Source organism: Aplidium turbinatum, chromosome 15 (genome assembly GCF_918807975.1).
Source record: "Aplidium turbinatum chromosome 15, kaAplTurb1.1, whole genome shotgun sequence".
NCBI classification, from domain to species: Eukaryota; Metazoa; Chordata; class Ascidiacea; order Aplousobranchia; family Polyclinidae; genus Aplidium; species Aplidium turbinatum.
The window spans coordinates 23085472-23229650 of NC_137486.1; the positions used below are offsets into that span (position 1 = coordinate 23085472).

The 144179-nt window shown below is 40.9% G+C and overlaps 6 protein-coding genes across 6 annotated transcripts in view; 3 read left to right on the plus strand and 3 right to left on the minus strand.

The window, feature by feature from the left end:
- Positions 1–19759: 19759 nt before the first annotated feature.
- LOC145784164 (NADPH--cytochrome P450 reductase-like) lies at positions 19760–35227 on the plus strand. The gene is made up of 14 exons (XM_082595929.1): positions 19760–19945; positions 21216–21279; positions 21780–21897; positions 22090–22250; positions 22801–22925; positions 23118–23312; positions 24870–24986; positions 25544–25662; positions 26693–26874; positions 30400–30549; positions 32347–32504; positions 32927–33127; positions 33309–33452; positions 33779–35227. The coding sequence occupies exons 1-14, from the start codon at positions 19800–19802 to the stop codon at positions 33921–33923; spliced, it is 2025 nt and encodes a 674-aa protein (XP_082452055.1). The 5' UTR covers positions 19760–19799; the 3' UTR covers positions 33924–35227.
- Positions 35228–36963: 1736 nt separating this feature from the next.
- On the plus strand, positions 36964–53020 carry LOC145784116 (dual specificity tyrosine-phosphorylation-regulated kinase 4-like). The gene is made up of 17 exons (XM_082595872.1): positions 36964–37117; positions 39113–39200; positions 43769–43840; positions 43986–44045; positions 44193–44409; positions 44620–44790; positions 45936–46099; positions 46242–46378; positions 47647–47787; positions 47881–48019; positions 48176–48257; positions 48347–48519; positions 49093–49153; positions 49753–49882; positions 50589–50773; positions 50955–51161; positions 51620–53020. Exons 1-17 carry the CDS (start codon positions 37083–37085, stop codon positions 51730–51732), a joined length of 2175 nt encoding a protein of 724 aa, XP_082451998.1. The 5' UTR covers positions 36964–37082; the 3' UTR covers positions 51733–53020.
- Positions 53021–53185: 165 nt separating this feature from the next.
- Positions 53186–76259, minus strand: LOC145784087 (uncharacterized). The gene is made up of 9 exons (XM_082595839.1): positions 75178–76259; positions 73789–73892; positions 72980–73402; positions 68902–70835; positions 60777–60853; positions 57921–59900; positions 56070–56593; positions 55334–55591; positions 53186–53817 (listed from the first exon to the last, which is right to left on the minus strand). The coding sequence occupies exons 1-9, from the start codon at positions 76257–76259 to the stop codon at positions 53813–53815; spliced, it is 6387 nt and encodes a 2128-aa protein (XP_082451965.1). The 3' UTR covers positions 53186–53812.
- A 2229-nt stretch (positions 76260–78488) lies between these two features.
- LOC145784448 (RNA-binding protein NOB1-like) lies at positions 78489–80013 on the minus strand. The gene has a single exon (XM_082596264.1). The coding sequence runs from the start codon at positions 79984–79986 to the stop codon at positions 78820–78822; it is 1167 nt and encodes a 388-aa protein (XP_082452390.1). The 5' UTR covers positions 79987–80013; the 3' UTR covers positions 78489–78819.
- Positions 80014–99562: 19549 nt separating this feature from the next.
- On the plus strand, positions 99563–126985 carry LOC145784163 (uncharacterized). The gene is made up of 14 exons (XM_082595928.1): positions 99563–99836; positions 104677–104794; positions 109138–109354; positions 109579–109682; positions 109977–110067; positions 110137–110252; positions 111870–112051; positions 118922–118992; positions 119922–120016; positions 120602–120714; positions 120788–120843; positions 120960–121026; positions 121096–124348; positions 125353–126985. The coding sequence occupies exons 1-13, from the start codon at positions 99704–99706 to the stop codon at positions 122283–122285; spliced, it is 2553 nt and encodes an 850-aa protein (XP_082452054.1). The 5' UTR covers positions 99563–99703; the 3' UTR covers positions 122286–124348; positions 125353–126985.
- A 73-nt stretch (positions 126986–127058) lies between these two features.
- LOC145784162 (homeodomain-interacting protein kinase 2-like) overlaps positions 127059–144179 on the minus strand; it is an 18820-nt gene continuing 1699 nt past the window's right edge. The window contains exons 3-20 of the mRNA XM_082595927.1: positions 142962–143120; positions 139343–139534; positions 136264–136445; positions 135861–135984; positions 133671–133877; positions 133380–133561; positions 132994–133177; positions 132823–132914; positions 132615–132711; positions 132394–132494; positions 132022–132093; positions 130703–130816; positions 130472–130609; positions 130285–130403; positions 130032–130213; positions 129778–129945; positions 129513–129705; positions 127059–128442 (exon numbers count right to left, since the gene is read on the minus strand). Coding sequence (XP_082452053.1) covers positions 128366–128442; positions 129513–129705; positions 129778–129945; positions 130032–130213; positions 130285–130403; positions 130472–130609; positions 130703–130816; positions 132022–132093; positions 132394–132494; positions 132615–132711; positions 132823–132914; positions 132994–133177; positions 133380–133561; positions 133671–133877; positions 135861–135984; positions 136264–136445; positions 139343–139534; positions 142962–143120 — 2583 coding nt within the window. The 3' untranslated portion in view covers positions 127059–128365. The remainder of the gene's footprint in view (positions 128443–129512; positions 129706–129777; positions 129946–130031; positions 130214–130284; positions 130404–130471; positions 130610–130702; positions 130817–132021; positions 132094–132393; positions 132495–132614; positions 132712–132822; positions 132915–132993; positions 133178–133379; positions 133562–133670; positions 133878–135860; positions 135985–136263; positions 136446–139342; positions 139535–142961; positions 143121–144179) is intronic.

The following is a 144179-nucleotide window of genomic DNA, read 5'->3' on the forward strand; positions in this document are numbered from 1 at the left end:
AGAATGGCCTGCCCGAACGCAAAGAACATCATCAGGCTTAAACTCAGTCGAGTCGACGGCGGTCGAGTCCCTGTCGCCACCGAGTGTAGACATATTAAATGTTAGGGCTAAATTTAACAATTAAAAAATTAAGTTACACAAACACACAAATTACAGTAGTTATAAAAAACTTAACTGCAAAGACCGTAAAAATACAAAAAAGAATTTAAATGCACGATACCGTAGCTGTACGAGTATGTGAAGTCCAAACGTCGACAAAACTTGCTTGGATTCTTCCACTTGAATCTTCAAGCACAGATGGATTGCCTTTAATCTTCTTTCTTGCCAATAAATGTCAAAGTTATTTTTCTTCTGTACCAAACTGAGAAGAAATGTCTTTACTTTTTAGCTTAAAGTTCTTCAGTTGCCTACCGAGAAGAAATGTCTTTAATTTTCTTTGCTTCTTTAGACTACCAACCAATAAGATCTTCTTTTATTATTTCTTTGCTTCTAAGTGCTTCTGTGCCAAACACTAGACAGAGAATCGTCTTTTATTTTTTATGGTCACAGCGGTAAACCATAATCTCTTCGTGGGAAAATTGTAACGTAAGATTCCCAAATCCGTTCGTCTGCATGCAATGACCCAAAAATAAACACACTTTCGAAACGTCTATTCAAACAGTGTATTCCAGTAAAATTAGCCCGAGGCTATCGAAATGACTGGTGCAACGCCGTACACCTAAAAACTGTCACTACAATACAAATTACTTGGATAAAAGACGGAACCTTTGTCCAGCTAGCAAGCACTAAGCCAACAGTTAAATGTGCGGCCAACTTTCAAACAATCATTTTACGAATGACCAGAATAGATATCAATATCTCAATTCACGTAGAAAGTAACTGTGACGCAATAAATGAAAGACAATTATGAAGTCATTCCAACAGGTGTTTAAGCTGGTGTAATATTTCCTGTTTAAACAGGCCCAAACAGGTCCAAACAGGTCTTATGAACGATGGTGCAATTTTGGCACATGCTTTAGGAATTTCCATGACGTAATATTCAGTAGACTTGAACGGTTTTTATATGACGTTTGATTTGGTGAAAATTGTCGGGAACAATAGTCATTAATAAAAAAAAGTACAACATGTTCAAATAGTTTAGAAATGACAGTAGCAAGAGCAATAGGTCTGTAGTTTGCGATGTCTCTAACGTCACCAGATTTGTTTTTAACAATGGGAACTAATTCAGTTTTAAGACAAGCATTTGGCACATACCCATGAATAAGGCACATATTAAAAAATGATGAAAGATATAGGCTACACTGATACTGGAATCTGCATAAGCAATGTGCTCAGAAGATATTTTATCACAACCAACAGAGCAATTTAATGGCAATTTATGAAGCAAAGAAGAAACTGTGTCAGCAGAGGTCAGAAATTGTTTAGTATTGTGATAGCCATGTATATCATTTCAGTGCGATGAAACAAATTCTTCATTGACAACTTTTTTACCAGTCGAGTTTAGCAATTTATTAAAGTGACACATCCACATGATCGAAATGTTTTTACTTCCAACAGCACTTCCGACAGAGGTAGGTAATGAACATCTTTGTGATCCAGACTGTCTAATTTTATCCCAAAATGTTTTAAACGAGGAGTCTGCATGAAATGCTTTGGCAATGGCATCTGCTTCATGCTGATCTCTGTTACTTTTGCACTTTCGTAGAGAAGATTTGAATATTTTACGAGTAGCAGACATGGCCTTGTGTATGCTGCCAGTTTTAGGTTTGCCACCTTCAACCCAGTCCAGGTACTTAGCTCTGGCTTGCTTGTGGAGTGACTTGACAGTATTGTTCCAACCAGGAGTTGAATAAGTAGATATTTTCTTGTTTTTAACTAAAAGAACTTTTCTTGAGGCATCTAGGAGGACCTCCACGATACTGTCATAAAACTTGTCAATCTCCTTTAAATGAGATTTATCACAGCAGAGAGAGTTTTGACATATGACAGAATCAGCTTGCAAAGAAATATGAGCTAACCTGTGTTTGGTTTCTTGAGCATAGCGTTCTAATTGCAGCTGAGATGCTGCTTTTCAAGAGAAAGTATTTGAATTGGTATATTTGGGATCAATGAAATCCAATTTTGGAAGCGACTTACAGTTGAAATTAACCGATAAGGGTCGATGGTCAGATATACAGTAATATAGTCATTGAGAACTTCTACCTTACAGATGGATTGGTGTAGAGCGGTGGAAGTGACACAATGGTCAATCCAGCTACATGTCCCATGAGCATCACTGATGTAGGTAAATGATTCAGCAGGTAACAGGGCCATGTCAGAAATAATCAGGTCCTGGTCTGCACAGAAGCTTTTGAACATGCTTCCAAACATATTTTTGTCACTTGCATTAAAGTCACCTAGGATACAAGTGTTGTTGCTTGGGCAGTCAAAAAGCATACTTTCTAATTTACCCAAGTATTCTAAATAAATTGTTATTGCAACAGCAACTTTAACAAAAGGATGATAACTTTTTTGCATAAGTGACACATGAAATTAATATTTTTCTTTCAATAGTTTTTCAATTTTTGCTCAACCAAGCATAATTTCTCATCTTTTTGAAATTTAATAACATTTCAGGTATCAGTAAAAAGCATCTGGCAACAACGCGAGATTAATTGAGAACGTGTTCAAAAGGTGTGCAATTTTGCATTCATCAAATGCTGTCATTTGCACAACAATCTAACCTGTTACCGTAACCGTAGTGTAATTTATTAAGAATCGATTTCGCTATAGTAATAGTATGAAAAAATGAAAATATAAAAAATACGTAAAACGAACAAATAAAGCAAACTCCGATATCAAAGCAGCAAACTGAAAACCCATCTGCGAACAGAAATTCAAGCTGATTACTGAATAGCCTAGCCTACGTCCATTTTGTAGTTGATACCACTTTTGAATACTTAATCTTTCAAGTAGGCTACTACTGTTTGACACCAAGTATCTGCTTAGCTTATTACAACTGTTATTGTCGTGCGCAATAGGCCTACGTCTTTAATTAGCCGAACTACCGCTACGTATATTGTAGCCTACTTGTTCAAAGAACCTTGTAACTCCATGTTACTTTGTTGTATAGATTTGTTTGACAAGAGTAGGCTACTACAACAATGAAGCTGTATCACTCTCCGTCCAGCAGTTTGGTCGAAAATTCATATGAAAAACTCCAAAAAAAAACTCCATCCCTCTCCAATACCGAAGTCACCGCATGCCATCAAGACCATTTTCATTTCATGTTCACTGCATTTTTCATCATTCATCTGATTCATCATCATCACCTCAATATCAAGTCAATTTATTTTGTTTTAACAGCGCAATATATTAACAAACAAGCAGAGTAAATGTAGGATTGTCAAAACAATGCATTGTACAATGTTGATTAGATTATGGCGCAATCAGGATGGTAGCGAAAGACCATAAGCAGTCATCTAGTCAGCCACCACCCCATCACAGTAAATCACAGTAAAAACAACTGAACTGAACTGAACTGAACATTCATACTCACTGGTGTGCAGAGGCAGGCACACAACTTCAATGAATAAAAAAGAGTTCCCCACTGAGATTGAGAAACAACTGCTGTTGGTTTGAATCTCCATTCTCAGACTGAGTAAGCCGAGAATGAAGACTCAAACCAGCGACCAAGAATTAACCAACGACCAATATGTGATTGTGTGCTAGAATAGGCTACAGCACTTGCAAAAGTTTTCTTGAAATAACGGGGAAAACGTGAATAGGCTACCTACCACCACCGAATTGCAACAATTATTATGTAAAACATATAAAAGCAGGACAATTTAATACCACTGTAGAGAACAAAGCTTAAGATGTAGCCTACGATACGATGATATAGGCCTTCTGAAAAGGTAAGTTATCTTTTGTATTGAGCGCTTAAGGTAGGCTACGCATGTATATTCATGTAACAGTTGCTTTTTGACATTTTTTTTTAAAGCAATGGAACGGTATAGCCTAAATCTTTTATAGGCTATCGTGTGAAATGTCACTCCACACTTGCACACACATGAAATGGAGCATTTTTTAGCCAAAGTTTGTTTCAAACCTGGGAAGAAAAAATCTGGTTTTAGCCTTATGTCTTGTAGGCTACCATATTGATGTACGGTAGGTACGTAGGCTATGTCGTCTAGTTTAACAAAGTAGTCGAGGTTTTCCTGTCACCAAACAAGCACGCTCTAATAAATTTGTTCTGAATTACTTCCACCTTGTGTAGGCTACTAACGTTTTGTTGGCCCTACCCCAATTAATTATCGAATATTGAAGATGTGATTGAAATAATGAAAAGTAATTTAACCGTTTTGTGGATAGTGGGACATAGTAGGCCTAGCCTATCTGATTTTGTAAGCAACGCCACATAGCCTACTTTACTCAATTTTGTACAAAGGTCAGAGATATGGGCGTTCCAGTTCAATCTGTGGACCATCGTTACTCCAAGATATTTTACTTGATCAGTTTTGCTAATGTTTTGGCCGTTTAAGTTGAGAGAAAACGATTTTGCAACAGGAGGATTTCTACAAATGATCATACAATTAGTTTTAGTGTAATTAATCGATAATTTATTGGTTCTCATCCATACATCAATCTTTTTTATTTCTTCATTGGCTTGTTGTTCTAGGCAAGTCAAATTATGGTGTGTCATGTTTAGGCTGGTGTCATCCGCAAAAAGAGTGGTCATGAAAGAGGACGCAGTAGGTAGATCGTTTACATATAATAAAAATAACAAAGGACCAAGGACTGACCCTTGGGGGATGCCGCATTTGACCGTCGAAATGTTTGATGATAATGAGTTAAGTTTGGTGCATTGTTGTCTGTTGGTTAAATAAGACTTCATCAAGTTCCATATTTTTCCACGTAAACCATAACAATATACTTTGTTCAATAAAATTCCATGATCAACAGTGTCAAATGCTTTACTCAAGTCAAGAAAAATGGAGCACGTATAGTTATTGTTATTTAAGTTTTTGAGTAAATAGGTAGGCTGGTATCAACTGGAAAAAGAGTGGTCATGAAAGAGGACGCAGTAGGGAGATCGTTCACATATAATAAAAATAACGAAGGACCAAAGACTGACCCTTGGAGGATATCATGGTCAAACAATAATTAATATAAATTCCTGAACCCATCAGTTATCGATTTCTATGTTAAAACCACACCATTGTCGTTGCTGCGAGCACTTCACTTCATTTTATTCAAAACAAAACAGTGTAGCCTATAGTTTTTTTTTTTTATATAAGCCTTGTCACTCAATGCAACAAACAGTGTAGGCTACCAGCCTCATTTTCTTTATCACAAATCGATTTCGCTATCACAGCATCCTCAGTATGATCATGTCATGAGCTCTTGGCAGATGTCAAGCAGCCACTGAATTGATTCGCCATCCAGTTCATGCTTGACGCATAGCCTACAAGTACCACGTACACCATTCATGATAAAATCCATGATAAATGGTGCAGTTGCAAATAGTGTGGTCTACTGTGGTTCTTATATGCCACACTACCAGATGGCGAATGGAGACTTCATTTGTGCATATTGAAGTCTGACGGCACTGCGCAAGCGGTTGAGCCATTATTACAGTTTGAGTTTATCAAAAACAATTAAAATTGCATTTGAAAAAGATTTGGTTGCAATGTAGAAGTCCCTTTTGAGCCTCAACTAAAGGCTCAACAGAATCTATCGTGCATGCAACTCACCAAATATAGCCAATTACTTCGAACCAAAATTTTTGAAATTAGCCTATAATCACAACTACACAACAACAAAACGTTTTAATTAAATTACATGAAATTGTGTAACAAATTACTAATTCAATTTTGGTAAAGAGGTGACTTTCTTCAACCATGAACAGATAAAACCAAACAACCACACAGCATTTAACATAATAGGCAGAGTAGAGATGTACGTACAGTATACGCCGCAAGCGTTAGCGTAAACAAAAAATCTACGCCGCAAGTATGCGGCGTAGACTTTTTGCTTACGCTAACGCTTGCGGCCACATTTTTTTGGATAGTTTGCGCTTGAAGCTATGCCGTAAAGTTTTCGCGGTTTTTTAGCGCATAGCGTCAACGCATACTTTTTAATGTATTTTTTTCGCTATAACACTCCAATACCTTCCAGCGCTGCAGTTGAAAGAATGTTTTTATTGGGCAAAGACATAGCCTATTGGAACCAAAACACAGCAAAATGTCAGATGAACACTTTCAGATGCTTGTGTATCTTCGTGGAAATTCAAAAAAAACTTGTTTGTTTCGAGTGGTTTATACCGTGTGAATGTTTGGCACCTTGCAAACCAAATTAGTTTAAGCTAGTGTATGCGCTGACGTTGACGCCGCCAACTTTTTTTTACAAGTTACGTCGACGCATAGGGTGTATGGTTTTTCGAACGTTTGCGTTTACGCTGACTGCGTCAATATTTTTTGTATGCGCCTACATCACTGTGTAATAGGCCTACATTAAACTGAACATAAACTATGAACTACGAACGTTTTCGGCCATACACATGTTAGCCCTTTTCAAGTAACGAAAAACAACTAATTTTACTTACATCTAGGCCTACATTGAAAATTGAAAACGAAATGCATAAGAATGAAACGGCAAAGCAGGGGAGAAAAGCACATCACATGGCGATTAATTCCCGCAAGGCAAAAATGCATCATATGATGAATTAATTTCACTAATTTTTACTAATTTAAATTACTAATTAGCCTATATTCTATTCCATTACAACTGCAATTGACTCAACTCTGACTGACACTTGGCGAGAAATTTTCTTACCCAAAATTGTTTGCACCGCCTTGAAATGACCAAGAAAGTTCTCGCACCTTAGATTGGCTGAAAAGTATTAAAGGCATACTAAAGGAAAATTTCAAACCGGAATTAAGCATTAAAATGAGTAAACTGAACATTCAAGAATACATTTCAAAAACAATTACCCAAAAAAATTTGTTTTCAATGGCGCTGGCAAGGCCCAAAGTCCAGTGTTTCATTTATTTTCATTTTTTTCAAAATGACCAAAACGTGCAAACACAGCTCAAGAATACGTCATAAAGTCCAGCAATAACAAAAACCACGTTACCAATCTGATGTTTTGAGCAAACTGTCTGCTGTTTTGATGTTAAAATGTGCTGTTTTGATGTAAATACATACATAGCCTACAATCAAATCGCCCGCAGTAACAATTATTGCGTGATCGGTTGATTGCTAGACTTTATGACGTAGACTTTATGACGTTCTTTACAGTCGCACGCTTCGTTGCTCAGGCCAATCTCGTTTTGAAAGCTCTGACAAAAGCACGCCCACAATGGTGGTCAGACCGCAATGGGGCAAAATTTTATTGAAAATCGTTTTATGGTAGCATGTTAAACACAAAGAACGTGGAAAATCGCCAAGTCAGGTTTTTCCTTTAATACCCCTTTAATGGCCTGCGATTCGGAATATTTGTTGAAGCCCAAACAAGCTTCTTACGTAATTTTATAACTAATCCCATAATTCCACATCCTCCAGCACCTAGGAACAGGCCTCGCACCCCTTACTGGTGCGTGTGTGACGTTTGGCTTCGATCACCGCAAGCTCGCGCGAGAAACTAAATTAGTCTCGCGCTTGCCTTCAGATGATCTCACATTTTTTGTAAGTTAGGCCTACACGATTCATTTTTTGACTACGTGGAGCAAAATTCACCAGTTTTTAGTTTGGTTGAGATACAGAACGATCGTTTATTTTGTTTATCACTAGAGTTGGGAAAATGAAGAAATGAAACGAAAAGTGCACAAATGTTTCTTATTATTTGCATGGCGTTAAAAACTTAGACCAGGGGTCACCAACTGGCGGCCCGCCACGCTTTTATGTGAGGCCCGCGGAATGTATCAGCGTACAACTATAACCAAAAACACTTTTCTTGAGTTAAAGAGCATGAAACCAAAAATACTTTTCTTGAGGAGTTAAAGAGCATAAAGGCAAAAAATACTTTCCGGGAAGCATACATTCGCTTTGCATACGATTCCACCGACCAATCAGACTGTTAGTTCTATAGGTGGGGGTCGCTTAAAGTTATTTCAATGCGATGTCTAGCCACACTGTCCCAGTGGTTGATTAAAACGCGTACAAAGTGGAATTATTATGCTTACGGGCAGTTGAAAAATATTTAGCTTAGTAGCCTACTGCAAAAATGTTGCAACAATTCTTGCCATGCTGACAAGCACCGCAAGTGACAGTTGTCTAATAATCACCAAAGAAAGACGGTTTTATAGACTCTCACAAAAAGAATGAAAAACCAACTCATTGCTTTTTTAGAGGGAACGCTATTCATGAGTAACGATAGAAACGTTTTTTCAGTGATTTCCACAAGCGTTTATTTCATGGTGCCTGGTTTGTTTCTCCCTGTTATTGGAGCCTATTTTCGCTGATATGTTTGATCACTATTGTTGCCTGTATTGCGATGTGTGCCGAGTAGTTAGCGCGTTGGGCTCGCAGTCGAGAGCCTGCATGTTCGACTCCAGCCACTCGCACTTGCTGTTGTTTCTCTGGGCAAGAAACTTTACGATAATTGCCTCTACCCAGTGATCGATTTCGAGTAATGGGTAGTACCAAATTTAAGTCATAAATAGAGTAGACAACCGGAAACAGACATTGCAGTCGGCTGCAGCGTAGGTCAGGTGTACGTCGGAAGGCGTACACCGATGCATAGCGCTCAAGTCCGCTTTCTCGCAATGCAGGATAAAGATAATAAAACAAAAACAAAACAAACAAATTTGTGAAGCAAAGTGACAACACCACTCTTGCTTGGCGATGAATATTCTGATGAAACCGCTCGCCTCGCTATAAGTGCGCAAAACAAGTGGCTTCGTTTATTAGACATTGTCAAAGAAGTCAAAAGTGATGTTAAAGGTTGGCCTGGCAGTAGCGTTGTTCGACTAATTTTGTTGCTGCGGTATTTTTAAGATAAATATTAACAACATGTAACGCTGGATACTGCGTTCTTTTCTAGCATAAGAGTCAACCTACCTAAAATTTTATTTGTGCGGCCCGCCACAGCTCTCCTTAGTGCTAAAGTGGCCCGCATGCAAAAAAGATTGATGACCCCTGACTTAGACCAAAGAAAGGAAAGAGTACAAGCCCGTTTGCGCACACGTGCACTCTTGGTTAAGAATCTCTGCAGAAAATGATTGGAGGTCTATTAATTTTTTCTCATGAAAATTATCGATTCACTTTAGAATCACACGAATCTTTGAAAATCGGCAGCCAGAAACTTTTCTTCTGCTTCTCATCTTGATCATTTTAATTGTTAACGCAGAAATGTCCTTTCACATAAATAGATACTTACGAATGGCTAGCTCTGTTGGATTAATCGCCTGATTTTACGCACAAAGAATCTTCAAAAGAGGCGCTGGTTCAACTCCAGGGGTGTGCGCTTGAACAACGCATTTAAAAAGCTACACTCCATTTAGCGGCACCTAGTGTATGGAATGATTCACATAACTTATAATATTTTAACATCAGAAACTTTGTTCCGTCAATCTTGGTAACAGGCCTACGTCATGGGTTCAAGGATCAATTCACTCAATCAATCATGAGATGGCAGTTGACTCGATAACCAGCTGGTCTTTTCGCAGTCTCTTCGTCATATGGCATACAACAGATTATGGCATATTATTTATTATTTTCATGTTCCTGCTGTTATAAGACCAATAAACTGATGGTGAATTCATCAAAATAATATTTATTCAAGTCACTGGTTTCTGTGGAAGTTTCTTTGCAACTGAAATCCAAGATTCAGGCAAAGTTCTCTTTGTAGCAAAAGCAATCTTTAAACCCCAGTCACATGACCGAAGTATTTGTTGCTGTGAAGGTGAAAGCACCCAAATAACACCCAGTCGTGTTTGTGTGATGTTGTGTGGATGCAGGAAATATTCCTAAACCTATTGTGATTGGTCCATGAGGAGGATAAAGATAGAGTCTTTCACAATGTTTTTGCAACAGCAATGATTACATTCATGGTAAGTTTAAATTATTTTATGAGCCAGAGTGGAAGGTTTTGTAAACCAAATGTGGTTCACAACGACCCATTGTTGGCTACACCTTTCTATTGCTACCATCTTTATTGCGCCATAACCTAACCTGATGTCATACAAAATTGTTTAAAACTTTTTTCACTTTCAATTCAATTCAGTTCAATTCAATTTTTTTTTTTTTTGTCGGAAAACAACAGCAATGATAAAGTTACCAACAGTTCACGGGAATAAAACCAACAAAAGGAAACGGCGGCAAAACCAAAGAAGTTTAAAACGTGCATGCGATGTAAATTTAAAGGATACGTCGATGAAAGTAAATTTAAGCACGGCCACCAAACCTAACAGTTTAAAATAGATGAATTAGTTGAAAGAATCAGCATTTGATGAATGCAAAATAGCAGTAAGAATCAGTTGCATCTACATTCTACATAGGCTACCTAAAGCAACTGAAGGTCTGACAGTTGATGAAGCCATGCGGGAACAATTGAACCTTACAACCAATACAAAAAAAGAAAAATCAAAAACACGAGCATTTAAGAATAAACGTAGGGGAGACCCGGGAGAGTTGAGCCGCAAGGAGGGTTGATCCACTCCCAAAAAATGCAATTTATAGTATTGAAATCTAATATTTGGGTTCCTCTGCGTGACATATGCAACATTACTGCCATTTTGACTCAATCAATTTTGTAGTTATATCTAGTATAGCTTGTTGAAGTAGCACAATGTGAAAATCAAATCTAAAAGTGGATTGCTGAGTTACAAGTCTTTCATCTTATAGCCACAAAGTAACAGCAGATAGTTTCCTTTTAAGATGTGTAATATATTGTCAATGTGATGCCTTTTTATCATGATAAGTATTATCAACTTTGCAGCGCTGTTTTAATAAAACTTTCAAGTTTTATCGAACAAGGTGACATAAGGAGAGTTGAGCCATTGGTGTCTAGGAGAGTTGAGCCATGGCTTTTACGTAGTTTAGGTAGGCAATGGCTCAACTCTCCTCAATACTATTGGTTTACTTATTATCAAAATCAGTTTTTTGTTATTAGATTTATTAAAAGCTTGCAATTGACCAGAATAACGTGAATGATCAAAAGACTTGCTCACAGCAGGGGGCCAGAGGGCAATTGTGAACTCAAAATTTCCCTTTTGAAACGTGTGTGACGTCATGATAATTGGATATTAATGATAACAGTATTTATTATTATTATTGATTCAATTGTTTTGCTGTCAAACAATTTCCAAAGGGGCACTTCCTTTTCTACACTGGCCTATCGCTTGGAGTGACCGCAAACGGCTGGAAAAGCGCTTGGGTTGCAATTTGAAATGGGTTAAACTACTTTTTAGACCAAAAACTATCGGGGCCCGTCATTGATGGCGGATAATGTTACCGCAACACCACCATTTTGAATTAAATAGTGAAAAAAATAAACCTAACAAGTGACATTGTAACACTGTGTACTGAATAATATTGGATAATTTATTTTGTATTAGATCTTTTGTGTTTATATGGTTTTGGTAGGCAATGGCTCAACTCACCTTGAGACTATGATCAACTCTCCTCGATCGGCGGGAGAGTTGAGCCAACTGACTTTTTTATTTCATCGACAAAATACACATATATGCAATGATGTTAGATTAATTTCCTTTTTTGTGTATGAAGGTGAATGGTTACCCTTCAGTTTACCAAACGAATTATTTGTGTAACCTAAAAATTTCGATAGATATTTACCAAAGTAGAAAAATCGGCTCAACTCTCCTGGGTCTCCCCTACGGTGAGCTTATTATACAAAAAACTATGTACAGTGCTTCGTTTTTAAATAAAATGAAGTGAAGAGTTCGCAGCAACGACAGTGGTGCAGTTTTAAAATAGGAATCGATAGCTGATGTGTTCAGGAATATACGGTACACTGATTATTGTTTGAACATGTTATTAAAGTTTGTTTGTTATATGGCGCTGTCGAACCAACCAGCAGTGGTGGGCACTAGTTACTTTCAAAGTAACTGAGTTACAGTTACTTCGCTCAAAAAGTAACTAGTTTCAGTTACAGTTACCGTTTTTTAAAAAGTAACTAGTTACAGTTACAGTTACTAGTTACAGTTACTTTTCAAAGAAAATGGTTGCATATGAGTACTGATCTACAACTACTCTTCTTTGCATGAAGTATAATACAAGTTGAAAAATACATGATAAAGGGCAAAATGATACTTTGTTCGTAGCTGTTGCCTAACTACAAAACAGCGACCACTCTTCTAGCTGTCCAGTGTCCACATAGGCTACTATACGGTAATGCTTCTAAGATTCCATAATCTAACTCCAAAACGCCCGCCTACCAAATTTGAAACAATAAATAATTGAAAAAATAACATGCACAGGACCAGTGCCGGTCTTAGGGTATTTCGAGCCCTGTGCGGAATATGCTTTGCGGGCCCCAATGACACTTATCCAAATCATCCAATTCTGTAGCGTAGCTAGGTATTTTGAAAGGAGAGAGGGGGTTGACGGCCGGCGTGCGAAGGCTGACGGCGTGTTTGCCGAAGGTGACCCCCAGCGGCAGAGGGTCTGGGGGGCCTCCCGCAGAAAATTTTGAAAAGTTACTTTGAATTTGGTGCAATTGGAGAGCATGTTCAACAAAAATTTGGGTATGAATATTACTGTAAAATGATGCTGTCCGGTGGCATAGCAAAAGGATAAGATCATGTTTTCTTTGGCATTTTTCGGAAATAAAGCTGAGTCTCTATGTTTTCTGCATTTTCTAAATTGCGGGCCACCTAATTTGCTGGCTATCCACCTAAATTGGGCCGGGCCACCTAAATTGCGGGCCACCCTGTGCTATCGCACAGTTTGCACACTCCAAAGACCGGCACTGCACTGGACATTCCGTGATAAGCAGTAGGTGGTGTCAATATTTTTATACGGGTACGTATAACGTATCTAAAATGAACGAAGAGGCACAACATCAATTTCTTTTTACAAACATCAGTATTTCAAAATGTTGATTGCTAAGTCCAGCTTGCTTTGGCTTTAAAATGTCCTTTCCTAGGGAGAGCAGTCTTTCAACAGCAGCACTGGAGGGGATAGGGGTATTGTATCGCAATAACAAACGCCTCATGGCGTCATTGGGAAATGCATCAGACGTAACCGCCTTTGTTGGGTTACGTTCGAGAAATTCATTTAAAATTTTTGCCGCACTCGCTTTCTTTTTTGTGTTTTCAAATAACGAAGCAAAAAAGTCATCTGCTTCATTCCTGTCAACATCAGTGTCACGGTTACTTGTTGCATCGTCGATGTTGAAATTGCTATGGTTCTGTAATAAGTTAACAATTTTGAGATGTAGAGCCGTCTTAATTTCTTCACCCTTGTAAAGCCAAGACAGTCGGAATTGTGGGTGAAACGCAGCAGCTAACTGGCAGTCGCTATCATCAAAGACATGGCCAAATCTGTTTTGCAAAGATTCCAACAATCGGGTAAGTAATGGCAGCCAAACAGCCACCTTGTTGCAGTTTCGAATTTCTTGTAGTCTTTTCCGCGTCATGCCCAAGGTTGGTAGCAGTATACCCATATATGCCTTCTCTTCTGATTGCAGAATATCCAGAGATTGGCATATTAGTCGCATAACCAGTGGGGTTTGTTTCAGTCTCGGATACTTTAGACAGAAACTTATCCATTTCGACTTTCGTCTACTGAGTACTGACTATTTCGTCTACCTGTGCTCAAAGCTATATAACCACAATCTACAAAAAAAGAATCGCTTTACAAAAAAGGAGAACATGAAATTTCTAAAAACAGACAGCTTAGTGGGGGAACAAACAAAGGATTGTGGCGTCACAGACATCAATCCTTATAGAACACTGCGAAATCTTACCTCGCAGTTTACGCGACCTTCTTTTTGTCGATCGTACACCGCAAAATTCTATGTTGCAGTTTACACAGCTCCTTTCTGTACACAACCTCGCTGCTTGTCTCGAATGCCTATAATCTCTTCCAAACAAATAATTTGACCACTACAAAAAAACTGCCATAAACTGAAAAACAAACGACCAATTTTTGTTTGGGAAATCAAGTAACTGTAACTAGTAACTGTTGAAAAACGCTAAAATAGTAGCTAGTTACTGCTTATCGTTACTTTTTCAAAAAAGTAACGAAGTTACAGTTACTCAAAAAGTAACTAGTTATGTAACTAGTTACTTTTTTAACTAGTTACTGCCCACCTTTGCCAACCAGTGGTGGCTGGTGAGTTGTATAAATGGGGTGCTACGGACGGGTGAAGCCCGGGGGGGGGGTCTGGCGGGCCTCCCTCAGCTCATTTTGAAAAATTACATTCGATTTGGTGCATTCTGATCGTAAGTTTCAGCTCTAAATTGTGATAAAAGTTTAAGATTAAACTTGGCTTATTTAAAAGTTTCACAAATGTGTAATATATGAAGGGAACGATCAACAAACAAACGTGAATACCACATTCTAAAATGGTTAAACTGAGAGTGCTGCAGTACACACTAGCGAGTAGCGAGCCACTCCTGCAACCAACCCCATGAATTAACTTCACTGAAAGTAAACTATCAGAGCCTACGTGACAAATTTGGTTCATTGATGTGAAAGGTCAATGCGCTGCAGCGAACTCGTTACCAGCTACTGCATGTCGACTCAATTTTCGGTTCAATCCAATTTTCGGTTTAATTCAATTTTCTACTCAGTTCAATTTTACTTTTCATTGCTGGCGTGAACATGTGGAGAATGATAAAGCAAACACACGACTTTGGCACCAACAAAAGAAAAACATAGCAAAACCGAAAGTATCGATAAAACTGTTTTTTCTTTAATTAACATGTGAAAAGTGATAGAACTATTGAATTCAATCCAGAATATTTTTGTTCAAAAAAAAATCAAATCTTACATAACTTGCAATCTTTATAGCCTCGTCTATTCACTTTAACAATGCAGCGAAAGAGTTATTAAATCAGTTAAAAACTAAAACACAGTTGTTGAAAAAATCTTTTTGCTGGAGCTGATGTTGCACCAAGCCCGAAATGTTTTTGAAATTGCAATTAAATAACTGAACAGCAAAAGTCTCAATTAATAAAAAAGGAATAAATTACATTCAAATTGATCCAATCCTGTTTGACATCACTTTCAGGATAGACACTTAATTGTGCCTCGGTATGCAGAATAACTATGCAGCCACTCACTCGATGACTTCATGTCTCTTCGTTTCATTAAATATTGTTTGTTTGTTTGTCATATCTTTATCCTGCATTGCGGGAAAGCGGACTTGAGCGCTATGCATCGGTGTACGCTTTCCGACGTACACCTGACCCACGCTGCAGCCGACGGCAATGTCTGTTTCCGGTTGTCTACTCTACTTATGACTTAAATTTGGTACTACCCATTACTCGAAATCGATCACTGGGTAGAGGCAATTATCGTAAAGTTTCTTGCCCAGAGAAACAACAGCAAGTGCGAGTGGCTGGAGTCGAACATGCAGGCTCTCGACTGCGAGCCCAACGCGCTAACCACTCGGCCACTGCTGCCGGAATATTTTTTTGTGTTGCATGTTTGATCGCAGTGTAGCCTACTGTGTATTGCCGCAATGGACACAAAATAAAGCATAAATATTGCTAAGCTATGTTGATATACCTGTGGATAATTCAGTTCAGTTTGTTTTTATTTCTGACAATCACAACGAAGAAAAAAAACAATATATTCCAAACATTGCAGATGTCAAGAAAATGGTCGAAGGATGTATTTGTGCTTGGAATAGCCTAATCTGCTGAACTATGTTTTAAAAACTAAGTGAAAATCCCATATTATTCGTTGTACGAAATTCTTCTATTTGTTGTTGACAAGACGGAGCCAGTTTATTACAAAGACGTAACAATTTTTCTAGATTTTGTATGTCATTTAGAATTCTAGTTTGAAACTAATCTGGCAACACCGATCAACGTTTCGCAGTCCCATTGCAAAGGATTGCAAAAACACATTTTAAAATTGAAATGGGTTGTCACTTGTCAATCACTGTCAAAGTGTCAAATGTCATTCATTTCGATACTGGATGAGTGGTAGTGTTGCAAGGGATGAAGGACTGACAAGTGATTTTAGTTTCAAAATTTAACTGAGATTGGCAGTTCAAAACACCTCACTGCAGGTCTTTCGCTTCCTCTCTCATTTCACTATGCCAGTAATGTACAAATGTATTGTCATAATATTTGAGAAAACAAATTAGAGATTGATTTCTGCTTCCTGGAGGCTAGATGTTGAACCTGTGTTCACTTCGAGGCAGATCCAGTCAAGGTGCAATGTAATTTGAGTACGGTACCGTACCTAGCAGGAAAAAAATGAGTTTAGTGGACTCAATCATGAAACTGAAGCTGTTGACCAATTTATCAACTTTCCTGAATTAGTTACGTTTTGATGCTAAGTAAATTCATATAGAATGGTCCTGTAGGCTAATGTTTAACTTCGAAGTTTTAATTTCAGTACCGTACAAATTGATTTAGTTTGAGGTACAAGTACTGTATGGTAGTCTAGTCATTGTTGCATTGATCGGATGCACCTAAATTCGTACCCTGAACAAATCGTACCCTTAATTCGTACCCTGAAAAGATTGAGAAAAAAAAATTAAAAAAGCCAAAGTCACTGATTGCAGTTTCCGCAAACAAACAAAAACTCTTAGGATCATTACCGGAAATTTTAAAATGTTTGCGGAAACTCCGATCAACCCTAACCCTGACACTTTTAAAATGTTTGCGGAAACTGCAATCAGCGACTTCGGCAAACTCTTAGGAATAAAACAAAGCCGAAGTTGCTGATCGCAGTTTCCGTTTTTCCGCAAGCAATCACCGGATTAAAACTGGACTACTTGCGGAAAAACGGAAACTGCGATCAGCAACTTCGGCTTTGTTTTATTTTTTTCTCTCAATCTTTTCAGTTTGTTTGTTTGCGGAAATGCCATTCAGCGACTTTGACTTTTTTAATTTTTTCTCCCGATCTTTTCAGGGTATGAATTGTTCAGGGTACGAATTAGGTTGCACCCCATTGATCAAAGAATCAATTATTTCGAAGAGAAATATTTTGGGGAATGATGTATTCTTGGTGCAAATTTTTGTTTGTTGTTGAAGTAGCTTACATTTATGTGGGCATTATTTCATTTTAAAAATGACTAAAATCCAACAAGCAGAAAAGGAACATCAAATGTTGTCTCTTTGTTTCAATTCATTCAATTTTATCTTTTATTGCTTTATGATCAACAGGAGCCTTTTTGATTAAGATTTGAAATCTATATGTATTAGGGTGGCTCTTATTTGGCAAAAAATGAAAAAAAATTGAATTTTGTGTGGGACACCCTTTTAAAAGGTGAGGTTGTAAGAAAAAATAACACCTGTAAAAAATTTTTGAATTTCAAATTGATTTAGAGGTGGCCCTCCCCCCTTAAAGTTTTGCGCCCTCCTCCAAAATACAAAACCTGCATATCTCAAAAACTGCTTGAGCTAGAGATACGGTTTTTGTGTCAAAAGATGCAGAAAGCATGATTTCCTATCTGCTTTCTGAACAGTGATTGCGTCTATCTTGAGTAGAAAAGCAGTTATTTAGAAAAAACCTGTTTTCGGTATTCTAGCACAAAACAGTGCTAAACAAGTATTGTGGCCCAACCTATTCAATTAACAAAGTTCATAAACTAACCTGTAAAACTGGTAAAGCAATAAACGAAATAAGTATTCTTTAACTTTTATGCATTCATGCATAGCTAAAATAACCGTTTTTTATCATATTCCTTGGAGAAACTCCTGAGCGTGGAATCCGCTTTCCAGCTTCAGGTGCTATGCATCGCACTTGTTGGATGGCGAAGGCGATTTATGCAAAAAGCTTGATTTGCATTCATGGTATCTGTCCGAAGAAATGGTTGGACTAGCCTTGTTTGACTCTTGATTGTCTGTGGAAAGTAAAAAGCTAATGGTGGCAACCATGTTAGATGAAACAGGAGAACGTCCACCAAGGAGACCAAGCATCAAAGTAGATGCGTTTCTTAGCAATAAGGGTCTAGAACAGTATTACACCTCTAATTCAAAATGGCTTCTTCAGCTGTTGGGTGAAGATGAAGCAATAATTATACTTTCAAAGGATCTTGCTCATTGGACTGAAGATGGTGCATTTATTCAAGCTTTACACATGGCGAAGGGACTTTCAGTAGTGAATGACAGAGCAGAGAGAGGAGTTGCTCTAAGTCTAATCCAGGATTTTAACAAAATCTTAACTGAAGATGAGCCACAACTTCAGTTTCTTTTGCAAGTTGTTACTGAACACAGGAAACTGTTTCCAAATTCCAACAAGAACAATATTGTCGATTCTTCTTCGTTTAAACCTTCTTTGTTACTCCAGGGGTCAAGGGCTCTGTCTTTTACCACTCTTGGGCAGTGGCGATGCGGTTTAGATGCTTGAGCAAGTGTCGAGCAGCAATCCTTTGATTCGTCCATTTATCCATTGATTCGTCATCCAGTTCAAGCAGACCACGCACCCCATTTGGCGCAGTTACAGATGGTGTGGTCTGTGGTTTGTTCCTCTTTGCCACACTCACAGATTGCGGATGGAGCCATCCCCCATTTGTGCATGTTGGAGCGGAATAGTCTGACTCCTGTAGGCTAGCCCAGTACGCAGGCGGTTGAGCCGCACCCAGGCCTTCCTTGGCAAATTATGCATTCCGGTTGGATGGGGGCTGGTGTCGGAGATACAACTTTAGAGTCTTGAGGAGTTCTTCTTCCACTCTGAGCTCCATTTTGTTGTCCTCCCAGGTAGTCGCGCTGATGGATTGGTCTTCAGCGGTTTTCATCAGGAGTTGTGCGTCACATACAAATGGTTGTCTCGATTTCAGTTGCCGAGGATGCTTGATTGCTCGCTCATAGACTCATAGAGACTTGAGTGGAGCAAGTGGTTGGGGTTCGTAGTGCGGCGAGAAAGAGACAGGATGGCTTCTTCGTGACGAAACTCAGTTGGTTGGTTGCCTGCAAGGACAGGGAAATTGTCCGATGGTGTAGGTCGCAGACATCCTGTCACGATACGCAAGGCAATATGTAAAATATTGTCGATAATATCGCTTCTTCCAGTACTGACCAGAATTACATTTTGAAATGAATATCGTTACCAGTGTTCCCTCTAAGGTGCAAAAATTAAGACAAAAAAACGAAATTTTGTAGACGGTTTCGTGGTCACAAAAAAGGTTGTAAAATCAAGATTTGGTCAAATGCGTTTTTTCTAAATAACTGCTTTTCTACTCAAGGTAGATGCATTCAATGTTCAGAAAGCAGATAGAAAACCATGTTTTCTGCATCTTTTAACACAAAAACTGTATCTCTAGCTGAAGTGGTTTTCGAGATATGCAGATTTGGTATTTTGAGGGAGGGCACAGAACTTTAGGGGGGGAGGGCCACCTCTAAATCAACTTTAAATTTAAAAAAAATTTGCAAGAGTTATTTTTTCTGACAACCTCACCACTTGAAAGGGTGTCCCAAGCAAAATTCAAAAACTCAATTTTAAGAGCCACCCTAATATGTATTGATGCTCTTTTTTGTCTCATCTGAATCACTGTGCTGTCCTCGTATTATATATATATAATTTGTTTTCATTGTGATTTTTTGTTTATTTCTAAAGATGACTGTGAGTTTGTGGTGTCATTTAATATTCAAACTAGTATCATTAACGCCGCATTCTTATTTAGGGTTACCGTATTTATTTATATTTTAGTTTTAAATTTTAACTTAAGGATGAACGAGGAGGAAGCCCCAGCGTCGTACATCTCCACTCTCGATTTATTCCTCCTCTCGGCTCTTATTGGATTTATTGTCTACTGGTTTTTCTTTCGAAAAGATGAAAAACCAAATGAAGATGAATTTAAAAAGATGACTGTCGTGTAAGCTGATTGTGTTAAATTAATTAAATTGCTTTCTTCAGCTCTTTGTAATCCAAGTTATGCAACACCAGTAACAATGCACGAGCACAGTTTTCATTTATGATTTGCTACATTATTGGTTGTCAGCATACAAAATGTTTGTGTCATTAGCTCAGTGGTTATGCGCTCAACTCAAGATCACGTGGCGTTGGTTTTGCTCTCAGGGTGTGTGCTTGAGCAAGAACTGCTTTCAGGACTGCTCTCCATTCAGTAGCACCTGTAACTGACTGCGTAATGAACCTCCACAAGCATGAGAAACTACCAACCAATCATGGCTTTGTCAGTCCGAGGATAAAGAATAAAGATTGTAAATCAACCAAACCAAAAGTAGAAATGGCAATGGCACAATGTTGGCCACTCATTCCATCTCTTTTATATTTATTCAACATTATCCGATTATTGAAACTAGTTCTGTTGTTTTGCCTAAAAAGTGAAGCATCTTGTCAACTCATTATTTATTCAGCTAATAACAAACCTTATAAATTTCACTTAAAACATGTGTCAGGTTAAAGTTAAGTTTTATATTATACTGTATATGATACAATGTGTGTAGCTGTGATGACAACTGGCTAGGCTGAGAATACTTAATATATATACTTAATGCACAAACTTAATTAAGATTTGAAGAAAGCATCCCTTCCTAGTCCCTAGGTTTCAGAGTGTAAAAGGCCAGTGTACAACAATTTTGTATTTTGCAGGTCATATATATTGAAGTTTGTTAAAACATCATGCAATCCAAACACTTAAAAATTAATTCATAGCCTACTGCTTTAATAGCACAACATCTAAAGTCCAATTTTTCAGAGATTAACAAACCAAACAAAAAACTAAAATTGTGTTTGTTGTTTTTGTTAAGTTACCGTATTTTACCTAAAGCTTGCATTGTTTACCTATTTTACTGAGACTAGGCTACACACTTTGCGGCTCATGGGGTTTGTAGTTTTTGGCCAGTGGCTCGTTTAATGAATAAGTTTGTCCACCCCTGCAATAGATTGAGTTTCACTTTTTGCAGCATGATTGTTATTTACTTCACACTTGTACAAACAACTTATTTTAGCCTGATGTTGCGAGTTTGCTGTGGTAATAGCGGTTTGCATTAGCTTTCGAAGCACAGTTTCCTAGTCATATGCGTTTTTATTATAAACAAGATGGTGATTAATAAGGTGAAATAAATATCTTAACAATGGTTGAGCAGCAATTCACAAAAAATATTATCAATTTACTTTTTTAGACAACCCACTTTTCAACGTAGCGAGTCTATGGATGCCGGCATTCTCGCTCGTATGAAGAAGTCTGTAAGTTGTGTGATGGAAATTCTGTGTGCAAAGTTTTATTTCTGCTGAACGATGACAATGCTAAGCAACACACTTTTTATCTCATCATGTAATTTGTATCAATCCATCTATACAGCAGTATACTAACTATTTTGTGCCAAAAAGTGCTTCACTCTGCTATGAAATGGCACGAGTTTGTTCAGTGAAGAGATGTCACATTGGTCAATACACTGGCCTAAGGTATATATTATGTGTTTCGTAGTTTGAAACTGCAGAAACATGTTACAGTCACAACATGTCTATTAAGCTGTAACAAAGTCGGTGCTTGGAAAACATTTGTGATGACAATAAAGATCTTTCATCTGTGAAATTGATGGAAACGACATTTTTTTGTAAATTCAATGAAGAATTCAAACTAAACTATTCCCCTTCCATCAATAGCCGATCCGTTTTCGATAAATTTGAGACAACTGTGGTTAAGTTCTGACGCTTCCGACTGATGCAAGAGATCTTCCATGCAGGGGAGGAACATTGCAATCTTCTATGGATCGCAAACAGGGACAGCTGAAGAGTTTGCTGGTCGACTTGCAAAGGATGCACAGAGATACGGGATGAAAGCCTTGACCCTGGACCCTGAAGGTAAGTTTATGATTGGCTGATAGCCAACAGGAGATACTTAAAATTGTTTTGTTGTGTTCACATCTCGATGGTTGCGCACGAGGACCGATTGTGATGAGAACCACCTCGTGTTCATCATGCTGGATCGTCGTGTGAGCTGCTTCTGGTGCCCCGGACTACTTGCAACGTAATAACAATGAATTGTGACGTCAGAATGCAACATGGACGACCTCGCGCAGTTGACGGAGCTGGAGAACTCTCTCTGCATCTTCTGCATGGCGACGTACGGAGAAGGTGATCCTACGGACAACGCCCAGGACTTCCACGACTGGCTGCAGCAGGGGGAGACCCAGCTTACCGGCCTCAGATACGCGGTGGGTCTCAACTTATTGCTGCGATTATACATATGACGTCATAACCGCTTGCGCAAGACTTTGGTTCTGGCAGAATCTGCTTTGTGCAAATTACGTCACAACAGAGATTTGTCAAGTTGTGTCGACGCCATTCTCTGGCCGCTTTCTCTGGTGACGTCACTACTTCTTGTAGGTTATTATCACATTTGCATTTTATCGCGAACAAACATTTTGTTAACGTGTCAGTGTCAGTATATCACGGTGGCTTTGCATTCGTAGCATTTTTCTAGCGGTCGCGTTTGCGCCGGGCGAAAGTGTAACGAGGCACAATTCTTGGCAACAAGAAGAGGATTGCTGAAGTGGTGGCTTCTATTGATGGATCACTACGGATGCAGATACTTATTCAAATAGAATCAGCACTTTACATGCCCGGATGTGCTTCTTGCTGTTCTAGTATAATTTCCGGGTTGCAATCGGCTGTCATCGCGACCACAAACTACCCCGGTGACGTCACTAAGTTCAATGGCCCCCTATTTGAAAGGAGTCACTTATGACAATGATCTCACGGCAGGTGTTCGGGCTCGGGAATAAGACCTACGAGCACTTCAACTCGATGGGGATCTATGCGGACAAGCGAATTGAGGAGCTGGGAGGGGAACGGGTCTACGAGCTGGGACTCGGAGATGACGACACCAAGTATGTTGCCACCTTTTGTTTGTGAAACATCTTGGTATTGTTGCGTACATTCTACGTAACAAATCTTTTGTTTTTCATCCTGTACTTTCACCAGAAACTTTCAGCGAATGATATTTTGTCTTCTATGACGTCATCACGCAATCTGCTGAATTGCTTTGGTTCACTCCATCCGTGCAACTTGTCTTGTTATAGCATCGAAGAAGACTTTGTCTCATGGAAGGAAGGCTTCTGGCCGGCAGTGTGCCACAAGTTCGGCGTCGAGGCGTCTGGCGAGGACGGCTCCTTCCGCGCCTACAGCTTCAAGACATTTGCAGCCGATGACGTTGACAAGGCCGGCATCTACCACGGGGAGGTGGCGCGGCTGCATTCATATGACAACCAGCGACCGTGAGTTCACTTTGTACTGGCCGCGTCGTCTTTAAGTAGACGATTAATCGACGCAATTCAAATTGTTTCTGCGCTGTTCGATTAGGGTTGTGTCAGCGATTCATAGTATAGGGATGACCAACTGGGTTAGATATCTGACAAGCGGAGTGTAAAAGTGTTGCCAAATATTTTTTAAACTTTTAGAAAAACTATTTTTTTTTTGCATTTTTAAAGAGTAGTGCTCGCCCAAAGCTTGTCCCTTATTTACGGGCAAGCTTTGGACAACTACTACTGTACTTTAAAAATGCCAAAATGAAATTTTTTCTAAAAATTAAAAAAAAAACATCTGGCAATATTTTTACATTCCGCTTGTCAGATATCCAGCCGAGTTGGCGATACTTGTGCTATGAATCCCTAGGTCGCGTGTAAAAACGCTTTGATTTTTCAAGTTTCAGCCTGTATTGTGACATTGTGACGCAACTGTAGTAAAACCATCTACAATTCCTCAATTAGGAGTTTAAATTGCTGCTGGATTGAAAACTGAACATAAACACCAGTGTAAAAGCAACAAAGGATCTCGAGACAAATTTAAGGCAAGGTAGCAACAAAACAATCAGCAATCAGTAACCACGTAAGTTACAATGTAACTTAAAGCAATATCACGTTATTGACCCCTACCGAAAGTTGTAAGTACAGGTCAACATAAAATTAATGACATGTAAAGTATAAAGCAGGCTATGCCAGTAATGCATCGAAATTAATATGCAACAAAATATTGATTGAGTCGAGTGAAGTCGGTATCTGGCTCGCAGTCATTTCGAAACGATTGCAAAACGTTTGGGTATTATCTAAGCATCGAGCTTTATCAATAGTTTATTGTAGTGAAGCACTTTTGTGCTCTAGCAAGCGTTGGCTAATGTTATCTGACGAAATCCCAGCGATAAACGAGTCACGTATAGCTTCCTCTTTATGCGCAATTGCCGATATGGCCCGAAAGTCACAGAAGAGGCTCAATAGCTTTCAGTTCTGCACGTACTCGTTTGATAATAATTCATGACTTCTGCTTTCTAATTTTTAAAACAAATCGAGAAAACATGGGGTTAGAAGCCTTGTTAAAAAGGCGCTTCAGTTGTTCGATTGCTTCATCATAATTTGTTGTCTCACACACCAGTTCATATATTGAAGCGTCTATGTGATTTATGAACAAATTCAACTTGTCTTCAGCTGAAACTTTTTCAAGCTTCTTTATATAATTTGTAAAGGGTTGAACCAATGCACCCATTGTCGTTTAGTGTCTTTACTTTGCGGGTCCGCAGCTAAGAGTCTAGGGCGCAAGTCTTTTATATCGATACTTTATTAGCGGAATAAAATGTAATAAAACCATTTACCATTCCTCAATTCCATTTTTTTCCGCTAAAACGGTGCTGAGTTGCAAACTGAACATAAACACCAGTATAAAAGCTACAAAACAACTCGAGACAAAGTTAAGGCAATGTAACAATAAACCAATAAGCAATCAGTAACTACGTAAGTTGCAATGTAACTTAAAGCAATAACACGTCAATAACAATCTTGCAGCCCCTACGACGCGAAGAATCCGTTCCTGGCCCCCGTCCAAGTGAACAGGGAGCTCCACAAAGGGGGAGACAGGTCATGCATGCACATCGAGTTCGACATCACCGGCGCAAAGATGAGGTCAGCCAGGCGACGTCACTAATTGTGACGTGGTCGATTCGATTATTTTTCTTCAGTTTAACTTTCGATCCGTTCGCTGGTCACGGTTCATTGAACGCCGTGTAAGGTTTACATCCGTATGTTGCAATCAGCTGCCAAGCACAGGAAGCGGCTTTAACAGCGTCCATTTCGAAACTTCTCCCGATGCCGCTGTGGGTCACGAACGCGCTTGATCTTCTTTGCTTTGTGACGTCACAATCATATGCTGTTTACTTTGAGGCTTGTCATTGGCTGGGTAATGAAGCATTATGTTGGTGTTGTCGGTTGCGGATGAATGGAGAAGTTCTTTTGTCAACTTTATGACGTCATTTAAATGAACTGTGTAAGTTCCACTTTTGTTAGTGCACCTGGCCAGTGTTGCCAAGTGCGACTGTTTGTGCTAATCCTGAGCAAGGAGCGCAGCACACCTGGCAACATTGCTAAGGGTTGGCTGTTGCACGTTTGTCGCTATGTGTAGTCGAGGGGCTTCTCCTGAATGACAGGTTGTCATAGCGACTAACCGGCTATTGGTTGCTTAGATACGAGGCCGGTGATCACGTGGCAGTCTATCCATCCAATGACGTTGAAGCTGTGGAGAAGATCGGAGAGCGATTGGATGTCGACCTAGACACGATCTTCACTCTGGACAACGTGGATGGTGGGTGGACCTGGCAACACTGGTGTTTGTTAGCTTTGTTTCGTTGCAAGGGTGTAGGTTGGTCACGAGCACGCTGATTGGTCGGCCTGTTGCATCTATGCACCTCGATACGTGCATTGGATGTGAATTGTTTTATTACTTCACTATTGTGCCTTGCACCATGGCGCATCGTCAGAGCGCATGTTAGGTGGCGAGTGCGCATTGTTATGGTGCGTCAGCAAAGCAATAAAACAACTTATATGTTTCTGCTTTCACTTCTGCACTCATCATACGAACATTGCAAGTATTGCTAAAAAAGTAAATAATCTTGGTGAACACCTGGCAACATGAAAAATGAAAGGGTTCAGTGCCCCAAGCGCTTGAGCCTGGAACCTGAAACCACTAAAGAAACCACTAAATCTCTTGTTTAATTCAAGTGAAGTAACTTTTTTTGAACCATTATAAAGATGAACAACAAAGTAGTTGGGTTGAATGGCATTGATCAAATATAACAACAAGTTTAAACGTTTTCTCCGGACTTCTGGGTGCCATAATAAAGAGTAATATGTGAATGTGACATCTGCCCTGTGTGCAGCCAGCCAGTCAACTGGAGTGGGTCTAAGAAATGCCCCGCAAAATTTGCAGGTTAAAAACAAACCCCGATGATGATGAACTAAAAAGAAGAATTAGATCGTTTGTTCACATTTTTCTCACATCAGTGAAATAACAAATTCACGAAATGATTTTGAATGCCGCTTGTGTGGTTCACAAATGTGGCTTTGTTGTCTCCGTGGTTTGCATGACCTCAGGAAAGCATGGAAGTCATGTTTGCTTCCACATCTCATGCTGCCGTCGCGGGCACCGAGTAGTTTGGAACAACGGGGCCCGGTTGGAGAACCGAACAAGGGACCTTTCGGTTGTGCCTACGAAACGTTGTACCCATCTGCTGGGCGGTGGAGCGGCCGCATGAGTTTGTGTCTTTCAAACTGGTATTGACAAACGCGTCGCATTGTTCCTCCACCCCTCCAACGGCATTATCATTGTCTTCCAGAGGATTCCAGCAAGCGTCATCCCTTCCCATGTCCCACCTCCTTCCGGACTGCGCTCACTCACTACCTGGACATCGCCAACCCGGTCCGCACCAACGTCCTTCATGAGTTTGCGGAGTACACCAGCGATCAGAAGGATAAAGAACTTCTTCTCCTCCTATCCTCCGCTACTCCGGAGGGAAAGGTACCTTATCTTAATATTGCACTTAACATCCGACACGTTTACCATTCCCAGCATCCAGGACCTAGTTGATCCGGAAGGGAGACTCATGCTTTCAGCTTTTCATCCAAACCCAGATGGAAGATAAATTTTGGACCAATGTGCGGAAAATCCAGTTTAACGTTTGCTTCAATAGAAAACATTTCGAAATTGAACTTGTTATTTTCCAATCACACTTTTCCCACATTGAGCATGAAATTGTTGATGACTGGAAACAAGGCTTATGAAATTACATCGAATGTTTCAAAAGTTAGGGTTAGGGTTTTCCTCTTCTCTGGTAATGATGATCTGTGACATGCGCACCGGCAACCGGCCATCGTTTGCTGAACGAGCGGAGGTATTGTGCCACCGCTTACTTTGACCGCAAGTTCCAACGAAACTCGATTCTATTAAGAATTTAATTCTCCACCAAACCAGCGGATGTTTGTGACGCATGAGGCCGGATTGTTGATGGATTAACCCGCGGCGGTTTTTTGCCGAGAAAGTAACCGCCACTCCTGCGCGTCATCTCCTACAGGACGGGTTGCTCACCTTTGCTTACTGACACTTCATAGTTGTGTTAGTTGCCGTTTCTTGGGTGATTACCTTTCAGCTGAGAGAATTTTCACCTTTCAGCTGTTCAGCTGAGAGAACATCGCGGCAGTTTGGCACCCTTGTGAGGATTTGAACCATCGACTTCGGTTCACTTGTGCGCAAACGGGCTTGTTCTTCACTTTTCTTTCTTCGGTCTCAGTTTTCAACGCCTTGCAAAATGAAGAGAAACAATAATTGTGCACTTTTGTTTTATTAATTCAGTTTCTTCTCTCTAGTGATAAGCAAAAAAATAAATAACCGTCCTGTAACTCAACCAACTAAAAACTGATGAGTTTTGCTCAACGTAGTCAAAAATTGAAACGTGTAACTTACAAAAAATGTGAGATCATCTGAAGGCAAGCGCGAGACTAATTTAGTTTCTCGCGCGGGCTTGCGGTGATCGAAGCCAAACGTCACACCAGCCCTCCCCCAGATGAACCATGTGATATTGCAAACAAAAATGGTGAATCGACAAAACATAAATGATGTACACAAAAAAATAATGCAATGTATAAGAAACCGACAATAACATAACTGATCTGCTCACTTAAACGATGTTCAAACTATCAACAGTTGCAGAAACCAATTCCTAACTACAATCTATGATAAGGAGTAAGCTGTGGGTTACTAAACTCAGACGGCAAAAATCGAATTCGACAATTGATAACAACTTCATGAGGCATTAGTAAGCTTGTATCTTTTGAAATTGTTGCAAATCGAGCGAACTGAGAGCATGGTTTCGCCTTTACAAGTGCGAACACAAAATAAATCACGCAGACACAATAACAAAATGATTAGTTTGATCAGGGTTACAAGTCGCAAAGCAAACTTAAATTAATAGTTAAACTAAACATCGTGCCGGACAGACCATTCGCAGTGCTCAGCAATATGTGATGAAGGGTTGCAAAGTGTGGATCTGGTGTGCTGTCGTGTATGTGTTGTGAAAGCTTATCCTCAAGTATTCGCTTTCAATTCCATCAAACCTCTCACACGTGTCTACGGGTCCCTTGAATGTTTTTATTTGTCAGCTCAGATCTCATCGGCCACAAATCCATTGTTTCTGGATGTGCCGCAGCGATCTGGAATTATAAATCTGACTGGTGCGACGTCGCCAGGATTGCTATTCAATCCTGCCAGTATATAAAGTGTAGAAAGGAAACCTGTGCGGGGTAGAGGAAAGCGTTTTAAATATCTATGAAGTGATATGTAAAAGCGATACTAACAACACTGACAACATACTAACAATACTAATCTGACTGCAGATCAGAAGGTTGCGTGTTCAAATCACGTCGGGGTCACCAATGTGCGCAAACGGGCTTGTTCTTCACTTTTCTTTCTTCGGTCTCAGTTTTCAACGCCTTGCAAAATGAAGAGAAACAATAATTGTGCACTTTTGTTTTATTAATTCAGTTTCTTCTCTCTCGTGATAAGCAAAAAAATAAATAACCGTCCTGTAACTCAACCAACTAAAAACTGATGAATTTTGCTCAACGTAGTCAAAAATTGAAACGTGTAACTTACAAAAAATGTGAGATCATCTGAAGGCAAGCGCGAGACTAATTTAGTTTCTCTCGCGGGCTTGCGGTGATCGAAGCAGTGCTTCCACTTTTGTGGTAATTACCACAATTGTGGAATTTTTATCATGCTTGTGGTAAAAATGTGGTAATGAAAAATTTGTGGTAATTTAGTGGTAATATGGAAATTTTGTGTGGAAATTTTGCCAAAATGTGGAAATTATACATTTTGAACATTTGTCATAAAATACTATCAATAAATAAGAGCATTTGAACTGTTGTCTTCCGAAATCGAACAGATATGCAAAAAACTACTTATAATAGCATGTGACTAGCATGTTCCGCTGTTTTCGGTTTGATTTTGGAATGCGTCCTGACTTTTGACTTTGAACATAGGGTGACAATGTGATCAATGATCATATTCATAGTCAAAATGTCTTTCAGATTCTAGCTGCGGTGTCAAGTACAGTACTTTTCTTACTTTTTTCGAACGTTTTAATAACTGATAATAACCGGTAGGCTACTGTTAATAAACTGAGTAGTTGTTTTAGACCTTATTTTACACTATATAGTGTAAATATAGCCAAATAATAGCGTTGCCGGATAAGGAATTCTGTCGTAATTTGAGAAAAGTTTAAAGCTGTTGAAAACAAAAATTGCATTTTGGAATTTTTTTTAGTTCTGGGTAAAGATCAAAACCCTAACCTTATTCCTAAGTGTAACCCTTCCTAACTTTAATCTTAACTCTGGCAACACCTGATTGTAACCATGGCAACAAGTGGGTAAAAATAGCCACTTTGTTAATGTAAAAGTAAGTCGAAATACGTTTAAAATCGGGAAGAAAATCACAGTAAAAAATGTGGTAATCTGAGGACAAATGTGGTAATACAAGTGGTAATCTAGCGTTGTAAAAGTGGAAGCACTGGATCGAAGCCAAACGTCACACACTCACCAAGGTTGACAATGTGCAGGCTTGTTATTGTCACACCATCCCACTGACTCGGCTCTGCCACTGAATGGAGGCTTGAAGTGCATTGCTCACTTCCACACACTTACAATAATTTCTTCGTGTTTTGCTGCTTTTTTTCTTTAATTTCTCGTGTTAGGTAAAAACTACTTGTTCATCTGCGAGAAAGTTTGTTTTATGTTTCACCCCCTTGACAAAGTCAGTCGTTGTGACGAAACGTCGGAAAGCTGTGACTCTTAACACCTTGTGGTAGTTGCAGTCACCAGAAGCAGTTAAAATAATTAACAACAGAAGGCGGCAGATGATGAGCTTCCTTGTGTGCCCCCCCCCCCACCAAGACTGGGTGTGCCACAATGCCTCTCACCTCCCCAACATCGCTGCTCTGCACATCGCACCCACCATCCTCCTGTTGCTAACAAACCGTGTTTGATTTAGAAAAAGTACCAGGAGTGGATCATGGACGCGCGGCGCAACCTCCTTGCCGTCCTCGACGACATCCCGTCCTGTCGCCCCCCCATCGACCACGTGTGCGAGCTCCTTCCCCGACTACAAGCCCGATACTACTCCATTGCTAGCTCGCCCAAGGTAGGCCACCATGTATGATTCTGCAGTTATCGATGCCTGTGTGACGTCACAATAACGTGCGTTGTCGGATGCTCGTCACGTCGACGTGATTGGTGACGTCATCCCTGCTAACAAATCAGCTTTTTTTCCGTTGAGCAGCTTTCGAATTTGGCGTCGGCAATTGCCGAGACTCAACGTCTGCAGGTAAAAAAGCTGATGTCTGTCAGCAATTGTTCAACAGGGGCGAAAAAAACCTGTCCTATATACTCTTAAACCAGCTCAGTGGCGGAGTGGTTTCGCCAAGGGCTCTGGTGCTGGTAGATCTTAGATCGATTCCAGCTCGGGTCAAACCGAACACTTTAAAAACGGTACCGATTGTGTTCTTTCTTGCATAACGCAGTGAGAATAAGCCGGGTGATAATGTGATGACATCATCATTCATCAACCTGGTATAAAACTGAAAATGAGCCCTGGCGCTAAAAGACCTTAGCTGCTGCAGAGCGACAAAAAATAAAACCATAATGATCGCTCAAAACGGCTCTCTGAGTTTTTACTGAGCAGTGAATACTATTTTCTAAAAACCAGTTATTTTGTCTTGTAAGCTTTGCATATTGCTTAGCAAGCGCATAAAGTTTAGAATCAAGAAATCATTAAATTTGAATATGCGGTTTGAATCACTGCAAATAAACGTCTTCAAAATTGTTACTTCGACAATTCCCGCCGCCATTTCACAATCCATAATTTTACGTCGGCAATGACTTTGCCGCAGCGAGAATTCCTAATTTCGAAGTCTGTTCAGTCAGCAGAAGCGTAGTCAGAGGGGAACGGGGGGCAATTCCCCCCGCCCCCCGAAATATTTTTGATAAAAATTTTGCACTCTGTTGCAGCACTTGACAAAGTTTTACTATTGATTTAGGCTGAAAGTGCTCTTAAAACGCGCAATTTTAAATTTTTTTTTTTCAAACTTTTCTGGGGGAGGCCAGCCCCCTCTGAGCGCCGGACTCACTCACATCTGCAAAAATACCTATTTTCCTGACCCCCGAAATTTTGTTCTGTCTACGCCCCTGTTAAGTCAGTGGAAGAAGTGAATTAGCGTCTGTGATATTCCATGTCGAGTGCTACAGGAAGTCGTCGTCGCTGTTGGAGCGACCGCACGCTTCGATTGCCGGGGAACGACGCTTCACATATGAAACTAACAGCCATCAGCATTGTTGCGTCATTATGTATAGCTGAGTGAATGCGCGGTCGTTCATGCGATGTTAAACGACGAAGAATCGATGTTACTGGGTTGTTCATCGCGGTTTGACAAGATATTTGAACGTGTAATTATTTTGTAATCTCCACATTACAGTGCTGCATTACCCAAGATAACGACAAATGACAATGAAGTTTCATGGAATTGAGATAATGAGTTCAGAAGTTTTATGATTACTAGAAATTTCTTTTCGTGCTTGCTCTGATGCAACACCGAATCCTTTGTGGCATATGGTTGTTGGTTGCTCTTGTGCGTCACAATGCTTCAGTTTCAGCACACCAGAGCACATTCTTCCTGGATTATTTCGTCTTGATGAATTGCACGTGGAGGATGGGTCACCATGGTAACCACCGGTTGCCATGGTGATCTAACCCACCAGAACAACTTGATACATCTCAGGTATTACACAATGGGGTGGCTCTGGTACCCCCCACATCATAGCAATGCCACAAGTGGTCATATCAGTGTGCGGAAGTGCGGGTTTGAATATGCGTCCACCGCACATAGCGAGCGCGTCATGTCGCGACTGGCAGCGATTTTAACTGTTGGTTGACAATTTGCAGATGCACCCCACCAGTGTGCACATATGCGCGGTTGTTGTCAAATACCAGACCACCTCTAGCCGGACCAACCATGGTGTGGCCACCTCGTGGCTCAGTACCAAGATACCGCCACCTGGTGATGCTCTCATGCGACCTCGAGTGCCCATTTACATCCGCAAGTAAGTTTCGTCGGGTGACGCACAGTGAAACCTGTTTTATAAGATTTTTAGTGATTACAGACAAAACAAACTTCAACGCATCCAACATTTTTATTGTGCAGATTTAAAGTAATTCCTGATGAAAACGTTTGAGTTGGTTTTTTAATTATGTTTTATCTCTTTTTAATAAAACATAGTAAACTCGCTAAAGTTACTTTGTTTTGTTTGTCTATGGTTTAACAAAGCAAACTCTCTACCGAAGCTTTATCATTGTAGTAATTATCTGCCGCTTAGGATTTCATCGCTTTTTGATGCCAGGGAGAAAAGCGATTCGCTGTCTTAGTGGTCCGTGGTTTGACGCTGGGAAATCGAAGCGGCGTCTTTGGCCTACTGGGGCGGCTCAGTATAACGTTGGTATGTTAGAAGTTGCTATTTGTTTTCAGGTCCCAGTTTCGGCTCCCCTTCAAAGTGTCCCACCCCGTGATTATGGTGGGGCCTGGGACCGGTCTCGCTCCGTTCATCGGCTTCATACAGGATCGGGCCCACCACAAGAGGGAAGGCAAGGACGTGGGGAAGACGACCCTCTACTTCGGTTGTCGACACCGGACTGAAGATTTCATATACGAGGACAACATCACCGCATGGTCAGTGCTTGTTGGCTGTGTGCTACCGTCAGTCTGTGTGCCGCAGTCAGTCTGTATGCTGCCCTGCACGTCCCATTGTTGATCGTGTTCTTGAGGTTATGAGTGTCGTGATGGTGAGCACAGGCGGATGTGGCTGTAGCCTGAGGTTGTGGCTCTTACCATCCACCTCGTGTTGTCACAGGGAGAAAGAGGAGGTTCTCAACGAAGTCCACCTGGCATTCTCCAGGGACGGTAAGGAGAAGGTCTACGTCCAGAACCTGATCGCGCGGAACAAGATGTCCGTATGGGAAGACATACAGAACCACGGACACATCTACGTGTGCGGGTGAGTGTCCACAGTCGTGTCCTCATTAGTTTTCATCTCCGCTGTGGTTTACGGTTGCTAGGTTACCGGCTCGTATCTACCACAGGAGTGTGCAATGTCCAACCCATGGGCAGACCCCACAAGCTTTCACGTAGCTTCCCAGTAGCTCCCATGATCCTTCGAGTCTGGGGTCGCCCTCCTGCGTTTGAACAGTCGCTCCTTCTATTCAACGTCTAATTAACTTCACAAGATTGAATGTTGGAAAGATGTTTGGACACCTCGGTTCAAACTTGCACATTCGCTCCCGCATCGCGAACTGACGTCATAACCGCCATGTTATGTTTCAGCGACGCACGTCACATGGCTCGGGACGTGCACGACGCGATAGTGGACATCGTGGTGGAGTGCGGCGGGAAGAGCAAGCAGCAGGCGACCGACTTCGTGAGGGGGCTCATGAACAAGGGACGCTACTCTGCCGACGTGTGGAGTTAGATCTCGCGCCCATCCTTATTGCGTCACAGCAACGTACGGATGACGTTGCGATGACGTAATAACCATCAATTTGGCGCTATGAATGGATTTCTGGATGTGTTTGGCTGCTCTAACAAATGTTGTTTAAATGTATCGTGACGTTATTATTATGTTGCTCTTAATCGCCTTGTTAGGAAATTATTTTGTTTTCAATCAAACTACGAAGAACCGAGTTGTAGAGGGGCGGTCCTTGTATGGATTACTTAAAATTTAAACTGTTTTTTTTTGTATTCCCTATGCCGTAGTATGTTGCATCAGTCCTGCGCACTCCTTCCCTTGTGACGTCATAGTAGGATTTGATTGTTTCACATCGCTGTATTCTCCTTGGTCGCTTGTTCGCCACTATCAAGGGAAGGTTGCTAGTTTATCCAACAAAAACAACTTGCGGCTGGTGTAGCATTCCCGGATGTCCTACACCTGCCCCTTTTATTACATGCCTTGGAGCTAATTGAGTTGTTGGTCCATCTTCCTCCGAGCGGCATCGATGCTCTTAATGAGCCAAACTTGGTACGAGCCGGTTTGTGCTGATGGGTATTCCCCGTCCAACGTCACTGAAGTGATCTGACGTTTCATTCAGTCTCGTGGTAACCTGTCATTGAGCTGCAGCCAGACACCGAGTGAATTACAACCAAGAATGTCCGGCTCAGCGTTATATCATATTATGACATCCTTGATTGCTTCACCGTTATATCACGTCATCTCGGACGAACAAAGTTTGATGACACAGTAGTGACGTACCGAAAGCAGTTTCAATTTCATCACAACGTTTTACGTGATCAGTCGCTGTGACGTAATGCGCTTCGGGGATGCCCCCACCGTCGATAACGTGTCGCAATTTCATTTGTTGTCCATTCCAATGTAGCGTTGTGTTGTTGCTGTTACGTCATAGAGCGGGGATCCCCCTTCAAGGCCCACTCACAACTCTGTCCCGAAAGAAAAACAAGTCGCCAGCAACGAGCCCTTTCGTTTGTCTTCAATAAAGAGGACGCAGACCTTGCATCTTCTACTTCTAATTCAAACTTAATGCAATTCTGGCGTCCACTATACGGCAGTTGAGGCCATTTTAATAATTTTGAAACTCGATCAATCAAATTTACCGATGTTACTGTGACACAAACAATAATTATGAAGGAGAGCGATGTTTTGGACTTGCATAAATTGTGCCTTGCCCCACATAGAGGTTGCAATCTTATCAGTGCAGTAGACTTGTCGTGGCGCGAATCGATCGTGTGTGAGATTACCAGAATAAATTTCAAGCTATCTTGTTTGTTAAACCCAAAGAAAGATGTTTAGATCAGGCCTGACCCTTCCATGCATTGAGTGGTTCTAGGCTGGTGGTGTCTCATGAGTTATCTCACAATTACTGACGTCAATCTTGCGTGAACACGACGTCTGCTCACGTTATGACGTCACGCGTGATGTAACAAGCAGCGCACGCGCCCGTTTCTTGAAAGCACCGGGGAACAAAGAGCGAAGGTGACCAACGGGCGGCGACAACCTCTACCATTGTTAGATCACAATTCCCTGCAGGAAGCCGATTGATGGATCTTGTCACATGATCAGGTTACAACTTACATCGCTAATGATCGCGAAGGGCTTGCCCCCGGTAACATTAGCCTTTGACATCCATTGTGTGCAAACAGAGAAGGCGAACCAATCTACGCCTCATTGTCAACCCATCGCGGCAGATGACAGGCGCTGAGCTGCAGATCGGTGCTGCGAGTTTTGAGAACCTTTAGCTCCAGGTTCGCTTCTAGGCCAGGGCGCGTTAAAAGCTTCTAGTGACAGAGAAAAAAAAATGTAGCAAAATATTTATATGCTCCAAGTAGAGAATTTGAACCACCAAAGACGTCACTGTTACCTAAGTTGCCATTTCGAAGAGTTCACTTACCTGCAAAGCATTCCATCTGCTAGGTGCCACTAAATGGAGTGTTTTCAGATGGGAAAGCGACAGTAGCCCTGTCCAATTGTTTTGATGTCAGATGTTTCCAGGAATACAACTTAGCAAGCCAACTGTCCAAAATATTATTTTTGTTGTTATTGTGGCTTTCCCTGATCTAAATATCGTGTGCAAGGAAGAAAGGGCGACATGTCGAAAGTTGATGACATGGCCCGACCTAGAATCGAACCCAGACGTTTCACAATCTGCAGCAGGGACACATAACCGCTGTTGTGAAACCACCATGGATGATGTTGCGGACTCGAGTTCGGCTTGTTCAAGTTAGCACTGGTCACGTGATCTTACTGATGTGTCGAGGTGTGTTGTTTTGAGTTGGTTCTGTCGGTGTCCAAGCGAAAACCAATTGTTGTCTGGTAACTTAGTGACAACTTGCAGGTGATCATCCCCCTGCTGTTATACAGTATTTCAACGGTTTGATTACAGGTCGGGTCATGGTAAAAACTTCAATGTGACAATTGTGTCCTTTCTTTCTTGGAGCTATGAGGAAACGTTTGGATGATAATGTGAAAGCATCGTGGCTATATGAATGCTTTGAAATAAAGAATGCGATAGATCGTTATTTACTTCACAATGTAGATATTTAATGACCTGATTTAGTCTGATGCTGCGAGTTATCTACGTTGTGAAGTAAAATAAAGAAAAGCGCATTCGCCAGGCAAGTTCAGCTGCTGTGAAGCCACAAATAATTATATCTAATGTTCTTCTCATAAGCTCCGGACTTGTACCGAGAGAGACACCAGAATCAATAGAAGCATTTCCAACGTGGTTTGCCACAAAAGTCGTCACTGATTCATTCTCACCATGATTCGCTTTGCACGATTATGACGAAGCATCAAGTCACCGAACTGGCATCGATTGTTCGGTGCTTCGATGTCCTGTTATTCTTTCAACAATGAAACGCCTCCCGACTGCCAGACGTGAGAATCAACGTAAATAATGCGATTTTAACAGAGATATCGCGCTTCAGTGATGACTGGCTTCACCTGTGCGTGAAAAATCGTCACAAAACGTGAATGTAACAAGGTTTGTGTGCAGGCAAATTTTTCGCTCCTTAAACTTTCAAAGATTTAGGAATAAAATTGTTTCCAAGTTGAGTTGATGTCACTTTAAGTGTGAATCACGTTTGATTGGTATTTGTCTTGTTCAAGATTGTCTCCGAGATGAATTCGTTATCTTACAAGAGCATGGAAAAAAAGTGAGTTTTGTTGCTTTTATTGTTGCTCCGAATGTTTTATTTTATCCCAGGGTTAGTCAAAGGCTTTCAATGGGATTGTGTTCTTTCTTATGAACCAGTAAAGATGGGTCCAGAATCTGGATTCCAGATATAGCGCAATGGTTCCGTTTCATAACGAGGCCACATCGCGATTTTGATACAAAAGGGAAAACGCCAGATCGGTTAAAAACTTGAGTTGGTTAGTTGTTGAACGACACTTTATTATTAGGTCGCTCAGAAATGTTAAAAAGTTATTTCCGTGTCATGTTTTGTATGAACAGTCTGTTGCAAGTTGTCCTTTGTACTCATCGAAGCATGTCCCTTAAACGTCACATCCCGTACAATATTCCTCAACACGTGGCCTTGTTAAAGCTTTATAACATTCTAACCTCGTTTTTGAAACATTTTATTTGGTGCCTCAAGTTCTTTGATTGTTGACGTAAACAAGAGGATTTAAAACGTGAACCAAAATAATTAGAATGGTTTTAAATCTCGTTTAAAGTGTGAAACAAAACAATCAGCGAAGATGAGTTTTCGCGTTTCTATTCATGAATATAATTTTTCCCATAAACAATGCTACAATTGTTTAAAAGTCTTTTCCAGCGGCACTTACACGATATTCTACCCCTCAGTCCACCTCCCCATATTGTCGCCGCACACCGAGCTATTGTGACGTCACTGACAACCCATTGTCCGCAGACGTACTAAGGCTGGGTTATTTTATCAATTATCTTCCGATTAAAAAGGAACAAAAATGACACCCAGCGCCTTCTAATTTGAGAACAATATTATCTTGCACCAATCAAAATATTTTAAACGCAATAAACTAATATTGATGGAATCTTGGGCAGTACTAAAATTATAAATTAAATATTAAAGTTTTGAAACTTTCAGTTTTAGTTCAATGAAAATCTACAATCATTCTATTTGAATAAGGATTTACTGGAAAAAAGTTCCTCTTGTGGTGACAAAGTGTTTTTCTATCTCGTCCCATGATGTCGCTGTAGCCTATGATCACATAATATCGTTTCGTTTTTGTAACTGTGGTATTTGAGACGAAAACAAATGCACCAGCTACAGTGAGCGACAATAATAATGTGCGGAAAGGTGACAACACATACAGCTACCTAATCTTTGACAGCTTGTTTCGGGTTTTTTACTTTTTTGTGTTTGCACTCCCGTGAGATTTCATGTTTTGTACTCGTCGTCGTCATTGATCGATGAAAGTAGAACGTACATAAAGTTGTTTTAATGTGATTTACAACAATGTATTCATAACATATGCGGAAAAGACATTACGTAGAGTAGATATGAAAAAGTAGTTAGATAATGAAATTTAGGACATTAGTGAATAATTCACAATGGAATATGATTTATCGGCAATTTGTTTTTTCATAAGTTTTTGTAAATAGTTTTTTGTTTGTGTCTTGTTGTGTTCCTGTCGAGGGTACAAAACACCCTACTGGGGGGTGTTTGAGGTAATCGCCACAACACAGAAACGTAACTTCATTTACGGTGTTTTTGCAAGGTCGAATTTACTTAGAATTGAAATCCCCCCTCTAAAATTACTTAATGGATCCTCCACCTTGCGTACCCCTGGTTGAGAACCCCTGGCTTCCTAAACTACCCAAATTTTTACACGAAGAAGCAAAAAGATTAAGCGGCGCTGGTTTGACTCTCGGGATATGCGATTGAGCAGCACATTCCAGGACTGCTCTCCATTCAGCGGAACCTAATGGATGAAACAATGTTTGGTTTTGAATCTTTATCCTCGGACTGACAAAGCCTTGATTGGTTGTTCCTGGGAGTTTCGCATACTTGTAGAGGCTTTTTTTCTTGTACAAAGGTTCGAGGCATGCTTTCCTTGTCGTGTGTTGATGGCCAACCGCCGACATTTCATCGCGCCTCAAGATCTCGGTCGCGGTTTAACATCTCGTTGCATTTGTCGTCGTTTACGCTTGTTTACTGTTGCCATAGCTACAAGAAGTCCGATCGTCACAGACGGGAGAAGAAGGGCAACATCCTTCCAGCTCTTGGACCGCTCAAAGAGTTCGACAAGCACCAGGTACGTCACTCTAGAATAGATGGTTCACATCTGCAACTGTGACGTCATAATGGCACAACGTCACAGACGATAAGGTGGCAATTCTAGGCATTGTGGCGTCATTAAAATCAACTTTGCGCTTGATCCAACGATCCTTACGTTACAGTTGGAAACACTGCGATTGCGCGTTGCCAATGAAATATTTCTGATTGTATTTTTTAATAAAATGATTCTCTGGTCCAACCAACAATTAAACAAATTCTGCAAATTGGTTTAAAATGTTGCCATGGCATCTGGTTTGAGGGAAGCTGTGACCTTCTGGCGAAAGTAAATCTTCATTCATTCCAACGTTTCGTCACACATGAGTGCGCCCTTTAGGGAATCTGGACCAGGCAATGGGTTGGCACACGACAGAATATAGATCACTGAACATATCTTAAACAAGATAACAACAGAATACAAACATAAACAATCGTTTGCCGTCTCGGGACTTCTGTTGAATCACAGACACCCCTCCCCAGTCCCTACATAATAAAGGTTCTGGTCAACCCTGATTTACAGCGGTGATGGCATTTCAATAAGGACGCGACTAAGCGATGATGGGAATCACTGACGCATGACGTGCGCGGAATGCCTCCCGCGGTGTCTCAATCCTCTCAGCCAGAGGAGGATCTCACATCGTTCCATTGTGACGTTGTATCAACGTTGTTAGTCAACAGTCATGGCGAGTCGCACGCGAAGACAAGATCTTGTCTAAGCTGAGAATAGATCGAAATATTTTCACCGCACGACGCGACCGGCCGCGCTTCGTCTTGTCCAGACGAAGACAATGTCAGCAGTATGACGTCATCAATGCGCATGGCCCTGAGTGCGCCCTGATCAAATATTTGTTTGCGGAGTCGCTCTCAAGGACAAAGATGGCATTGTGATGTCACCTGTAAATGTTTAGATATTTTTAGATCTCCAGATGTTAGGAAAGATAGACAAGACATGAGGAAAGCTGTTGCCTGCCTCAATCTACGGCGCACAAATTTCCAGTTAAATGAGTGGTCGCCGATTGAGTCTGTAACAACTTAAGATCTTCATGAAATACATTCGTCCCAATGAAGACATAGTGAGCAAGCAGATAAAGATTATGAGGTTGGAAAGTTATTATCTCGTCATAAAGGGGTGATTCATACGTCATATGTATCACACGGGGAAAGTTGATAGCGTTAGCTTCACAAATAGATGAAAAGGCGAGGTTTCTTGTTTGGTGTGAAACCGAGTTTCCAAAGTCAATGTCAGGCAACGACAAGGCAAGTTTCTCCCAGTCATGCTATCCCAGGCATCGTTGTCGGTGCTCTGTTAGGTTGGGCCAGCAGTTGATATCCGTGCGCATCCTTAGACCGGTCAGCGAGCTCTAGGCTCGGTGTGCGTCTGCTGTGACGACGTTGTTCATCATTCCAAGTCAATCTTTGGAAGTTACAGATGAATATCGCTTGGTGAAGCAAGATGGCGGCAACCGCGATTCGTCGATGGATCGTTAACAAACAAACCGCAATTTTGTTTGTTGGGTTGAAGGTCGCATGCAATTTTTGGAAGCGAAAGTTTTATGACGTTTCAACATCGAACGATGTCAGGCGCGCGCATCGATTGATGACAAACTTGGCGATCGACGCTGACGCGTGATTGTGGAATGAGCGTTCCACGAATCGACGCTGACAATGCAATGTCACTGACAACGCGCCATTGCGGAGTTCTGAACGACTGAACAGGGCAAAGGCGAATGTGTTGCGATTGGTTGGCTACAAACTAGATGAGCACCACCTGCGGCATGAAACAGATTCAAAGATATTGCCAAAAAATTGACGCTGTAAGATTATATGAAGGATCTGCATCAAAACGAGAGGCGCCCTCTACTGAGCTGATACAAGGAAATTCTGATGAGTTGATGACGTCACCCAGTTACGTAACAAATTAGTTTCAGCCACATAATATGTGCAGATGTTAATGCAGTATGCAGAATTGATGTTGTAGGCGCAGTCTGACCCTGTCCGCCTAAACGGAAATGATTCCCCCTTGCATTTCAATCCTTGATCGAACTAACAGCAGTGTAGTCCAATTAGACGACAAAGTATTGAAGGTTGAACACGAAGAGAATAAACTTTTGCAGAGTTGCCAGTGCTTAATTGATACTTTCGACTGACAGCTATTGTGCTTTGCAGAAATTTAAAGATGTTTGTTAATCTGATTGTGACGTCAATGGATGTGTTTGCTCCCCGCGGTGCATCATTGTGAAAGCGCCGCGGCAGGGGGGCAAACCGGGGTTGCTAATTCTCGACTGCACAAGCTGGATAATTACTTGAACTCTTGGCGGAGTAGTATTTCTAGCTCAGTTTATCAAAATCTGTCCGCGCTATGACTCCCAAGCCGGCCAGTGTTGACGTAGATGACACCGAGAACGCGATAAAGACGAAAGTGGCCTCCGACAAACAGAGCATCGCGCTGGTCGAAGAAAGCGATTCCTTTGTTACAGAGTTGCCAGAGCTGGTTGATCCGAAGGTGATTCCACATCCACCAACTCCAAATCTTCCAAAAATATTTTCCTTCCCAACATTGCCTCTTGTCCACCGCCATGAGGCGCCGTTGGAAGCGCCTCCATTATTATACAAAAGGATGCAGTCAGCCGTAACCGGTGACGTCAGGAAACGTCGTGGCAACAAGGGCAGACAGTCGTTTCGTCCATCGGTTGCTATGGCAAATGTTTCGAACGGACTGCGTCATCATGACTCGAAACCTAACTTGACGAATGACGTCACTCGCTCGATGACGTTTGAAGACGACTTTCGTTTGAGACCTCAAAGTCATCAGGTAATGTTGATCTAAAGACTGCGGGGTGGGAACGAGGCAATTCGACGTTCCGCGTTGGATCTGTGACGTCATAGATTGTTAAGTCCACACAGATTTGGGAAACCACATAGTGCAGGCGTCTATGACATCACAGCAACATGCAATAAATCGCGAGATGAATCTATTATCAGGGAGAGCAACGGAAATATTTTATATTTTCATATTTTTCACTTTTCATTAAATTTTGATCGATTTCATGTTTTTTGTTTAAGTTTCACTTCCACAAGAAGGCGACAAAGCAGACTACGCATCAACATGGTGAAAGACAATTACGTCATAAATGTATTGCTAAACGTCATAATATGAAGACAACACAACATCTGAAATATTTGTCAAAGACTCGTATGCGAACCTACAATGAATGTGATGGGCTAGTAGCTCACAAGTTTTAATGATTGAAATCCGCACTTGCCAGAATTCCTTTGGTCCTAAGTTTAAACCTGCTCGAAACGATAGTGCCTGTTTAAACAAATTAAATTCAATAAATTTGAAGAAAGGATTTTTAAGAGATTTCATTAATCCTTGTTGCTTGTTAAGTAAACACTCGAATACCCATAATCATAGATCCTCATCTAAGGCGTACACATTCATGTTTTTCCCGATTTTGTTGGAATTTATTGCCCAGTCACACCAAGCTTATCGTTCACGAACTTTCCTGCGCGAGAAGAGTTTCCCTAAATTGCCCAACAACAATTGTCGCTGATTTCGCCCCTTGAACTGAGGGCAGAATAACATGCAATTACCTTCTAACTTGTGTGGTTTAATTTGCGCAAACTATGACGAACATTTTGCTTCATGATATTGCTTGATATTGGTGACGTCAGCTTCATTTTGATGACGTAATCTTGAAGTCAGTTGATCCGGGATTAAAATCGTTGTGACTGCTTTAATTTAGGATAGAAACCAATGTAAGCGCACGATGATACAAACCCTGCGGATGTTTATGCTGCTGATGATTTAGAGACAAACATGTGAATATTTGCTGGTGTGTCAAGGAAAGTAGTAGAGATCATAATATGATAAACAAATAATAAACGATTACATTCAAATTAATTGAAACAACTAACCGCAATGGGGGTGTAAGCTCATAAACTTCGTGCTTACGTACCCCACCGTTTGATAGAAACTGCGTCATCATCGACCGTACGTGGAAAACATGAAAGCTTGTTCCTTGTTGTTCGCTAACAACCATCCCATTATTCGATAACAAGCTGAATTGATGTAGGCCGCGGCATAGGTCGGAAATTGAAGCTCAGTGGTTTATGGAAGCACTTGAAATCTATTCACTTTCAATGAGACTATTTACAGAACACTTAATTTTAGACCTTTTCTGTTCTTACCTACACCGTGTTGGGGGGCAGTGTATTGGTTCTATTTTGTTTCGTGCATATTACTCACAATAGTAGAAGCAGATACGTCATTATTCTGACCACACCGCTTCTTCAAGTATCAGGCGATGGCAAGCCTCATATGCGAGCAGTCGTGGGCAATACTGCTTCTATCTGGGCATTCGTAGGCGATAAAGGGGGCTACGCTTGGACAAGACACTTCATCGCCTTTGTTAGGGTTGTTAACTTTAACCTTTCAACCAAACATCACAAACACTCCATTATCACGTCATCTCCATTATCATCGACGTTTGTGTCGCCATCGCTAGGTGCTTCCCCCTTGGAGCTAACAAGATTCTATTCGTTCAGGCTTCAAACACGTTTGGGAAAAGTCACTTTGCGACCAGTGAGACGTCACAAAGCAAGGCCTTCCAGCAGCAGGTGAGATCGAGTATCGTTACGTCATCGTAATTTCATGTGTCTAACCGTACTTCACGTGACTTAACACTTGTTGTAAATATCTTTTGAAAAGTTAAAAACTTATCAACTGCTGCTGGTGATGATGAATGAATGACGTTTGTTGCAGTTTGGGTTGTCATCAAAGCGTCACGTGGGGAAGACTGGATCTAACCACCACAGCCATGACGTAAGTTGCATTATGCTTGATAGACCGAAACTGTTGTCTTGGTAACATCGTGATGACTAAACAGTACGTGATTGTTTTGAGACAATCCAATTGTTAGACCCCCATAATTGCATCACAAACAATTCATCTTCATTCTGTTCCTTTTAGAACTTTTCCTCCGGAGTCACCCACCTTCCCCACCTGGATCACCATCACCATCAGATAGGGGTGACCGTGGGAAATACTCAAACTCAACTGCCCCCAACTAAACTGCCATCTGCAAAAATTAAAGGTTTTCGCACTAGCGGACAGCTCCCTATTCACGGGAAAGCCCCTTACCCCGACAACCTTCCCGGTGGGTTAGCCAGAACCAACACATTCACAGGTTGGTTTTTGAGAAGTTCCTCAATCTGTTCACTTCCAATCGATCAGGTTGTTGCTCATTAATTTGTCCATGTTTCATCCGGGACTTTTCGGAATGTGTAGTTGGAGGCTTATCCCCTGAGTTGGACTTGTTGTGTTGCGGGTGATCTCAGTCGCTTCCTGATTAATGTTTACTTTTAATGACGTTGTTTATCAATGACGTTTTTTCCAGGTCATTCAAACATTTTTCACAAGCCACGTCACAACGCCGTTAAGATGACGTCATCGTCACAAAAGGGGCGGGAAGCGTTGGAGTTCAGGGAAGGGATCGAAGGGGTGAACACGAGGGAGAACGTCGTGGGAAGGATGTTTGAGGGACACAAGCTCCCAATGTCCCCCGAAGGTTGGAAGCATCGAGTTTATTTTCAAATGAAACTTGTTAAGTTTTCTTGCGGTTGGTGGCAGCGCCAACTTTATAGACTTGGTGCAAATGCTCAGTGCGCGACAAGTTGGACTGTTCCGGTCGGTAGCAACCTAACTGCTCGTTTAATTAATCGAAGATATTTCAAACAGGAAATGAACAGCAACGTAGCCTTTCCAGTTGCAGATTCTGTGATCATCTTATTCTTTCTTTATTACTTAGGAATGCGATTTAGGTAGAGAGGTTACTTTTTTAAACCATAAACAGACATATCTCAGCAATAACACTACATTTGACATAATAAAAATAAAAAACAATAAGCGAACTTTTACAGAATGTAGTCGGCAAGCCATAGCCTACAGTCCTTTTCAAGCTTATACAAGAAAGGTTAGACCATAATGTTAAATGTGCACATTTAAATTTCACCATTTTTTTGCTGTGATACTGTATGATTCTTTAGAATTACTTTTAAAATAATTGTTTTATAAGCTTGAAAAGGGCTGTATAACTAGCCGAAAACGTTCGGTTATTGTTTTTATAATGCTAAATGTAGTGTTGTTGTTGAGTTATGTCTGTTTATACTTAAGAATGCTTTCGCTTTACCTGATGGATGAAGTCAGTGGTGTGGATTGATCTTCTCTCGTTACTATTATAGCGACAGTCCAGTTTCCCATGTTGGTACTTGCAGGGACGACCACATGTTGGTACTTGCAGGGACGACCACATGTTGGTACTTGCAGGGACGACCACGTGTTGGTACTTGCAGGGACGACCACATGTTGGTACTTGCAGGGACGACCACATGTTGGTACTTGCAGGGACGACCACGTGTTGGTACTTGCAGGGACGACCACATGTTGGTACTTGCAGGGACGACCACATGTTGGTACTTGCAGGGACGACCACATGTTGGTACTTGCAGGGACGACCACATGTTGGTACTTGCAGGGACGACCACATGTTGGTACTTGCAGGGACGACCACATGTTGGTACTTGCAGGGACGACCACGTGTTGGTACTTGTGGGGACGACCGCGTGGTGGAACTTGCATCATTAGTCAGTTACAATGACATCATTAGTCAGTTAGGCTACGATGTCGTCATTTCATTTATTTATTCTATTCTAGAATCTATCAAGGCGTTTGCGTCACGGTTGACCAGTTTCGAGCAGAACGAGATCCTGGATTATTCTGATATATGGTTCCTAGGAGTGGACGGGAAGAAAGTCCAAGGGGTGCCAGGGGCGTCCCAGAATTGCGGTTACGATGATGAGAATGGATCTTACATTAAAGTGAGTTTTGTTGTTCACTGAAACCAGCTCAGAGTTTTACGTAATTCTAACGTTTGAGAACGCAATGGTTAGTTCAACATAACAGTAGTTTCAACGTACAACCACAAGTGATAACGCGCTGATGACGTCATGTACTGTACAGGTTCTGCACGACCACATGATGTACCGCTATGAGGTGCTAGAGGTCATCGGGAAAGGGTCGTTCGGGCAAGTTGTCAAAGCAGTGGACCACAAAACCAACACCCTGGTTGCCGTCAAGATTATCAGAAACAAGAAAAGGTGAGTGCAAAGTCGTGATGACGTCGCTGTGACGTCATACAGGTAAAGCATTTGTGGTTGATATAATTTGTGTGAGAGGTGTTGCTGGATCAATGAGAGCGCAAATCCGAGATTGAAGCAGCGGCCAACCCATTGTCGAGAGTCGTGTCCTTCATCTCTGCGGAATAGTCAGATGAGATGCAGGATCTCTTCCTTGCATAGCTTGGAGGAGCCACGATAGAAAGATGTCGGACAAACAACAAACTAACTTAGAAAGACGTAAACTTTAGCTGCGTTGTCAAAATACTGATTGCGTCATTAAAACAAATTATGATGAGTTGCAGCAAGTTTCTAGTTTCCCTGCTGACGTTTCAGCGATAAAATTCAAGATTGCTTTGTAGTTTGTCCCGTTTGTGCATAGTCTCAGTGGTATCGTGCGGTTTTGTGGAACTTGTTTGGTGACTTTCCACAATGGACACGAAACCTCTTATTCTAAAAACCAAACGACAACAAGTTGTTAGGAGAAGCGGCGCCAATAAAATTCGCTCCCACGCTTGACGAAATTTAGGAATTTTTATTAAAACTCTGTGGAAAGGTTGTGACGTGGTCCGGCGTAGTGATCCATACGACCAAGTATCGCGGTTGTGTGGAATATTGTTGCATTTAGTGACGAAGTTTTGCCTTGTCTTGTTAATAGTATCGCATGGTCTTTCCAAGAAAGTTTGAATATCCATTCGCGATGTTCTCACCTTGCCACGTCGTAGGCACATGAGACACATTTCATCTCATGGCATATTTCTATTGACACTGGAATAGGTTACTTTAGTTTTGGACTAGTTGGGTGAGCAATGTGTTTCAGTACGGAATATGGTGTTATTTTCTGAGTAGCCTACTGCATTTGAGATGTACAGAGAATTTACATTCCTTTTATTGTATCTATTGCCGAAAACACACGATTTTTTTTGCTGCTAGTTGGGTCAATGAAATGTGTTTAGCGAGAAAATTTTGCAAAAGAGGAAAAAATTTACATGTTTTCTTTTCCATTTTTTGTGAGTTGTAGACATGACCAACTTCCCCCCAGATGCCCTTCCGTCTACGCCCGGCACTTTTCTATGCAAATATGCTGAAATGCATGAATTATGCAAAGAGTGTTAGTCCTCAGTTTTGCAAAAGTAGGTTAATTCAGCAGGCTCAGAAAGACTTGATGGATTTCAAAATACAAAATCTTTCACATCACCTCGAGGTCATAGTGAATTACTGCGACGCTGAATTGTTGATTTTGCTTCTAGGTTTCATCACCAGGCTTTAGTGGAAGTGAAAATATTGGACGCACTTCGTCGCAAAGACAAGGATAGCAACCACAATGTTATTCACATGCTCGAATACTTCTACTTCCGCAATCATCTTTGCATAACCTTTGAACTGTTGGGGTGAGTGACTCTCAAACTTTCCTCGCACGTGTCAGTCTAATTTCTCTTTTACGAGAAACTGAACCACGTGACGTCTTCCTTGACCTTTTGCAGGATGAACCTGTACGAGTTGATCAAGAAGAATCACTTCCAAGGATTCAATCTTCCCCTCATCCGCAGGATAGGACACGCGCTCCTCAAGTGTCTCTGCCTCACTTATAAGGAAAAGATCATTCATTGTGACATGAAACCGGTGAGCTTTGTGACGTCACGCTGACGTAGAGATTGGACCATATGCTCAGCTACTCCCTGGCATAAATTCTGACAGTTTCATGTCAGTGATCTTTATCGCATGATATTGCAGCCACCGTTCCTGCAAAACTTCACCTCAACAATTTCTTCATTTCAGGAAAATATATTAATAAGACAAAAAGGTCAAAGTTCAATCAAGGTCATAGATTTTGGTTCAAGTTGCTACGAACATCAGAGAGGTAACGTGGTTTTCTTAGACATCAATTTGTTTATGTAAATATATTTGCTGTGTCAATATTAACTTTTTATTTGTTTGATGACGTCACAGTGTACACGTACATTCAAAGTCGCTTCTATCGCTCGCCTGAGGTTATTCTCGGTCACCAGTACAGCATGGCGATAGACATGTGGAGTTTTGGCTGCATACTCGCCGAGCTGTTCACAGGCTATCCCCTGTTTCCCGGGGAGAACGAAGTCGAGCAACTGGCTTGCATCATGGAGGTCAGTCTATGATGTAAACATGATCAATAGTGACGTTGTTGTATGCTTTATGGTGTGTGTTCAACTGTCATCATTCGGTGGACCGCAGCGCAGATGCAAGATTTGACGTTAAGTACACTCTCCATCGCAACCAAGTGAAGAGTTCCAGCCATAACCAATAAAATTCATGAGCAAATAGTTTTGTATTAACACTGACAGCTTATCAGTAGCTGCCTTTATAAGCACATTAACGTCTTGTCCAACTTAAATGTCACGACGTGTTATTCTGCTTTTGCATGTATTTGCAATGTGGTATTGTGTCTTTCTTTACCGCGTGTCCGGTGTTATCACTGCATCTCAAAGTACCAATCTGAACTGACAATCTTAGTTGGCAGCAACTGCTTGTAGGCTATATGGTCGTTTGGGTATCCCCCTGTTATGGTCACTAAGATAAGTGACAAGAATCAGCCTACCGTAGCTTACTGATATATTTAGTTGTTAGTTGACTTGGGTTGTGCTGCTCTGTCTTCGCTTTTGATCAATAAACAAAACTAAACTTTTTGCTAAAACTCTCGATTTTTTTTCTCGTTTCAGGTCCTTGGCTTGCCGCCATCAGAATACATAGAAACAGCTCAAAGAAGGAGATTATTCTTTGGTAAGTTATTGACGCAGCATCGATATGCTTTTGAATTTTATGACGACATGCAAAGGTGGCTTTTATTTTGCTTTTACTGCATGGAATGGAACATTTGTTGGAGTTTTTCAACCAACTAGATTGTTTATAACAGTCGACAACTTCCAATACTAGAAATATCATCCCTTGTACTCCCTTGTACAGTATTGGATTGAACAACATAAGACCGCGCCGTTCATACCAAGTTCCTTAAGTATTTCATACAATGGAACACAATTGAGCGAGTTCTGTCGTTTTCTTGTCGCTGAAAACATCTGACAAGATGAATTAACAAGAAACAGCAATCCGCTTCTGTTAAGCTTGCTTGTTGGGTCACAATGTCATCGTAACTCGATATAAAGGCTCATAATGTCTTTTGTCAAGTCGTTATGATCGAACAATTACTGGAACAGACATAAACTGACGCAATTCAACAAAACATTCGCTCCGGTCCAGCTACCCTAACACCGTACCACTGCCATTGTGACGTTACCGCACCGACAATGTCCCTCGTGGGGATGGGTAACACCTGCTACCAAGTGGATGTTTATGGGCATTAAATTAACGGGACTCTGACGCAGATTCAAAGGGCAATCCCCGATGCATCACCAACAGCAAGGGAAGGAAGAGGCGGCCGAACTCCAAGGACCTGAGCACAGCTGTGAGGAGCACAGATCCCGTGTTCCTCGACTTCTTGCGAAGATGTCTCTCGTGAGTTGCTCTTTCTATTGTGGTATCACAAGTCTGGAAACGCCACACTTCTGTAAACTGACTTCCCATAAATCAAACAAAACTTTTTAAAAGTTTCTCAAACTAGAAGAGAAACGCGTAAGCGACAAATTATATTAAATTAAAAGTATTTAAAAACCCATTCAGTATCTTGGTGATATGCATTCAAAATAACCAAACTTGAATTCCCTCTTCCCACATAAATCTACCTCTCCTCTCCCTCATCTATACAAATTATATTATCTGTGAACATCAAGAGTGGTTGTTTTAGGAAATGCATATTTCCTCAATTGCAAGTTTTGTGTATCAGACAACGAAAGATTTCAATACATGATTTAAAATTTTTTTCCAAATGCCAAGTTTCAAAAATAGATTCAAACTGTTGCGTATCACAGTGATGTAAAAGCAACATTAAATTGAGCTCCTACTCTTGTAACCAAATATAAAAGTATAAAGTGTGGATGGAACTATTAGGATGCGAGATTTCATTCATTCCATCTATGGATCATTCATTTTTTACTTCACAATGTAGATATTAACGACTTGTTTAAGCCTGATGCCGCGAGTTCGCTGTGATAGTAGCGAATTGAACTCGCTTTCGAAAATCAGCTCCTTAGTCATGTGCCATGACGAATGATTAATTCTGCTCTGCAGCATGTCTATGGCTAATCACTTTCCACTTTTCCAGTTGGGAACCCTCTTTGAGGATGACTCCTAACGAAGCGATGGATCACGAGTGGATCGTGGAAGGAAGATTCCAGAAGACAAGAGGCCAGTCCAGACACATCAGTAAGAAGACAGTCGCCGTGAACAGTGGTTCGAATCCTGGTGGGGACACGAACGATGACAAAAACCATCTTGCTATCAGAAAAGGTGAGCTTTCCTTCTCTGTCGTCACACTACCGATGTGTCGTCATAATAATAAAAATAATAATAGCGTTGCGCCTCAAAGCGCAGAGCAACAATTGGCATCCAACGTCTTGTATTACGTCACATGGACTTGGGGGCCGAAAAGCAAATTTAGTCTTAATTTTTATGTTTTTGGTTTCGGCAGAAAAAGAAACACCAGCCAGCGGGAATAGCAAACATTTGAAATCGGAAAAAAATATACGTCACAATGACGTTCAGTCTGATGACGCCAACAAAGCCGGAGAAGAAAATCGATCAGCGGCGACATTTAGCGGCGAGGAGCGATCTCAAGAGCGGCTTCAACCGATTGGAGCTTCGAATACAAGCATGCTGGCTGATGACGTAGAAATGGGTACGTTGATGACGTCATTCAATGACCAGGCTGTCACCAATATGTAGAATCATTTTTTAATAAACCAGATCAGGCGACGTAAGGTCGATTCCAGGTAAACGCAGTAAACCACTGCACTGTGCAAGGTCCTGGCTCATGGTGGCATGTTGACAGAATAATTTACTTGTGGCATTGCTTCAGGCATCGATCAGGTGTGGCTGACTGTCAATTGTGATGTTTGGGCACATGTCAGTGGTTCCAGCCTCATGCAAGTGTCAAAAGTAATCACAAAACATTTGACACACAAACTTCAAATTGCATTCAATGTGTCTTTTCAGTCACCTTCTAGAGCACTAAACATCTGTATTTAAAAAACTATTGTATTTATTGTAACCTTACAAAATTGTGATGATCACCACGTCATAACAATCCTGGCCTGATTTAATCATCGCTCATGATTTATGACGTCATTGTTGCAGTTAACGACAAACCAGCCAAGGATGCAATAACGTCACACGAAAAACTTCCCGACGGCAAAGAAGATCCCGCGTCCATTGTGAATGAAACGGCCAGACTTCCTCCCATCGCTTAGCAACATCCAAGTTTCCTCTATCGCTTAGCAACAGCTGACGTCACTGCATTGTTATCAATAGTTATCAAGCCTGGAGACTTTCAAATGTTAATCTCATTGTTTTCTAGTGGCGTCATTTTGTACCTCCAACACTCCGACACTTGATCAGGCCGGGATAAGTCTCCTGAGTTCTTCGCCCCCCTTTAAACGCCATTAGTTAGATCTACCACCCATCTTCAGTCATCGTGCTCACCGCAAGAGGACGCTATAGCTTCACATTGTATTGTTGTTCTGCTGTAAAGTTGCCAAACGCGCACCCGCTTCTCGTTTGTGCCGATGAACTGTGCTGAAGTGAGAACGCAGGTGACTGGAGTGATGAAGATCAAGATCTTTGTAACAATCAGCGATAAGTTCAGTCACGTGATGACAACGTTGATGTCTGCCTTGTCAATTCTTGCTACACTCGGCTGCCGAACAAAAACGCAAATTCTTGTCATGTTGACGTTTTTTATGCCTTTCAATTTTGCCTCAAACGCACAGGAAGACAAAGCCATTGCTAGTTTCCATGACAACCTATCAGTATTGCTTCAACATTCGCCCTATTGTGCTCTACCCACCTACAACGTTCTATGTTCTTTCTTACACAATTTATTTCTTATGGAGAGCCAAACGCGGGGTCTTCACCGCATACCCAAACAGCAAACCGGTGACTTTTTACATTAATTCAACGTCTGCAGACTGCAATGCAAAAAGCGATTAATTTACTGTCTGGGCACATGCTGCGTCGATGTGAGGTCACCAATCGTTATGACGTCACTGTCGACGCTGTGCAATAACGAAGTTACTCAAACTACAGCGAGACCAGCGTTGGGGCTTTGTAAACTGTCATTTTGCTGTTTCGCTTCGATCTCGTTACTTTTCCTGAGCAAGGTCACTTTGATTTTGACGTTGTCAATAATCGGCCTCGTTTTTTTAATGGCTTTATGCCGACGACAACACCGCAGCGTCCACGTCACTGTGATGTCATCATCAAATGCCTTGCTTCATAGCTTTCTGATGTTTTTGTTGTTTTCATGTTGTTCATAAAATCAAAGTTTTGTGAACAAGAATCAAATGAGTTTATGGGTCGCTCTCAAACTTGCCATGAAGTGTCTCAAGACACAGCTACCTGCTCGGGCCGGGAATCGAACCATCAGCCTTTTGTACGTTGGTCAGACCCTCCACACAGCTCCTGGATGTAGATTCTAATTCTTTATCCTTTGCCTTTGATTGATACTTCGCTCTCAACGTGACATTTCTACATTCTCATTTCATAAACGTTATATTTATATCACAAAATGCAATAAAAGACGAGATTTAAAAATTGGCGTGACGTGTTACAATCTACAATATGTCATCAGGGTTGCCAGTGACATCACACAACGTGCCTACGGCCAGCAGGTGTGTGGTCTTTTAATCATTGAGTTCAGACATTGACTTTGTTAAAGCAAAAAACATCACTACGAATATAAACAGTTTCAAGAAACTGTTGTTTACCAAGTTGAAAGGGTCAATGGGGGTCAATGAGGGGGCAGGGTGAAGATGATAAAGTTGAGGCAGGTGGGGAAAGACAGAAGGTTACAAAATTAAGAGTGGGAAGTGTGATCCCATTTGGGACTCAATTTCTGAACTTGCCGCAAGATAAAATCTACAGTCGAGAGGTGCAGACTGGACGAGGTCCATGGTGACTGTGACGTCACAGTCGCTGACGCCCACGACTAATTAAGCATCAAGGTCGAAACGTGCCGGTATGACAACCAGCTGGCCTGGAGGTGACTCTTCCATTGCGAACTATGGTGAACATTGCTTCACTGTTTCGCAAGAAGTGTTTGCTTTCAAGTTAATTCATTGGCAAATCATTACACGTCGACACCTTGGCAGCATTCGTGAACTGACAATGCTACATTGTTCAATCATAACATGACTTGATTCTGACGTTAGATATATACAGCCAATGAATTGCAAAGCTGGAGGGCACAATCAGAACAGCCGCATATTATGACGGATGAAGAGGGATCCGAAGATTTTTTGAAGGAATCGACATCCGGGACACCAATAAAGTTCAATCTGCAACGAAAATATTAGGTTTAATTATGATGTCACTTTGCGGTTAAGAATAAGGTTCATTACAAAGAAATAATGTCGAGAGCCACAATTGTGATCAAGGCTGTGAAGTCGGATGGATTTCGATGTCCGGAGTCAGGGTTAAAAATGCCGACTCCGACTCTGGCTTGATACAAAACGATGAACAATAAAAAATTTTTGTTTGCAATCTGTTTTCAAAGTATTGTTTCTTGTTCTCCGTTTTGAGCTTTACAACTTTACCAGAAAATAGAAGCGTTTGTTCTTCTTTGTTTTTATGAAAGTCGCGGTTTCAATTTCGATCACAACTTATGTAAAATTAAATTAAAACAAACAAAAACGGACAAAAAATTAAAAAAAACTTTAAACCCTCAAAAATTTGGCAACACTGGAGCCAGAGTCGGTCAGTTATAAACCGAGGAGTCAGGATCGTAAATGTTTTGCCCGACTCCGCAACCCTGGTGATGTTCGATTGAAATTAATCCACCAACATTCTTTCTACCCCTTCTCATTAGCGACATGGCCATCATGCAGATGTTCTGTATACGGAAGTGAAGGGATTACCTGTCCACACAATTTGAATATTATTTAACATCGATTCTTATCGTTTGATTGGAACTGTTGATGCTAGCACATGTCGGTGATTGAAATCGAAGGCAAATTTAATATTCCAACTTGAAATTTAGAGATGAAAAAAAGATACCGAAGATTGTGGCATGTGTTTGTTGCACAACAAGAAGATGTTTGTTATGTAACAATATCAGAGCAACGAGATTTTACACGATGGAGATGCAATGCGTCACTTGAGTTATAACCGACACTTTGCAAAGAAATTGTTTTAAATTTAGGAGAAAATCCAAAAAGAACAATATGAAGGAGTTCCAACATATCGGTTGGTAACCCTGGAAACGTTTATGAAGAACAATCGAAGCTTTCGGAAAACTTTCCTCTCAGTATCAAAATATTGAATTACATTTTGTAAAAATAAATTATGAAACAGAAAAATAATAATGTTAAAAATTAGTCACACGGACATCAGCTTCTGCTCAGTGAAAACTGAATCTTTATCTTCGGACGGAGAAAGCTTCTTTGTGAGCTTTGAGGCGGTTTCATATACTTGTAGAGGCTTTGAACCACTGACAAAGGCCGGTTACCGAGATTGACAGAGTAAAGTTTCCGATTTTTATTGAAGTGTTGTCAGTGAATTGTTCCATCCACTAAGTGCCGCTGAGTAGAAGGTTGAAATGAGTTTGTCAACCCTACACCCCGAGAGTCGAACCAGCTTCACTTGGTCTTGCCGTTTTTCTCTCACAAAGGCAGCGGCTTAACCGACTTCCCTATCGGCCGCAATATCAAACCTTGCAAAATGTAAGCAAAGAGGTGACTTGGCGGTTACTCCTAATCTGTCCTGGAGGTGGGGCCTCTGCGATACTTCCTGATTTCCTTCCATGGAGCAGAGTTTGTATTCCTGCAAACAACATGTAATGACGTCATAGCTAACCTTGTTGTTTAGTGTCGAGAAGTTTTTTGATGTCGTTTAATTCCGAGCGTGATCTTCTGTAGAACTCGTTTAGACGCATGTTCTCTATCGCCACCCAAAGTCTGGCCTTGTGTAGCCATGACAAGCCAGTGAGGTCCTCAATGTCCTCCTCTGATAGGCTGTTTAATTGGGTGGGGCGAGTGAGGCCAATCCTCCTCAAAGCTGCAGCAGACTGGGAAGCGAGGTTGTTGTGGCAACACCAATCTTCCACAGACATTTCTGGAAAAAAATAGATTTTGAAGATCCTTTGATTGCAAGATGTCGTCCCGTTTCACATAACTCCAACTCCAACCAATGATGACTGGCTAAGAAAGTAAATGATTTTCGCTCCGGGTTCTGTATTCAACGTATTGTTGTCGTGCCGCCGATGATTGTTATTACCGCGACTTAAGGGACGTCATAAGCGCGGCTACGACGAATAAACACTCTGCGATTATAACGCAAATTGCTGAGGTTGTTCACTGTCGTTCAATGTTTTAATCACCACAAGCTTGTTTGACTTTTAGCCTTATTGACATTTAAGTTTTGGGCTCCCAAGTTGAAGGAACCTGGCTTTGTAAACAGAGAAATGACACGACAGGACTCAGGAAGGCACATTCCAAACACCTTCTCACTTCCAATCATAACCATGAACCGCAAACATGAGACGATGATCATTGAACAGATGACAACTGGAGATTTATGAAAGTGCTCCTACCTTCTACTGTGACGTCATTGCTGCCGATGGTTGCCAGGGACGATGGTGGTGAACTCTTCAGTGGGCTGATGTCCGACCCGGATGACGTCATGGCTGATAATGAAAACAGTCTTTGTTCTTGCTGACGCAGTGATGACGTGTGCTCCTTTATCAGCCGAGCTGCGTTTGTGAGCGGACAATTATTCCCCCCATGAAGTTCCGAGGTTTGGACGGAAGAAGATTTGTTGAGATTCAAGTTTAATCTGACGTCATCATTCTGGGTGTGACCTTCAGGAAATCGTGAACGCTGATTGGCTGAAATTTCCTCATTGGTTGAAGTTTCCATGACGGTTTGGAGCGCTTCTAATCCCGGAACTCTGTACAGCTCCTCCAAGCGGTCACGATGCAGATGAAGATTCCTTTTCAGTTCCAATTTCTGAGAAGTTTCACTTCCCGCTCCTAGGATCCGCCAAACCTGCTTCGGCTCCAACACCTCTTCATCGATGAGGATCGTGAGGAGAGAACGGATGTTCACACGACTTCTCCTGAAAAGGAAGGCTGATGTCAACAAGATGCAAGGACCTAGCTGCTACTTCAGGAATGCAGAAGAACGATTATGTTTAACTTGCAGTCATTCTCAATTCAAAACCTTATGATGACGCGCCAAGTGAAGAAGTAACAATATTCAGCTGCATCTTCATCTAATACAGTGGTTCTTAACCGGGAGGGCACTCCCCCCCCAGGGGGGCGTGAAGCCTCTCTCAGGGGGGGCGCGAGCTCTACAACAATTTCAATTTTTTTTAATTACTTTAATGTCCTAGGACCTATGCTGTTTGTCATATTTTGTATTTTATTGTATTTATCTGCGAAGCATTGAATACTCTCAACCTTTAGCTTCAAGGGAAAAACATCAACATCATTAAGCATCATGACATCATTTGAACTTTTATAGCTAAACTTGACCTCTGAAAGAGTCGAATTGAACAAGGAAATCCAGCGAGCTTCAGTAACTTGGATTCTGCTCTCAAAGATGGTAACTTTGAGTCTGAGTTGAAGAAACAAATAGAAATCTACCTTAATGAATTGAAAGCGGAGTTCATCAAATACTTTCCAGATCTGGATGAGAAGCGTGAAGCCTGGAAGTTCATCAGAAACCCGTTTCAATGCAAAGTAGTTGATATTTTCGAAGAAGGACAAGAGGAGTTTCTTGAGATGAAGTTCAACTTCACAGCTAAAGAAGACTTCAAAGAACTGGAACTTGAGACGTTCTGGGCCAATTACCTTCCTGTTTACCCTTTTATCGCAACTCGGGCTCTTCGAATTCTAACAATGTTTGGATCCACGTATCTTTGTGAAGCTGCATTTTCTGCTCTCGTTGCTATCAAGACCAAGTACAGAAACAGGTTGAGAGTTGAAGGAGACTTACGTTGTTCATTCTTTGGAGTTAAACCTCGCATCAAAAATCTAGTTGCTAAGAAGCAGTGTCAAGTATCTTACTGATGTGTACAATAAACAGACAAAAATGCAATTTTTTTGGTATGATACTTAATTAAAATCTAGGGGGGCACGAGGCTCATGACCATTATTGAAGGGGGGCTTGATAGAAAAAAGGTTAAGAACCACTGATCTAACACAACTCTGTTCATCATATTTGTAGAAATTAATCTTAGTTTTACTCAAATCCATCACAACCACGTACTCAACTGCTACACATCACGACGTTCATTCATCATCATCAAACACGTCGGAGAGTCATCATTATCATCATCATCATCATCATCATCATCATCACGTTGGTGGTAAAATAAATTACAAAGCAACAATTTGGAGAATGAATAAACTGATCACGGAATCTAATCTATGAACACTTACTTCATAGCAATCGTCTTGTGATGCTTGGGTTTGGTGGCCACTGATGGTTTCAATTCCTTGATTGTCTCAATGACGTCATGAGGATGACGCTGCTGTTGATGACGCAACAAGTGAATGTCTTCCTCAGATTCAGTTGTGGAATACTCGGATTCCTCGCTCGAAAAATTTTTCGTGAGAACAACATTATGGGTGACGTCATCGCTTCTTGCAACGTTATCATGACGCACTTTACATAACTGGTTATGAGAAGTGGGAGAGGCACACGCAGCGGCAGCAGCTTTTTGTCCGTTCTCATAATCTTTGTAGGTTGAAAGTTGACAAAGACGACCCAGTATCGTATTTCGGCATTTCTGCAGGGTTTCCAAACCAAGATTTGCTAATACATCAAGCAACTTCTCAGTGCAACGCTCGCGTTCGGATTCTTCCAATCGCTTCTCCAAAAGCTCATCGTTGTCAGAGCACGGGTGGGTACGCTCCTCAAAACTGGGGCTGACACTGCGGACCAGGTCCATGGTCAGGAATCCTTCACGGACCAGATCGTTCAAACATTTGTTCAGTGAAATATTCTCAGCTTCAATCTCTTCCAAAATGTCCATTAATAGCTCGTTGATTTGATCGATTGTGTTTGCCGGGGACGGACTTTGTGCTGAGTCTTGTTGCTTTGTCTCGTCATTATGAACTTTAGTGTCATTCATCTCAAACAATGAGGCTTCCAGTGAATCAGTCGCTGGTGCAGGAGAAGATGGAGCTATCTTGTGTTCCCCTGGAGATGTTCTTACCAATGGCTTTGGCTTGGCTTGGATACGGGCGACATCAACTGCTTGCTCAGGTTCGTCGTTAGACATCGGGAGTACAACTGAGTCTTGCCCGGATAAAGTGATCTCAACCGGGGGTAGTTCGCTAAACGAGACCCGATGTGGCGGCTTCTTTTTCGCGCTCGAAGGCGGCGAAGTGCTTCCTTGATTTATCAAAGTCTGGCCAAGCTTTTTGCAGCTTCTATTGTTGTTTAGATCGTTTGAATTCTTAATTGTTTGCTCATTCACGAACACGTCCGTAGAGAGAGAATCGCCTTTCACAATCTCTTTATCAAACCCTGCACCGATCGTTTTACTTTGATGATTGGAGTGGACGGGCGGCATCGCTATTGTTAACTTCCGAGCTGACTTTCCTCGTCGATCGCTCGAAGTTTTTCGCTCAGAAATTTCATCAAATTTTCCCTTTGCCAAAAAACTTTGAGACTTGCTTGCTGATATTTTTTCTACGTTTTTACAACTTTCTTGCTGATGATTCCGGTTAACCGATTGGAGATTCCGGTTATCGGATTTATTTTTTATTGAAAATGGAAATTGAGCTTGACTGACATAAGATGGGACACCACGGGCGTTCGAGCCTGGTCGCTGATGAACTTTTGCCTTTGCAGCTGGTTTTCTAATATAAAGATGCAACCGCGAATATTTACGCGACGACAACTTACTGCCTGTGCTTGCTTTCTGTCGCTTCAAACTGTCAGACAATGGGATCGCGCTGCACAATTTCGCTTGATTGTCAACGACGCGCCGTTTCTCTGCTCGCTGCTTGAATAGCGTTTCGCTGGCGTCCGTCTTGGACAACAACTTGTCTGTTTCTCTCGTTTCCTCCAAAAAAATATCGTTTTCTTTTCTTTCTTTCTCTTTGACTCGATTTTTCGTTTCTTGAATATCAAGGTCGAACAACAATCGTTCCGCCTTTTCTCCGCTTTCTTCTCCGCTTTCCGGAACAAGATTTTCTTTTTGCAAATACTTGCAGTTATCTGGCCCGAGTTCTAGAAACGCCCCAAAAGAACCCATCGCGGTTTTTTTGTTCGATCTTTCACATCTCGACACAATCAGCGGAGTGATTGTGACGTCACACACCTTGTCGTCAGATGCGTGAGTCGATTGATGCTTTACGTCATGTTGCAATGACGTTGATACGACGTTGCTTTCCAAATTGTTTGAATTTCTATAAAATATTGTTGCAATAATTAAAAGGGGAAGATTGGAACAAAAAGTTTGTGATTCCTTGAAACTCAAGCTTGTAGAGTGGTCGCGCGTTTCGCCGCGAGGTCAGATTGTGATCTGACACTAACTAGTTTCACAAATCGCTGTCGAGCCAACCAGCGGGTAATTATGAGGCGACAATGCCACGGAATCTAAACCAACAAGTTATGACGATTGCCGCATTGCTGGCTTCTAATCTTTAAATTGCCTTTTCAAGTTTGAAAGTTGTCACCTGTCAACTATTTGCTCTGTTGTTGATTCTTTTATCACTTGCTTCTCGTAAACCAACAAGACGTCGTTTGGTATTCGGGATTTTTTTTTTAGTTATTTATCTTTTGCATTTTTCGTGATAATTTTAATAGAAATTTTGTACTAAAATTATTATGACGTGAAAGTTCAAAGGTCAGTGCCCCCAAGCTGTCTCCTTTCAAACAAACGCCGCCCCCGATGCGTGCTCGCAGCTCACGAGAATTATTGAGTTCTTAAACTTTCTGTTTGTTTCGCGATGCAATCGCTTTTGTTTAAAAGTTGACAGGAGGGTGGGAAAGTTGTCTGGAAAAGTGGCAACTTATGGGCGGTAAATCACGGAGCAACAAATACAAAGCAAGAGGTGCGACAGGAACGGGGGGGGGAGGTGGGGAGCGGGAGACAACCAAATGCTAGAGGCCTGATAAACAGTTTGTAGAAAGTAAATTCACTCAGAGGGTCACTACCAGATGAGGTACATTGAACGATGCTGCTTTGTCATTATGACAAATAAGCTCACACGACAAAGAAGAACACAAGCGTCATCATTACATCACTAAGGTAACCGCGCATGACGTCGAATTAATCTTACCTGAAATTACTTTTTGACGTTGCCCCCTCAGACCTTTCGCGTGCCGCCAACATCATCTTAGAATCGTCCCTATCAACCTGCAACATGAAGAACAAGCAACTGACAACGTTGATTGTACGTCATTGTTCGATGACGTCATAGCACAATATAAACATGAGAGCAATGTAAATTCATTCATCGCTTGCCGCGCCAGTGCAAAGTATTTACCTTGCACTGGCGCGGTACAGTTATACATGTTATGCATGTTACTGCAGTACACTTATACTACAAATTATTTCAATTATGATATGACTAATGATGGTTGTTAAAGTGGTTTTAGTTGGGAGAGTATTCTAAGCTGAGGTTTAATAATGCGGGATGAACAAATTAAGTCAAAATATCGAAGATGCAGAGGATCTCATGGGTTTTCAAGACGCGTCCGGGATGGAAAAGATACTACCAGCTACAATGGTCGAAACACCATCAGGTTAATGAACGGGAAGAGGTGAAAAAACCTTGCAAGGTTTTAAACGTGCCTGAATAGTAGTTTATGCAGTACGGGTAATCGGGTATGTATCTATGCCTGCAGTTAGCACGACCACAAAACCCATTTACGCCATGTTGCACTTTTCGTTACCATTTGGCGCTTGTCGCGCGCGATTGAAAGTGGCGACTTAAAACTTTGAAATTTCATTCATTTCTAAGCTTCAAGCATCAAAACTCGTCGATGGAAAGCTCAAGCCACCAACGCCAATCAAATGTAGTACGTCACTTCACATGCTTCGACCAGGTCGGAAATGGTTTTCCAAGTACATTTCAGTTTTCGTTTCAATCAATGAATCTCCAGAAACAGTTCTCAGTTTCATTGTTGCTAGCCCAGCGTTTCTCAAAGTGGGCGAGATCGCCCCCCTGGGGGCGATTTCGAGCGCCAGGGGGGCAAATTTATCAAACCACCAATAACAGTCCAACGCACTAACAACAGTCCAACGCGCAAACCATTCACTGCAAATAGATGAATCCAACTTGACCGACAATGTATCGCTGCTGCTCGGATATGTGCGTTTTGTTCATAATATGAGAACAAGAAGAAATGATTTTTGCGCTCAGTCTTCCTACAAATATTCGGGCATCAAGCATCTTTAATGCAGTAAAAAACTTCTACGAAGAGAAGGGGATTCCACTGAAGAATATTTTACAATGCGCAACTGATGGTGCTTCGGCAATGGTTGGAAAGCATCGAGGGTTCATTGCACTGATGAATTGAAAAGGGCAATTCCTGGACTTACTGCAATACAGTGTGTTATTCACCGTCAGCATTTGGTTGCCCGTAATCTCAGTGCTTAACTGCATGAATCACTGAATATTGTGATAAAATGCGTCAACAAGATACAAGGGAACTACAGACTATTTCGTTCACTTTGTTGCCAAAATGAAGAACAATTTGAACGTCTTTTATTGCATACCGCGGTAAGGTGGCTTTCAAAAGGTGCTTGTTTGAGCTGCTTTTATGCCCTTTTTGTTTTAGTTATCGAATTCCTGTCAAGCACTGACGCGACATTAGCTGAAGATGTGATACCCTTAATAGAATGACATCGCATATTTGGTGGACATTTTCAATGCCATAAACAAAGTAAACAAAAAGCTTCAGGGAGAAATGATAACTCTCACCAAGTGCAAAAGCGTGATTACCTCATTCATTTCAAAGCTATCTTTATTCAAACAAAACTTGGGTCAAGATGTCCTAACTCAGTTTCCCAATTTGAGCCAGAATGTTATTACAGAAGAACAACGGCAAAAATATTGCTCACATAAAGACATGAAACTTCGCTTTGCAGATCTCGTGAACCTCCATGTTCCAAACTGGGTGGTACAACCATTTTCTACCGAACCCACAGACATACATAGAAGTGAAACTTCAAGTGTAGTTCATTGATATGCAAAGAGATGATGAGTCAAGAGTGAAATTCAGAAATGATCGATACGATTTGTTTTGGTGCCAGGTTGCTGGCAAATATGAGCTTCTCTGGAAAGAAGCTAGAATGTGGATTTTGTCGTTTCCTGCTTCATATATGGTTAAAAAAGGGTTTTCGGCTGTGACATTGATGCTTTCAAAGCAAAGAAATCGCTTGCTAGTTCATAAACCGGATGATCTTCAACTCTATCTTCCGAAGATGTCGCCAAACATTTCAAAACTTTGTAAAAGTCGCCAAGCTCATCCATCCCATTGAAATTATCATGTTACTGTCAATTTCGTTGATTAAATTCCCAAAACTAAATTTGTCTGTCATTCTATTATCAATGTTTATTTTACTTGATAGAATTTGGGGGCGAAATTTTATTTCAATAACGAAAAGGGGGCGATGGACTAAAAAAGTTTGAGAAACACTGTGCTAGCCGTACAAAAGCGAAGGGCTTTGAACAATGTATTGGCGGTGACCTCACGCCATAAGACAGAAGATGAAGGCGCACATTTGTTTGGAGCAAAGTTGCCAAGAAACAAGATTAACTGCGCATGCGCAGTTAAAACGCGCCTGAAATGATGACAAGTTTGCTGACAAGGTCACGGCACCAACACGACTTTGTGAAGCCAGAACAAAAAATAACGATTTCTGTAAACAAAGTTTCATCGCCACAACAAAAAGGTCGTTTCAGGTCGCCCGATAGTTTTTCGAGAGACGACGAAAACCTAATCGGATTGTTGAAAAATATCGATTCAAGAAAAAAATAAATTTCGTCGGTTATTCAGTTAGTTTTTTTCTTGTAGATTCTACGTCAACATTAAACTTTGTTATTGGCAGAGAGACGGAATATGAACAAAGCTGTGTTTGGAATATGTTTTTACCTGGAGTGTGTTTATGTTTGTGGTGTCATAATCGGATTGTGTTTGTGTATACTCCAATTCAATATCGATAAATTAAATGAAACACAAAACAACTGTTCACCCGGACAGAGGGAGATAATTGGTTCGCTCGCAAAATCAACAAGAGATGGAATTTCCCGACGGTTGAAATCAAATCAAGAACAAATTAACACGAAGTGTCATGAGAAGGATCGCGTTGGACGCTATTTCGGAGACATTTTTAACTTTTGGTTAATTTGTTATTGAAATGCATCATTTAAACTGTTTGTCGTTGCTTGTACCAACAGATTATTAGACATTCAAGATATTCTCTTTTTCACCAATAGCAAATGAACACGTAAGCAGAGCGTTGTTGACATCAGCTGATTATCCGATTGTTGACGTCACAAACCAGTTATTGATTCCTGCTTGGAGGCACAATGATAAAAAGAGCTGGTTAATGATGTCATATTTCGTGCAAGCAGACGAATATGCAAACATTAGCTTAACAAAATGTTAGTTCTATAGGCCTCGCAGAAGTTTTCCAGTGGTTCCACTCTGTCTCTCTCTCTCTGTTTCATAACTGATTCAGCCCTCGACAAACAATGATGTTCCAGTTGGATCGATCTCGTACTCAGAGCTCCTAGACCGTTTTCTGGGTATTTTACCACTCAGCCTTCGAGTTTACCTTTCCTTGTAATGTGGCCCAAGAACTTCAGCTGCCACATTTGTATAGATCTCAATACCTGTCGCTCGTGGCCCATCCGCTAGAGAACTGCTTCATTGGTCTGAAAAGCTGGCCATGAACTTTAAAGAATTCTTCGGTAAAGCCACACCTCTGCAGCTTTTAGTTTTTTTTTTCGGGTTTTGCCATTAGGGTCCAAGTTTCACATCCGTACATCAAAACTGACCAAACAACGCGTCTTAATAAACAAATTTTTAAGGTTTTAAAGAGATTTTGATTTATGCTCTGACTGCTGATGAGGACTCCAAGCGGTCGAAATGATCTCGACCATCGGCTGCCGCTGGAATGAGTTTGTTGTTCGAGGTGTTTACATCACAATAATGTCGATCGATGGAAGCGAACATTGTAAAACGTGTTCGATGGATGGATTTGTTGCAGTGGGGACTTTTCCATTAAAGTTGATTTGTTTGATTATGATGATATTTCGCCAAGACGCCAAATAGCAAATTTTAAAACTATGAAGATTTGCTTTCTTTCCGGAGATGTACACTTAGGCTTTTAAGGCTAGACAAGTTTCATACTGATTGCAACCAGCTCAGTAGCCGAGAAGTTTCGCCTTCGACTCTGGAGATGGTCGATCTTAGATCGATTCCAGGTCGGGTCAAACCGAAGGTTTTAAAAACGGCACCGATTGTGTTCTTTCTGGCATAACGCTGTGAGAATGGGTCGGGCAATAATGTGATGACAAAATGACATCGTAAATATACAATTAAACAGGAGCCCTGGCGCTAAAACACCTTAACAGTTGTAAAGCGACAATAAATAAAACCATAACATCATTACTACCCTGATTGCATCTTGTGGGTTGGAAACGGTTTGTATCATGTGTCTGTAAAACGAGAGTAAATTTCTGTTCCTTAAATTACAACAATTATTTTCCACATTAACTGTCAATATCAAGTCAGTCCTTTCAGACCACAACACCATAATACAACCAGTCATTGATGACATCTTAAATTTAATTTATTTTCAAATTCTTTATAGCACGAAACATTTTCGTCTGTAATTTAATTAAATTGGAAATTCCTTGTGGTTTTGGCAAATAAATAGAATTTTTCAATAAACAGAGACTGGAGCAGCGCAGACCTGAGCCGCTTTTGCTTTGCCGCTTGCAAAGAACTTGTGGAAACATTAGACAAGAGATTACAACCACCAAGGTTTAAACACGAATGCATCTGATTGAAAACATCACACAATTTGACACCAGAAGGCAACCTCACCATAAACAGATCAAAATGAACTCATCGATCACTTCTAGCGCTGACAGACGCAATGAATCGCCGTTGGGGTTTATAAAGTCACAAGCAGATCGCAAGAATGTTCGAATGAATCAGATACTGCAATTTTCACTTTTATAACTTTATCACCATCATGATCCAAACCAGCTCAGTAGCCGAGTGGTTTCGCCTTCGGCTCTGGTGCTAGTAGATCTGAGATCGATTCCAGATCGAGTCAGAGCAAATACTTTAAAAACGGCACCGATTGTGTTCTTTCTTACTTAACGCAGTGAGGACAAGTCGGGTAATGATGTGATGGACATCGTAAACCTGATATAAATTAAAAATTGAGCCCTGTCGCTAAAAGACCTTAGCTGTTGTAGAGCGACAATAAATAAAATCATAACATTATTATTACCACGATATTCCTGTGAGGGTTGAAGGCAATGACCAATGTTCACAAGCACGCTTTTATAAATTAGTTTTATCTTGAATTGATTTTTATCCTCGGACTGGAAAAGCTTCTTGAAGAGCTTAATCCTGGTAGTTTCGCATACTTGTAGAGAATTTGAATCACTGACGCAGTGCCGGTCACTGAGATTGACAGAGTGAAGCTTCCAATTGTCGAAGTATTGTCGTCTGTGAGTTATTTCATCCACTAGTTGCCGCTGAATGGAGAGCTGTCTTTATATTGCATTGCTCAATCACATACCCGAGAGCCGAACCAGCGCCACTTGATCTGGAGTCGGGCGCGTAACCACTGAGCTAACTGGGCTATTGAGTCAAAATTATTCTTGGTCTGCCTCTGTTTCTTTTCCATTTATTTGTCCCGTCTATTAATAATTTTTTCCGTGTTGTGTCCGAAATATTTTAGTTTCCTTCTTTTGACGATTGGTAACGTGATTTTAAGGGAATCGCAAAACGTGAAACTTTATCACCAGAAGTGAGAATCGCAATCAAAATGTTTCTGTTGAAATGCAAAGATTTCAGTAAAATGATGCGCAAACGTTCTATCGTGATTAGCCATAGCTGTACGGGAAGCATATTTTTTGGGGGTGCAAAAGAATTTTTGCCCAAATATAACCAACTGCGCCTAAATCAAAGTACACATGTAAGAAAAAGCAATAATATAGCCTTCAAGAAAAAGACAGCATAAGCCTAAGGCATCAACTGACAAGACTTACACAAAGGCACTGGTATGATAAGGATACCATTATGCAAATTTACGAAACAACAAATTTATCAAAAGACAATTGAATGGAGTAATTGACACTACACTAACGAACCAGTAGAATGCAGTACTACCTGGCTCTAAAACTACAAAACTAAACTAAAAAGTATTGATCAGTAGATTAAATACAGTGGTAGACTTTGTGGTAGCCTATATAAAAAAAATTTAAAAGAAGTATTTGTTTGGCCCACATCGTTGTCCAAATATATCTACAATACGATTGACATCCACTTTATTTGTTGTTGGTTGATTGATTGAATCTTTATCCAAGGACTGGGAAAGCTTCTTGAAGATCTTAATCCTGGCGTGTTTGGCCCATTGTTGATCTCAGATATATCTTCAGTCGTCGTAATCCGGAAAAAGACCTCTGAGCTGAACATGAAGTTGCAAGAACTGCTGCTAGAATTTTTGCAGCTTCTGCAAAGTGGGGCATAGTTGTATCTAATCCATTTGAAATCAGAAATTTTGTACATTGTAGATACAACAGTTTTGATTTCTTTGTTGCGAGTGAGATAGTGAAAAAGTTGATATTCCGATTCCAGGAAATCCTGTTCCACGGTGTAGAACTAGAATTCAGATATCAACTTCAAGCTTTATTGGTTGGCATTATTTCTCAGCACTACATCTGCAAGAGAAAGCAGTATCTTCGAACTTTCGTTCGTAAATCTTTCAGATAATTCTGCAGTGACCCTGTCAATCGCATCATAGTAGCCTATACATCAACACGTGCTCTTTCCATGTCAGTTTGTTCATTTTCTGTTTTGTAGCTGTATTTTCACCACACAATGCTTGCATCCTTTTTGAAGGTTTGGATTGACGATACAAAGAAATACCGGTAGGCTACTTGAGTCTCGTTTACTGTGTGTTTGAAAGCTTTATCAACATCATTCCAAATGTTAAAGAACTTTTCCTAATTCCTGTGATTTCTTCTAGTCCCAGAAGGAACTGGACATCACAGCTACAAATAGACCCCCGCCATCAGCGCAGGTTTTCGGGTCCCTTTCCTTTTCTCCATCATTCTGATATGTGCTTTCCCATTATCAAATTTATTAAATTTTGTCAAGGACTGTACTAAACAAAGTAAAAGCTGCATCTCCAGCAAGCAGGAATTTATACGTTCACTTTTCTAACTTTTTTAGCAAAGTATCTTCCGAAAATTCTCTTTTCGAAGATTAAGTAGGGTAGAAAGGCATAAAATCTTGCCCAAATATAAAATCTTGCCCTAATTCTCGACAGATTGGGGGTGCGGCTGCACCCCCTGCACCCCCGGCTCGTACACCTATGTGATTAGCCTGGGTGGTATAATGAAGCAGATAACAGGCGTTTGCTCTGATATGAAACTGTGGCAACCCTTGCCACCGACCCAGTAACATGAGAACAAGTCTGATACAGAACCAGCCGCCAGACTTCAGCTGCATCAAGTTCACAATGAAACCTTCATAGTGGTATCATACGCGTGATTCATCACGATTCACAATGACACCTTCATAGTGGTATCATACGTGTGATTCATCACGATTCACAATGAAACCTTCATAGTGGTATCATACGCGTGATTCATTACGATTCACAAGGAAACCTTCATAGTGGTATCATACGTGTGATTCATCACGATTCACATTGAAACCTTCATAGTGGTATCATACGCGTGATTCATCACGATTCACAATGAAACCTTCATAGTGGTATCATACGTGTAAGTCATCACGATTCACAATGAAACCTTCATAGTGGTATCATACGCGTGAGTCATCACGATTCACATGAAATTCATAGATTCACATGAAATTCTTGCAAGTAAATTCCAACTGGTTGAAAACTTTCTTGTTTGAACCTGGATATTAGTATGAAGTAGAAAGTTTTAGTAAGTTTTTTGTAAAAGGTTTCAGTAGTTTGGATGAGGCAAAAGCGAAAGCAATTTACAGAATGTTTCAAGCACGGTTCGATTGAAAACTGATTCAAAACATTACGAGTATGACAACAGACCAGAGCGTTGGTGGGTGGCAACGCCTCGTTGGTTTGTTAACTGGAAAATTAATTTGTTCTTTTGCGTTTCATGGAAAAGTTCATCTGGTAATTACCATCTGAACTATAAACACTGAAAGCGAACTTACCTTTGATTGGTGTCTAGAGTGGGCGGATCTTATCATTTCACCAACAAACTGTCTTGTCATTGGACAGCTGTTTTTGATATCTATGACGTCATTGAATCCTAATGCAACCAACAGCTCGAGAAATCGATCCAATCTTTCGGAAGATTTCGGACACTTTCGTACAAGCCATGCTGATCGAGTGCTGACGACACAATGAGCAACGAGTTCGTTGACGCAAGAGTCCACGTCATACTGGTCTGCTTCTTTTATGGTGACATTGCTAACTTTAGCAAGAGTTGTTGTAAATCGTTCTTTCAGCAGCTCGAGAAGCAAGTTGCGATGTCGTGGCGCGGATGCTTGCTTACTTGGGATCGAAAAGCTGCTGCATCGTTTAAACATTTCCGATTGTGACGTGACATCGCTAAGTCCCGATGAACTGGTGGAGTGATACGGCGGAGTGCTGGTGCATCGCGTGGATGTAACGCGGAGAGATGATGATCTTCGAATGGAGGAAACAGGCGAAGAGTTATTGCTTATGGCTAATGGAGAACAAGAAGATGTTATAGATTGAAGGGGAGAAACAGAAGATTCAGGAAAAAGTTTGGAAGATTTGGAAAGAGGTATAGAAGATTCAGGAAGAGGTGTAGAAGATTCATCAAGAGGTGTAGAAGATTCAGGAAGAGGTGTAGAAGATTTAGAAAGAGGTGAAGAAGATTCAGGAAGTGTAGAAGATTCATTAAGAGGTGTAGAAGATTCAGGAAGAGGTATAGAAGATTTAGAAAGAGGTGTAGAAGATTCAGGAAGTGTAGAAGATTCATCAAGAGGTGTAGAAGATTTATGAAACGGTGTAGAAGATTCAGGACGCGGTACAGAAGACTCATCAAGAGGTGTAGAAGATTCGTCAAGAGGTGTAGAAGATTGAGGAAGAGGTGTAGAAGACTTAGAAAAAGGTATGGAAGATTCAGGAAGAGGTATAGAGGATTCATCAAGAGGTGTAGAAGATTCAGGAAGAGGTATAGAAGACTCAAAAATAGGTGTAGAAGACTCATCAAGAGGTGTAGACGATTTAGGAAGAGGTGTAGAAGATTTAGAATGAGGTGTTGAAGATTCCGAAAAAGGTGTAAAAGATTCAAGAAGAGGTGTAGAAGATTGAGGAAGAGATGTGACAAATTTCAAAGGGAGTGTTGTAGACTCAAAAAAAGTAGCTGAAGATAGAAAAGGAATTGTATTGGATTCAAGAGGAGTTGTGGTAAATTCAAGAGGAGTTGTGGTAGATTCAAGAGAAGTTTTGTTAGGTTCAAGAGAAGTTATGGTAGATTCAAGAGAAGTTATGGTAGATTCAAGAGCTGTAGTAGATTCAAGAGGAGTTGTAGTAGATTTAAGAGGAGTTGTAGTAAATTTAAGAGGAGTTTTGGTAAATTCAAGAGGAGTTGTAGTAGATTCAAGAGGAATTGTGGTAAATTCAAGAGTTGTTTTAGATTGAAAAGTACTTATAGCAGATTCAAGAGAAGTTGTTGTAGATTCAAAAGGAGTTGTAGATTCAAGAGGAGTTATGGTGAAATCAGAAGAAGTTATAGGTTCAAAAGAAGTTGAGGCCGATTCAGGGTTTGATTTAGATTTAGTAGAAGTTATAGGTTGTTTGTTGTAGGTAGTGATAGGTTCAACAAGAATATTGGTAGGTGCAAGAAGACTTGTATTGGACTCAAGAGGACTAACGGAAAATTTAAGAGGAGTTGTTTCCAGTGGAGTTGTTGTAGTTGCAGGAAGTAAACTTATAAATTCTGGCAATTGGGATTCAGAAGGTGACATTGATGAGGTAGAGTATGATCCAGTGCCACAAGGTGATGTGATGGCTTGACGGCAATGTGTGGAACAAACTGGTAAAGCCTGGTCAACATGTGGAAATCTATTCTTCGCTTCCAGCGCAGCAATGGCCTTCGTTGCTGTTGCCATATCTGCAAAGCAAATAAATAACAAATCGTCACTCGCGATTTCATTATGATTTAACACAAACAAGTCTTTGCGATTAATATCTTTGTTGAAAAGCGCCTGTCAATTACCTTTTAACACTTCTTTTGCCTCTTGCAAGATTTCTGATAACGTCATTAAATCACAATCAAAGAGGTGAGAAGGTAAGCTAGGCCCGGTGGCGTATTTGTAATCTGTAGGTGGCAGCAGAAAATGGTGTGTTACATGTATGAGGTATTGTGAGCGTTCTTCTCGAAACGTTTCTGATAAAAACTAAATTCGCCGTCGATAGCGTGTGCTAGTGGTTTAGAGTTGAGGAGGTAGTCATTTCGATGACGTGCGTTCGATTTTCACCATTGTCATTACACTTTTTGCTTTTTTAATTACCAGACAAAATTCAAAGCAAGAATCAATTTTCGGTTTGGAAACGAGCCTCATCCAATCCACATGGATAATAATGAACATTTCGCATCGCACGCTTTGGAATTATTCGCCAAGGTTAGTTCGTGCACTTCTGGGCTGCAAGTACTGGAGGATGTGTAGACGCTGTAAGTTTGTTAGCAAGTTATTTCTTTACAAATTTTATAAAAACAATATTATAACGTGCATTATCTTAGAGATCCAGTTGATAAAATAACGATTGCCCTAAGAATAGTTCAATTTTTCTAAAAAAATTGCTTTTTGATGACTCATTAAATTGCGACCGTCGATGCATTGTCAGATCCAATCAGCCGCTAACGATGTTTGGAAATTTTTATCGAATTTTTTTCTCGCGCGATAGAAAACGATGGTAGAGTGATATTTGCTTCGGAGAAATCTCAATATTTCGTGGATTCCTATCAGTATTAACTTGACTTGCATCAGATACGATCTAATACTTCGCCAGTGGCAGCTTGATTGAATCAATGTGATGACAAGTTATTACAAACAACTTTGTCAATTTTATTGACTTCACAGGACTTCGTTTTGTAATAAATTCTTCAAGTACCAGCTACAACAAACGATGAGCCAATAAATTAACGGTTAGGGTTAGGTTATAAAAAGTTGAGTCCATAATTGCTACTTCCGAGTTACATCAGTAGAATTCAAATATAGGAGATTTGCACGTTTAAACTGCATCGCCATCCTCAGTAGACATTTGGTACTGTGGACGATGTTGCAAACAATTAAACCATTGTTCTGACGAATGCATGCAATTCTACTAAAGACGATGGAGACGATATCTGGGATTACATTCGTAGTCAGCATCAAAGTGTAACAACAGGTGTCATCTGTCGACGAAAGTTAGAGTGACATAACACACGAGCTGGTATTTGTATTCGAGATTCGATTGTCAGCCGCGAAAAGCAGACAATGATTTGTGGGATCGTCGTTAGCGAATCAAGTTCTGATTAGATCTTGGATGATTTCAAACATCTTAATGATCGCTTTCAAAGAAACATGAAACCAGATATCGTGTTTGTCTTCTGTGGCACTCTAGAAGATAATTGCATCAAAGCGGCGCTCCCTTCGGCAATCGGCATATTTAACCTTTAAAAGGCTGCATCGAGGGCGAACTCTCGTTCGGTTGGCGATGACGATTACTGAAATATGTTTCCATGGTAACAATGCTTCACAACAAGATTTGTGTCTCCGTTAAATTTAAAAACTTTTTAAAGTTTTATTTTTTATGAAAATGTTCATAAAAAGAAAATAATTCGAAAAATTATATGTCGCTTTCGTTTTTACCGTTTGTTTAATCTTATGTAAGCAAGAAAACTTGCAATGTCTGCATTTAGTTGCGAATCAACCAATCGTCGGGAAGTAGCGAAGAATCTCTGATGGGTTCCTTTACAAAACTTCATTGTTGCAGGAGCTTTTTAGCTGGCAACACTTCTTCTAAAATTTATTCTCTTTCTCATCTTTTCGATGACTTTTATGTCGCCAAAAGAGACAATGAAACACGAACAATGTGATTTAAAAAAATATAGGTCTAAAAAATCTGAAAATGTGAGAAATCAGGCCGCAGCTAGAGGTGACCATGAACAAATAGTTGTGATCGAACAAACGGATCAATCAACTGTCAATGTAACTAGATCATTACATTTATGTATATTGATAAAAAGTTGACGTCAAAATATTAATATCGTACCTCTGCTTGTCGCATCTCTGCCTGAAGTGAATCCAAGGTCTCCAGAATAAATCATCTTTTTGCTTCCATCCTGAGGGACACAATCCTTTCTTGGAGCGTCATCCAAGGATTTGACTTCCGCCAGAGAAGAAACATCCGTAAGTGGTGGAGGTTTTTGGGTGGGAAGCTTTTCTCCAAGGAGCAGACTCTGTCTTGTCGATAAATCCGTTTCTAAAAGTAGATCTTTTTTTGAGGACGACTTGCTTCTTAAGAGTGGATCTTTTTCTCCAAGTGATCCCACTGACACATTCTGATTATCTCGGTCTCGCCTTTTCTTTCCCGACATGACGTCATATGCACTTTGTGACGTTTCGCGGCAGCTTTTCACATCACGTGACTGCAAGTTGTCCTGGTAAGAATCCGACGTCGTGTCGACGCTCGAAGCTGAATTAACACGAACAACTGTCGTTACGCTACAATGACGTCATTTACTACAATTGAACTGTATTTCATGTTTCTTTGGAGTCGTATCCTTCAACACACAGCGAGACATTATTCAGGAGCTAGCAATGGTTTCAAGTGAAGAGATTTTTCTTTTCGATTTTGTTCTAATTCTTACAATTTTACGTTTACTGTGAGTTTCAATGGCAAAAGATCAAAATAATCACCCCTTTAATATGTTGAGTTTGTTCCGAAATTCCAAACCTGCTTTGGAAGCAGCGCGGCTATTGTTTACGCCAATGTCTCATAGGAGCATTGGGATGGGGCCACGCTCAGCGACTCTTCAAAACATCCGCAGCTATTGTGACGCCATCAACACCTTGACTTACTTTTCGAAAAATAAGCTCCGTAAGTTGATTGGCTCCCAGTAACCAGGTGATCGTAATTGACTGTGATTGGTCGACGTGAGTATCGGGAAGGCTGGTTGCCATAGCTAAACAATCCAATTAGAAGTTTAAGAGTACACCTTGCCACTGTGTCGGTTGTACCAAGCACGTCTTCTTTGCTTTATCATCAAATAAAAAAAAAAACTTAAATAAAAACGTAAATCTTGAAGAGCAAACCGATCGCTTCCTATCTTCGTTTGCTTCCGCCCCCTACTCAGGCACCCCCGACCCTGCTTCCACCCCCTACTCAGGCACTCTCGACCTTAGTTTCTAACGCGCCTGATCCAGGTCTATCTCGTCATAAGCATTTGCTTCTATTAAAATCACAAAATGGAAATTGCTTCAATGCTTGGATGAACTCGCAAATACCATTCAACTCAACGAAATATTGGCAGGTCTTCGGTTACAATTGGCCTTAATTTTTGTTCACTGTTGCCGTCATAATCGTTATAGTCACTCACTATTTCACGCTCAGGTCACAGATTTGAAAGAAGTCAAGAACAAGATTTCTGACAATCTGACGTCATTTTGAAGTCAATTAACAAGTGACCGGGTAGCCTACGTAGCTAGCGAGGCAATTGGGCCTGCTTCTAATGGTCCCCGGTTCGATTCCAGCCAGGGCCAATAATGTTGCTGAAATCAAGCGACCCCAGTTTGGTCCTTGCCTCGGTTACGCTACTACATAATGACGTAATGAAACAGGGTCAATAACTTGAAACAGTGATTTGGCGCAATGAGACTGCATCAGCAGTTCAAAGCGGTTATGAGTGTCATTTGTTCCAAACAAGTTATCTTGTAGTCACCAAAAAGCGAACCCATAAAAACACCATTGTCTTGTTCTAGTTAGCAATCGGCAGAATAATTTACGCAAAAGTTTATTAAAATATTCAAAATGGTTCGTTGTCGCACCAAACCAGACAAGCACTTGCTGTGACGCTCACTGACGTAATTCAACGTAACATCAACGCAACTAACAAGATCTGTCAAAGAAACCGCGATTATTTGTCGTCGCCCCGGGCCCATGACGTCATCAAGTAGCAACACACTCCGACGCATAAGCCTGATGACCTCGCGGAGGAATATCTGCAAACAACCGAAGCGAATCCTGCCCCAAGAAAGTGGCTGCATTGCTCTGATTCAACAGAAGTTGCTTCTATGTGATTGTGCAAAGCGGTTATTCAACGACGTTGGATAGAGCAAGGTCTTAAACATAAGCTAGAAGTCAATATGAGAAGTCATCTCACCTACAATTTCTTTTTTTGCACGTCACATTGGTGAATTGAACAAGTTACGTTTGAATACAAAAAAGCAATCGTTGCTATGGAAACTAACCTTTTTCGCTCGTTTCTCCGTTGCGGAGTTTCAATGACGTCCATCACTTTACGTTGCTCCGTTATTTCTGTTGATACGTCATTCTTCAGTGACGTCATAGCCGCGTGGATTTTGGCGTGCATCTTGTCAACAATGTCAGAATTGTGAAGTCGCAATGCGACGAGGAACAGCGCCATCGCGTTCTTATCGCTCTCGACCCGTTCGTCTACAGCACGAAGAATCGACATCGAGCTAGAATTCCGAAACCGATCGTATCTTTGTAATTGTTCCTCGCTGAAAACTCGAAGCTTGATCAGATCTGGCAGCGCGCGCGAGAAATCGGTCGTCGTCGCTAGGAGTCGTTTCATCGACTTGAACGCCGATACTTGCGCTTTCCACATCGCTTCCGCCTCGTTCGGAAGTTTCATCTTCTTCTCCATTCCGTGAGATTCGGGAAACAATTCTTTGTTCAAAACCAGCGACTGTGCTTTCGAAGTTGAAGCGGCGAGCGCGGTTGCGAGACAATTGGTTTCTTTTTTCTCGAAACAAATTTTTGCAGCGTCGAGATTCTCGTTCGCTTGCGATCGGGCGCGTGAGGGCAAGAGCTCGAAGGGGCTTCGATTCTGACTCACAACGAACTCATTGTCCGGGTACTGGAACACAATGTCATTATTGTGATGAAAACTTGACGCTATTTCTTCGTCGTCCTCGTCGATCCAGGAGTTGAACGCGTCGGACGATTCTGACGACACAGACGTGAATGGTGAGAGGCTTCCATTGCTAGAAACATCTTCATCATCAGTTAAGTCGCAAAAATCTCGCTGCTGCAGCTTTTTCTTCTGAGAAGACGTTGACGTGAAATTTCGCAATCTGTCGAGAAGGGATTTGCTTCTGCGTTCCAGTGTCTTGTCGCTGGCGATCGCCCGAGCAATCTCACCATTGGTCACCTTGACCAGGGTGGAAGATGACTGTAGCGATCTAATGGAGACGTCCTTGCGTGCCATGGAGTTTTCATCATTATGATTCCCAATGAGGTCAAGTAACGACGCGGGATCATTTTCTGTGTCCATCATCGTCACTTTCGATTGTTCATCACGCAACATGGCAATGGATCGATGCAGCTTCTTTCGTTCGGTGCTTCAACAATCAAAAATAAAGAAACTCTTTTCTGCAATGTCGATTTGACATCGACTCGAGTGCGAGCGGCGGCAACTTCGTTCAATTCCTGATCAGGTAAGAGCAGACGCTGCATCGATCCGCTTTCGAGCGATAGACGTTGCTCGCGGCAATTCGTTTGCTACTCGACAGGCAAACGCGTGGTCACAGACAGTGGCGTACGCAGGATATTCTCAAGGGGGGGGGGCATTGAGAGTAGCGTAGCCAGGAATTTTGAAAGGGGGGTTTTGACGACCGGCGGGCGAAGCCCGACGGCGTTTTTGCTTAAGACGACACCCAGCGGTGGGGGGTCTGGAGGTGCCTCCCCCAGAAAATTTTGAAAAATTACCTTGAATTTGGTGCATTCTGAGAGCATTTTCAACAAAAATGTGGGTATGAATATTCCTGTAAAATGGTGCTGTCAGGTGGCATAGCAAAAGGATAAGATCATGTTTTCTTTGGCATTTTTCGGAAATAAAGCTAAGTCTCTATGTTTTCTTGTTGTTAATTCCTGGCTGAGATGTTTGAATGTTTGGTATTGGCAAAACTCGCTCTTTTAATGCAGTTTTGTTTAAAATTAGGCAAGTTTTTTTTAGACTGAAACCATCATTCCCAAGCATAAAGAAACTGAAAGCATCATTCTCAATATCGTGACGTCACACGCGTGCCAAAGTGGGGTTGTAACCCCCATCCCCTTGGCTATGCCACTGGCCATTGATATCTCAGACGTCTTCATGATATCCCAGTATGGGAACGTTCAAATATTACGTAACGCTTTTTTTTCCGAATTTTTGACCCCCCCTCCCCCATGTAACGCCAACGTAACGCATTTTTCAATCCCCCCCTCCCCCATGTAACGCTTTTTCAGTACGAATTCAGCACAAAAAACTACCATTCCGTACTCGAAAGCGTTACGTAACGTTTTGCTTGAACCCCTCCCCCCCAATGTGACGCTAACGTAACGCTTTGCATAACCCCCCCCCCTCCCCCTCGAAGGCGTTACGTAATATTTGAACGTTCCCTATGGTTTTAGTTTAGACTTTATCCATTTCTCTCTCACTAATCACTATAATAGGCTTACAGAACACTATGCTACATTGGCATACTGGGGTGGTGTAGGTGGATTGGGCCATGTATTTCGTATTGGCTTAGTCTATAAAACAACATTGTTACAGTAATTGCTTTGACAGAGCAATGCAAAACATATTAAATGCCTTAATCTACGTCGTTAATTACTAAAACATTTTTAAGGGGGGGGGCATGGCCCCCCCTGCGTACGCCACTGGTCACAGATTATCGCGCCAGGCTCACTCGCGCCTCCATTAATTCCCAGCGAGCATCGAGACCTTTGCAAAACTTCAATGTTTTGTTTCACAATCCACATGACGATGCTATTCAATTATAACAAGGTTTAAGTCTCGATGCTTTCTTCGACAATCACCAAGAACTCTCAATTCATTAAAAGTTTGTGCCAATGGTGGCTGACATTTAGATCAGATTCGTTTTGATTTATTAGTTTGGGTTTAATATCAAGCTCTTCAACCGCATTAACGCACAGGAAGTTCTACAAATAAAAGTGAACTGTGTCGGGTATCAGCCGACGAATTTCATTAGAGATTAAATGTTCTTCACGATTTGGTAAAAGGAGAACTGGGCAAGTCCTACTTATGGACCTTTCTAGTAGAAAAGACGTTTCTGCCATTCTCTGCGAACGCCAAAGTTCGAGATACCTACCGATGGATAATGGATATGACACTTCACATCGGGCTTTGAGCATATTGTTCCCGTTTTGGAATTTCTACTTTTCGAGACCCTTGCTATGACGTGCATTGTTTTTCGCTTTGAAGGTCGGGAATTAGAAATGAACTTACTCAACATGATCTGCATCAGTGGACGGATGAAGATCTTATCTTTACTGGAGGCGACGGATTAACCAAGTTCTGACATGTTTTATACGCAGATGTCACATCTACCTATTTCTAGACCTGGGAGTGAGAAAGCTTCCTTTGAAACTTTTCAATGGCACTACACTTGCTTGCAAAAGTTCGTCTTTTATGTTTGCCGCTTTCCCGTACATGTGAACCTTAGTTGATTGCTGCTGGTATTTCATCGTTGCCAGGTGTCGACCTACAGAAAACGAGACGCGAGATTTCAACACAAACCAACTTTGAACGAGATCGGTCCCAACGCGATGTTTATTGATATGAAAGTTTTTATTCACGAAACAATAAAATTCACTGAAACCTTCACCGAGTTTAATTTCATCTTAAAACCACGTGATTACAACAGCAACATCTGATGAGGCGTGGCGCGTGTGACGAAACAATGACGACAGCAGCACAACCGAGTGAGCTCGCACATAAAGTGACGTCATAATTTTATGAACATGACGGAGCCAGTGCCAGGAGTCGATTGGTTTAGTTTGGACTATAGCGCCAACAAGCGTCGAGATCTCCATTGTATTCTAACCACTACAAGGCACGCTCAAGTGATCAGTGTACTCCAGATCTACTTGCGTCTCCCGGAGCGGCCTCCTCCGCGCCAGTTTCCGGGACGAATTCCGAGTCGGAACGCTCTGCTCTCAGTGTCATTGAGCGCGAAGGGAGATGATGACGTATCGTAGCTGTCGCTCCAGACGTCGGTCTTCTGCAGAGCCTTCCGCGATGGACGGTTGTGGGGAACACGCTGGTCCTCGACCAGGATGGGGTTGTTGGCGTGTTTACCCCCCTGGGGCTTCGGGAGTGTATATTTTAACCCACGAGGGTTAAGCACTTTGGGATTCCTTGAAAAGAACAACTTCATTGTCCCATCAGGATTGAGTTCAACTGGGACTCGCTTCAAAGTTCTGTTTCCGCATTTTGGGCAAAATGACTTCGTCAATACTTTTGTGATTTCAAAGCAGGCATGGCAGCGCAGAACGTAACTGCGTACAGAGTTGATGATCATGCCGTCAACCGAAGCTACTTCGATGTTCATCTTCTTAAGGACATTCTGCATCGCGAAGTCGGTGGTCATGCAAGCCACCTTGATGTTCTCGTCTTTGGACTCGGCATCAAGAAGATTCATCTCTCGCAATCTCGATGGGGTGATCCATCCATTATCTCCATGATCAATATTTTCTGTTTTTTCTGATTCATGTTTTTCATCATCAGTTGACTCATCTTCAGCAGCATCTTTACCATCAGTCATTATCTCATCCTCAAGACTAAATTCACTTATTTTTTCAATGACTCCTGAAACTGTATTTTTTTCTCCGGTTTTGTGATGTTCATTATCTTCTTTAGATGGAAAGAAAAATCCTGGAAGATTTGCATCATTTTTGATGTTTCCGCCATATTGGATCAAATCTGTTTTATTTGTGACATCATCAATCGTGTCAGCTGCACCATGAAGCAAAGCGAGTTCATATGTGAGAGCGAGCACTTTAATGTCAGTGGAAGACAAGCTCCGGTAATCTCCAGATACCTTAGACACTTCTGTTATTTTACGAATAGAATCAGGTTTCGGAACTTTGAGTTGGAGTTCGTACGGGAGAACAGAGAGATGCCTTCTTGCTGTTTTATCCTTAATTTCAGCCACAACCTCTGAGCAAGTGTAAACATGTTCACCCACATCCTTGATGTTTGCAAGCTTGATTAGCGCACCGGAGTCAACCACAAGGTGTTGCACCTTCATGACAAAAAATTAGTCAGACTTACCAAGGAATCTGAAATTCAGTAAAGATTTGAAAACCTTACAATACCATGACAGCAAATCAACCATTTATTACATTGATTCAACGTCTGCAGACTTATACATGAGTGAATAAAATGGCATTAAATTTCAGTAAAAAGTAGGGATCGACCTATACACGAAGTTGATCTATATTTGAGTATATGCGGAATGTTGATTGCTTTAAAGTTTAAATGAAGGTTGATGCTAGAATTAGCCTGTATTTGGTTCAAGGCATAGCGATCAAAGTAACACAGCCTATGCCAACATAAAAATTGGAGGCCGATATTCTGTATTTTGAACTCTGAATTACATTTTCTTTATATATACCGTATGATATATCGGAATGGCCCGTTTTGGTGAGTCCGATTCGGTGAGTCCGATTTGGTGAGTCCGATCCCTAATTAGTAATTTTTTTTTTTAATCATCGGGTACCGTAGCCTAATTACACTGGTCTGCACGATTTTTGCTCTATGAACTTTGAAAACTGGTTTAGAGTAATTTTGGGGTGCTGAATCCGAATCTGACCTCGGATTTATGCTATCACGTCAGGTTTGTGAGATATGATAACAGCATATTGTTACTTTTGTCAAAAGTGGAAGATTTGACATTGCGTTTATTGCACATACACATTGTGCAAGATCCAGAAATCCAGGCCATGTGGTGCATAAGTAGCTGAAATACACCTACCAATTATAATTTTGATATCAATTTGTTTTCTAAGCAACATTATTAACAAGGCAATAATAACAAGCTAAAAGGGAGGCTATAAGTGTAACTGACCCCCTCCCCCGGTCAATGTTTTGCATGAAACCACAAAGGTTTAAGCAAGCCTATGACAATGCTTGTTCAGTAAACATATTTAGGCTGTTTTGGCCTGTCTAACACTAACCTTTCGTTACAGCACTGCATATGTTGGTGGTAAACGCAACGCCAAATCTTCCACTTTTGACGAAAGTAACAATTTGTTGTTATCATATTTCACAAACCTTACGTGATAGGATAAATCTGAGGTCAGATTCGGATTCAGCACCCCAAAATTACTCTAAATCAGTCTTCAAAGTTCATGGAGCAAAAAAAATTTTTTTTTGTAGACCAGTGTTATCATTGCCGTTTTAGGGTTAAGGGTTAGGGTTAGAGGTTAGGAACTCACCGAATCAGACTCACCGAATCGGACTCACCGAATAGTAGCAGACCCATGATATATATGTATCCAGGGCTGCGATTTTTGCCTTTTTCGGTGACGAGGTCACTCGACACGCGCCATCACTATTCGACAAACGCCTTGCCTTACAGAAAAAAAAAAAAACGAAAGAAAAGGAAAATAAAAAGGAAAAAAAAACTGAGAGAGGACTAAACATCGTCAGGTCGAGAAACAATCGGGGGGGGGGGGGAAGGCATCACGTGATCCAATCATAAGAGTGCTGACTTACGTAAACTTTCCTTCGCCAGGTACTTCAAAGCAAGGTCTAAAAGCGACGCTTCACACGAAAAACTCCCAAGGCGTCAGCGCCGCCATTTTGAACACTGCGGGAGAATGCTTTGATCGAAGTTCCAACGCCTGGCATCAAACATTTCGCAACACACGTTTCGTGCTATTCGACACAACGGGTTTCTTTTATAGATGAAATAACCTAGGCTACGTTGAGTTGTCAACGTCTATGCCAGTTTGTATTTCGCAGTTTGAGCTAATTAACAATATTGCTCTGGTAAAATGACTGTTAGATACTTGCTATGAAAGTTTTTCACATGTAGAAAACAGCCTAGTTTCCGATCAGACGTTCAGAAATACAGATGAAAAAAGCCGCTATTTTTATGGAAAGGAACATTTTGAACACTGCGGGAAAATGCTTTGATCGAAGTTCTAACGCCTGGCATCAAATATTTCGCAACACACGTTTCGTGCTATTCAACACAACGGGTTTCTAACTTTCTTCGAAGTAGGCTAGTTTTACTTGTCAACGTCTATGCAAGTTTGTATTTATGTCTGACTTATGCACTTGTTGTTCCAAGAATGGAGAATTTTTTGCAATGTGAATAAAGAATAGTAGACAGATAAACACGGTTGCAACTCGACTTCCTTCCACTAAAAGGGTTTCTGTGATTACGTAATGGGCGATTTGCACTTGCATTCACAAAAGCACACAACCTAGCTAGCAAAACCGGTCGTTTTTACATTGATTCAACGTCTGTAGACGTTGAATCGAAAAAACGAGAAGCGAAAAATATACTAGAGTAGTCTATCACGACCGCACTGTTTGATTTGTTGTGATGTAAATGTAATAATACCAAAAGTAGCGATACGCACGCTGTTAATACGTTAATTCACCTTAAATAACTCAGGGAGGAAAAGTAAGTTAATTTTGGGTTACCTTTAAAGTAAGTTAACAGCACAAATCGATTTAAATTTCCTGGAGGCTTATATTGCGTAGGCTACCCAGACAGCAAAAATCATCATTTTACATTGATTCAACGTCTACAGACGTGAAGTCAATGCAAAAATAACAAATTTTGATGCCTGCGTATCACTGCCCAAGAAGAAATTTACGCTTGTTTTACATTAATTCGACATCTAGCGACGTTGAATTGAATTATCATAAAATAACGTTAATTGTTCAACCAGGTACCGGTAACAAATTAATAGCTCACTGCGAGATGATTGCCTCGATTGACGTTTACACTAACATAATTTCGGCACAATTGGGACACTGCAAGCAAACGCGAGTCTGTTTGATAAAGAACTAGCTGTCAGAATCGGAATTATCAGATACTGTATCGGAGGAAGAGGTTGTCGCTTCGTCACTAGAATACTTGAAGACGCAAAACTGCCCGTTCATGAACGGTGAACGCGCGATGCCATATGATCCGAAGCACTACTTTACTGCCCAAGAACCATTTATCGAATTTCGTACTACTTTTTTAACTTGACCTCGTAGCTTTTCTAATTCCAATTTGTTTCCGTCATAAAATTCTTTACAAATTTTGCAAAATACCACACTAACTTTTCCTTCTGTTTGATAATCTATAGCAGGTAAATTCTACTTTTTAACTGTATCTTCTTTCACTATAATTTATATTCGCAACGACATCGGTAAACAATAAGCATTCGATGAAAAAATAACTTTTGCGTAACAATAAGCCGGTATTTATAAGGTTGCAAACTTTTTACAGTTCACAAGAGCATTGTCAGCGCATAAAATAGCTTGCGTGATGCTCTGGGCTACCGCCGTGTGACACGCGATGAAGAAACGCATAAAATTTCGTTTGATTAAACCATGGACTTCTAAATAGTAGCATCTGGATTGGAAACTCAGTGGGCAACATGAGGCCAAACAGTTGGTACAACAGTTGGCCAACAGCCAAGTAACTAACCCTGTTGGCCCACTGTTGTACCAACTGTTTGGCCTCATGTTGCCCACTGAGTTTCCAGTCCAGATGCTACTATTTAGAAGTCCATGGATTAAACATTAAAGCATACGGCAATTGCGGCCGTAATCCAAGGTTTGTTGATTTGGCGACGGCAATGTTTTTGCCGTCGTAGATACAAGCTAATTTCGAGGGCTGTATACATGTCCGGTAGGTACATAACTTAGCGCTTGATACTCCTTTGCAATCACTCAACCAGCGTGCGATTAAAAGCTTAAGTGACTCTGATACCACACAACTTGTGCGGTAACTCGCGGCCAAACGCTTATAATCTGACTCCTGTGACGTCATATTACCATTCGACAAACAAACGCAGAATTTTTGGTCGTTCGACAAGAAAGAAAAAAATCGCAGCCCTGTATGTATCCTTTTGAAATCATAGTTTTGAGAATTCAAATTACCAAAGTGTGATCACTAAATCTCAAATTTCTGCAAAACTCCTAATATTAGATTAAAAATGATAAATCTTTCCATATTATTATTAGTGTTGCCAGACAATTTTGGATTTCCAGCAAAACGTTAAAATTTAGTCCATTATTTGTGTGGTAACAATTACACAAAAGTAGCTCACAATCACACAAAAGATGAAAAAAATACTATATTATTATTAACTACTACTCAAACTATCAATTTTGGCTTAAGTACCGGCAGCCTACTAACCAATATTCCCCCAGTCAAATAGAAAGCTGCACGTTCGCATGGCCTGTGTAGTGTGTATAAAGGTTAGAATGGTTGAAGATTAGAATTGAATTGTTAAGTGCTTAGTGCTTATTTGCTCTCTGATGCAACCTCCTTACAATGCACACACACCGGAGGGCTGCAAACAAATTTTATCCTATTTTGCCTAATTAGCCAAAACATTTAGGCCATCGTCTGTGGTCTCACTTGTGGCATATACCTACTTTCATAGGCCTATACAAATGCAGATATCACAAAATATGCTGATTAAACCAGTTTTTAAGATGGAATAAAAAAAACACATCTTACATTCCACCCCATACTACCTGGACTTTACAGCACCTATGCACCACTAAAAGGCAGAAATGAGCAAAATTTCCTCAGCAAAAATGGCACAATGTCTGCAAAAGTGAATTAATGGCGATGTAAAAAGAGGCAAAAATTTTATCTGGCCATTGTAGAAAACGCGTAAATACTCAGTATCGTTGTCTATATTGTACAGCATACATAGCCATAAAACTATATTAAAAAATAAATATATACTGTTTTATGGTTTCAAAGATTCATTTAGGCCAGGAATTTTCAATCTGGGTGTCGCAGGGCACCTGAAAATTCAATTTATTGTTTTCAATTATTTTTTGCCTGAAAAGATTAAAAACTGTGTTTTTTCACAATTAACCATTTCTCAATCTGAGACTAGGCTATTCTATTGTTCAAGATTTCAGACATTGTAAGGCTTAACAATAGAAAAGCATTCAATATTTTTCACCAAGTTCTTGTACGTTGCTTTGTGCAGACAAGTTCTAACCAGTTACCACGCTATGGCAAAAAAGCAAGATTATTTAAAATCCTATGCAAAATATAGATTTCTCAGATCGTTTCCAATGGCATTGAAAAAAATTTAGTGTCGACAATTTTGTTTGAAAGTTCTTTCAGCAACAGGTGCACAGCTGCACACATTGACAAGCTTAATAGTTAAAAATATGCACCACCAAGTGGAGGGTTGTAGAAAACAAGGAAGACCCAAGAAAACGTAGAAAAGGCAAGTTGAGGAAGAAAGCAGCAAGGTGGTCTTGACAAGAGAGGACGCGCTAGACAGATCGATGTGGAGGCAGGGTGTGAAGGTGATTGCGGCACTTGGAGGTGAATCCGGCCACCTTCGGTAATGGGGACATCATCGGATTAAAACTGGACTACTACTACTACAACCATCTCACTGTTAAAGCTGAATTCAATAAATCTATAAAAGATTTCAATAAATTCAACTGGTGAAAGCGCAAAAACGTAGATTATTCCCATTGTTTTTTCTCCTATTACCAAATCTAGCCAAGCTGGATAAAAAATGGAAATAACAATCGGAGAAAATGTAGTAAAATCAGTAATAACATCGCAAAAGACGTTTTTGGTTTCAGAAGTTTACATTGGAACAGCAAAACTAAACATAACTGGATGTCGGCATGAATCAAAGATGGTTAAATTTAAATTAAATCTGCTTTTGTTGAATATTTTTATGGGGGGTTGCAAGGCGAATGCACCCAATGTCGTACCCTGAACAATTCGTAACCTGAAAAGATCGAGAGAAAAAATTAAAAAAAGCCGAAAATGCTGATCGCAGTTTTCGCAAACAAAAACTCTTAGGATCATTACTGGAAATTTTAAAATGCTTGCGGAAATTCCGATCAACCTAACCCTTTTAAAATGTTTGGGGAAACTGCGATCAGCGACTTCGGCAAACTTTTAGGATCATTACGCAAAATTTTAAAATGTTTGCGGAAACTGCGATCAGAGACCTCGGCTTTGTTCTAATTTTTTCTCTCGATCTTTTCAGTTTGTTTGTTTGCAGAAACTCTGAGCAGAACCTAACCCCGATCTAACCTTAACCCTTTTAAAAAGTTTGCGGAAACTGCGATCAGCGACTTTGGCAAACTCTTAGGATCATTACTGGTTACCGAAAATTTTAAAATGTTTGCGGAAACTGCGCAAAAACAGAAACTGCAACCAGCGACTTCGGCTCTGTTCTATTTTTTCTCTTGATCTTTTCAGTTCGTTTGTTTGCGGAAACTCCGATCAGCAACTTTGGCTTTTTTCTCTCGATCTTTTCAGGGTACGAATTAGGTTGCACCCTCGCAAGGCTACGTTGATTGCTCTGAGGGGATTGCTGTGGAAAAAAGATTAAAAACCCCTGATTTAGGCTATAGGTACTTCTCTATAGTTCTGAGTTTACGGGAAGAACCAGGATTTTATTTTCAACAATAAGTTTTCCTTTTTTGAGATTTTCTGCTGTTTTGCTTTGATTTATCATCTTGAATGATATTTTGTTTTTTGTTTGTTTGTTTATCTTTATCCTGCATTGCGGGAAAGCGGACTTGAGCGCTATGCATCGGTGTACGCCTTCCGACGTACACCTGAGCCACACTGCAGCCGACTGCAATGTCTGTTTCCGGTTGTCTACTCTATTTATGACTTAAGTTTGGTAGTACCCATTACTCGAAATCGATCACTGGGTAGAGGCAATTATCGTAAAGTTTCTTGCCCAGAGAAACAACAGCAATTGCGGGTGGATGGAGTCGTACATGCAGGCTCTCGACTGCGATCCCAACGCTACATAACCTGGCGGTATTGCTATGTTGATCAATATAGACGCCAAGATCTGATTTCTACCTTTTCCACATCATTATCAATTTTTTACGAATGCAACCTAGTTCGTACTCTGAACAGTTCGTACCCTGAAAAGATCGAGAGAAAAAATTAAAAAAGCGGAAGTCGCTGATCGCAGTTTCCGCTAACCCTTACCCTAACGCTAACCCTCGCTCATCGTAGTTTCCGCAAACATTTTTCCGCAGTTTCTGCTAACCCTAACCATAGAATAATTAATCTATGCTCTAACCCCAGGGATATCTAAAGAAGGGGATACGAAGGCTTTTACTACGTCTGACAATAGAAGGGCATTTGTTTATCGTAAATAATCTGTGTTTATCGTAAAATTACAATTGGCACCGATAGTAGTTTAATAAATCTTGTTATGATAACTTGCATTGCGCTATTAGCATCAGGCCTGAATATTCACAGCATGCTCATGGTTGCTTGTTAATTCAACGACCCATATACTTGCTTTACATCTAGCTAACTGCAAAGGCTTTGTTGAAAAAACAGCTTACTGGTAACTTTTCAACTGTCTTTGTAAACAAGTATTGTTTAAATTTGCTCTACGTAACATTTGCTAACTGTCTTCTGTAGCTCATTGTACCAGCTAAACTACAAAACTTTCTACGATTTTAAAAAGAACCACATGTTTAAAGCACTACAAACTACCGCCCTGGTAGTGTCATGAGAATAAGGCAATCGCTGCGAGCCTTCATATCCCCTTCTCTAGATATCCCTATCTAACCCTAACCCTCGCTGATCGCAGTTTCCGCAAACATTTTTCTGCAGTTTTCGCTAACCTTAACTATAGAGTAATCTATGTTCTAACCTTAACCCTCGCTGATCGCAGTTTCCGCAAACATTTTTCCGCAGTTTCCGCTAACCCTAACTATAGAGTAATCCATGTTCTAACCCTAACCCTAGCTGATCGCAGTTTCCGCAAACATTTTTCCACAGTTTTCGCTAACCTTAACTATAGAGTAATCTATGCTCTAACCCTAACCCTCGCTGATCGCAGTTTTCGCAAACATTTTTCCGCAGTTTCCGCTAACCTTAACTATAGAGTAATCTATGTTCTAACCCTAACCCTCGCTGATCGCAGTTTCCGTAAACATTTTTCGGCAGTTTCCGCTAACCTTAACTACAGAGTAATCTATGCCCTAACCCTCGCTGATCGCAGTTTTCGCAAACATTTTTCCACAGTTTCCATTAATCCTAACTATAGACTAGAGTAATCTATGCTCTAACCCTCACTGATCGCAGTTTCCGCAAACATTTTTCCGCAGTTTCCGCTAACCCAAACTCTAACTATAGAGTAATCTATGCTCTAACCCTAACCCTCGCTGATCGCAATTTCCGTAAACATTTTTCCGCAGTTTCCGCTAAACCTAACCCTCCAGTTTGTTTCAAATTGTTTGGGGAAACTCCAAGCAACTTCGGCTTTGTGCTATTAAACTGCGATCAGCAACTTCGGCTTTTTTCTATTTTTTCTCTCGATCTTTTCAGGGTACGAACTGTTCAAGGTAGGAACTAGGTTGCACCCATTTTTTACTAGCAGACAATATGCCAATTTACGCTGGGAAAACTTTCGCATTTTAGTGGTGACCACTCTACAACAGTCAGTCTGACTAAGGCTATCTATCTGACTTCGATGACTATCTCTGACTTCGCCTCGTTAGCTCAGTTGGTTAGCGCGTGACTTCTGGAACGAAGAAGCTTCAAGATCAAGCCGCACTAGTTCGACTCTCGGAGTGTGCGCTTGAGCAACGCACGTTAAGGACTGCTCTCCATTCAGCGGCATTTAATGGATGGAATAATTTCCCGGCAAAGACTTCAACAATCGGAAACTTCACTCTGTCAATCTCGGTGACCGGGCCTGCGTCAGTGATTCAAAGCCTCTACAAGTATGCGAAACTGCCAGGATTAAGCTCTGCAATCTTGAAGCTTTCCCAGTCCGAGGATAAAAAGATTCAAATCAATCTGATGCAGTACGAAGTCAATTAGTCAAAAAGGTTGCTACCAAACACTTTGCCTTTATATTTTCTTCAAATTCTTCAGTTATTGTTGGAAGGTTGCTCCATCTCAACTCTCAACCATTAAAGACCAAGGCTGTCAGACTCAGAAACAACTGAACTGGGAAAAATCTGTAACACCATACACCAGAGTTGCCACATGCACAACTTGTAAATAAGCTAAATCAAATTCACACGGGTAAAAATCAACCAAATGTTTTCGTGTGCAATGAGTTCAATTACCAATATAATGCGACCTATAAGAAGCTGTAGCGGACGCGGTAGTTAGCACGCGCGCTCATATGCAGCCGTCCGTGCTGACGGCGACATTCCTGGGCAGAACCGAGATCAGAACTGGCGAGGAATGACCAGGACACGATAGTCTTCTTCTTCACTGCCTATTTTATTGACTAGTTGACAGAATAGTACTTGACCACAAGATAGAATCCTTTAAGACTGCGTTGTTTATTAACTTGACTGCTTGTTTCAGAAGAACAGAATCCAAACATAGCAAAATGAGAACACCAAACTATTGACAATTCCACTACCGAAATACTAGCATGCTGGCGTACTACATTATGAACTTCATCACAACAAAAAGAACTTCAATTTTGGGGAAAAGAAACTTCGTTTACGACTGCATCTTCCAGAGAACAGAATTCTGCATATTACATTTTACCATTTACATTATAGAAACCGCAGAAATCAACCAACCAACTTGATTACAAAAAGAAATAAATTGAGTAATTCTGAGTCGAATAGGCTAAGTCTTAGTCTGAGTCGAATAAGTCTGGGATCATAGTTGCCGTTTCTTAAAAAGAACTCTAGCTTTAATTGGAGAGGCGCAATCCACAGGCATTGCCAATTCTACATGCGACCATCTAACGTAATATAACGGTGGATTTACTTGTCGATGAAATACAGTGGTAGGCTACTGCGATTCAGGCACAATGCAAAAATTGATTACAAAACTGCATTCAATTTTGGTAAAGAGGTCACTTTCTTCAACCACAGACATATACAACCAAGCAACCACACGGCATATAACATAATCGATTAAACTTGAACAAAACTATAAGCTACAAACGTTTTCGGCCATACACACGTTAGCCCTTATCAAGTAACAAAAAATAACTGCTTATCGTATCTACAATGAAAATGAATAACTGATCAAAACACTGAATTGAAAAACGAAATGCAAAATGAAACGGCAGAACATAGGAGAAAGGCACATCACATGGCGTTTAAATTACACCAGGCAAAGACAACTGCATTCCGGGAGCACGTGGTATTTTTTGATTGGAAGGAAGGTTCCAGAATTCGACTTGGTGTCATAGAATTGACGCGCGCTACGTCAGAGGAAATGGCTCTCTAGCGTCACAGAGAATATTCTAGAATACGGCTTGACATCATAGAAGTGACGCGCTCTGCGTCAGAGAAAATCAGCTCTCTGGCGCCACAAAGCCTATCAATTTTTTTTAGAAAAATCAGAAAATTTGTAGCCTAATCCCAAAACTTTTCAATACCATAAAGTGGAGTTACTTTTGCATACATTTAGTATGAACGGATCTGTAGGCTCTCAAATTTCAATTATTAACAACTTTCAGTAAAATTATTTTTTCCATAATAATCCTGTTTGGTGATTTCATCAACCACAATTTGCAAAATGCGTCAGCTTTAAATGTTTGTGATGGGACAATTATTTAGCATCAACTCCCTCATCATAATGCCTCCAAGAGTTAGTTTATCTCACAACCATATCAGAATTATACAATAAAATATGTTCATTCTAGAACAAAATGTAGCCTGCAACGGAACTAGGCTACCGTACGCATGTTGATTGTTTTTTTTTTTTTTTTTTTTTTTTCATATCTTTATCCTGCATTGCGGGAAAGCGGACTTGAGCGCTATGCATCGGTGTACGCCTTCCGACGCAGGGGCGCCGTAACAAGTTTTCACTGGGGGGGCAGGATTATGAAAAAAAGGGCACTTTTTTTGCTGAAAGGCCCATTTTTTTATAATTTTAAAACAACATATAGCGATAATGCTCATCTTTCAGCTCATTATCGAGTAATGATACAAGTGTCAGGTATACAAAGAACAATGGAACGGAAGGGCATCATGCTATGTTATAATGATGTAACCTACAGTGATACAGAATTTTGTGTCGTGAATATTATGTTGAAGCAAAAATAAAATATTATAATTAGGCTGAAAGGAAATAGCAGAAATTGCTATATTGAAAAATGTGCAGTAGCTTACATGACCTTAAAAGGGCACCATTGCCCCCCTTGCCCCCCATCCACACAAAAATTGAGGGCATGAGGGCATTCACCCCCCTGCCCCTCCGCTTCCGGCGCCCCTGTTCCGACGTACACCTGACCCACGCTGCAGCCGACGACAATGTCTGTTTCCGGTTGTCTATAGGCCTACATATGACTTAAATTTGGTAGCCTACTACCCATTACTCGAAATCGATCACTGGGTAGAGGCAATTATCGTAAAGTTTCTTGCCCAGAGAAACAACAGCAAGTGCGGGCAGCGGCGCCGGAACAATTTTTGACTGGGGGGGGGGCAAGATTATGAAAAAAGGGCACTTTTTTCAAAGTTTTAAGATAAGATATAGCGATAGTGCTGGGCAGTTCGTTAATCGTTTTTCCCCTATTAGCCATACAATCGAAATGTGAGACAGATGTAGATAAATGAATAAAGTATATTGAAATAGCTTGAACAAGGAGAAAGGAAAGATAAATTTCACGTTCATAGCGTCACAATCTGCTGCAAAGTATAAAATGTATCCACGGGGTAATTTGTATACTGTATGTGTATAGGCTATAGACAAACATCAAACCAATCCAAAGTACATTTTACGCGCGTCGGTTGCTCAAATGAGCTCATTTGCAACAGCTTGTTTGTTTGTTTGTTTGTTTTTCATATCTTTACCCTGCATTGCGGGAAAGCGGACTTGAGCGCTATGCATCGGTGTGCGCCTTCCGACGTACACCTGACCCACACTGCAGCCGACTGCAATGTCTGTTTCCGGTTGTCTACTCTATTTATGACTGAAATTTGGTACTACCCATTACTCGAAATCGATCACTGGGTAGAGGCAATTATCGTAAAGTTTCTTGCCCAGAGAAACAACAGCAAGTGCGGGTGGCTGGAGTCGAACATGCAGGCTCTCGACTGCGAGCCCAACGCGCTAACCACTCGGCCACTGCTGCCTACACTTCTAAGTCAATGGTAGCCTATCCATCACCTCTTTGTGAATAGTCGCACACATTCGGTTGTTTAAACTATTGTCTGTCATTGTGGTACGAAGCCACATTTTTACTCTCCTCATGGCGCTAAAACTGCGTTTAGCATTCACCTTTCCTAATTTGACCTTATATCATAACGGCTTTACTTACACTTTTCCTTCTAAAAAATGTTAACTTCCAGGTTCTCACACTCTTTGCTATGCTAAGACGTTTATACCATTCCTTAACTTTCCTACAATTCTGTATAAGTCAGATCTTTTTTCAAACTAAAACCAAGACCACGAGGAACATTTTGTTTTCTCATAAATCAGCCATCAACAATACCCGGCCATCCGGTCCCACCTTTGGACTGGTCCTATGCAATGCAAAAGGGTCGTTAGAGGTGCCTCGAATCATTGGCGTTTGATTTTCACAGCTTGGTAGTAACATCAAACATGGTTGTGACAAAACCGTATTTGAAGAAGCAAAGGAATGGTAGAATTTCAATAAATTATGTTTGTGACCTACACAATAGCTCATTATCGAGTATTGATACAAGAACTACATAGGCCTACCGCTATACAAAAAACAATGGCATGCAAGGGCATCAAGCTATGTTATAATGATGTTGTGGTAACGTTTATTTAGGTTATATTCAACGTATAAGGATAGTTTATATTTAAGTATGAGAATAGTTTGTTTATAATTTGAATTTAGATTAAGGCTGCCGAGTTAGACAGTGGCCGAGTGGTTAGCGCGTTGGGCTCGCAGTCGAGAGCCTGCATGTTCGACTCCAGCCACTCGCACTTGCTGTTGTTTCTCTGGGCAAGAAACTTTACGATAATTGCCTCTACCTAGTGATCGATTTCGAGTAATGGGTAGTACCAAATTTAAGTCATAAGTAAAGTAGACAACCGGAAACAGACATTGCTGTCGGCTGCAGCGTGGGTCAGGTGTATGTCGGAAGGCGTACACCGATGCATAGCGCTCAAGTCCGCTTTCCCGCAATGCAGGATAAAGATAAACAAACAAACAAACAAACTGCTTGATGAAAGTTCTATCTATCTAATTTATCTAGTTTGGCTATCTGACTCCATGAAGTAATTTCCACACAATTGTTATTCGAATTATAATTTTAAGTTATCAGAAGGTGTTCATATAATATTGTAGGTCTCTAACACGAATTTGAATTTATACATTACAGAATAGTGAAATTGCAGAACTGTAAAACATTATCACGAATTATTACATTTTAAGTAAACAATCAATTTAATGTTTTCTGAGAGCTGAACTGGTCTAACTGAGCTCAGCTTGAGCTGGTCCGATTTGATAGAGCTTTTTGTCTAATTGAGCTGGTTTGATGTGAGCTCTTTGTCTAATTTAGCTGGTTTGATGTGAGCTCTCGTCAAAGGACGAACAAACCGTTTTATTTTCTGTTCCCTTTTTTCTATTTACTTCGGGAGCAGTTTACATGGAAAATTACAAAAACACTAGGAAATAAATTTAAGTTAAAGTAGTTCTCTTTAGTACAAGAAAGGGAAACTTATATGACGAAATAATGGATCGCTACAGAGGCCCCCCCAAATTTGGGCTAAATTGGAAGCAAAGGTACCAAGTTTAGTTTAAATTTAAGGAGTTAAAAACGTCATGGAATAAAATTGTAGCAGATATGGTATAAACTAGGTATGTTTAGTGTTTGTGATAATAATATGGTGTTGTGTTTGTGATATCGTGTCGCGACGTGATTCTGCGTGGTTCCACCGCCTTCCGCAAAGGAATGTCTGGGTTTGTGACGTGTATTTGAGTCCGCTGCATGAAAAGTTTCATTGCTTTATGGGCGCCGTCGCAAGTCCTAGGAGGCATTCATAGTTTGTCTGACTCTTTTTGTTAAAGAATAGACAGTGCCTTGTGAGTGGCTTGATCATGAATCATGATGTATCATGAATCATGATGTCATCATCTTGCGGAAATCCAATTATACTCAGGAAAGTTATGTCTTGAAGATATCAAGCATGCTTTGTTATAAAGTTGCGTTAATAAAGCGATAATTTTAGACCTCCGTCAGCTAAACTCGTCACCTCCACACCGATCCAACGTCAGCAAACGTTGAATTAATGCAAAAATGACAGGCATCGCCAGCTGGGATGTAATCGTGGCATGTCACAGTAGCTAATACGGTATGATAACTTTGGGTTACCGTATGTTTTACACGTTAAACCATAATAAAAGTAAAAATAAATTCAATTCGGCATATTACGTTAAAACAAGTAGATAGAATTCAAATAAAATAAATAACTATTCAGTCACGTTTTAAACCTTTCAGGTTTTGACATCAATCAATTAATCGTTTTATTTTTCGTCATTAACGCGTCCGGGACGAAAAAGATACTAACTACAAAAATCGATATTGACCTACTGGCACGTTAATGAACGGGAAAAGGTGGCAAAACCTTGAAAGGTTTAAAACGTGCCTGAATGGAAAACCATGTAGTAGGCTATATATATCAGTAGTTAGCACGGCCACAAAACCCTAAAAACAAATTCTTCTTCATCCGTTCAGTCGTTTACGACTCTCGGTCACTCTGTACGTCATCTTTCTCCACATCTCTCGATCCCACGCAGCCTCCTTCAATTCATGCACTTCCATACCACTGTCATTTACAATTGTGTCAAGCCATCTTGTTTTTGGGCGCCCCCTTCCTCTTCTTCTGCTCACCAAACCATGCATGATGTCTTTTTCCATTGATTTGCTTCTCATTATGTGGCCAAAATATGAAAGTTTCTGCCTGACGATTCTAGCTTCTAGGGATATGTCCGGTTTAATTTGTTCAAGAATTTTCTCATTTGTTATTTTGGCTGTCCAAGGAACACGCAGTAACCTTCTCCAAGACCACAATTCAAATGCGTCAATCTTTCTTCTGTCTGTTTTGTTCATTGACCATGTTTCGCATCTGTAAGTTGCAATTGGGAATATAATAGTTTTGATCAGCTTCTTTTTTGTTTCTAATTTTATATCCTTGCTCTTCCAAATGCTATTCATTCCAACAAATGCATTTCTTCCCAGCGCTAGTCTTCTCCTTATCTCTGGTGAGTTATTAGAATCCCAGCTTATTTTTGAGCCTAAAAATATGAATTCATTCACTGTTTCAATTTCTTGATTTTCGATCTTGATATTTATGTTATCTGCTTTACCAGTTGTTATAATTTTTTGTTTTATTGATGTTGAATTTCAAACCAGCCCTTTCACTTTCCTTTTTCACTTTGATGATTAAGTCTTCAAGTTTCACTCCTATTTTATATTTTCACTATATTTTCATTTTATATTTTTCCTTTATATTTTTCATTTCACTCCTATTCTTCAATTTTCACTCCTATATTGGAATTATTTAACCCTGCTCTCCTCATGACCATTTCTGTGTACATATTAAATAGAGATGGAGATAAAATCCACCTTTGGCGTGTTCCTTTTTCAATTTTAAACCAGGCTGTATTTCCGTATTTTGTTTGAAATTTAGCTTCTTGATTTTCATACAATGACCTTATGAGTTCCAGCAGGTGCATTGGCGTTCCCATGTCTATCAGACTACTCCAAAGAATATTATGTTGGATAACATCAAAAGCTTTCGAATAGTTAATAAAACACATGTACAGATCTTTTTTGTACTCCCTGCTGGTTTGCATAATCCATCTGAGATTTGCAATTTGGTCACGGGTACCTTTGCCTTTTCTAAATCCAGCCTGCTCATCTAACATTTCTCTTTCAATAATTGAGCCCAATCGTTTTTGGATGATTTTCAAAAGAATTTTGCTTGCATAAGGTATTAACCGTAGCTGTTACTGCTTCCTTTTGGCGGCAAGAGTTACTGGCCGAGACCATCAGGTCTATGTCTCTCTCATTGCTAATTAGCCTACTTAGTCGGCTTATATCAAATAACAACGGGAAAAAGTATGCTGTTGGTCAAAAGCCTTATCCATCACTTCAATCTATTTATTTCACAAAATATATTCGTGATTGTGTATTTTAGGTAGAAAACGTGATAAAGACTCGGTTTTTGACCCATTTTCGCCATTTCTTGGTCAAATTTCTCAGTTCACATTTTATTTTGAAAGTCTTCTTGCATTGAACACAAAATTTCATCAATTTTTTTTTCCATTTCTGTGCAAACAGTATTCCATGCAGTTTTTGCACTACAAAGCAATTTGCGCAAATAACAAATTATCTTCCTAATTATTGTCTGCCAGCAAAGAATGACTCATATCGCGTCAGATCGCGACTCCCTACCCAGACAGCAAAATCGACATTGAATCAATGTAACAATGACGGATTTTGCTGCCTGGGTACAAAATGGAATTTTAACGCCGCCAACAAACACAAAATGAAACCGCACGCTAATTGTAAACTACGGTTAGGCTATGGTTCGATAGTTTGAACATGACTGTAGGCTATGTCTCCTTTCTTTGGAATTGAAATAAATATTGATCTTTTCCAATATTTTGGCCATTCTTGTGATTTCCAAATACATTGGCATAAGGCCAATAGTATTTGAATTGGCACATGTCTCAGTAATTCTGCTGGAATTCCATCGACTCTTGGAGCTTTTTGTTTAGATAGTTGGTCTCTTGCCCAGATAGCTTCTTTTTTCAGTATATCGAGTTCAAGGTCAAACTATTGACTTTTATATTCTTCAATCTGTGGTTGCAATTGAGGGTCCTGATATACTGTAACTGCTCATCATACTCCTTCCACCAATTAAAAATTGCTTGTTTGTCGTGTAGATTTTCTACATTTTCTCCACGTAGCCTACTGTAGCATTCTTGGTCTTGAAGGTTGATCTTGCTTTCTTTACTTGTGAGTCAAGCTCTCGCATGTTCCCAGTTTTACTTGCTGATTCCATCTTCCTACATTTTTCTTCCCAATATATGTTTTTATCTTTCCGAGCTTGTCTTTAGAATTCAGCATTTAGCTTTTTGAATTGTATTTTGTTTCCATTTGCTTTTTCTTTCCTTCTATGTTCTGCTATTTTAATTGTTGCAGGGGAAATCCATTGAACAGTTTGGATGTCTTTTTACTCGGTACATTATTTTTTGTTTGTTTGTTTGTTTGTTTATCTTTATCCTGCATTGCGGGAAAGCGGACTTGAGCGCTATGCATCGGTGTACGCCTTCCGACATACACCTGACCCACGCTGCAGCCGACGGCAATGTCTGTTTCCGGTTGTCTACTCTACTTATGACTTAAATTTGGTACTACCCATTACTCGAAATCGATCACTGGGTAGAGGCAATTATCGTAAAGTTTCTTGCCCAGAGAAGCAACAGCAAGTGCGGGTGGCTGGAGCGTGGGCAGCATTTGCAGCTGCGTCCAAGATCCTTTCCTTTATATTGTCCCATATCATATCAGCTTGCTTATTTTCAGTTTTTAGAAATTTCAAACTGTTTTCAACTTCGGCTATATAATTTGGTCCAATCTGTTCTGTGTCATATATCATGTTTCTTTTTTCTTGTTTTGTAACGGCGTTGCAAAATCGTACTTTTAGTTCGGTTACTAGCAACTGGTGCTTTGTTCCACAGTCAGCTCCCGGATATGTCTTTGTCGCCAGAGTGGAGCTTGACCATTTTTGTTGGCATAAAATATAATCAATTTGATTTCTGTATTGTCGGTTTGGTGAAGTCCAAGTGTACAATCTTCTTTTAGGCTGTTTAAACATAGTGTTGGTTATTGAAAGTTGATGTTTTTGACAAAATTGAAATAATCTTTCTCCTGATTCGTTTCGGTGACCCAAACCAAACCCGCCAGTAACTCCCGGTTCTAATGTACTTCCAATCTTAGCGTTGAAGTCTCTCATAATGTATATACAGTAATATCTTTTGTAGATGTTTGCTTCAAAGTGTTATGTAGATTGTAGATCCTTCAAGAAGTTATCCAAATCTTGTTTTAGAGCATCTGCTGTGGGAGCGTATACCTGGATGATTGTAACACTGTAAGGTTTTCCTCGAATTCGTATGGTCATTATTCTGTCACTGAATACTCTGGTTGTTGCCATTCGCTTCACAAACTTGAATTACCGGGACTCACCACGAGAATTTTGGCAACATGAGTCCCAATTTGATTTTGATGGTTTTGTTGCATTTTTCTTAAATGAGGTTGATAAGAGCGCAGTTTACTTTCATTTGAAATTGGCTAAAAGTTAAAAGTTGTTGATTCGAATTTGGTTTTTATTTCGAAGTCAAATAAGGAAAGTTTTTTCGTCGTTGTGGCAGAGTGGTTGGGGACTAAAATTGTAAATGGAGAAATTGTGAGGTTTCGGGAATAGATCAAAAAAAGCTGTAAACTGGGTTCTATGGGATATCACACAAAAATTAGCGATAGAGTAAGATCAAAAAGAATTAAAATCCAAAACTTATCACGACGACGGTGGAAAAACGTTCGGCGCTTGGTAATGTAAGAGCAGTTGGGAATTGAAATTACATTTGAAAATTTTGGAGGTGGTTATGGCCAATTCCTTCGGTGGAAACTGGCAACACTGTTGTATAATTTGTGAATTGCGTCAATGGTTTTGCCCAGGTTCACTGGTTAAGTAATCAGTTCAAGTGTTTTCATGTCTGACCACACAGCAAAAGCAATTCATGTTGACAACATGGGTTAGACTTTAAAAGAAGGTAAAAAAGAAAAAAATCTGCAGGGCTTGAGACCAGAATAAGTCGTTTAGTTAAAAAATCGGCACAGTTCCAATACCTTCAGAAAAATCAAAATTGATAATTATTACCGGTACCATAAGCTATGGTGTTATAAGCACAGTAGTGCGTTTTCATGATAAAATTGCATGATAATATAGTGAAAGAAACAAAATACAACCTAAAATATATGTATCATATGAATTGTGGTTTTATTGTGTTTCCGCCCCGATAGCTCAATTGGTTAGCGCGTCACTTCTGGAACGAAGAAGCTTCAAGATCAAGCGGCGCTGGTTCGACTCTCGGGGTGTGCGCTTGAGCAACGCACGTTAAGGACTGCTCTCCATTCAGCGGCATCTAATGGATGGAATAGTTTCCCGGCAACAAGACTTCAACAATCGGAAACTTCACTCTGTCAATCTCGGTGACCGGGCCTGCGTCAGTGATTCAAAGCCTGTACAAGCATGCGAAACTGCCAGGATTAAGTTCTGCAAGAAGCTTTCCCAGTCCGAGGATAAAGATTCAATCTATCAATCAATTGTTACAAGTTCTGTATCTTTGTTCCGTTAGTTTGCAACTTAGCTTATTGAGTTACTAAGAAAACATAGAAGATGATTTAGAGAATCGGTAGATTCATAAAGGTTTAAAACTACTGGTCTACTCCATGATAAATAATTGTAAACTTTTGTGCTTCATAATTTGCAACCATGAGCAAGCAAGTAGCCAGAAGTATTTTGTAGGCTAATAAACATGTTATACATACAGTTGTAAGTTGAAAAGTGGTGTCACTTTTTAGAAGCCTTAACATAACATGTTACAACTTCAGTATATTGGCAACTGAGACTCGTTGTTTTCAGGTAAATTTTAGATTTTAGTGCAACAGCACTTTTTATATTAATAGGCTAATCAAGTTTTATGCAGTCAACGTGTGTCGTTTAACTGTTGACTTCTACATGAGATCATAGTGATCCCAATTAAGTCTTGGACACCTCGCTGTGACTTTGTGCCATGTCTTTGTTTGGGAACTCTGACCTATTTGCTGGTTTCGAACTGCCTGAAGAAGATCAGAATGCATTAAGTGATGATAGTTACGAAGAACTGAACCACGTCAAAGAAGAAAATCTGCAGTTAAAAGCAGAAAATATCCTTTTTATCACAAGTTTGATTCTAAATTTGTAAAGATAATGGCTATAGTACAATGGGGTGCACAACATTTTGACACCACCGATCTGATGTGATCTGATTTGATCACGACTGATCCGACCGATCTAACCCTAACCAACTTACTGCGACTGACATGTCGTAGAGACATCTTGATGCTGGGTTTATCTCACCATGAGACTACTTCACACAAATTCTACTTTATTCTTGCATTGAACAGATATTTCATGCAACGTCTTTTGACGTTTTTGTTGATCTTAAGTACTAATCTGATCAATACTTCCTAACCGTGACATACCCATGTCCTGGTTGCAGGGATATCTTTGAGTCAAACCTCAGACATCCGCCTATCCATTTTATAAAACAACAGCAGAGTAATCTTGAAACTTCTTATTCCAACGATGATCGATAAGGTTGCTAATGTTTGTAATATTGTACGGTGACAATTTTTTTTCTTCGTCAATCATAAAATATTAGCCGCCTTCGAATATAAACCGAACAAATGACAAAAAAACTTGATATAATATATATGGCATGATTTACGATCGACTAAATACCTATCTTAGCAAATGTATATATGCTAACATTAGTGTTGGTTGCTCAGCTTGTTGTAAAACGTTTGTACAACCGAAAGTCTAACCAGATATATAGACATTAGGGTGGCTCTTATTTGGCAAAAAATGAAAAAAATTTGAATTTTGTGTGGGACACCCTTTGAAAAGGTGAGGTTGTCAGAAAAAATAACTCCTGCAAAAAAATTTTTGACTTTGAAATTGATTTAGAGGTGGCCCTCCCCCCCTAAAGTTTTGCGCCCTCCTCCCAAATACCAAATCTGCATATCTCAAAAACTGTTTGAGCTAAAGATACGGTTTTTGTGTCAAAAGATGCAGAAAGCATGATTTCCTATCTGCTTTCTGAACAGTGATTGCGTCTATCTTGATTAGAAAAGCAGTTATTTAGAAAAAACCTGTTTTCGGTATTCTAGCACAAAACAGTGCTAAACAAGTATTGTGGCCCAAGCTATTCAATAAACAAAGTTCATAAACTAACCTGTAAAACTGGTAAAGTAATAAACGAAATAAGTATTCCTAAACTTTTATGCATTCATGAATAGCTAAAATGCCCGTTTTTTGTCATATTCCTTGAAGAAACTCCTGAGTGTGGAATCTGCTTTCAAGCTTCAGGTGCTATGCATTGCACTTGTTGGAAGGCGAAGGCGATTTATGCAAAAGCTTGGTCTGCATTTATGGTATCTGTCTGAAGAAATGGTTGAACTAGCCTTGTTTGACTCTCGATTGTCTGTGGAAAGTAACAAGGTAATGGTGGCAACCATGTTAAATGAAACAGCAGAACGTCCACCAAGGAGACGAAGCATCAAAGTAGATGCGTTTCTTAGCAATAAGGGTCTAGAACAGTATTGCACCTCTAATTCAAAATGGCTTCAGCTGTTGGGTGAAGATGAAGCAATAATTAGACTTTCAAAGGATCCTGCTTATTGGACTGAAGATGGTGCATTTATTCAAGCTTTACACATGGCGAAGGGACTTTCAGTAGTCAATGACAGAGCAGAGAGAGGAGTTGCTCTCAGTCTAATCCCGGATTTTAACAAACTCTCAACTGAAGATGAGTACCAACTTCAGTTTCTTTTGCAAGTTGTTACTGAACACAGGAAACTGTTGAATCCAAATTCCAACAAGAACAATATTGTCGATTCTTCTTTGTTTAAACCTTCTTTGTTACTCCAGGGGTCAAGGGGCTCTATCTTTTACCACCCTTGGGCAGTGCCGATGTGGTTTAGATGCTTGAGCAGGTGTCGAGTAGCAATTGCATTGATTCGTCATCCAGTTCAAGCAGACCACGCACACCATTTGGCGCAGTTACAGATGGTGTGGTCTGTGGTTTGTTCCTCTTTGCCACACTCACAGATTGCGGATGGAGCCATCCCCAATTTGTGCATGTTTGAGCGGAATAGTCTGACTCCAGTAGCCCAGCACGCAGGCGGTTGTGCCACACCCAGGCCTTCCTTGGCAAATTATGCATTCTGGTTGGATGGGGGCTGGTCACTGGTGTCGGAGATAAAACTTTAGAGCCTTGAGGAGTTCTTCTTCCTCTCTGAGCTCTATTTGTTGTCCTCCCAGGTAGCCGCGCTGATGGATTGGTTTTCAGCGGTTTTCATCAGGAGTTGTGCGTCACATACAAATGGGTGTCTCGATTTCAGTTGGCGAGGATGCTCGATTGCTCGCTCACAGACTTGTAGAGACTTGAGTGGAGCAAGTGGTTGGGGTTCGTAATGCCGAGAAAGAGACAGGATGGCTTCTTCGCGACAAAACTCAGCTGGTTGGTTGCCTGCAAGGACAGGGAAATTGTCCGATTGTGTACAATGTGTAGGTCGCAGACATCCTGTCACGATACGCAAGGCAATATGTAAAATATTGTCGATAATATCGCTTCTTGCAGTACTGACCAGAATTACATTTTGAAATGAATATCGTTACCAGTGTTCCCTCTAAGGTGCAAAAATTAAGAAAAAAAAACGAAATTTTGTAGACGGTTTCGTGGTCACAAAAAAGGTTGTAAAATCAAGATTTGGTCAAATGCGTTTTTTCTAAATAACTGCTTTTCTACTCAAGATAGATGCATTCAATGTTCAGAAAGCAGATAGAAAACCATGTTTTCTGCATCTTTTAACACAAAAACCGTATCTCTAGCTCAAGTGGTTTTCGAGATACGCAGATTTGGTATTTCGAGAGAGGGCACAGAACTTTAGGGGGGGAGGGCCACCTCTAAATCAACTTCAAATTTAAAAAAAATTTGCAAGAGTTATTTTTTCTGACAACCTCACCATTTGAAAGGGTGTCCCATGCAAAATTCAAAAACTCAATTTTAAGAGCCACCCTAATAGACATATTGCATTAATTTTCAGAACTAACGTAGGATCCCTAATGTAGTAGATCTATGTAGTCAAAAATAAATTTATTGCAGTCTGCAGGGCAACTTTTTTAGTCATTTTTAGTGCAAAAATTGTAAAGAAAAAAATGTTAATTTCCAGTTAATGTCTGGTTTATACCAGGGCTGGGGAGCCACTGCAAAAAAACATAGGCTTCGGCTCCAGCTCCGGAGCTATCAAGCATTCATCCACTAGCTCCAGCTCCGGACCTATAAACTTTTAAACAGCGGCTCCAGCTCCATTAAGAGTGTTTTGTAGCATTTGCCACAGTAGGATGCAATGGTTTAGAAGTCTGCACTGCAGCGCTTAAAATTCTGTTAAAAAATATAAACACACATTTCAGATTTAAGCTGAATGAAAAACAAGAGAAGCCACACTCTTGCTGACTTTTGTTGTGCTTTTTGCTTGTCTGACAGAGAACAAATCAAACAACCATGAATCACCACAAGAAAAATGTAAAAAAAAAACAATTTGAAATAATTTGTCCATGTCCATTCCTTGGAAGGCCAGTCGCCGACGGATGACATCAAAAGCATTTAAACTTCTTTAGTGTGATTATTCCTTTTGTGTGCTCTTCTGTTTTAATGAAGCCCAGCAGTGCGAAAATTGGTTCTTTGTAGTGCGATGTCTAGCACATAAGATTATGGCCTGGGATTACAGACACTTGTCTTTGTTTTGAGCGCATGCGTCTGTCTCACCTTTGCTTCATTTCACCTTTGAACATTGCAGACAATCATGCAAAGCAAAAAAGAGACATTCTCTTTTCGCTAACGGGTATAATTATACGATTAAATGAATGAAGTATATATATGTGCACGGAATGGCCCGTTTCGGTGAGTCCGATTCGGTGAGTCTGATCCCTTAACGGAGGATTTTTTCATTTTTTTTTTAATTATCGGGTACCGTAGCCTAATTATCATTGCCGTTTTAGGGTTTGGGGTTAGTGTTAGGGGTTAGAGGTTAGAAACTCACCGAATCAGACTCACCGAATCGGACTCACCGAACAGTAGCAGACCCTATGTGCAAACTAGAAGCAAATCCTGATGCTTTTATCCGACTTATTCTTTTAAGCGGCATGCGCTTAACCGATGTTTTTACATAACATCAGATTGGATTTGGTTTGGGATTTCAGGTTTTGATTCAAATAAACGATTGATACTTTTAAGCAGTATACTATTAACCGATTTTGTCTGTATTCAATACTGGAGCTGATAAATATTTTGTAGCTCCAGCTCCGGCTCCACAAGAAATGTTTAAAAAGGCTCTGGCTCCGGAGAAAATGCTTGGCTCCAGGCTCCGGCTCCCCAGCCCTGGTTTATACTTCATATTATACGCGTTTATTTATGCAGAAAAACACTGTTTCAACGTTTCTTGCCGTACAATATTGCAAGACAAGTTGAGATTTTTATGTGTCACAACAAACCTGCAACAAAACTGCAAGACAGAATGTCCTTATCATGGACATCCGTTTATGCATGATGATGACATTGAAATGCTCATCATCATAATCCATCGTCGGTTTGTTCCCCACTAGTGGGGGTGGCCGATAATAAACCAGATAAATGTGGTTGTAATTTTTCAAGTAATAAAATCATTGGATCAGTTTATTTGTGCTCCACTGATAATAATTAAAACTTTCTAACCATTTGTGGGCAGCTGAGTGGTGAGAATGACAGCACGATGCGCATGTCCCTGCATAACAGTCTCCATGCCAAGCAAAAGTTGAAGCAGTTAACTTAAAGACTTCAGAGTTTTTGTTGTTTTTAGTTGTCTGCTGCAATTGCAGTGTGATGCTGCAATTGCAGTGTGATGTTGCAATTGCAGTGTGATGCTGCAATTATTGTATTTGACCTTGACAACAACTTGTTCATACATGAGGAGCTTCGCAAGGCTCTGCGTGTCATCACACAACCGTCAAATATAAGGATTCAGGATGCTTCACGGGATGGCCCGATAGCCCATGTGTTACTTTTCAACAACCCTCTTGCCAGGTGAGCGCTGACATTCCTCAATACCCAGTCACACTATGCATTGCTTGACAGATAATATTGTTAGAGCTTTGGTAAAGAGTTTGTCTTGTTGAACTATAGGCACACGAAGCCGAGCAATGTAATCAAATTTAACTTATTTAATATTTACAGAAGTCAAAAACATAAAACTACATAGAAACAAATTGAAGAGGACATCTTGTGATGTCGACATCACAAGATGTCCTCTTCAGGAATAAATACAGTAATTTTACATATAAACAAAATACAATTGTTAATAGGGGTAGGCTGTACATATGGTTAAAAAAGTTATCATTCTGGATCATTTTGGTGACACCCCTATTTTGAAGTATCTTGTCTCCTGAGCATTTTAAGCCATAATTCAATAAATTTGGAGAAAAACTGAGGCAGTGCCGGCAAAAACGGTGTCCGGAATGCATAAAATCGAAAATGACACTTTTAACGTTAATAATGCATTTAATACAGTATATAATGTCGCCATAAGCCAGCAATTGGCTTTACTGTTTACAGTGGTGACATTCAAGATGGTCATTGTTTACAGCAGTGGTTCTCAGAGGGGCGGAATCAGCCCCTGGAGGGGGGGGGGGGCATTTTGATTTTGCAGGGGGGGTATGATTACCTCGGCTTAAGGGTAAACGATTTTGTCAAAGAGCTCGTATCTTCGTGGTAGCATTTCCTACCTCATACCTGGTGGAAAAGGGATTCAGCTGTGTTGTTCTGCTACATACCAAACAGGGAAACCCACTTGACATATCCATAAGAGGTGATCTTCGAATGTTTCTCACTGGCTTTACACCGGATGTGAAGAAATTGGCACTTTGTCACCGAGCCCAGGATTCATACTGACTACCAGTAGGCCTATAGGGCTCGCAAATATATATTTGCTTTTTATCAAATATAGTTACTACTTACTAGTCTCAAAAACCCTTACAGCCTGTTTCACCCTAAAAGGGTGAAAACAGAAATATAATTGTATTTGAATAAGGACCTTCTGATGATCCCCTTTTAGGGTAAAACAAGCTGTGAAGTTTTTAGAGACTGGTAACTAGCCTATATTTGATGTAATTATATCGTTCTGCTTGGCTTTTTGCTTTGCATTGAGCACTTTTTGTAGTAGGTACCGTATTAATAGTATATTGTTTTATATTCGCTTTCGTAATTAACCGTTTTTGTTGGGGGTAGTAAAATTTTGCCAGTTCATAAAGGGGGCGTTGGGCCAAAAAAGGTTGAGAAACACTGGTTTACAGTGCAAACTCGAAGAGAGTATTAGAGCCGCACTTTCGCTGGCACTCACGTAATTACTCCGCCAGATTCCAACTAGACTTACGCAAAAGTGATATTTTTTACTTAAATAAACAAATATAGACTCTCGCCAACATCTTCGCTCCTGGATCGTTGTAGATCAGCATCTCCCAGTTCTTGATTAATTATCGTTGTCATATGTAAAATGCAATGCAATCAATATGTCTTCTTCTAATGGAATTTCTAGAAGGTCACTCACGGAGTCACACTGTTTAGTTAGAATCAAGGTCAGGTTCAGTTTCGCCTTGTTCTTCCGTGTTAATCGGATTTACTTTGAACAAATTTGGCCCAGTCACTCATCCAGTCACTCGGATTCCTGTGGCAGTAAATATTTTGTTGGAGCAGCTTGCTGATCTTTTGGTCAGTGATCGACATGGAGAATATTAGCATTGCTGAATATTGAATGGAGAATATTGAATAATAGCCAAGGCAGTGTGCAGGTCCGGTAATATTTGTACAAGCTCTGTTTGAGTGTTTTTTTCAACCATATTTAAAAATGGAAGTGTGAAACGGTAAGAAAACCATGCACTTTCAATCCTTCAATCCCAACACAACAAAGTCACTCTGCAAATATATGCGGCAAGCTTGCACCAATTGATTATTCGACTTTGTGCTTTCGAGCAATAACTTATATTCCGGAATGTGATACAAGATCGTTGCTGCTGTGCATCCAAGCTTCCTAAATCTCCTCTCCTTGAATCGGTTATGCTTCTTCGATATTCCAGATTCGACGACCTTGTCAAACAATTCGAATTGTGATGACTTATGACCATCATTCGCTGCCAGTTTAGATAGAGCTTCCAAAGCAGCAAATACAACACTCTTGCTGGAGGGGAGAAATGATTTTAATGCGGGTATGTGAGCAATAAAATCTTCCGCATGTGGAGTTTTTGCTCGTATTCCAACATTACATTTAAATTACCACGATTGAAGACTTTGCAAGTATGACTGACGCAAAGCAAATGCAAAGGTATATGGTTTGACCCTAGCGTAGCTGCAATGGATTCCTCGATGCCAAGATTTTTGCTGACATAATCTGTCTTTATTGAAGTACCGTAACTTTTTCCCATAGATCAATTGGTGAAACATTTCTATTGCTCGCCAAACACAATCGATGTAACTGCTCCACAATTAATCTTGTGATATTTTCTCTGGTTTCCACCGCAAAAGATAGAGGTCTTAATCGAAATGGTTTACCACCACTGAACTTCATTATTATGGATGTCCGTTCTCCTGTAATTCTTCTTCCTGTGGTACTATCATAATGTATTGTTATTGTTTCTTCGTCATGCGCATCCAACATTGCAAGGGCATATTTTTTCTTGCTTTGAATCGCTTGTAAATGTTTTATACCATCAATGACTCGTAGAGAAGGCAACACATGCTTGTAGGATTCATAGTCCGTTGATAGACGAGATGTTTTTGACATAGTTCCATCTGTTGGAGGCACATATCCTGGAACATCATCGACCTTGAGGTAATATGTATGGTTGTAAAAAGTCATTGAGATGGTTTTGAAAGCTTGCCATGATTGCTTAAATGTGATGCCCGCTTTGCTACATGTGGTTGCAAGTACCAATTTAATATCTGAAGTGAAATTGCAAAATTTGCGTATGGGTGTGTACTTTTCTCAAGACTGCATTTGGCTTTTTGGCCTAAAATCTGGGATTTTTCATAGTGTGCAATCCGAAACACTGTTTTTGCCGGCACTGCCTGGAAAATAACTCAAATGACCCAGTTGAAGTCTTAAAACAATCAGCTGAGCATACTGAATAACTTGAAGGTGTCACCAATTGACTTTGAGATACCCCATATGTATAGCCTACCCCTATTGTTAAATATTAAATTTATTGACAAGAAAAAAACAAAAACTACACAGTGCTTCTGACTTAGCTCAACATTCAACAATACACGAAAGCTCTACAAATGAAACATAATAATCTACCTTTTAACAGACAATTGTATGCTTGCGGGTCATCATTTTGCTCTGTGTATTTTAAAATCAGTTTTTCGCATCTTGCCTATTGTACTAACTACTATCACATCATGTGATCTGTTTGACGCCGTCTTTCTGCAGTGACTGAGATTTTCGTGTATTATTGAATGTTGAGCTAGTCAGAAGCACTGTGCAGTTTTTTTTGTAATGAATTTAACATTTAACCATTGTATTTTGTTTAGATGTAAAGTACGGTACTGTATGTTCTTCCTGAAGAGGACATCTTGTGATGTCGAAAATGTTTGAAATTTGTTTAGATGTATAATATGATAATAGTTTTCTTTTAATAAACTTAAATATGTTAATTTGATCACGTTGCTGGGCTTCGTGTGCCTGTGGTTCAACAAGATAATGCTGTAATGAGGCAAATGCCAAATAATTAGTTTTGTAGTTTATGTTAAACTTTTAATGCCCGATGCCAATTTTTTTGTTTTTATAGCCTACTTTAAACTTCATCTTTCTTCAGTAAAAGAATAAATTTATCCATTTGTCTAAAAACATAATTTTTCCGCTGGCAGATTATCAACTATTGGTAACAATTAGTGCAAGCAACAATGAAACCAGCATAGTATCGCACAAGAATCATGATTTATTTCACAACAATTGCCTGTGACATGGCATCAATAAAAAGTTTTTATTGGTAATTGCCGATTGTCAATCAGTTTTTTCAGATTATAGGCTATTCTGTGGCGGATTGATTTTGTGATGACAACGAGACGATTTACTGATGTTTCTTGCGATGTGGACAGCTGGAAGGCCTGTCTTTCTTGCCTTTGCTGATGATCAGTTTTGATAATGATAAAGTTTTATTGTAAACGCAATTTATCGGATGTCATATTTTATGTGTCAACTGTCACATAAATAACATTGTGCATTTAACAACAATGTAACGGCGACTCACATGATTAATATAATAAATTTCATTGCAAATACAGCACAACTTCCTCAAGTGCCAAGTGAGGTGAAATCTGGGCGATGAGCTTTATTTACAATAGAACTTTGATTAATGCTGGTTCCTCGTCTTCAGGCAAGAAAAAGAAAGAATCGAGGAGTTTTTCTTCAACGTTTCGCAAGGTCATTGTAATGGGGAATACCCGTATGACGTACAGCCATCCGCTATTCGATGCCCGCGATTGAAATCCCCCCGCACCAGTTCTAGATCTTCAAAAGCCTTCACAATAACTGACAGTGTTCAGGTCTACACCGGACGCTTCTGTTTGGACCAGCTGGGGGAACCTTTGCTTGTGAGTTGCTGTTAATTGTTTGTAAATCTTTTTTTTGTACCTGAGAATCCATTGCTTGACTTTCAACTTGAGCTGTCCGTGGCAAACGCGTCATCTTCATCAAACATGACGTCACTGACTCATCCTGGCTCGGTTGGAAACTTTGAAACAAGAAATCGCAATTTGAGGAGTAAAATTGAAGGAATGTATGTCTTGAAAGTTTTATTTTTTTTATAATTTTCCAGCATGGCTACGGACCGGGCAGTTACATCCCCAACTACGAGCGGGCTCATCTGGACGCTATGGATGGAGAAGAGCCGGTAGATGAGAAAGAACAGAAGAAACCAAAGTAAGGATGTCAATGCGTTTGACGGATTTTGTTGTGGCTTCAAATTGTCTTGAAGTATTTTGGCGCGACACGCTGCACGACATAGCGAACGCTGGAAAAAAATACGAGGAACTGTGCATCTAGTTCGTCAAAGCCCGCATTAGCCATGATAATGTAGTAGTAGAATATAATACATACCATCTTCTCCAGCTCCTAGTGACCTTGGCTCCGAGTCTCCCATTTGTTCATCCAGCTCTTTCAGTGATGTCCGTGACATCTTAGATGCTGTAGTCTCAATGCTGCTTTCACTTTCAGACGAATTTGCTTCAACTGCGGAGAGGGGAATCACCAACTAAAGGACTGCCCGACGCCGAAAAACTTCAAGTTGATCAACCAGCGCAAACAGGTCAGAGCCGCTCCAACTCAATGGCAGATCTCTTGTGTGACGTCATAACGTTTAGTTTGTGCATTTCAGCAATTTCTTGGTTCTATGTCAAATCCGCTTCAATCCGGTTCGAACCGGTATCACGCTGAGAACGAGGTCGATGAAACAGATCCGAGATTTGCGAGCTTCCGACCAGGCATCATCAGGTGGGTGGCTTCTATTTTCGTTGTGGCAACGTTATATGACGTTGCTCTCTTGATAACGCACCATGGCCGATCTTCATAGCAAATGTTAATTTATACAATTCTTGAAAATATCAGCTAAAGCCATAAAATTATTGGCTGTTGTTTTTATTTTTGTTTGTAACATTTTCTTTTATTCCCTTTCTACCTTAAATTTTTCTGAAGGTGTAGCGACCGTGCCAAATTTCTTTCAACTTAATAACTTTACTTCCGTTTTGTCGCTTCTACCTTTTTCTCGACCTTTGTTATGTTGACGTGTATTGTTTTGCTGTGATGGTCAGAACTAAAAACAACTGAACTGCTCACCGACCAACTGTGATTCCACTTTCAATATTTCTTAACTTTTCACGAATATCATTTCACTTGTTCATGCGTAGGTCGTTGCAGGACTGTAGGTGAGTTGAAGGATCGCAACTGATAGCATCATACTTGTTAAAAATATTTCTTAACTTTTCTTCCTTCCATGCTCACTTCACAATGTAGATATTGACGACCTGTTTCATCCTGATGCTGAGAGTTCGCTGTAGCAATATCGAATTGCACTAGCTTTTCTGAACACAGTTCCTTAGTCATGTGCTATGAGTATGACGAATGGTGTTGAAGTCAGTGAGTCGTTGTTTTATGTGACTCTTGTTTGGCTTGAGGGTGCTGTCTTGAATGCTGTCTGTTGAGTTTCTGTGCTAGGCGTTATTGCTGTGAAATTTTGTTGAATCAGTTGTTTAATAGATTAGGTGACGTAGTTCTTCCCTTTCGGCACGGTTGTTGATTTTTGGATTCTGTCTATTTATGAAAATGGCCTCTTTGAAGCGTAATTGTACCGCATCGTTTTCTCTGGCCATGATTGTAAATTCAAAGTTGGCGAGGCACTGTTGTTGACGATCATAGACTGAACTTTTATCTGAGCTGAGGTGTTCTTTCAGGCGGGACTGGAGCGGGCGGATCGTGCTGCCTATATAGCTTTCCCTGCATTTTTTGCATTTGATCTTGTAGACACAGTTCTTGGTGTTACACATGTCGTCGTTCCGTAGTGGGTAGTTTTGTAGCCGACAAGGTTTGGATTTTGTAGTTTTTAAAGGGAGTTTCGGAGGGTTCGTGAGCGTCGAAAGAGGCGGACTGGCAAATCCAGGTCTTACCACCAAGAACTGTGTTCCGAAAGCTCGTGCAATTCGCTATTACCACAGCGAACTCGCAGCATCAGGCTAAAACAGGTCGTTAATATCTACATTGTGAAGTAAACGATAATATTCCTTATGAACACCCAAACTTTTTCCGGAATGGCCCGTTTCGGTGAGTCCGATTCGGTGAGTCCGATTCGGTTAGTCCGATTCGGTGAGTCCGATCCCTTAACGGGGGATTTTTTCAATTTTTTTTTTTAATTATGGGGTACCATAGCCTAATTATCATTGCCGTTTTAGGGTTAGGGGTTAGGAGTTAAGGTTAGGGGTTAGGAGTTAAGGTTAGGGGTTAGAAGTTAGGAATTCACCGAATCAGACTCACCGAATCGGACTCACCGAATAGTAGCAGACCCAACTTTTTCAGTATTCAAAAGAAAGTTTTTGATGTTTCTTAATTTTGTTTTAGTGAAACCCTGAAAAGAGCCCTCGGGATGAAGAAATACGATCTTCCTCCTTACATTTATCAGATGCGGATGATGGGATATCCACCTGGACATCTGGAGGAGGCGAGGATTGCTACGTCCGGACTGAGTTTTTACTCCGGAAGAAACAAGAAAGCTGAGGACATTGATCCTGACCTGGAAGAAGGTACGGATGTTGACTTCTTCAATGTCTTGTAGTCGGCTGCATGTCTGGATAGAGGCTTAGCGATTGAAAGAGTGTCGGTTCGACGCTGCTGAAGAGCATGCGACTGTTGTGTCTTTGACACAACACTCAGTGGCGAGCCTGAAGGTGGACACGGAGGTTGGCTTGCCTTAGCGTCCACTTGATGTAAATCAGGGTTACTCAACTAATGTTAACAACTAGGTCCAGTTTGATAAGTTGATTAGTTTTGGCGGTCCGGTGAATAAGTTATTTCTTACGCAACCATGAAAGTTAAATTATCTGTACCGGTACCAAACCACTTTTTAGGTAAAATGTAACTCGACTTGGATTTCTAAGAAAGTGTTGGGGAGTCTGGGAGGTGAAGCCCCCCAGCAACTAAGATATATTCACAGTAAAAATTGCTTCCTCCCAGTAGAAATCTGTTTAAAGGGCCATGCAAGTCCAAATTGTACTTTGCGATTTTTTTGTTTGTATGTGCTCTAGGCGTTTATAATAAAGGGTTGTCGTTGAAATTTTCCCAAAATTTGATTGCGTTTCCTTTGTAGGGCCGTTTTTGTTTGCTCTATAGTTGTTAGCGGCGCGCGCGCACTGAACCGTGCGATAATCACGTGTGACGTCATTAGAGTACAAGCTGATTTGTGTTCGCGCAAGATGCAGTGTAAGCGGTTGTTTGTAGTGACGTTTCCAACAAAGACAATGAACTATTTATGTCGATTGTAAGCGGCTCAGTAGTTGATAAAATGAACACTGAAAGCAACTACCTTTCGACAAGTACCATATTAGTTTGTAAATACCTAGGAAGATTCTCTCAAGACCTCTAGTATTGCTTACTGTACATGTACAAAATTCACTCTCTCTCTGTGCACACGAAAAAGCTTTTCTCAAAGCAGACTTTGTATTGTGACTTTATTTCAAATCAGGACACTTAAACCCAACGTGTTCGTTTTTGTCACTTGGAAACTTCGATCTAATGGCCGAAACGACGCATGACGTCAGAGGCACACAGATTGATCTTCCAAGATAACCCCAGATCCACCGAACAAACTGTCTGTGGGAAATGTGCTTATAGCATCTGTAAAAACAACTTTTGTTTATATTTACTCTTGTAACTGTATCTCCAAAATCCTAATAAAATAAAAACCATCAGTCAGCTACCATCATCATCATCATCCGTTCAGTCGTTTACGACTCTCGGTCACTCTATACGTCATCTTTCTCCACATCTCTCGATCCCACGCAGCCTCCTTCAATTCATGCACTCCCATACCACTGTCATTTACAATCGTGTCAAGCCATCTTGTTTTTGGGCGCCCCCTTCCTCTTCCTCCGCTCACCAAACCAAGCATGATGTCTTTTTCCATTGATTTGCTTCTCATTATGTGGCCAAAATATGAAAGTTTTTGCCTGACGATTCTAGCTTCTAGGGATATGTCCGGTTTAATTTGTTCAAGAATTTTCTCATTTGTTATTTTGGCTGTCCAAGGAACACGCAGTAACCTTCTCCAAGACCACAATTCAAATGCGTCAATCTTTCTTCTGTCTGTTTTGTTCATTGTCCATGTTTCGCATCCATAAGTTGCAATTGGGAATATAATAGTTTTGATCAGCTTCTTTTTTGTTTCTAATTTTACATCCTTGCTCTTCCAAATGCTATTCATTCCAACAAATGCATTTCTTCCCAGCGCTATTCTTCTCCTTATCTCTGGTGAGTTATTAGAATCCCAGTCAGCTACCAGTATTGCATAAAGTAGCAGTCACATTCATTGTGACATTATTCTAACTGTACCTTTCGCAACATGCCAGACATCAAACACATGTTCAACTTCTGGCTTGTGATCCCGCATATATGCAATGATTTGTGGATGACGGTCAGCAACGAGAAGTTTCACCCGCACATCAAAGCCACATCTCTCAACGAAATCCATACATTTAACTAGCCCAGCCTTTTCCATCGTATTGCTGCAACCACATACATTGCTCTGCAACAACATTAAACATATCAATTTTCCACAACCTGTTTTTATCTACTCTTAGCGGCAATGTGCCGATTCGATGGGAGATGGCTATGGCAGCAAATTTTTCTTGACTTGGCAATGGAAAGCATGTACATTGTACAGCCAAATACAACTTGTATAGTTTCAGTGAATTTCCTATAGGTTCTGCTATCTTTCAGAAATTCAGATAATACGAAATCAATGAAGATTCCAGAAATGTTTTATAAAACTACGATACAACGTTTTATAGGCAGAGAAAACTTTTCCTCGAACCGTTGAAATCTTTCAGAAATAGCTTCAATAAATCATCATTACGTTGTTGCTTTCTGGGCGAAGTTGGCCTGTTTACGAGCAGTTTTGAGAAAAGTATGTTCACACTGAAACGACCATTTGTTAGGTTTAAATGAACTAAGAAACGAAGTACATCTGCAAAACACAAGCCAATAATATAAAACGAACAAATTAAATCAGTCTCACAGGATCAGAACTTAAAGTACGGTAACAAAAAGTCCCTTTAACTGAACACTGCAAGAAAATCTCTCATTTGAATCCGTTGAATCAACGAGAGGTTTTGTTGTCTGGGTATAACGTACAAACATACGTAAAATAAACGTAAATTTGTTACAAGACACACTGGTTTTTCGGGTCTGCTACTATTCGGTGAGTCCGATTCGGTGAGTCCGATTCGGTGAGAGTCTTTTTCAGTGAGAGCCCTATTCGGTGATTTTTTTGAATTTTTTTTTGAAAATTATCGGGTACCGTAGCCTAATTACCGTAACCCCAAACCCCCTAACCCAAAAACCCAAACCCCCAAAAAAACCCAACCCCCCAAAAAACCCCAAACCCCCAAAAAACCCCAAAACCCCAAAAAACCCCAAAAACCCAAACCCCCAAAAAAAACCCAAACCCCCAAAAAACCCCAAACCCCCAAAAAACCCCAAACCCCCAAAAAAACCCAAACCCCCAAAAAACCCCAAACCCCAAAACCGCAAACCCCAACCCCCCAAAAAACCCCAACCCCAAAAACCCCTAACCCCAAACACCCCAAAACCGCAAACCCCAACCCCCAAAAACCCCCAACCCCAAAAACCCTCAACCCCAAACCCCCAACCCCAAAAAACCCCAAACCCCCAAAAAACTCCAAAACCAAAAAACCCCAAACCCCAAAAAAAACCCCAAACCCCCAAAAAACCCCAAACCCCCAAAAAACCCCAAACCCCAAAAAAACCCCAAACCCCCAAACCCCAAAAACCCCCATACCCCCTAACCCCAAAAACCCCCAACCCCAAAAACCCCCTATCCCCTAACCCCTATACCCTATCCCTTAACCCTATAACGGCAATGATAATTAGGCTACGGCGCGCAATAATTTAAAAAAAAAAACTCACCGAATAGGGCTCTCACCGAAAAAGGCTCTTACCGAAAAAGGCTCTCGCCGAATCGGACTCACCGAATCGGGCCATTCCGGGTTTTTCAATGAGTCATGTAAATAGAAGCTGGGTTTGCTAGCTAAAGTATAAAATGTACGTGTCTTGACGTACGATAAGCCGTTAGCAAAGATGGAACCCACAAGTAATAAATTTCCTGCTGGGATCTGTCCCATCATTGGCTGACTTGACCAGACTCTGGAATAGTTGCACTCAGGCATAGAGCAAACTTCTGTTATGGTTATGCATGTCCCACAACCAGCAACAGTTGCATTTGTAGCAGTTTGGCAGACTGGACAAATCTTGAACAATTCTATCAGCTGTGTAGCAAATACAGTGTACTTCTTCTCGTCAATTGGAGAAGTATTTGATGAGGAACTGGAAGATCTTCTAAACAGTGCAAGTGAGCTGTTTTAGATTATTTTAGAGCAACACCAATGTATTGGTGCATGGCCGGTCATTTGGTCGACAGTCATTTGGTCGACAGACATTTGGTCGACAGGACATTTGGGTTAGGGTTACAGTTAGGGTTAGTTAACCCTAACTCTAACCCTAAAATTAATCGTTCTGTCGACCAAATGTTTTGTCGACCGAACGTCCTGTCGACCAAATGTCTGTCGACCAAATGACTGTCGACCAAATGACTGTCGACCAAATGACCGGGTACCGTATTGGTGACAGCAAGCAATATAGCTCACTGCACAAAAACTTCTTATCAATGACATTATTTTAAAGAAAAGATTGAGCCCTTCCGCTTACCTTACAGTATGTGTGTGTTTCTATACATCAGGAAAGCATTCATAAAATATCTATAACAGATAACAGTATCATTGTTTACAAACTTACCCCAGCTTTTCACTAATCACTACGTTCATTGGTAGACACCTCCGAAAATGTATTTATTGAGAAATTTGGATCGTGCATTTCATTATCTTCAAAAGATATGTCTTGCAAAGCCATTCTTGCTTTTTTGGGAGTGGAAGTAAAAGTAAGGTAATCTGGTGCACTTCGCTTTCTTTCTTGCAAGTTGCAGGTCACACCTACAGATTGTGTTGATACCAGGGCATTAGCCTGAGTTGCTGCAATAAACATATTTCAAATCAAGCAAAGCAACTTTTACAGTATTTTTTGGCATCACTTCTCTTTCCAAACCTATTAAAATTTACACTAAACTGTTATTTCATAATATGTTATATTATAGAGTCAAAGTTTCTTACCTTTCGCCGCACTCATTGGCTTCAAGGCAGCTTGGCATCCTTTTGATGAACAAGCACGGAAATCTAACACGTCATATTGTGTTACAGCATCACTCACAAGTAACCATTTCTGTTTGGCATGACACATTAGAATACCGGGACAACTATAAACAGAAGAACGCACAATAGCACATTACAACAACAGTAACATTACCATTGCATCTTCCTGTAATTCAGTGTGTTCAGCTTCCTCATTGTCAACACTAGTGCTAGCCAGTGGGTGCAACCTAATTCGTACCCTGAACAATTTCTACCCTGAAAAGATTGAGAGAAAAAATTAAAAAAACCGAAGTCGCTGATCGGAGTCGCTGATCGGAGGCAAACAAACAAACTGAAAAAATCCAGAGAAAAAATAAAACAAAGCCGAAGATCGCAGTTTTCGTTTTTCCGCAAACATTTTAAAATTTCCGGTAATGATCCTAAGAGTTTGCCGAAGTCGCTGATCGCAGTTTCCGCAAACATTTTAAAAGGTTAGGGTTGGGTTAGGGTTGATTGGGGTTTCTGCAAATATTTTAAAATTTCCGGTATTGATCCTAAGAGCTTTTGTTTGTTTGTTTGCGGAAACTCCGATCAGCAACTTCGGCTTTTTTAAATTTTTTCTCTGGATCTTTTCAGAGTACGAATTGTTCAGGTTACGAATTTGGGTGCATCCCTAGCCAGTAACTGAAAAAGAAAACAACAATGTATATATGAAGGACTTTTTTGTTAATGCTTGGTGAATTATACATGGGACGTTTTAAAACTGCATGTAGCTGGGAATCACTATATCAGCAGGCAGCATACATATTGTAAACTGTATGGAAAATAATTTCTCAAGGATGCTACTTCGCTACTTATGTACGGTACTTTATAACAAACATGTAGTAATATAATTGTTAGCTTAAAATTACCTCAAGAACTTGACGCTTCCTAGCAGCTGGTCGCATGGATAAAGTGGAATTTTGTTGTGGAGTTGTCTCTCCACTGGACTTTGAATCCAACGGTGGCAAAGTTGTTGAAATGTTTTTGTTTGGAAAAATTGAAGGGCATGCATTAAGGTTTAAATTGAGACGTGTGGCATGACCCATGTCAAATTGAAAAAGATTTTGAAAATCTGTTTCCTTGAAATGGAGTCGACATATTGTGCTGGACTCGATCCTGGCCACACTCTTGTGGTGTTTACAGACTTGTTCCATTTTTTTTTATGGTACGATTTTTTGGAAAATGGAACAAAGAAATTTTATCAGTAGAAGAACCGCCAGATGAACAGCCATAGACAACACACCGATTTGGCATGATGAGTACCAAATTGTTACAGGTTTAGCTTAGTTTACTCACACAGCACTGGGGAAGAATGCATATTGAGATATAGGTATAGGCCTACTTGTCTAGTCAATACACAATCACAAATTGAAATACATGAGTAAATACTGAGACTGGTAGGTAGGCCTATCGTACACACAGCACAGCATGCAGCACTGACTAATCATGAAGTAAAAAATAAATGCAAATCTCTGCAACCCTTGACTGTCTAACCTCCTACTGTTAAATACCATCAAAACTATGCAAACACTGCAAGGTCCAGCCCAAAATGTTTAGGTTAAACGTCCAACAAAAAGTTTAGTGTAGTCTGTAAAATGATGTAAGCTAGCACCAAGGCTACAATAAACTAAATCTGAACTTCAATTGTAACGTGGGATAATCTTATCCACTGCTGCAAACGCATGCCACACCTCAAACAAGCAAAATATTTGTCCAGCAGTACTCTCATGACGTCACCCGAGAAATTTTTTTATTTCGACAACAGTTCGTGCGGTGTGTGTTCGAATTACAAAACCAAAACTTTGTTTTAAGATTGCGTGAGAACAAATGAGTATTTTTTCATAAAAACAAGTGCAACGTGTTTTTGAATATCCCCTTTGTGTATTTCAACTCTCAATTTGCATTTGAAAATGGACTTGTCTGCCCCTTTAAAGAAGCCTTGAAATGTGGCAATGAGGTTATTCTTCCAAAAGCTCAAGGTCCACCATCAACACCCAAAAGGTCCGGATTCGGACCGCGGTCTGCCAGTTGAGTAACCCTGATGTAAATCTTCATCTATCGGACGTTAGCCTAAGTACGACAAAAGATCTTACCTTTAAATAGTAGCCGGCGTAACTGAGTCAATCTGCTAACGTTTCACTAATTCTTCCTCAGGCCCCGTTGACGTGAACAAGATCATTGAATACCCAGGTTTCAACATCAAGGCTGACAGCTGCGTCATCGATGTGAGTATGTGACGTCATGATTGGTGACGTATTCTTTAGAATATCGATCCTTGTGAACTGGTTCAAAATTACCTCGTCCTACTGCAGACATACATTTTGTATATCTACGGTACAACAAAGCGAACTCTCCACCAAATCAATTACCTACTGGCGCACAATGCACATATACGCCAGTGCCCACGTAATTTTTGGGTCTGCTACTATTCGGTGAGTCCGATTCGGTGAGTCCGATTCGGTGAGTCTGATTCGGTGAGTTCCTAACTTCTAACCCCTAACCTTAACTCCTAACCCCTAACCCTAAAACGGCAATGATAATTAGGCTACGGTACCCGATAATTTAAAAAAAAAATTGAAAAAATCCCCCGTTAAGGGATCGGACTCACCGAATCGGACTAACCGAATCGGACTAACCGAATCGGACTCACCGAATCGGACTCACCGAATCGGACTCACCGAAACGGGCCATTCCGTAATTTTTATTGTAAGTTCCGGTTTTCCAATCGTAAGAGTCAGAATAGATTTAGAGCATTGCTGCAACTGTGTTTACTTATCTCGCAGCTTCTGCAAATGTGGCTGTCTGTAAGCTGGACGCATATCATTAGCCTGTTCAAGCATTCTATGACCTCACTTCTCACTTTTAATCACCCTCATTTGATCTCAAATATGGCCTTCTGCCGACCTGGTAGCGCAGAATAGTGCTACTGTCCCTACTTTCTGCCACTGTCACTCCCTTCTGCTACTGTCACTCCCTTCTGCTACTGTCACTCCCTTCTGCTACTGTCACCACCTTCTGCTACTGTCCCTACTTTCTACCACTGTCATTATCTTTAGCGCGTTGTTTGATTTCTTGCCGAGCCCTCCGGTTGTACTCCGATTAAATGGCTTGTCGGGGAAGTACCAGTGATGACGTCATATGCTTTCTTCCACAGCATTGCGAGGAGTTAGGTGCGGTACCTATGGATGAAAGTCACAGCAAGGACAAATTGGTATCGTACCACAAACATAGGAACGCTCTTCTGAAGAGGTATGCCACCGCAGCGTCGACCCAGATAACAAATCAATGTACAAACCGGTTGATTTGCTGTTTGGGAGTGTGTGATGTTTTGTAACCAAATCAGCGGTTAAGTGATTGTAGTTTATGGAGGAGGGCCACCTCGAAATGTTACCTTAGCCTAAAGAAGGCCATGGATCGTTCCCTTGATAACCTCATCGTCCTAACCATTGCTGCTGCGGACACGGTGTGATCTGGCCCCCAAGTTGGACCACGCTGCAATGGAATATTGCCATTGTTGCATTGCTAAACTAAATACAGTGGAATTCGGTTATGTGATTATTTTTCTATAAATGAAATGTTTTGGAAGGTCCCTCCATGTGTCAATATAGGCGAGTTTTACTGTTTGTCTTCGACCGTGTAGTGTAGCCCCCCCCCCCCCCCGACGTGGTGAGGACCGGCACTGTCTGGCAACCCTTTTACTGCCAGGTTGCCAACCAGATATTATGGTTGGGAGCGTGTCGGCTCATCTATCACTGTGTCCGCCCATGAGGCAACTGCTGTGCTTCCTCGCGATGGTTGTGTCTGGGAAGCAAGTAATGATTTGGCGACATATAGGAAAGCGGAAGGTGAGAAATGCGGCACGGACAACGAGAAGAGACGGAAGAAGGATCATCATCACAAGACGGACGATATTACCGAGGTTGACATGGAAACCAGTGATGACGGAGGTTGGTATTTATGACGTGACTTGTCATTGCAGAATGTCGCTTTGTACGCAAAGTCACGACGTCTAATTTGTAGGTCCAGATGTGAAAGAAGTTTCCACGAAAGATGAAGAGTCAATGGAAGCAACAATGGTGAGTCGCTCCGAATGATGTTGCGCTTTCGTTTTGTCTACGTCACTGAATGGATGAGCTGATACTATAAAGATAACTTGATTAGAACGCCTTCCATTGAATAATTTTGAATGCAGGATCTCTCCGGTGTTGAGGAAGGAGAAGTGGAAGATGTCGGTTGCGGAGATGAGGAAGTGGAAGGAGGTAAGAGGCGGCTCTATTACTCAGTGACTTCATAATTCCGTTTTCTGAATTTTTCTAATTCTCTTACAGATGGGGATGCAGGGGATCTTGATGAAGTCGAGCTACAGATCAAGAGAGAGATGATTCTCCACCAGCTCCGGCTGCAAGAGGAAACTGCTAATCTCATCAAGAGTCCTGTGGATGAGATGTTGCCCAGCAACACAGCATCGGATAACAGCATCTGCGGTGATGCCAGTGGAAATGATTCTCCAAAAGTCGTTGAAGAATGTATTGAAGTCGAAGAGATCATCCAAGATGATTCTGTCCAGGATAAATCACAAATCCTCACCTTGGATCGCGATAGTCCATCAGACAATGTTCTTCAAGCAAATACAGAAACCCATCTGGTAGACTCAAAAGATGAAACTAAATTTTTTTCTACAGAATCAACCTCAATCTGTAACAATCTTGATTCTCCAACAGACTCAACTTCTCTCTTCGAGGGTCCTAAATTTCCTGGTGAGTCCACCTCAATCCATGAGAGTCCTGATAAATCAAGCTCCTATCATGAAAATCCTAAGCTTCCTGGAGATTCAACCTCCATTCATGATAGTTCTGTATCTCCCGAAGAATCAACTTCCATCTATGAGAGTCCTGAATCTCCCGGAGAATCAGCCTCCATTTATGAGAGTCCTGAATCTCCCGAAGAATCAACTTCCATCCATGAGAGTCCTGAATCTCCTGGAGAATCAGCTTCCATTTATGAGAGTCCTGAATCTCCTGGAGGATCAACCTCCATCCACGAGAGTCCTGAATCTCCAGGAGCATCTACTTTTCTGAGTGAGAGTCCTGAAAAATCAAGCTATCGTCATGAAAATCCTACGTCTCCTGAGGAATCAACTTCCCACCATAACAGTCCTGATTCTCGTCCCATTGAAAAACATTTGGATAAAGAATTAGGTGGATCCGGGTTTGATCAAAACTCCTCTTGCGAAAAACCGAACATCGCGAGTCAGGACAAGGAAACAATCCCAGTTCACTGGATCCCCGAGTCTACTCCAGTTGAAAAGGAAACAACTTCCACGATGTGTCTTTCATTTGTTCAAGATTCTACTAAAACTCTCGTTTCCGATGAGCCCGGGATTCCCCACCGCTCTAAGTTCGCAGAGGGGATTACCCAGTTTGGCTTGTATCATGAAGAGACAAAATCCAGAGGAGTTTACACGAAGCTCCGGACTTTACTCAAGAACTCCCCGCGCCGTTCCAGCAAAAACCCGTGAAGCAACTTGGTGCATAACTTCTGTGACCTATTTGTATTAAAAGAAACAATATTGTATTAAACTTAGTATGTAAACTATGGTGTACCACTTTTAGGCGACTTTTCAGGAAAATTAGGTTCGGGTCAAATTCTGACTGGATTTTCGTCACTGATTTCAAAAATGACGTTATTTTTTCAATATGACGTCATCTTGATGCGCCAGCTAGCGGATTTTGTTATTTTAGCCTGATCACGAATATGGTAAAAGCTAGAGAGTTGGAACTTGCGCCAAAATGACCGGAAGGGACGATTTCCTATGTGTTGTCAATACAATATGAAACGCTAACTGCAGCAGAAAAGTCAGAAAACGTCAGTGAAGCAATAAACCATCTTGTTTGTTGTTAATTTTACTTTCAATTTCATCAGATGAACGTAGCAACTAGTGCTAGAAACGATAATTGTCCTGATGAACACCCAAACTTTTCAGTATTCAGAAAAGGAGTTATTTTGAAAAAACATGTTTTTGCTCATTTTTGGACAAAAAAATGAGAAACACGGAAATTTTGCTTGGGTTTTGTTACAGTGATGCTTTTATTTCGATTGTTAAGCTGCGCCACATTGTTTAACAATTAGGTACAGTGGTAGTAGCTTAACAATAGATATAGTGACGCTTTTATTTCGATTGTTATGGCATAAACTATAGATCCTAAAATAAAAATGATGCATTGTTGTTGCATCATTTAGGATATTTTGCGCCCTAGATTCATAAATTTTGTCTGGCAAGCATTACGAAATATAGTTTTAGCAGTAAATCTTAGAGTGATGGTAACCCTTAGGTTCAGTCATCTGAAAATCCGACAAGATTGTAAAGTTTCCATCTCAGCTCTAGCCGCAAATCATTTAAAAGCCAAAATCTTATGGTTTTCTGATAAGAAAGAAGCTGAAGATTGATCTTTTCGGAGCGACCATATGTGTCTTCTTGCTCTGGCAGCTCATTTAGTGATGGATGTTCCAGGAAATTTAAAAACCCTTACTTTTTTATCAAGAAAGCGTGTCCCATGCGCGTTGGATAACAACAGCGAGTGGTTACTTAAGAATGCTGATTTTTGGGTATTATGTTGAGCCTCAAGGTATCGCTCAACTTCAACGTATGGTTTCTTTCATTGTTTGTGTTTATTTGCCAGTATTTTAGTCATCCATCTTAAAGCTTCCGCTGCTAAAGGTCCCTCAATTGTACTGTTTACAAAAGATTTATTACTTGCATATAAATCTGTTGATGAACCAGTATTCAACGCTGTTCTGAAACATTTCGTTAAGCATGCATCTCAATGGTCGAGCCCTAAAAACTTTGCTTTGAGTTCCCACGCTGAAACTCCGCCTTTTGCTGCTGATGCGGCAAGACAGAAAAGTTTTCCAAGAAACGTTGATATCGAGCAGACGCTTTTGAAGCGTGGCAACTTACGTGATTTTTTTCTCCGAAGAAAGTAAGATGGCTCCATGCATTGCATGTTTTTCATCTCCATCAGTGTTTTGGCGTACAGAGCGCTTCATTGGCAGACTGAAAGGCGTTGTGAACGGCTTGATCCGAGATGATTTGTCCAAAATAGACTTGCGCATTTGTGCTGCTTTGCACAGTATGGTGTGATAAATCTTCTTCTTTCGTATGAGAGGTTGTTTTTTTGGACTACATTTCATGGGGGTCAAATGTCCGGGCATTCTTCGAGCAGCCACTTGATTGTAGAGTGTTGACAGGCCAACTGCCCTTGGAGGAGTAAACGTCGGGCAGTGGTAGAGGATGTGATCTGCTGTCTGTTCCTCTGCACCACATTTGCATGCCGCAGATGTTGATAGGCCCCATTTGTGCATCAACGAAGCGAAGCGCCCAACACCCTTGCGGAGGCGATTCAACCGTACCCAGGCAGGTCGTCTGAGCTCCTTTCCTGGTGGCAGGAAATAATCCCATTAAACTGTGTTGTGGTTTTGTTTGATAGATCTTTGAACAAAATGATCAAGGGTTTAAAGTTAGGTAGTATTAGTAATTGCAATATGCATATAAAAATCAATGCTGAGGTAATCAATTGTAATGTGCTAGACCAGGGGTGTGCAACCTTTATTACAGGAGGGCCAGATATAAATAATTAGGGGAAACCGCGGGCCGCACGTTTATTTAACATATGATTTCTAGTAGTTGCAGGCACAAAAAAGTAGTTTTTTGTTATTCTTAATAGGGGTTATCTCCTTCCAGAAATAATAAGTTAGGACGCATGAATTTCTGAAGAAAACTGCTAACTTATTCAAATTTATTGTCACACCGTCTTTAAACGAGCTCAGTGAGAAGTTTGCAGCTGGCTTCTTTTCCCTACGGCTTTTTCCAAATTTACTTTAATGGAAGTGATCGCAATTCGAAGTCCATTTTTCATGACGCCCGCTTTAGAAAAAAATGTTCGCACAAATACGTTGAGCCAAAAAGAGCCATTTTTGAAGCCATGAATTTTTTCAAAAGTGGAAAGTCATCTTAGTTGAAATGTTTTCGGTAAAAGTCGCCAAGATTCATTTTTAAATACTTTGCTTTCAAATCCGTTTTCTCTTGAAGATCAATCAGTTCAAGTTATATCTTCTGGTGCTTTGTTAATGTCTGTGTTGAATGGCGAAGCGAATATACCAAACAAATGTTCATGAGATTTAAAGTCCTTGAAACGAGCCAATAATTCATACAACAATTTTTCAAGTTGGTCAGCAAATTCAGTTTTCTTCTTAGGATGCATTCCATAGTCTCTTAAAGTTGGAAAGTGGAAAAGATTTCCTGTCTGTACGTGAGCTTTCCAAAGTCGTACTTTGTTCATAAAGCCTTTTATGTGACCATACATTTTTACGTTCCAAATAATTAAATACAATGGATTAGCGGTGGCCGGTGGGAGACTTCTAAAATGGTTAACAGAAGGTGCGAAATCTGCAATAATCCACTCCACAATGAATTGTTCAAACGTACCAGACTAAACTAAATTACCGTATAAACATGTTCCGCGGGACGCACACAATTCCAAATTGGCACATCTTCGCGGGCCGCACGTTGCACACCCCTGTGCTAGACTACTACCACTGTACTTAATTGTTAAACAAAGTGGCGCAGCACAGCAACTTACCAATCGAAATAAAAGCGTCACTGTAGCAAAATTGCCGTGTTTCTCATTTTTTTGTCCAAAAATGAGCAAAAACATGTTTTTTAAAAATAACTCCTTTTCTGTTGCAGTTAGCGTTTCATATTGTATTGACAACACATAGGAAATCGTCCCTTCTGGTCATTTTGGCGCATGTCCCAACTCTCTAGCTCTTACCATATTCGTGATAAGGCCAAAACAATAAAAATCCGCTAGCTGCGCATCAAGATGGCGTCATAATGAAAAAATAACGTCATCTTTGAAATCAGTGACGAAAATCCAGTCAGGTTTTGACCCGAACCTAATTTTCCTAAAAAGTCGCCTAAAAGTGGGACACCCTAAGGCAGTGTTTCTCAACAACCTTTTTTTGCCCAACGCCCCCTTCATGAACTGGCAAAATGTTACCGCCCCCCAACAAAAACGATTAATTACGAAAAGCGAATATAAAACAATAAATACTATTTATACGGTACCTACTACAAAAAGTGCTCAATGCCAAGCAAAAAGCCAAACAGAGCGAATTACATCAAATATAGGCTAGTTACCAGTCTCTAAAACCCTTACAGCCTGTTTCGCCCTAAAAGGGGGATTATCAGAAGGTACTTATTCAAATAGAATTCTATTTCTATTAGAATAAGGACCTTTTGATGATCCCCCTTTTAGGGTGAAACAGGCTGTAAGAGTTTTAGAGATTAGTAGGCCTAATTACATTTGATGAAAAGCAAATACAGCCTATATTTGCGAGCATGAAAACAGTGTACCGTAGCCTACGTCTACTGGTAGTCAGTGTGAACCTTGGGCTTGGTGAGAAAGTGCCAGTTTTCTTCACATCCGGTGTAAAGCCAGTGAGAAACATTCGAGGATCACCTCTTATGGATAATTGGATATGTCAAGTGGGTTTCGCTGTTTAGCGTACCAGAACAACACAGCTGAATCCCTTTTCCACCAGGTATGAGGGAGAAAATGCTATCACGAAGATACGAGCTCTTTCACGAAATCGTTACGCTGGGCGGAAGATGAGTTAAACCAGAATGTCCCTTAATAATCAAAACGCCCCCCTTAAGCCAAGTTAATCGTACCGCCCCCCTGAAAAATCAAAACGCCCCCCGGGGGGCGGTACCGCCCCCGTTGAGAACCACTGCCCTAAGGTAAACACTCGGTCCACGTTGAGGCGCCGCGCGGCTTGCTTTGGCGACCGCCCCTACAGGAGACAAATGCAACAACTCAATTCATCAGTTTGAAAACTTCTGACGACCGCACAGGATCTCGATAGAAATAAAGTAGTGCACGCCGTATGGTACGTAATTTGCTATTTTCCGAGGTGTAGAAAAAGTTTGTCTCAGACTTAGGCCACTACACCGTCCAAGTTTCTACTCCTGTCGAGTTAGACATCCCCTGAAACGCGCCACGTCCTATTGGTAGGCTAAGTCAACCTGGCTCTAGCTAAAAGCGTCAGATTTTTGAATTACTTTTAATCATTCACTTAGGCTACAGTTTGTTTTCGAGATGTATTTCTGGATATGGAAAGTTGGTTGAATTTAAGGTTTCACCGAATACCAATCGTTTAGTAAACTATCAACTTCACTTGTCTCGGCTCGAGACACCTGAATAAACCTGTCCTGCTTTGAGACACAGAATTGGCATTTGGAAAACTTGATGTTTACAAACATACTACGAGCTACAACCGAAACTAACGTTGTTTCTACGACATAAAAGCAAATCTACGTCTGTTCAATGTGATGACAAGGAAACAAGGCCGCAAGATGGCGGTCGATGATAGGAACTTGAGAGATGCGCGGTGCTTTGTTGATCACACGCGCCAACGCGAAATTGGAATCGGAGCCATTTTGTGCCGGATATGACGAAAGGGATATGTGAGCTTCCTCTTCAAGACGTGTGTGACGTCACTACAGTTAGTGAATACTAATAATGACCCAGATCAATGACGCCACACACATGCAAAAGGTGTCGAGTTGACAGCCACGTTGTCCGACAACGGAATGACCATCCTGGTGCAATTACACGAACACATAGTGAGTTGGGTTGGACATATCTTTGCACAATTACAACACAAGATGACTTCACCGAAGTGCAACCGATGGCTGCAATTCCAGGGGAAGTCATCTCCAAACCGGGTTTGAAAGGATGAAGGTTAATGGATCCAATGCTTCAAACATTTGTGTTGAGCTATTGCACAATAACATGGCTGTACTACCGTTTACATAGCTTGATTATTTTGTTATCTGGCAACACTGCCGGCGGAGGTAACATAAGAGGAAGTGAAGGGCAACACTGAACTTAAGTCAAAAATGTAAATTTTTGAAGTTTTTCTTACGACGCTGGAGACCTCACTGCCGTCGCTGGCGGTGATAATAAAATTTGAAAGTGATGTCATAATGGCAAAGCGAGCACAGCACCACGTGATATGTACATGAACTTTAAAGGGTATCGACGTCATTGTGACATCAGAGTTATGACATGATTTCACAAGCAAGTGAAGTCAATTTCACTTAAAACACACAAGCAACACCAGCAAGTACATGAGCGGAATAAACATTAGAAATAGTCGACCACTCGTGGCTCAAACCACGCGGAACATTCGCGAACCATCAGGTGGGAGGCAACAATAAGATGAATGAGTGCGCAGGATCATGAGGAGGAAACAAATGGAACAATGGGATCCTCCGCAGGTAATTAATAAGGCGCCACCTAGCTGCACACGCAAATAAAGCAGAAAAGATAGAACAATGACCCCCTCAAGCGGGGGAGACATCGAGTACAATAACAAACGTGAAATTACAACATCGAGCAAGGCAGCGATGACGCCATCAACAAACTATTGTGTTGTTACGTCATTCACGCAACAGTGATATATACGAAGAAAGCGACGTCCTAACAATACAAATCGCGACATTCATTGTTGGAACAAAGGAGGCGTCGATGTTCAAGAAGAAGGATAGAAATAGTGGTAGCCGTGCGGCCGACTGGGGGAGATGGGATGGTAGGCCGGCACGTATAAACCTGCAACATACATGTATGATGTCACAATAAGTCGGCTCACGTGGTTGCGTAAACCAACAGCGCCATCTATCGACCTAAATAAAGTTATTGAACTTTGACAGATCAGTCCACGCGGTTGCATATACAGAAACCACAGGAGATGGCAACCCTGAACGTGTTTGTTTGGAATTCACTCGATTCTCAATCTCATTAATGAACTCTTTATATATTTCTATAAAACCGTATCCAGGGTTCAGGAGATAGTTTCGATTCATGTTAGCATCGATTGCCGCCCACTGCGTCACAATGGCTTGTCACTGGAAGGTGCGACATTTGTGAGGCGTGTCCCGCTGCAATGATCCCATTGGCCAAATCATGTTGCCAGATGCTGCAATGCGCTCTTTGCATCCGCCCTCGTCACAATGAGCGATTCAATCTATCGGACAGGAAACAAACAATGGGATGCGACGTGGCAGGTGGCGTCGGTGCTGCGCAAGAGACGTTCTAGCGACGTTCTAACCAGTGATTATGATTCTACACTTACATAGATCCTACAATAATAACCTCAACAGTGGAAAAAGCGCAATCTGAAACCATAGCGAAGCGGCCTCAGCCTTGCTAAGGTGCAAACCTGCAATAATGACTGGAGGCGGATGGAATTTGAACTTTAAGCTGAATTTACTTTATATTTGTTTAAAATGAAAGTTTTGAGAATCCAAATTGTAAAAGTGTGATCCTGGTCATTGAATCTCAAATCACAGCAAAACTCCAAGTTTCACTTAAAATAAGACAAATGCTTCCCTATTACCAGCGTTGCCAGATGCTCTTTTGATTTCCAACATGTGCCGAAATATAGTCCAATATTTGGATGACAAAAGCACACAAAATATACACTGACTATTAACGGGTACTCAGATTATCTTATTGATACTGGCGATTCGGATTGCTATCAAGCTCAGCAGAATAGCAACCTCCTGTCAAATTTGACGATCATAGGTTGCCATGGCCTGTGAATGTTGGTCGCCATGTTGGGGACTTATTGCTGCAGATGAATGAAGGTTGCAGTCAGCTACAATGAATAGAGGACTCACCGCTGGAAGGACTGGTCGGGTAGTTGGCGTACTGATGAAGGATCGCAGATGCGATGGATGAAGAGTGACCGACTCCCCCTGCATGCAACTGCACGGGATTGACGGCGGGGGATGGAATCAATGCGTGGGGGTTTATCGGCAGTTGGGGATTCCCTGCGTGAGATAGCAGTCCGGACGGGATGTGGGGAGGAGCCTGTTGAAGGAAAGCGAATGTTATTGAACAAGTTTGCTGATAACCGGTTGAGTTTGAATGACGGGCACTCACCGTTCCAACGATGTGAGGTGGTGGGTTTGCAATCAATGGCTTGGTGGAAGGACTCGGGTGGGCCATGTAAGCGGACATGTACGTGGAACCAGGGTTGCCATGGGATGATGATGCGGGGGGGCCGACACGGTATCGATTCGTGACCTCCCCCTCCCCGCTGTGGCCGCCCTGAAATCAACAAACAGTTACATCACAACGGAGCACGATGACCTCATAATACTAATAAAGACGCATTGATGACGACATAGCCGTACCTGGCTCAGGTTGAGAGGTTGAACCTGGATTCCGAACCCTCCATCCATTGCCGTGGCAACCGTTGCCATGGTAGATGATGAGGAGTGCATCCGCAGGCTGTGGGGGCGGTCGAACTTGGGGGTTGGGATGGCGGGATGACCGATGCGGAGATACTTGTACGGGTAGCGCCGGCTTGGGGAAACTGAAACGGGATCGCAAGATGAAACAGGGGAACCACACCAAGGGCAACGTTACAAACAGTTAAATTGTTACCTGATAAATCACCGTCACGCTTGGGTGCTCTTTGACGCCCGTCGTTGTAGCGATCGAACGCATTAGCCATCGCACCGGGGGGAAGCGTATAAGCAGAAGGGTGGTCCATGGCGGGTTTCCTGGAACGAAATTGCGGTTTATTCATGACGTCACAATTAAAACGATGCGTCGGTCAGCGGTAACTCACCCAGTGGCGACCTCGTGTGAGAATGGAGCGACGGTTGCGACCATCTTGCCACAATGGGGACTTTTATTGGGGCGCTGGTCGTCACGCTCCATTGGACTGTCCCGCACCGTTACGCATCTCACAGCGTCATTGGTTGGTCTGGGGATAGAAACGATAAAGAAAATCAGAAACTAACGAGGCGAGATGCAGGAAGACTCCATTGTAGCGTCACAATTGATGATGATGACTCACAATGATGATCCGACAACCATTCCTTCTTCCTCACTGTCGCTACTGATGGTGATCACACTGACTGGAGTGTCACTGATGAGGATGGCGGACTGATGAGAGGACGGGGATGAGGACCTGGAACACAGCATCCACTCGTTAGGAACACAATCGAAGTTTCTCTGAGGACATCGAGAATATGAAACAAGTGACGATTTCAACCGATGTGCTCCACACGTCATCATAGTGAGCACACGTCATCATGTGCTTCACACGTCATCATAGTGAGCACACGTCATCATGTGCTTCACACGTCATCATAGTGAGCACACGTCATCATGTGCTTCACACGTCATCATAGTGAGCACACAACACTCCAAAGTGGCCACAATCGAGAAATGCAAATGAGTGAAATGGAAGATCACATGGAGTGGGGACTTACTGGATGTGGCTTCCACGGGGCCCATCAATCTATTGCTTGTAGATCTGTCCAGGAGGAATATTAGTCAGGAAATATAAAACACTTTCTATTTGTTTAACAGCTGAGGAGTCAACAAGTGGAAACCCGCACCATCATGGCATGCCGCATTGTAGATACACGAGTCTTCCCCAAACTAACAAAGTCTGATTATAAACAGGTCACTCTTAAATTACATTTCAAGTCAAGATTAATGTGATACTGATATGTTTGTGCAGTCACATGACTCGAACTAATTGGCTTCTTGTTGACTTGTGTGCTTTAATGTGGTGGGCCCGTGCATTGCGCAATGGAGTAATGTTATAAGCAACTTGTACGCCTGCATGTTGGTGTTATGCTGGAACACTTGTGCGCGCCAAGCAGCTGATGGCATGCCCAGAGAAGCTACGAGCCAATCTATGGCCGAAGCAGCACGAACCGATGTGTGGGTAGACTGGGTTTCCTGGGTCAGATTGCACTGATGATCCTTGAAACCCCTTGAATAATGTTTTGGTCGCAACCCATTGAATAAATTTGTAGTCGCTATTTCCCTCCTGGCACTTGTTGCAGGTCTGATGATAAGTGGCTAAATAATACAACAGTCGATGGCAAACAGCGCCAACAAAAAGTCTCAATAATTAGATAATTTTAGGCCAATCCTCTCAAAGACTGTGAATCATTTCTCCATCATTGTATTCGTTTGGGGATTGAGATTCATGATTCCAGTTTCACTTTGACCGGATCAAGGATTCAAAACGACGTTTTGTACCTAGACTTTTCAGTTTTAAATCATCAACAAAGAACTTTATAAATATCTGCTCGTTCATGGTTGAAATAGCAGACAGCCCAATGCAGCCACTAGATGTCGAATAAGAGCACGACTCACTTTTTGACAATTTGGTTGAAGTATGGCAGGTAGGCCGCGTCCGTGTTTGATGGAGCTCCACCCTGGTGTCGCCTGCGCAGAGGAAATGTATGAAAACCACTTTCCACTGATGGGGATCGCTACATCGCCATCCAGTGGTTGGGGTCCAGTTAGATCGCCACCCAATGGACGGGGACTAGATACACCACCATCCAGTGGATGCTGACCACACATCATTTATCACTGCCACATTTACGGATCTCAAAATGGAAATGCCAAACTTACAGCGCTTGATAGCAACACAGTCCAATGGCTGCAGCGCCTGGATGGTATAATGTGACTGCTACCGCTTCATACACAAGAAGCTAAGAATCAACAGGTACACGAGCTCACCATAAGAGGTCGGCTTGGGCAGCGGCTTCGATCTGTTGTTGGATTCCCGCGGAGATTCCAGGAAGTTGGTGCCAGGCTGGTACCAAGATCGATCCGCCATTCTGCGATAACAGTTGTTAGTAACACACGTCACCGTATCTAGTGCAGTGTGACGTCACAAAGTAAAAACAACAGTTCGTGAAAGTCGCAGATGACACTGATGACAAACGCACAATCCTCACTTGGGGAAGCACGGGAGTCTGCAGAGAGAGCTGGGCGGCCACAGCTGAGTGGGAGGACGACACGTTCTGGCTTAACCTAGAGCTCGAATGGTGGCTTCTGTAACGAAACAAATCAACATGGATCCATCACAGCTAGCGTCGTACTACGTCACAGAATAAACACGTGATGAGAAGACGCAATTATACCAAATGTCTGTGCATGACCTACCTAGGGGGAGTGGCTTGTTTTGCATACGCTGGGCAGATGAAGAAGGGCTGCTGGTAAGCACCACCGCGGGAACGACCATTCGTCTGCGAGCTCTGCAAGGAACGACAGTCACATGAACACTTTCACCACTGGAGGTATTAGAAATCAAAACCATGCACAAGTTCAACTGACCGGCTTGACAACAGGAACGTGGAGGCTTCCTCCCATGGCTGGTGCGCCACCGGGTGTCAACCTGTTGAGAAGAGGCGCGCCGCTTGGTGGAGCACCGGTCACCATTTGATTCTGATGTCCAATGAGGTTGTAGAGATTGTGGCCCCGCCTGCAGACCTCCATCATCTGCACAGAAGTCTTCACCCTACAAGAAACATTCCATCAATGGTCGGCACCGCTTGTGATTTCCCCCACCCACTGTGCAAACCGATCTTTTTACCAGCGCTGGAACAAACCATAAATATTGCACACCAAAGAATCAATATATCGAGGTGATTTCTGACTAAGGGTTTGGAAAAATACCGGCAGCGACCAACGAGCGACACGCGGCATATGGCAACACTCACTGCGATGTGTGTGCGTAGTCGAAGAGATGCGTCATTCTGATGAAAGGATGGTTGAGGGCTTCCCCGGGATTGATGCGTCGCTCAGCGTTCAACGTCAACATCTTCTTGAGGAGATCAAGGAACTCTCGTCTGTCCACTTTCTCCACCGCCATGTCTCCTCCGTCATACTGAGGAACGTTGACCTAGAAACAATGATCGTGGCGACATCTTGGTGACATGTTCCAGACATTACAAAGCAAAGTAGGCTACCAGTCACAAACACAATGACCACGCCACGCGCATTGTATTCACCTGGGTCATATCCTCCAGACAGTTGAACATGTATTTCCTCGCTTCCTTCGACTTGATTCCCGTTTCTTGCTCGTACTCGGCTTGAGTTTTCAGTCTCCACATGGGGAAACCCCCATCCGTGTGACGAACAAAAAACTTTGTCGTTTTCGTTCCGTCATTGCACTGTTGCATTGTGGGTAATCCTTGCGTTTGAGAGATGTACCGTATCTGAGATCACATATACAGTCCTCGAATTTGGCGGCGGCACACGGCAATTGCCGTGGTAAATGCCGCCGCAAACGTCATAATGGCCATTCTGCTACGGCAATAAAAATGCCGTCGCAAAATGAGCATTTAATTTGGACAAAAATTGTTCAAAAATTCTTCCTGTTTGATTTACTTGCAGCGGGAGTTTAATCAGCAGAAACATCGCACCAAGACCTCACCTTGGACTATTTTACTTGCTGTGAGCACTCACGCAGTCTTCGAAATTAGCATATTTTTACTTTGCAAAAACGTTGACGAGGCCAAACGGCAAAAGTTGAAATTGCCTCGGCAATTGCTGTGAACGTTTATTACGAAAAAATTGTACCAAAACATGTAAAACGAGAGGAGAAAAAAATAATCGAATAGTCTATCACGACCGCACGGTTTGATTTGTTGTGATGTAATAATACCAAAAGTAGTGATAAAGCGATCAACGCGATACGTACGCTGTTACGGTGATTCACGTTATAACTCATTGGGGGGGAAAAGTAAGTTAATTTTGGGTTGATGCAACGTTCGAGTCAGCACAAATCGATTTAATTTTCCCGTCGAGTAGAGTTATATCGCGTAACAACAATGCCCAATAAGAAATTTACGTTTGTTTTACATTAATTCGTCATCTAGCGACGTCAAATTATCATGAAATAACGTTAATTGCTCAATCAGGTACCGATAACAAATCAATAGCTCCCTGCGAGAAGATTGCCTCGATTTACGTATACAGTAGGCTACACTAACATAATTTCGGCACAAATAGGATACTGCGAGCAACACAACGTCTGTTGGATAAAGAACTAGTCTCGTCCTGTTGCTCAACACAACAAACAGTGTACCAGCCTTATTTTTGTAATCAAATATCGATTTCGCTTTTAAAGCATCTTCAGTTTGATATTGCCAAGAGCAAAATAATAATACACAATTCTTCAAAGGTTAAAAGTTTAGATATTATTATTTTGAATGTTTTATTATCATTTTGCTCTTGACAATATTAAACTGAAGATGTTTTAAAAGCGAAATCGATATTTGATTACAAAAATGAGGCTGGTACACTGTTTGTTGTGTTGAGCAACAGGACGAGACTAAAGATAAGAGACAGTCAATCGCTTCAAGTGGACAGTTTGCTGGGTGGTTCACTAAAAACAGACAAGTTTTATTAGTCAATTGGATAAAGAACTAGTCAGAATCGGAATCATCGGAGGATGAGGTTGTCGCGTCGTCACTGAAATACTTGAAGACGCAAAACTGCCCGTTCATGAACGCGCGATGCCATATGATCGGAAGCATTACTTTCCTTTACTGCCGAAGAACCATTTATCCAATTTTGTACCACTTTTTATATTCGCAACGACACCGGTCAAAAATAAGCATTCGATGAAAGAATAACTTTTGCGTAACAATTAAGCCAGTATTTATAAGGTTGCAAACTTTTTACAGTTCACAAGAGCATTGTCAGCGCATAAAATAGCGTGCGTGATGCTCTAGGCTACCGCCGTGTGACACACGATGAAGAAGAAGCGCATAAAATTTCGTTTGATTAAAGCATACGGCAATTGCCGCCGCAATCCAAGGTTTGTTGATTTGGCGACGGCAATGTTTTTGCCGTCGTAGATGGAAGCTAATTTCGAGGGCTGCATATAAACCATCTCACAAATCAATTGGCAGGCAGTGATAGTTTTTAGTTTTGTAAGAAAACCTTTGAAAGAATTTGCATATTATAATGGAAGTTAGGAGCAAAATGGTTGGAACATCTAACCAATCTGATAAAAAATAAACAGCCCAAAATGTAGATACTGAACTCATGTTCAGCAAACGTTTAGGAAACTGTACTGTCTTCATCTTCAGTGCTATATACGGTACGTACAACAGAGTTTAGTATCTACATATTGGGCTCTTTATTTTTAGGTAAGGTTGGACTTGATATGTAAGTTGTCCACAACATCGAACCTGATCGTACTCGGACGCCCCTGGGTAGAGGGGCCAACCCAGGAACAGTTCAGCAGCGACGCATCCCAGCGACCACATGTCAATCTTCTCGGTGAACGGGAGTCCAAGAATAATCTCGGGAGCCCTGCAATGAAGATGCAGCAATCAACGCTTCAGTTGCTGGGAAGTAGACGTAACCAGGAATCGTTTGCCGCCGATCGTTCGACGTGAACAGGTTATGACGCGAGTAGCGAGGAGCGCAATCAAGATAAACAATCCAGAGTGAGTGAAAATCAAACATGGCAAATGAAGGCAACAACATCGAACGGGTGTGAATTACCAGAAAGTTAACGGGTTACATTTTATCTTAACACCCACACCCCATGGTCCCCTTAAGTTTGTGAACAAAAACAGCGCCACTGACCGATAATATCTTGACTGCAAGTACGTGGATGGGACAGTCTTCGAGACGTGGCTGGCTGAGCCGAAGTCGATGACTTTGACGCGATAGGGTTGCCGCTCGGGATCCACCAGCATTATATTCTCTGGCTTCAGGTCGGCGTGGATCAGGCCAAGCTGCCTCAGCTTCAGCAATGCTGTCAACACCTAAAAGAAACATACCTTTAAACAAGTGGACGAGTCTTCTCCCAGACAGCAAATCGTCCCGTTGAATCAATGTAAAAATGACGGATTTTGCTCTGGGTGTAAACTTGGTTGGCTCTCTGTTAATTTCGGTTATGTTAACAAGCTAACACGATCAGTCGATAACGCGGCAATATTGTGCATTTGCTGGTGCTGTACAAAGGACTGTTCTTCATTTGGCCAAACTTCCCAAGCAATTCAGCTTGAAGACTCACAGTGAACTCACTAGCTCTGAAGCTGTTTTTTTTTTTGCTGAGACTTTTCGGTCATTTGTCCGAAATGACTTGAAAAAATTCGGTCATTTTTTATTTATTTCGGTCATTTTTTTCTTATAAAAATATTTCCTTTTAAGTAGCTGAATACAAATCAAAATTTGCACTTTCTGACTAGCTACAACATTAAGTTTCGCTGAGAAACGTTGCTTTTTTGGGATATTTTGACCGAATTGACTATATATTTTTTCGGATATTTTGACCGAATTGACTATATTTTTTTCGGACATTTTGCTAAAAAATCGGTCAATGACCCTAAAAAAAAAACCAGCAACAAAGTACATTGATTCTTCGATGGAAGAATTACAAAGACATATTTATCATATAGTGAAGGCTGTACAGAAATACTTTTCTAATTATGTACGGTACATCAACTATGTACAACAAACGGGGCCTCGATTGCGCATGCCGTGGCTCTTAACAAAGCAGTGACTTTACTTGGCTTCATTGTGCAGTAATTGTCTCAGACTGAAATAAAATGCACAAGATGCGATATTTTGGGTTCAACGGAACTGTTCTAAAATAAATCCCACAAGATTGAACTTCAGTTAAACTTTTTTAGGTTGTAGTTGAACAAATGAACACGCAGACAACATACAAGACATTAAAAACATAAATCTCTAAAAGAAAACATTCATTGACAAACAAGTTGGAGCGTGCAGGCGTCAAACACCTCAAAGATATTATTGAAATATGCGACGGCGTTCAGAAGCAAGTTTCACGCAATATGATCAGTTTGTGAGTTTTTCTTCAACTTTGTGGAGTTGCTTTGCATTGCTCAAGTTTTCTTATCAATTCAAATTAATTTTTGGCACTGATGACAACTTGGCTGAAGTCAAGATGTTCATGAAGAACCTTTCAACTGCAGCTACAAAAGTGGACAAAATACTGTTGATATTTACGCCATGGAAACAAGAACCCTAAACAACAAGCGCCTAACAGCGGTCAACCTGATGACATTTCTTTTCAACTGGGTGACGCCATTAATCACCTCCTGAAACGGACACTGTGACGTCACTATGAAAGAAAACAGTGAAATCAGAAGCGAAAGCGAGCCATCCAAGCGAGCAGTCGGCAGGCCACGAAGTGATTGTGTTTATTTACGTAACAAATCGCCCGGAGCGCAACGACTGGTGCGACAAATAGAGACGGATTTTTGTGTGCGCGGCCGCGTTGGCAGTTGTTTAGTTCCACAGCGATCTTGCGTCAAGTAACGTTATTTTACCATCTGGTCACAGCTGATTATCATACCCAGCGCTTTCATTCGACTAGTTCTGTTGTGTTGAAGGTTTCAAAACAAAACAAGTCTTGAACCTCCATAGTCTATTGCATCACTTGTTTATTCTACAATCTACAGCGATCGATATTCGACTTTAATGACAAGCAAAATATCCGAATTGCAAAGCGTGGAAAGGACCTTTCGATCAAAAATTGTTGAATTTTTCGCCAAACGAAACCGGGAGCTGACAACATTCAACAAGAGAGTAAAGCAAGCAGAAATTAAACCGTCAGTGAATTTAATCTCGAAACTTCTACATCTACACGATAACAAAGGCCGCTGTGATAGGCGCGCAGTTGGCAGTAAACAACCTGGCACTACGTCATCAACAGTGAATCACTTTCGCAATAAACAAGTGAGCTTGCGATGCAGACGAAGCCGAGATCAGACGTTGCCAGTCGATGATAAGGTCGCTCGGGACTAGTCAACTACCAGACCTGTTAGGCTCAGCACATCCAGCGAACAAATCAGAAACTTTTCACATAAAATCAACGTGCAGCAGACGACACATGTGAAAGCGGCTCATCCGACGATTGAGAGGATCTCAACTTCAACAGGGACAATAAACAACCCTGACAGCAGATTAGCCATTAACAATGTAAAGACTGATTTGCTGTAGCCTGTGAAATTAACCTCACTCAGCCACTCATGCTACGGAAGCTGGAATCAGTTTGTCATAACAGAAAAGCGAGACCAATTATTGTAACATGGAGTCGACGACTAATCCAAGTGCCATAAGGACGGCTCTGTGGGAACTGGAAACCCGAGGGATGAATGGTGGGGGGATACATGGTGGGGTGTAGTGTAGACGAGCTGCCAGTTGCTACGGTGAACAACAACGCTCGGATGCACTCAAGATAAAAAAAGCTTAACCACTGATGGCACTACCCACTAAGCCTTGATTAAAAGTTACTTGTACAACAAAGCGATGATGACGCGACAACTGAAGTCGTGATAGAAGGTCTATGACGTATAGCGGTACTTTCCACTTTCTACACGGCACTAATGTGCTTCAAAAATTGATGTTAATGTAACATTACACTGACGATTCATCACGACCAAACATGTGGAGCCTACAAACCAACCACAGATGTTCAATATCGAAGAGTTGTGCAGACAATCAACAACCACAAGGAACCATTGAAAGTCGATGACATCACGAAACCACGGAATGTTTCGTGATGAGAAAATATTTCGAAAAATTATCTCAATTTTTATAATTGCAGCCACATTTCCACTTTCAATGTTAACCGTGGTTGGCAATGACAGCCACCTCAGCCGAGCGCATACGTCGAGAACATGGAGCTCACCTGCTGCATGATTGGTCGGATACATTTCAGCATCAATGGATAAAACTTGTTCTGTTTCAGAAAGTCGTACAAATTTTGCTCCAACATTTCAAAGACGAGACAAGTGTGGTTCTTGTGTTGGAAACATTCATACGCACGCACAAAGTTGTATTCATCCGCGTTCTCAGTGGAAAGTCGATTGAGAATTCCAACCTGAAAAGTAACAATTCAAGATGGCGGATCAAAGACAAGCTGATATACGCTCATATCTCTTGTGAACTTTGCAATTCTACATCACTGACTACCCAGGGTTACCAAAGCCAACCAACAACAGAAAGGCTACTCAACATCGAAAGCTATTCATGATAATATGTAAATAACAGAAAGTCATCAAATCAGACTGTCAGACGCAAGGCCGAATATAGATTAAAAGAGGCTCGAGGCTATTTCTCTTTTGAGGCCAACTTCCACCATAATGGCTAATAGCCATGGAAACAAGTATTTCAAACAATTGATGCCACTACCAGTAGCGAATTAATGATAGAAAATTATGCACACAAGTGTTGAAATTAACTGTTTGAAGATCACCAAAGTTTGCAATTTAATTGTAAACGTTTCGTGAAAGATTATTGTGAAATAGAAGATGTTAATCTAACAAAATTATTGCAAGTTAGGCTATTGTTTAATGTTATGCTCTTCAAGGAAACATTGATCTTACAAATTTTATATATATTGCCTGTATTATGTAAGAAAATATCAAGATAATTAAGCTATAACTATTAACTATAGCTTAGCCAGTGCTCAATCTTTTTTGTTACGGTGCACCCTTAAAAATGTTATGATAAAACTCATGCACCATATGTATTATTTATTTATAAAATAAAACGAGGTAAATCGAGATATGAAAATAATCTTGCAGAGACCATACCGTAACACTCAGCTACATAAAATACGAGAACAAAATTGGGGGATTTATGTGTAAAGACTTTATTGTTGTTATATGTTATTATCAAAAGCTCAAACCGAGGAATGCTCTCTCTTTCATTTGCTCCCCTCATCAATGTGTGTGATGGAATATTTTTTTCGAGATTTGATTCCACGCGAAAAAAACACTTTCGCAAAAATACGTTGTTGGCATTTGAATAAACTGTGCTTCTGTGTTCCAGTAGATTTAAAAACTGCACATCAAAGTCAGTGCATGGCGCCTCTTTAAATTTAAATATACCGTACTGTGTATATAACGTTTTATGTCAAAATCTGACTGAAGACCAGTTTACACCTTCGAGTTCCGGAATGGCCCGTTTCGGCGAGTCCGATTCGGCGAGTGCCCCATTCGGCGAGAGCCCTTTTCGGCGAGTTCCCTATTCGGCAATTTTTTTTTTAAATTATCGGGTACCGTAGCCTAATTATCATTGCCGTTTTAGGGTTAGGGGTTAGAGTTGGAGTTAGGGGGTTAAGGGTAAGGGGGTTAAGGATTAGGAGGTTAAGGATTAGGGGGTTAAGGGTTAGGGGGTTATTTTAACGTTTAGCGACGTTAAAACGATGTAAACGCGGGAATGATAATTAGGCTAAGGTACCCGATAATTTTAACAAAAAAATTCAAAAAATCGCCGAATAGGGAACTCGCCGAAAAGGGCACTCGCCGAATCGGACTAGCTGAATTGGGCCGAATAGTAGCAGACCCTCGAGTTCTGTAGTAAGTATCATACATGAAAGGTTACAGTCTAATATCCAGGAATGGGTTGATTTTGGGCTGAAGTGTTATCTTGCAGTAATGACAGCCCACTAGCCCCTAAGTCTTGCCCATTAACAATTATTCCAAAATAAGTTTAAAGCAATTTTTATCATCTCAACCAAACTCATCAATTTCAAAACATAACAATGTTTGCGGTAGTACGCTTTGCGAACAACAAGAGTTCGCTTTGCTGTATTACAGACATAAAATCAATCACAAAATATCACAATGTTAAATCTAAAGATACCACACAGCCTACCCCTACATGATAGATCTTAAATTTTGAGGCCCCTAAATCATGAGGCCTTAGGTATCAGCCTTTCCAGTCTCATGATAAATCCAGCACCGGCACTGGTCGTAAGCAAGCATTTTAAAGTTAAGATCAATACTTCCGCATGCGAGTGTTAAATTTAACGCATGAAGGGCTGGACATAGCGAACTACCAAGTTGAACAGTCCCCTTGCGATTTTTTCAACAACTCACGGTCAACCAAAAACATAAGGCAAATTAGCGCAAAAACGATAAATAATAATTTATTTGTTACATGTAATTAAAAATGCGCACGTCAATAAAATGGGTGCACCTGCTTGGGTGTTATCAGTTTTATGTTAGGTTCCGTTTGGTAATTTGGTTCAATATGATCTTGATATTATGCATTACATCCAACATGTTTTGAGCTAGGCATCAATGTGACATTGACTTCTGTATCTTTAACACCACCTGCGACAAAGTGTTTTCCGATAGCTCAGATATTCTCCTACTCACAGTGTCGTTTGACAAAGACACTTGCTTCAGCTTTTGAGCTTCAGACTCTCCCAAAACGTTTGATACAATACCTTGGCAACAAGGGAAGATCAGTTGTTCTTCGATGGTGTGAGGCTTCTTAGTGATAGGCTATTTTTCTTGCAACTTCATAGGAGGCCCTTAACCCTGCAGCATTTTCCTTCCATTGATCACTAGTGCTATCAAATCTTGACCTAACTAAACTATTAGCTCGCCGTTTAAAAAAATCTGCATCTTTGTTTTGATAATCTGGATGATGTGTTACCAAATGTCTTTTTAGCTTGCTAGGTTTTAGAGCAGAACTTGCTAAAACTTTACAGCTTAGCACGCACTGCGGCTTTTCTTCTCCTCCAGAATGTATCACAGTGAAACCAAATTGAACATTGAATCTTAATTTTTTTCGAGGTTGAGCCATTTTTACTTTTTGTACTCAAATTTAACTTAAAAATTTGATTAGTAAAGTTAAAAAGTTATTAATTTGAATTAAATGCCTTTCCAAACGTTTAGCTTCACCTAACTCCTTTTAGTCAAGTATATTTCATAATTTTCGTGTTGTTGGAGTAGGCTATGTCATCACTACGCACTCCTTGATGTCACAAAGGCGATAGAAACGAAACAAACGCTATCACAATGAAACAAAAGGCCAGGCTTAAAAAAACTGTGTGGAGAAATGCCAAGCCAGGTTACTAAAATATATCTTTTAACTTTGGTTTGGAAATGAAATTGCCTAAAAATTTTTACTTTCCACAAAATTTATTTCTTTGGAATCGTGTTAATTTTTTTGGAAGGTGCTTTGCGGACCCAGAAAATTGTCTTGCGGACCCCAAAAGGACCGTAGACCCCAGTTTGAGAACCATTGGTTTCGACACAACTCCAGACATTTCAAACAGTCGCCAGTCGGTTAACCTAACCATCTGGATAGTTAATTGAGAATCGGTTTGAGCAAAGTTTGTCTGAGGATCAGCAAGCAATCGGGTGATTGTGATCAACGGTTGGTACAAAACGGAAATAAATATTCAACAAATAAACCATTTTAATTGGTCGATTTGTTCAACGTATGAATTGTCTAGTGTTGGTGCATCCTGCCCTTGAATGCACATCTTCACACAACAAGGCACAAACCTCAATCTGTCCCTGTCTGGCATAGGATGGATGGTTTTTCAATATTTTGATGGCGACAATTTCATCTGTTACTTGGTTCCAGCATTTGACAACCTGCCCAAAAGTCCCTCGGCCAAGAAACTGAAGAATCTCATATTGACAGCCGGCTGAACGAAGTTTCTGTAAAACAATCTTTAGTTTGTATGCGTCATGCTTTGATAGACCCAACTGGTCTATCAAAGATGGAAAGTGGTGGATGTGAAGCAGCGGTGACAACAAGGGCAAGATTGGGCTGGGCAAAGTTCAGGGAATGTGGGGAAATGTTGTATGGCAGAAAATTCTCACTAAGGATGAAAGGAAAAGTATATCGGAGCTGTGTGCGGCCTGCAATGCTATATGGTAGCGAGACATGGGTATTGAGAGAGAGTGAACTGGCAATCCTGAGAAGAACGGAAAGGTCAATGGTGAGAGCAATGTGTGGGGTGAAAACGAGAAGGGAAAAAAGGACTGAAGAATTGTTGGATATGCTAGAGATGAGAGAGACCATAGACCAACTGGCAAGGGAAAATGGAGTAAGATGGTATGGACATGTGATAAGGAGGGAGGAAGGAAGTTTTCTTAGAAAGGCACTAGATCTAAAGGTGGATGGGAAGAGGAAACGCGGTCGTCCAAGAAGAACGTGGAAACAACAAGTGAAGGATGAATTTAAAAAAGTCGGACTGAAGGAGGAAGATGCAAGGGACAGGGTGAAATGGAGAAAAGGGATAAAAACAATTGCTGCGCGGAAACAATCGGCCACCCCCACTAGTGGGGAACAAACCGACGATGGATTATGATGATGAACTGGGCGGTTTAAAAAACTTTTGACTGCACAGAATGTTACAGTTTTGAACTGAATAAAATTGAGCTTGTCTAAAACATTTCGTCATTTTAAACAAAACCAGTGAGGGTTCATTATGAGAAATAAATCGCAGGTTACCAGGCAACATGTACACAAAGTTCTATGGTACCGTACTGGACACTGGTGCCAAACTTTGACTTGAATAGCAAACATCGTAAGCCTTGTGGAATTTTGTGTATTTAACCTGGAGCAGACAATGAGTTCAGGTCAAGCAGGCCTCTGCCCTCTAAGCTCCTTCCTGGCGGAAAATTCTCGCTTCTCGCAATAGGCAGCCAAAAAAATAAAATCCATTAAAAATTTGTGTTTTTAAAAATCTGTTATATAATTAAGATAATGCT

Coding starts and splice junctions, on each gene's coding strand:
- LOC145784164 (XM_082595929.1), top strand. CDS start 19,800: ATGAACGAGGAGGAAGCCCCAGCGTCGTACATCTCCACTCTCGATTTA. Junction 21,898..22,089: donor CTTGACCCTGGACCCTGAAG/GTAAGTTTATGA, acceptor TTGTGACGTCAG/AATGCAACATGGACGACCTC. Junction 24,987..25,543: donor ATCACCGGCGCAAAGATGAG/GTCAGCCAGGCG, acceptor TTGGTTGCTTAG/ATACGAGGCCGGTGATCACG.
- LOC145784116 (XM_082595872.1), top strand. CDS start 37,083: ATGAATTCGTTATCTTACAAGAGCATGGAAAAAAA. Junction 48,520..49,092: donor AACTGGCTTGCATCATGGAG/GTCAGTCTATGA, acceptor TTCTCGTTTCAG/GTCCTTGGCTTGCCGCCATC. Junction 49,154..49,752: donor AAGAAGGAGATTATTCTTTG/GTAAGTTATTGA, acceptor ACTCTGACGCAG/ATTCAAAGGGCAATCCCCGA.
- LOC145784087 (XM_082595839.1), bottom strand. CDS start 76,259: ATGTTGCGTGATGAACAATCGAAAGTGACGATGATGGACACAGAAAAT. Junction 73,403..73,788: donor CGGAGCTTATTTTTCGAAAA/GTAAGTCAAGGT, acceptor GTGTTAATTCAG/CTTCGAGCGTCGACACGACG. Junction 70,836..72,979: donor CAGAGATGCGACAAGCAGAG/GTACGATATTAA, acceptor TTTGCTTTGCAG/ATATGGCAACAGCAACGAAG.
- LOC145784448 (XM_082596264.1), bottom strand. CDS start 79,986: ATGAAGGTGCAACACCTTGTGGTTGACTCCGGTGCGCTAATCAAGCTT.
- LOC145784163 (XM_082595928.1), top strand. CDS start 99,704: ATGTCTTTGTTTGGGAACTCTGACCTATTTGCTGGTTTCGAACTGCCT. Junction 109,683..109,976: donor AAAGAACAGAAGAAACCAAA/GTAAGGATGTCA, acceptor TTTCACTTTCAG/ACGAATTTGCTTCAACTGCG. Junction 120,017..120,601: donor AGGAACGCTCTTCTGAAGAG/GTATGCCACCGC, acceptor GGCGACATATAG/GAAAGCGGAAGGTGAGAAAT.